General features: G+C 48.0%; 1 protein-coding gene across 1 annotated transcript; it reads left to right on the top strand.

Moving 5' to 3' along the window:
* The first annotated feature begins 20960 nt into the window (after nucleotides 1-20960).
* LOC137331711 (leucine-rich repeat and IQ domain-containing protein 4-like) lies at nucleotides 20961-93999 on the top strand. The gene is made up of 5 exons (XM_067995699.1): nucleotides 20961-21992; nucleotides 52904-53077; nucleotides 76555-76693; nucleotides 79244-79440; nucleotides 93506-93999. The coding sequence occupies exons 1-5, from the start codon at nucleotides 20961-20963 to the stop codon at nucleotides 93614-93616; spliced, it is 1653 nt and encodes a 550-aa protein (XP_067851800.1). The 3' UTR covers nucleotides 93617-93999.
* Nucleotides 94000-115782: the final 21783 nt, after the last annotated feature.

The raw sequence follows: 115782 nt of genomic DNA, 5'->3' as shown, positions 1-115782 counted from the left end.
TCAACCATGGATACACCCATTGTAAATGCACCTAATGGTGGCATCATTTCTTGGCGTTCATGATGAAGCACATAAGAACACAAGAAATAGGGGCAGGAGTAGGCCATATGGCCCCTCGAGCCTGCTCCGCCATTCAATAAGATCATGGCTGATCTTCAACCTCAACTCCACTTTCCCGCCCGATCCCTATATCCCTTGATTCCCCGAGAGTCCAAAAATCTATCGATCTCAGCCTTGAATATATTCAATGACTCAACGCTCTGGGGTAGAGAATTCCAAAGATTCACAACCCTCTGAGTGAAGAAATTTATCCTCATCTCAGTCTTGAATGGCCGACCCCTCATCCTGCGACTATGTCCCCTAGTTCTAGATTCTTCAGCCTGAGAAAACAGCCTCTCAGCATCTACCCTGTCCTCTGAATCTTGTATGTGTAAATGAGATCACCTCTTATTCTTCTAAACTCCAGTGAGAAGAGGCCCATTCTACTCAATCTCTCCTCATAGGACAACCCTCTCACCCCAGGAATCAATCCAGTGAACCTTTGTTGCACTGCCTCCAAGACAAGTACATCCTTCCTTAGATAAGGAGACCAAAACTGTACACGGTACTCAAGGTGAGATCTCACCAAAGCCCTGTACAATTGTAGTAAGACTTCCTTACTCTTGTACTCCAACCCCCTTGCAGTGAAGGCCAACATGCCACTTGCTTTCCTAATTGCTTGCTCTACCTGCATACTAACTTTTTGTGTTTCTTGTACGAGGACACCCAGATCTCTCTGAACACCAACATTTAATAGTTTCTCACCATTTAAAAAATATATTGTTTTTCTATTTTTCCTACCAAACTGAATAGCCTCACATTTCCCCACATTATACTCCATCTGCCATCTTCTTGCCCACTCACTTAACCTGTCAATATCCCTTGCTGACACTTTGGGGCCGATTTTTGGATGGTGGAGCGGGTGGGTTGTGGGCGGGGGGGGGCTCGTAAAATGGCGGAATCCCGGAGCAGGTTTGGAGCCCGGCTCCAACCCGCTGACTTCGGGGTTCCCCAGTTCTGGGTTCAGATGTGCGCGCAGCTCCCGAATGCGGGACTCCCACCGGCAATTAAAGCCGGCGGGATGCTGCTTTACATAGTCAGATAGTTGAGGTACTTGAGAGACCTCATTGAGTGGAGATTTTGGCAGGGGTAAATTTTGAAGGATCCTCAGCGTGTTTCCTGTGCTGTGGGAAACACTCCCTGTTGGAGCAGATGTGTTTCAGCCAGCAGCCAGTGGGAGATGCAAAGGATTATTTGACAGGTGGGGGGAAAACCTCATTTATTGCAGCAGGGCACTCTGTCACTTCAGACAAAGTTTTGGCTGCAACACCTTTGTCTTTCCACTCAAAATTCTTAATTCATACCCAAAACTCTGCTGTGCAAACACATTTACCTATTTTGCGGACCCCCTCAAACTCACACCGTCAGGATGAGGGGCGCCATAGCTGCATTCATCACTTCATCCGAGGATGAGCAACATCACCAGCCTCGCCAGGCACAGTGACCACCTCCGCCACGTGGAGCTCCACAACACAGTGCTGCACCACAGGCACCTGCACAACAGCACAGAGGGCAACAACAGAGACAGCGACATTACAGGAAGCACTACCCTCACCACAGGGTCTACAGACCGAGGCTCAGCTTCCTGGACCTCTCTGAGGTGCGGAGCATACGGAGGCTCAGAGTCAGTCGCCAGGTAGTCGCCAACATCTGCAGCCTCCTTCATGCCAAGCTGCTCCCAGCTGGGCCCGAGCAGCACCTCCTTACCTGTCGCTGTCAAAGTCACCACTGCCCTCAACTTCTTCATTCCAGGGTGCCACAGGAGACATCGCCGGGGTCTCTCAGTCATCTGCACACAAGTGCATAAGGCAGGTCACCGACAGCTTGTTTCGCAGGGCCTCGCACTACGTCAACTTCCCATGGACAACCTCAGCCAGACGGAGAGAGCAGTGGGATTCCACGCTGTGGCTGGCTTCCCACGGGTGCAGGGTGTAATCGATTGCACCCATATAGCAATACGAGCACCTCCACACGAGCCAGGACTGTTCATCAACAGGAAGGGCCATCACTCCATCAACACTCAGCTCATCTGTGACCACCGCAAGAGATTCCTTCACGTGTGCACCAGATACCCTGGCAGCTGCCACGATTCCTTCATCCTCCGGGAGCCCAACATCCCGCCCCTCTTCCACGCACCGAACACCCGCAAGGACTGGCTCCTCGGGGACAAGGGATACCCCCTGCACAGGTGGCTCATGACACCTCTGAGGAATCCCATCTCCGAGCAACAGCGTCGATATAACGACAGCCACATCGCCACCAGGTCTACAACTGAGCATGTTATAGGGCTGCTCAAGATGTGCTTCAGGTGCCTTAATCGTTCTGGGGGAGCTCTTCAATACGCACCAGACAGAGTGGGACACATTACAGTCGTGTGTTGTGCCCTGCACAATGTGGCACAACAGAGAAGGGGGGCCGCCAAAGGAGGCCTCATCCACATCTGCCATCCACATTGAGGAGGCGGAGGAGGAGGAGGAGGAGGACGAGAAGGAGGAGGCAGAGGAGGAGGAGCAACCCATGGGCAGAACAGTGGCTCACCTGGCTGCTCGTGAGGCCAAGGAGTCACTGATATGTGAACGGTTCTCCTAACATCAGACAGTGTGAAGAGTCCAGTCCTCACCACTTGGACAGAGCAGTGGCCACACCAGCCGGCCCCCCTGACCCCCCTGCACAAATCAGTCCTGCAACTATACATACACCCACTGTAGGGTGACCCAATGGGTGGCATCAAGTGTGGGTGTTCATGGTGAACCTCATGAAAGGGCCATATTAGAAAAGCCAGTGAAGAATGGCCAAGACGTGGCAGCAGTGGTGACAATAATAATATTTAATATGCCATTAACAAAAATCAAATATAAATTAAAAACATGACAAACCGTCAAACACCCTTGTGCATCCCCTTTGTGCTCACAAAACCTTCGCCTTATGCTTCTGACTACTCCTACGTGGTGCCTCCCCTGTGGCTGCAGCAGAGGTAGTGGCAGGTTGCTCTTGTTCATGCCCTGACCGATTAGATGCTTTGGGCCGACACCTTCTGGGTTTCTGTGCCCGTGAGGACCCCTCCAAAGACTGCTCCACCTGCACCTGTGCAGGGGCAGACTCGGCCACCTGGAGAGGAGGCAGCATTGCAGGTACTGGTTGAGAGGGAGGCAACGGGTGAGATGTGGGGGCGCTTTGAGTGGCATCCCCACTTCCATGTCCCCTTTCGCCATCATCCCTCCCCTGGGCCAAGCACACACCACTCCTACCACCCTGCTGGACGACAGTTTGGAGGACATGTGTGAAGCCTTGTAAGGCCAGTGCCAGAGCATCTGCCTGCCTGTTTAAGGTGGCAGAATGTTGTTCATCCTGAGTCCGAAGGGCCGTTGTCAGGGCCTCAATAGACTCATTGGTGAGCCGTGCTTGAAGCTCCATGGAGGCTAGCCTTCCCTCCATCGCAGACATTCCCGCACTTACCCACGACACTATCTCAGAGATGCCCTCAAGTCCCTGTGACACTATCTCAGAGATTCCCTCCTGTACCTGTGCCACCATTCCACTCATGCAGGAGTTGGACTCCTCCATCCTCTGCGCGATTGTGGAGAGTGCGCGTGGCACCTGTTCCAGCACCTCGTAAATGTGCTGCTGTCTCTCAATCATTCTTCTTTTAAAGGATGGCCCCCAGGGTTCAGCATCTGTGTCCAGCTGAGCAGAGCCTGGAGAAGAGAGCTCCCACCGACGTGGACTCTCCACAGCTGCCCCTGCCACCAGTGTCTGCTCGTGCTCACATGTGTGTGGTGACTCACCATGTGCGACCCCAGCTAAGTGAGGACAGGGACCCACCGAGGTGTGTGTATCTGCGCTGGTGGATGGCTCGCTCAGATGTGACGGTGCCCCCTCAGAGGCCGGCAGGTCCTCTGAGGAATCACCCTCCGCTGTCACGGCGGTCGCTGAAGGGCCTGTAAGAGAACAGAAGGCAATATTAAGCATGATGACAGATGTTGAGGTGCTGAAGATGGCAAGGCATGTTAACATCAATTGTTATTGTGTGTGCTGAATGTTAAAGTTCTGTCACCAGCCGTTTGTCGGGTGGCAGTCTCGGCGTCCCCGATGGACAGGCACTCGAGGGTGCGGCTCAGCTCTACAGCCTCCTGCTCCACGTCTGTGAGGATGACCAGATGTTGCGGCCTCCCTCTGGTCCTCACCCTCTCCCGTACATTCTGGGCTCTCTTCTATAAGGGGAGAAAGAAGAGAGGCGTGAGTGAGTGATGGTGACGTGGCCAACCGCTGAATGCACTGGTTTGGATGAGGCTGACCGTGAAAGAGATGCATCAGAGGATGAGTATGAGACCGAGCCATGACCTTGTATGAGGATTGGGTTGAGTGGTAGTGGTGGGATGAGTACTGGGGAGGTGAGGAAGTGGTGAATAAATGCAGGTAAGTTGAGGATAATGTTTGAGTGGGTGTGAGGGGTGATGTGATAGAGTCAGCATTGGTCCCTTAGAGGATGAGACTGGGGAAATAATAATGGAAAACAAGGAAATGGCAGAGGAATTGAACAGATATTTTGTATCTGTCTTCACAGTAGAAGACACTAATAACATACCAATAATAGGAGAAAATCAAGGGGCAAAGGGGAGGGAGGAACTAAAAACAATCACTATCACTAGAGAAAAAGTACTAGATAAACTAATGGGTCTAAAGGCTGACAAGTCCCCTGAACCTGATGGCTTGCATCCGAGGGTCTTAAAGGAAGTGGCTGCAGAGATAGTGGATGCATTGGTTGTAATCTTCCAGAATTCACTAGATTCTGGAAAGGTCCCAGCGGATTAGAAAACTGCAAATGTAAGACTCCTATTCAAGAAGGGAGTGAGACAGAAAGCAGGTAACTATAGACCAGTTAGCCTAACATCTGTCATTGGGAAAATGCTAGAATCCATTATTAAGGAAGTAGTAGCAGGACATTTGGAGACTCATAATACAATCAAGGAGAGTCAACATGGTTTTATGAAAGGGAAATCATGTCTGACAAATTTATTAGAGTTCTTTGAGGAAGTAATGGGCAGGGTAGATAAAGGAGAACCGATGGATGCAGTATATTTGGATTTCCAAAAGGCATTTGATAAGGTGCCACATAAAAGATTACTGCACAAGATAAGAGCTCATGGTGTTGGGGGTAATATACTGGCATGGATAGAGGATTGGCTAACTAACAGAAAACAAAGAGTCGGGATAAAAGGGTCATTTTCAAAATGGCAATCTGTAACTAGTGGGGTGCCGCAGGGATCAGTGCTGGGGCCTCAACTATTTACAATATATATCAATGACTTGGATGAAGGAACAGAGTGTCTTGTGGCCAAATTTGCTGATGATACAAAGATAGGTGGAAAAGCAAGTTGCGATGAGGACACAAAGTGTCTGCAAAGGGATATTGACAGGTTAAGTGAATGGGCAAAAATTTGGCAGATGGAATATTATGTGGGAAAATGTGAGAAGGTTCACTAGGTTGATTCTGAGTATGGAAGGGCTGTCTTATGATGAAAGATTGAACAGGTTGGGTCTATACTCATTGGAGTTTAGAAGAATGAGAGAAGATCCTATTGAAACATACAAGATTCTGAGGGGAGTCGATAGGGTAGATGCTGAGAGGATGTTACCCCTCATGGGGGAATCTAAAATTAGGTGGCATCGTTTCATAATAAGGGGCCGCCCGTTTAAGACGGAAATGAGGAGGAATTTCTTCTCCCAGAGGGTTGTGAATCTTTGGAATTCTTTACCGCAAAAAGCTGTGGAGGCCGAGTCATTGAATACATTCAAGGCTGAGTTAGACAAATTTTTGATCAGCGAGGGAGTCAAAGGATATGGGGAAAGGGCGGGAAAGTGGAGTTGAGGTAAAAATCAGATCAGCCATGGTCTCGTTGAATGGCGGAGCAGGCTCGATGGGCCGAATGGCCTACTCCTGCTCCTATCTCTTATGGTCTTAGTAGTGTTGGCAGTGCAGAAGGAGTTGTGGGGTTGGGGCGGTGTTGTGGAAGATGGAGTGTAGGAGAATGTGTAAGTGTACTCACTTTGGCTGACCTAGTCAGGTCATTGAAGCACTTCCTGCACTGGATATCCAGGTGCGGGAGATGTTGCTGCTGTTGGTGACCTCCTCTGCCACCTCAAGCCAGGCCTTCTTGGTGGCAGAGGCAGGCCACTTCCTCCCGTCCACCGGGTAGAATATATCCCTCCTCCCCCTCACCCCATCCAGTAGCACCTGGAGTGAGGCATCAGTAAACCTGGGAGCAGCCTTTCCCCTGGGCTGCTCCATTCTATAATTTTGGGTGTTTGCTTCAGGAGCAGCATTGGAGGACTGCCCCTTTAAATAGGGCTCCTCCAGCTGACAGCCTGTGATGTGGGTGCGCAGTCCGCCCGCTGATCAGGTTGACCTCGGGAAACCCAGAAGCCACGTTAAGTGGCTTCAATTTACCTGCAAGCATGTGCGGTATGGACGGATTTTGCTGGGCGGGTTATCCACGCGCCCAGTCTCCCCCCCGCTGCCATCCCACCTCCCTGGTAATATCGGGGCCTTTGTGTCCTCCTCACAGCTTACTTTCCCATCTAGCTTTGTTTTGTCAGCAAACTTGGATACATTACACTCAATTCCTTCATCTAATTCATTAATATAGATTGTAAATATCTGAGGCCCAAGCACTGATCCTTGTGGTACCCCACTAGTTACAGCCTGCCAACCTGAGAATGACCCGTTTATCCCTACTCTCTATTTTCTGTCCATCAACCAATCCTCAATCCGTGCTAATACATTACCGCCCACCCCATGAGCTCTTATCTTGTGTAACAACCTTTTATGTGGCACCTTATCGAATGCCTTTTGAAAATCCAAATATACGACATCCACTGGTTCCCCTTTATCTATCCTGCTAGTTACATCCTCAAAAAACTTTAATAGATTTGTCAAACACAATTTCCCTTTCATAAAACCATGTTGACTCTGCCTAATCATATTATGATTTTCTAAGTGCCCTGTTACCACTTCCTTAATAATGGATTCCAGCATTTTCCCAACGACCGATGTCAGGTTAATTGGCCTGTAGTTCCCGGTTTTCTCTCTCCCTCCTTTCTTGAATAGTGGGACTACATTTGCTGCCTTCCAGTCCACTGGGACCATTCTGAAATCTAGGGAATTTTGGAAAATCATAATCAATGCATCCACTATCTCTGCAGCCGCCTCATTTAGAACCCTAGGATGTAGGCCATCAGGTCCAGGGGATTTATAGGCTTTTAGTCCCGTTATTTTTTTCCGGTACTTTTTCTCTACTGTTATTAATTACTTTAAATTCCTCACTCTCATTAGACCCTTGGGTTCCCACTATTTCTGATACGTTTTTTGTGTCTTCTACTGTGAAGACTGATACAAAATATTTGTTTAACGTCTCTGCCATTTCCTGATTCCCCATTATAATTTCTCCTGTCTCAGCCTCTAAGGGACCAACGTTTACTTTTGCTACTCTCTTCCTTTTTACATACTTGTAGAAGCTCTTACAATCCGTTTTTATATTTCTTGCTAGTTTACTCTCATATTCTATTTTCTCCCTTTTTATCAATTTTTTGGTCATCCTTTGCTGGTTTCTAAAACACTCCCAATCCTCAGGCCTACTGCTCTTCTTCGCTACATTATAAGCCTCTTCTTTTAATCTAATACTATCCTTAACTTTTTTAGTTAGCCATGGCTGAATCACCTTTCCCATAGAGTTTTTATTTCTCAATGGAATGTATATTTATTGAGAATATTAAAATATTTCTTTAAATGTTTGCCATTGCTTATCTACTGTCACACCTTTTTATCTAATTTCCCAATCTACCTTAGCCAACTCACCCCTCATACCTATGTAATTGGCTTTATTTAAGTTTAAGACTCTAGTTTTGGACTTAAGTATGTCACTCTCAAACTCAATGTGAAATTATATCATATTATGATCACTCTTCCCCAGAGGATCCTTTACTATGCGATTTACTAATTAACCCTGTCTGATCACACAATGCAAGATCTAAAATAGCCTGTTGCTTGGTTGGTTCCAAGACGTATTGTTGTAGGAAACTCTCTCAAATGCATTCCATGAACTCGTCCTCCAGCCTGCCTTTGCCAATTTGATTTGACCAGTTTATATGAAGATTAAAGTCCCCCATGATTACTGCATTACCTTTGTTACAAGCTCCTATTATTTCTTGATTAATACTCTGTCCAATGGTATAGCTACTGCCAAGGGGCCTATAAACTACTCCCACCAGTGTTTTCTGCCCCTTGTTATTTCTTATTTCCACCCATAATGATTCTATTTCCTAATCCTCTGAGCCGAGATCCTTTCTCACCACTGTCCTTATGTCATCCTTTATTATCAGGGCTACACCCCCTCCTTTTCCATTCTGCCTGTCTCCATGAAACACCTTGTACCCTGGAATATTTAATTCCCAACCTTGCAATCACGTCTCAGTAATGGCTACTAGATCAAACCCATTTATCTCTATTTGTGCCACTAATTCATCTATTTTGTTATGAATGCTTCGTGCATTCAGATAAAGCACCTTTAATTTTAACTTTTTACCATTTTTCCCTGCGTTGACCTTATTCACTGATGCACTATTACTGTTAAACTCTCTATCCCTTCCTGTCACACTCTCTTTATCTTTACCCAAATCACTACCCTGCTTTATTGCCTTTACTTTTCTATTTAGATTTCTAAATTTCCCATCACCTGATCCCCCCCCCCCTTTTAGTTTAAAGCCCTGTCTACAGCCCGAGTTATTCAATTCGCCAGGACACTGGTCCCAGCCCGGTTTAAGTGGAGTCCGTCCCAATGGAACAGCTCCCTCTGTCCCCAGTACTGCTGCCAGTGCCCCATGAATTGAAACTCCTGTCTCCCACACCACTCTTTGAGCCCCGCGTTTAACTATCTAATCTGTTTGTCCCTGTGCCAATTTGCGTGTGGCTCAGGTAGTAATCCAGAGATTATTACCTTTGAGGTTCTGCTTTTTAATTTAGACTCTAGCTCCTCAAACTCCCTCAGCAGAACCTCATTCCTAGTTCATCCTATGCTGTTGGTTCCTACGTGAACCACGACAACTGGACCCTCCCCCTCATGCTCCAAGTTCTTTTCCAGTGCCACAAGAAAGGAACACAAGAATGGACAAGACGTGATAGTGGTGGTGTCAATTATAATATTTAATGAGCAAGTAAGAAAAAGCAAATATAAATGAAAAACATGATATTGCATCAGACACCCTTGTGCACGTGATTACTAAACCTTCGCCTTCCTCATCCTCTATGGTATTTCTATATTGTGCATCCCCTGTGGCTTCAGCAAAGGTAGTGACAGGTTCCTCAGATCCCTGTCCTGACTTCTGAGATGCTCTCGGCCTATGACCTCTGTGTTTTGGAGCCCGTGAGGGCCCCGCCAAAGACTGCTCCATCTGCACCTATGCAGGGGCAGACTTGGCCATCGGGAGAGAAGGCAGCATTGTGGGTACTGGTTGTCGGGGGGGGGGGTGCAATGGGTGAGACGTTGGAGTGTTTCGAGTGAAGTCCCCACTTGCATGTCCCTTTTTGCCATCATCCCTCTCCTGGCCCAGGGCCTCCGCCTCCGCCTCCGCCTCTGGCAGGGCCACTATTTGTGGTGGCCCCCCCCCCCCCTCCAGTCCTCCTCCTCTCCCGTGCAAATTTGGTGCTCTCTTCTCCTACAAGGGGAGAAAGAACAGATGTGTGAGTGAGTGAGGGTGACGTGGTCACCCGATGAATGCATTACTTTGGGTGAGGCTGCCCATGAAAGAGATACATCAGAGGGTGAGTATCAGACAGAGACATCACATTGGATCAGGATTGGAGTGAGTGGACGAGGTGGGGTCACAAATGGGGAGATGAGGAAGTGCACAGAAAGTGATAATGAGACTTAAGTGGGTGTGAGGAGTGATGTGATGGAGGAGGCTTGGCAGGACAGAGTGAGGAGGTGGGGGGGTAATGTACACCACAGGATGTGGGTGAATCAGCAACTGTACTCACTTTCCTGATCTGGTAAGGTCATTATATCGCTTCCTGCACTGCACCCACGACCTTGCCACGGTGCTCCTGCTGCTCAGCTCCTCTGCCACCTCCAGCCAGGCCTTCTTGGTGGCAGAGGTAGGGCACTTCCTCCTATCAGCCGGGTACAGTATGTCCCTCCTGCTCCTCACACTGGCTGGTAGCAACTCAAGAGAAGAGTCGTTAAATTGGGGTGCAGCCTTAATCCTTTGGTGTTCCATATCTGCAAATTGCTCCTTTCTCCCTCAAAATCCATGGTTGCAATGGCCCTTTAAATACTCCACTTCCCAGCATGTCATTTGGGTGCGCAGTACGCAGTACGCAGCTTGGAGACATGAAACCTGGAAGTCACATTAAGGGCCTTCAATTGAGCTGCGATCGCTCGAACCAGGGGATAGAAACAGTGCAGAGCGAGAGCGCGGGATCGCCGGGGCGCGGGCTCGCCGGGGCGCGGGCTCGCCGGGGCGCGGGATCGCCGGGGCGCGGGCTCGCCGGGGCGCGGGCTCGCCGGGGCGCGGGATCGCCGGGGCGCGGGATCGCCGGGGCGCGGGCTCGCCGGGGCGCGGGATCGCCGGGGCGCGGGATCGCCGGGGCGCGGGCTCGCCGGGGCGCGGAATCGCCGGGGCGCGGGCTCGCCGGGGCGCGGGATCGCCGGGGCGCGGGCTCGCCGGGGCGCGGGCTCGCCGGGGCGCGGGATCGCCGGGGCGAGAGCGGACCGACCACGTTGTGATAAAAATCAAAGAGTGACGTCACAGGTCAAGCAGGTGGGTGATTGGTGGTGAGTATTTCTTTCTCTGAGCACTGTGGGCTAAGTTACAGTAAAACCGTACAACATATAAATACATTTATAATTAACTAATTAACTAAATTAATTAAATGAGGTTAGTACTTAGATCAAAATTATAAATAATTTGATTGACAGCGACGTAATTAATTAAATAAATACTGTGGATGTGACAGGGCAGCAGATGTGTGCAGCTGCAACATGTGTGAACAATTGGACAGTCTTGTCTGCGGTGACCACATCTGCAGTAAGTGTCTGCAGCTCGAGGAACTTCGGCTCAGAGTTAAGGAGCTGGAGTCTGAGCTGCAGACATTGCGATACATCAGAGAGGGAGAAAGTTACCTGGACACTTTGATCCAGGAGGCAGTCACACCCCTTAGACTAAATACTGTAGAATTGGCACGTGGTCAGGGACAGGAGGGTGTGACTGCGAGTGAGGCAGGTACGGGGATCCAGGAGGTAGTATTGCAGGAGCCTCAGCCTCTGCACTTGTCCAATAGATGGGAGGTTCTTGCAAGCTGTGTGGACGAGTGCAGGGACTGCAGGGAGGACGAGCAAACTGGCCACGGCACCGTGATACAGGAGGCCATTCAAGTGGGGCGAGTAAAATGGAAGTGAAAATGTAATAGTAGGTGACAGTATAGTTAGAGGGATAGACACTGTTCTCTGCAGCCAAGAGCATGAGTCCCGAAGGCTGTGCTGCCTACCCGGTGCTAGGGTTAAGGACATCTCCTCAGGGCTGGAGAGAAACTTGGAGTGGGAGGGGGAGGATCCAGTTGTCATGGACTACGTAGGTACCAATGACATAGGTAAGACCAAGTAAGAGATTCTGCTGAGAGAGTTTGAGCAGCGAGGGACTAAATTAAAAAGCAGAACCACAAAGGTAATAATTTCTGGATTATTACCTGAGCCACGAGCAAATTGGCACAGGGTAAATCAGATCAGAGAGATGAATGCGTGGCTCAAAGATTGGTGTGGGAGAAGTGGGTTTCGATTCAAGGGGCACTGGCACCAGTACTGGGGAAAGAGGGAGCTGTTCCACTGGGACGGGCTTCACCTGAACTATGCTGGGACCAGTGTTCTGGCGAATCAAATGAACAAGGCTGTAGATAAGGCTTTAAACGAAATGGGGGGGGGGAAGAGGGTTCAGGTTGGGGGAAATTTAGAATGTTGAAGAGAAAGGACAAGGAAGCAGCACAGGGAAGAGATAGGGGTAATGATAACCAGAGTGTGACAGGAAGGGACAGAGCGAACAAACATAAGAGTGCACCAGAAAATGGGGTCAGAGTAGAAAAAAATGGTAAAAAGACAAAATTAAAGGCTCTTTATCTGAATGCGCGCAGCATTCGTAATAAGATAGATGAATTGACGGCACAAATGGAAACAAATGAGTATGATCTCGTGGCCATTACAGAGACGTGGTTGCAAGGTGACCAAGGTTGGGAGCTAAATATTCAGGGATATTTAACATTTCGGAAGGATAGGAAAAAAAGGAAAAGGTGATGGGGTAGCTCAGTTAATAAAGGATGAAATTAATACAATGGTGAGAAATAATTTTGGCTCAGAAGATCAAGAAGTAGAATTAATTTGGGTGGAGGTAAGAAATAGCAAGGGAAAGAAATCACTGGTGGGAGTAATCTATAGGCCCCCTAACAGTAGCTACACTGTAGGGCAAAATATAAATCAGGAAATAAGGGGGGCTTGTAAAAAAGATAATGCAATAATCATGGACAATTTTAACTTTCATATAGATTGGACAAATCAAATTGGCAAAAGCAGCCTTGAGCATGAGTTCATAGAGTGTATGAACTGTTTCTTAGAACAATACATTGTGGAACCAATCAGGGAACAGGCCATTTTAGATCTGGTAATGAGACAGGATTAATTAATGACTGCAAAGTAAAGAATCCCTGAGGAAACAATGATCATAATAAGATAGAATTTCAAGCCAGTTTGAGAGTGAGGACCTTGGATCTGAAGTGACTGTATTTAACCTAAATAAGGGCAATTACAATGGCAGGGGAACAGAGTTGGCTAAAGTGGACTGGGAAAACAGATTAGATGGTATGATGGTGGATAAGCAGTGGCAAACAAAAGATATTTCATGACTCGCAACAAAAATATATCCCAGTAAGGAGGAATAACTCCACGAGAAAAGCAAGTTGTGATGAGGACACAAAGTGTCTGCAAAGGGATATTGACAGGTTAAGTGAATGGTCAAAATTTGGCAGATGGAATATAATGTGGGAAAATGTGAAATCATCCACTTTGGGAGGAAAAATAATAAAGCAAAATATTATTTGAATGGAGAAATACTACAAAATGCTGCGGTACAGAGGGATCTGGGTGTCCTCGTACATGAAACACAAAAAGTCAACATACAGGTGCAGCAGGTAATCCGGAAGGCAAACGGAATATTGGCCTTTATTTTTAGGGGGATGGAGTATAAAAGCAGGGAAGTCATGCTACAACTGTACAGGGTGCTGGTGAGACCACACCTGGAGTACTGCGTACAGTTCTGGTGCCCTTATTTAAGGAAGGACATACTTGCATTGGAGGCAGTTCAGAGAAGGTTCACTCAGTTGATTCCAGGTATGGAAGGGTTGTCTTATGAGGAAAGATTGAACAGGTTGGGTCTATACTCATTGAAGTTTAGAAGAATGAGAGGAGATCTTATTGAAACATACAAGATTCTGAGGGGACTCATGGGGGAATATAAAACTAGGGGGCATAGTCTCAGAATAAGGGGTCGCCCATTTAAGACGGAAATGAGGAGGAATTTCTTCTCCCAGAGGGTCGTGAATCTTTGGAATTCTTTACCCCAAAAAGCTGTGGAGGCCGAGTCATTGAATACATTCAAGGCTGAGTTAGACAAATTTTTGATCAGCGAGGGAGTCAAAGGATATGGGGAAAAGGCAGGAAAGTGGAGTTGAGGTAAAAATCAGATCAGCCATGATCTCATTAAATGGTGGAGCAGGCTCGAGGGGCCGAATGGCCGACTCCTGCTCCTACCTCTTATGGTCTTATAGTATCAAGTTAAAAGAAAAGTCATACAACGTGGCAAAGATTACTGGTAAGCCCGAAGATTGGGAAAACTTTAGAAACCAGCAAAGGATGACTAAAAGAATAATAGAGGGAGAAAATAGATTGAGAGTACACTAGCAAGAAATATAAGAACTGACAGTAAAAGCTTCTACAAGTATATGAAAAGGAAGAGGGTAATTAAAGTAAACATTGGTCCCTTAGAGGATGAGACTGGGGAAATAATAATGGAAAACCAGGAAATGGCAGAGGAATTGAACAGATATTTTGTATCTGTCTTCACAGTAGAAGACACTAATAATATACCAATAATAGTAGAAAATCAAGGGGCAAAGGGGAGGGAGGAACTAAAAACAATCACTATCACTAGAGAAAAAATACCAGGTAAACTAATGGGTCTAAAGGCTGACAAGTCCCCTGGACCTGATGGCTTGCATCCGAGGGTCTTAAAGGAAGTGGCTGCAGAGATAGTGGATGCATTGGTTGTAATCTTCCAGAATTCACTAGATTCTGGAAAGGTCCCAGCGGATTGGAAAACCGCAAATGTAAGACTCCTATTCAAGAAAGGAGTGAGATAGAAAGCAGGTAACTATAGACCAGTTAGCCTAACATCTGTCATTGGGGAAATGCTAAAATCGATTATTAAGGAAGTAGTAGCAGGACATTTGGAGACTCATAATACAATCAAGGAGAGTCAACATGGTTTTATGAAGGTGAAATCATGTCTGACAAATTTATTAGAGTTCTTTGAGGAAGTAACGGGCAGAGTGGATAAAGGGGAACCAGTAGATGTAGTGTTTTTGGATTTCCAAAAGGCATTCGATAAGGTGCCACATAAAAGATTACTGCACAAGGAAAGAGCTCAAGGTGTTGGGGGTAATATACTGGCATGGATAGAGGATTGGCTAACTAACAGAAAACAAAGAGTCGGGATAAAAGGGTCATTTTCAAAATGGCAATCTGTAACTAGTGGGGTGCCACAGGGCTCAGTGCTGGGGCCTCAATCATTTACAATATATATCAATGACTTGGATGAAGGAAGCGAGTACTGGCGAGGTGAGTAAGTGCAGGTAAGATGAGGATGAGCTTTGAGTGAGTGAGGAGTGATGTGATAGAGTAGTGTTGGCAGTGCAGAAGGAGATGTGGGGTGGGGGCGGTGATGTGGCAGACGGAGTGTAGGGGAATGAGTAAGTGTACTCACTTCGGCTGACCTACTTAGGTCATTGCAGCGCCTCCTACACTGTATGCAGGAGCGCGATATTTTGGTGGTGCTGGTGACTTCCCCTGCCACCTCGAGCCAAGCCTTTGTGGTGGCAGAGGCAGGCCGCTTCCTCCCGTCCGCCGGGGAGAAGATCTCTGTCCTCCTCCTCCTCCTCACCCCATCCAGTAGGACCTGGAGTGAGGCATCATTAAACCTGGGAGCAGCCTTCCCCCTGGGCTGCTCCATGCTGTAATTTTGCCTATTTTCTGCAGCATCAGTCAGTGGAGGACTGCCCTTTAAACAGGGCTCCTCCAGCTGACAGCCTATGATGCGGGTGCGCAGTCCGCCCGCTGCGCAGCTTTCCAGCGCAAAACCCGGAAACCAAGGTAAGTGCCTTCAATTAGGCTGCGATCACGTGCGGAGCACCCCGAATTCACTGGGCACGTTACCCACGCGTATTATCAGCAAATTTAGCCACAGTACCTGCATACAGTGCAGGAGACGCTTCAATGACCTAAGTAGGTCAGCCGAAGTGAGTACACTTACTCTTTCCCCTACACTCCGTCTGCCACATCACCGCCCCCACCCCACATCTCCTTCAGCACTGCCAACACTACTCTATCACATCACTCCTCACACTCACTCAAAGCTCATCCTCATCTTACCTGCACTTACTCACCTCGCCAGTACTCATCCCGCCACTACCACTCAACCCAATCCTCATACAATCTCATGGCTCTGTCTCATACTCACCCTTTACTAGAACAATACCCGGACTTCAAGGGTTAAGTTACGAGGAGAGATTACACAAATTGGGGTTGTATTCTTTAGAGTTTCGAAGGTTAAGGGGTGATCTGATCAAAGTTTATAAGATATTAAGGGGAACAGATAGAGTGGATAGAGAGAAACTATTTCTGCTGGTTGGGGATTCTAGGAGTAGGGGGCACAGTCTATAAATTAGGGCCAGACCTTTCAGGAGCGAGATTAGAAAACATTTCTACACACAAAGGGTGGTAGAAGTTTGGAACTCTCTTCCGCAAACGGCAATTGATACTAGCTCAATTGCTAAATTTAAATCTGAGATAGATAGCTTTTTGGCAACCAAAGGTATTAAGGGATATGGGCCAAAGGCAGGTATATGGAGTTAGATCACAGATCAGCCATGATCTTATCAAATGGCGGAGCAGGCACGAGGGGCTGAATGGCCTACTCCTGTTCCTATGTTCCCTCTGATGCATCTCTTTCACGGTCAGCCTCACCCAACCTGCCACTACCTGTGCTGCAGCTGCAGGGCATGCATCACATAGGAAGTGTAAGGCAAACGTGTCGTAAGCATGAAGGGGATGCACAAGGGTGTTCGAGGGTTTGTCATGGTTTTTACTTATATTTGATTTATACTTATATTCACATTACATATTATATTGTCACCACTACTGCTATGTCTTTGCAAATCTTGTCTGGTTTGTGCAATAATGCCCTTTTCTGAGGATCACAATGAAGACCCACAACTGATGCCACCCATTGTGTCACTGCAGAGTGGGTGTAGGTGTATTTGCAGGGCTCTTTTGTGCAGACGGCTGAGAGACGTCGCTGATGTCCCCGGTGGCACCCTGGATGCGGAGAAGTTGTTGAGGGCAGTGGTGACTTTGACAGCGACAGGTAAGAAGATGGTTCTCGGGCCAGCCGGGAGCAGCTCGGCATGAAGGAGACTGCAGATGTCCACGACTACATGTCGAGTGACTCTGAGCCTCCGTGTGCACTGCTGCTCAGAGAGGTCCAGGAAGCTGAGCCTCGGTCTGTGGACCCTGTGGCGAGGGTAGTGCCCTCTGCGACGCATCTCTCTCTGCGGTTGCCCTCCCTCCTGCTGTGCAGGTGGATGTGTCACAGCACTGTGTTGTGGAGCTCCATGTGTCAGAGGTGGACGGCATGGACGGCGAGGCTGGTGATGCTGTTCATCCTCCGAGCAGTTCATGACTGCAGCTACGGCGGCCCCCATCCGGAAGATGTACGTTTGAGGGGGTCCGCAAGGTAGGTACATGTCTCTGGACACCGAGGTTGAGGTTCCAAGTTGGTGAATTTTATTGTTAGGAGGAGGGTGGTGGAGGCCAAACTTTGTCCAAAGTGACAGAGTGGCCTGCAATGAGTGAGGGTCTTCCCCCACCCTCACAACCTGTGAAATGGATCTTTGCAGCTGCTACAGGGTGATGGTTGCAACACGTCCATTTCAACTGGGAGTATTTACCCCAGTACGGGAAATAGTCTCAGTTGAGATGAAAATCCCACCCCTCCTAAAATATCCTACAAATCAGGTCTGCTAACGACCTGAACTATCACATTAATTGCCGGCGGGAATCCCGCATGTGGGTGCTGCGCGCGCATCTAAGCGCCCTGCCCCGAGAATCCTGGATATTCGGAGCCCCCCCGCCACAAACCCGCCAGCTTGGATGTCCAAAAATCGAGCCCAAAGTGTTTGCAAAGGGATATAGGTAGGTTAAACGAGTGGGCAAAAATTTGGCAGATGGAGTATAATGTCGGAAAATGTGAAATGATCCACTTTGGTAGGAAGAATAAAAAAGAAAAATATTATGTAAATGGAGAAAGACTACAGAATGCTGTGGTACAGAGGGATTTGGGTGTCTTCGTACATGAAAAACAAAAAGTTAGCATACAGGTGGAGCAGGTAATTGGGAAGGCAAATGGAATATTGGCCTTTATTTCTAGGGGGATGGAGTATAAAAGTAGGGAAGTCATGCTTCAACTGTACAGGGTGCTGGTGAGACCACACCTGGAGTACTGCGTACAGTTCTGGTGCCCTTATTTAAGGAAGGACATACTTGCATTGGAGGTAGTTCAGAGAAGGTTCACTAGGTTGATTCCGGGTATGGAAGGGTTGTCTTATGAGGAAAGATTGAACAGGTTGGGTCTATACTCATTGGAGTTTGGAAGAATGAGAGGAGATCTTATTGAAACATAAAAGATTCTGAGGGGGCTTGACAGGTTAAATGCTGAGAGGATGTACAAAAGCAGGGATGTAATGATGGAACTGTATAAAACGCTGGTAAGGCCACAGCTGGAGTATTGTGCGTAGTTCTGGTCACCACATTACAGGAAGGACGTAATTGCTCTGGAGAGAGTGCAGAGAAGATTTACAAGAATGTTGCTAGGGCTCGAAAATTGCAGCTACGAGGAGAGATTGGATAGGCTGGGGTTGTTTTCCTTGGAGCAGAGGAGGCTGAGGGGAGACTTGATTGAGGTGGACAAAGTTACACCTCAATCAAGTCTCCCCTCAGAGTAGACAGGAAGTACCTGTTTCCCCTAGCGGAGAGTTCAAGAACTGGAGGACATAGATTTAAGCTGATTGGCGGAAGGATTAGAGGGGACACGAGGAAAAACTTTTTTACCCAGAGGGTGGTGGGTGTATGGAATTCGCTGCCCGAATTGGTGGTAGAGGCAGGGACCCTCAACTCTTTTAAAAAGTACCTGGACCTGCACCTAAAGTGCTGTAAGCTGCAGGGCTACGGACCGGGTGCTGGAAGGTGGGATTAGAATGGGCACCTGGTTGTTCTTCGAGCTGGCGCGGACACGATGGGCCCAATGGCCCCCTTCTGTACTATATCTTTTCTATGGTTCAATGGTTCTAAGATGTTTCCCCTCGTGGGGGAATCTAGAACTACGGGGCAAAGTCTCAGAATAAGGGGTCGCCCGTTTAAGACGGAGATGAGGAGAAATTTCTTCCCAGAGGGTTGTGAACCTTTGGAATTTTTTTCTCCAAAAAGCTGTGGAGGCTGAGTCATTGAATACATTCAAGGCTGAGTTAGACAAATTTTTGATCAGCGAGGGAGTCAAAGGATATGGGGAAAGGGTGGGAAAGTGGAGTTGAGGTAAAAATCAGATCAGCCAAGATCTCGTTGAATGGCGGAGCAGGCTCGAGGGGCCGAATGGCCTACTCCTGCTCCTATCTCTTATGTTGTTATGAACCGATACATGCAAAATCTTTCCAGATTTCCCACGACTATTCCCCTCCCCAACCTCTTCCCACCTCCATGTTAAAATCATGCCCCAAATATCACTGAAAGACTGTCCCAGCCAGGTTTATTACAGCACTGCTCACTTTAGTCCAGAAGAGGGTTTTAGGAAGTTGGACATTATGTGAAGTTGGGCCGTTATTCGGACGGGCGGCGAGTCCCGAGGATGAGTTTTCTCGGTGCCTGTTTAGTGAGACGGGACCTGGGGACGGGAGGGGGGCGTGAGCCGCTGATGATCCCCGGGATCCTCTGTCGGTTTGTCTCAACGTCAACCCGCGACTGTGACCCTCACTGAGTCTGCAAGAGGCAGGTAGGAGGGCGGGTATTTAAACAGCGGGGGGCGGGTATTTAAACAGGGGGGCGGGTATTTAAACAGCGGGGGGGGGCGGGTATTTAAACAGGTGGGGGGGCGGGTATTTAAACAGCGGGGGGCGGGTATTTAAACAGCGGGGGGGCGTGTATTTAAACAGCGGGGGGGGGCGGGTATTTAAACAGCGGGGGGGGCGGGTATTTAAACAGCGGGGGGGGGGCGGGTATTTAAACAGCGGGGGGGCGGGTATTTAAACAGCGGGGGGGCGGGTATTTAAACAGGTGGGGCGGGTATTTAAACAGCGGGGGGCGGGTATTTAAACAGCGGGGGGCGGGTATTTAAACAGGGGGGCGGGTATTTAAACAGGTGGGGGGGTGGGTATTTAAACAGCGGGGGGGCGTGTATTTAAACAGCGGGGGGGCGGGTATTTAAACAGCGGGGGGGGGCGGGTATTTAAACAGCGGGGGGGGGGGGCGGGTATTTAAACAGCGGGGGGGGGCGGGTATTTAAACAGCGGGGGGGCGGGTATTTAAACAGGTGGGGGCGGGTATTTAAACAGCGGGGGGCGGGTATTTAAACAGCGGGGGGCGGGTATTTAAACAGCGGGGGCGGGTATTTAAACAGCGGGGGGCGGGTATTTAAACAGCGGGGGGGGGGTATTTAAACAGCGGGGGGGGTATTTAAACAGCGGGGGGGCGGGTATTTAAACAGCGGGGGGCGGGTATTTAAACAGCGGGGGCGGGTATTTAAACAGCGGGGGGCGGGTATTTAAACAGCGGGGGGCGGGTATTTAAACAGCGGGGGGGCGGGTATTTAAACAGCGGGGGGGGCGGGTATTTAAACAGCGGGGGGGGCGGGTATTTAAACAGCGGGGGGGGGCGGGTATTTAAACAGCGGGGGGCGGGGATTTAAACAGCGGGGGGCGGGTATTTAAACAGCGGGGGGGGCGGGTATTTAAACAGCGGGGGGGGCGGGTATTTAAACAGCGGGGGGGGGGCGGGTATTTAAACAGCGGGGGGGGGCGGGTATTTAAACAGCGGGGGGGGGCGGGTATTTAAACATTCCCTTTACTGGGAAATATTCTCACCGATTCCCGCTCCCGTGTTTATTTCTGCCGCGTCTCCGGTCTCCAGGGTGACCCCCCCGCCCGACAACACCCGGGGGCCGCTCCCCGGCCCGTTTCCCGGTTTCCCGGTGTGTTTTCCCGGTTTCCCGGTGTGTTTTCCCGGTTTCACGGTGTGTTTTCCCGGTGTGTTTTCCCGGTGTGTTTTCCCGGTTTCCCGGTGTGTTTTCCCGGTTTCCCGGTGTGTTTTCCCGGTTTCCCGGTGTGTTTTCCCGGTGTTCCCGGTGTGTTTTCCCGGTTTCACGGTGTGTTTTCCCGGTTTCACGGTGTGTTTTCCCGGTTTCCAGGCCTCAGGAAGTGAGGGTCGATCCGCTCCCGGTCGAGGATGTTTCCTGTCGGTTTGGTGCCGGTTTCCGCCTCTCGGGCCGGTCCCGAGTCCGGTCCAGATGTTCCGCAGCTGCTGCGGGGCCGAGTCCTGTTTAAAGATCTGGGAGAGGCGGATCTGCGGGAAATTCCGCCCGCAGTCTTCGAACTGCGGCACCTGGAGGAGCTGCACTTGGAGAGAAATAAAATCGAGGCGCTCCCTCCGGAGATCGGGTCCCTGAAGAAACTGCGGGTCCTCTATCTGAACAACAACAACCTGCTCAACATCTGCCCGGAGCTCGGGGACTTGGAACAGCTGCAGAGTTTGGATTTGAGTGAAAATCCCATCATTTGCAGCCTCCTCACACACACTTTGTGCCGACTGCGGAGCCTCCGCCAACTCCGCCTTTATAACATGAACTTACTCCAATTACCAGCCGAGATCTGCAAGAAACTGCAGCACCTGCAGCTCCTGGGGTTGTCCGGGAATGGCCTGGCCTCCCTCCCCTGGCAGATCAGCAGCCTCACCCAACTGCAGCAACTTTACCTGCAAACCAACAACTTGCAGATTTTACCGCCTGGCTTTTGCCAACTGCGCCGTTTGGAGGTTTTAGATCTGAGGCAGAATTTACTGAATTGTCTCCCTGATGATATCAGCTCTTTACAAAACCTAAAGCATTTATATCTGGCCGGGAACAACCTCACGGCCATTCCACAGACCCTCAGTGGCTGCATCAATCTGTGTGTGTTGGATATTAGCAGAAACAGACTGGACCTCAATCTCTTCTGCTCACTCCCAGCTGGTCTGGCCGAACTTGCTCTCTCCGATAACGAACTGTGCGCCGTTCCGCCTGCGGTGTGCAAACTCGGTGACACCTTACAGCTCCTCTATCTGAAAAACACACATTTAAAGACCCTAACATGCTGCTTCTCCGGGTTAACAGCAATTCGCCTCTTGGATCTCAGTCAAAATCAGCTCAGGTTCTTCCCGAAGCAAATCTGCGAGCTGGACCAGTTGGAGATCCTGTCCCTAGATGATAGTAAACTGAAAGAGGTACAGTCCTTGTAGCAGAGAATGGGAACCGGAGGCTACAGACAGCGTGAGGCAGGGAGATGGGAAGTAGGAGATTTTGGGGGAAAAGAACAGTGAAAGGGAGGGTATATTCTAAACAGTAAAACCCTTTATGGGGGAACAGAAAGATCCCAGGCTACAGAAGACAGAGGGTGGTTGTCGAGGGTTGTTTTTCAAACTGGATGCCTGTGTCCAGCGGTGTGCCTCAGGGATCGGTGCTGGGTCCGCTGTTATTTGTTATTTATATTAATGATTTGGATGAGAATTTAGGAGGCATGGTTAGTAAGTTTGCAGATGACACCAAAATTGGTGGCATTGTGGACAGTGAAGAAGGTTATCTAGGATTGCAACGGGATCTTGATAAATTGGGCCAGTGGGCCGATGAATGGCAGATGGAGTTTAATTTAGATAAATGTGAGGTGATGCATTTTGGTAGATCGAATCGGGCCAGGACCTACTCCGTTAATGGTAGGGCGTTGGGGAGAGTTATAGAACAAAGAGATCTAGGAGTACAGATTCATAGCTCCTTGAAAGTGGAGTCACAGGTGGATAGGGTGGTGAAGAAGGCATTCAGCATGCTTGGTTTCATTGGTCAGAACATTGAATGCAGGAGTTGGGATGTCTTGTTGAAGTTGTACAGGGCATTGGTGAGGCCACACTTGGAGTACTGTGTACAGTTCTGGTCACCCTATTATAGAAAGGATATTATTAAACTAGAAAGAGTGCAGAAAAGATTTACTAGGATGCTACCGGGACTTGATGGTTTGACTTACAGGGAGAGGTTAGACAGACTGGGACTTTATTCCCTGGAGAGTAGGAGGTTAAGGGGTGATCTTATAGAAGTCTATAAAATAATGAGGGGCATAGATAAGGTCGATAGTCAAAATCTTTTCCCAAAGGTAGGGGAGTCTATAACGAGGGGGCACAGATTTAAGGTGAGAGGGGAGAGATACAAAAGGATCCAGAGGGGCAATTTTTTCACTCAAAGGGTGGTGAGTGTCTGGAACGAGCTGCCAGAGGCAGTAGTAGAGGCGGGTACAATTTTGTCTTTTAAAAAGCATTTGGACAGTTACATGGGGAAGATGGGTATCGAGGGATATGGGCCAAGTGCAGGCAATTGGGACTAGCTTAGTGGTATAAACTGGGCGACATGGACATGTTGGGCCGAAGGGCCTGTTTCCATGTTGTAACTTCTATGATTCTATGATTCTATAAAGGTAGGAACAGCCATAAAGGGGGAGATGAGCAATTGGCTTTTACATTCAGAGGCATTGAATATAAAAAGCAAGGGAGTAATGTTAAATTTGTACGAGGCATTGGTTATCCAAAGTTGGATATTGTGTGCAGTTCTGGGCTCCCCCTTATCGAATGATATTAGGGCCGTGGAAAGGGGGAGGTGAAGGTTCACTCCAGGGATATTGGGAATGAAATGTTATAGTAATGGGGAAAGAGCAGGGGAGTGGGACTAACTTTCAAAGAGCCAGCACAGACATGAAGGGCAGAATAGCCTCCTTCTGTGCTGAACGGTTCTATGATTCTATATTGGGCTGCTCACTGGAGGTTGGACATAAGGAGATCTAAAGGAGGTTTTCAAAATTATGAAAGTTCTTAAGAGTGCAAACTGTGAAAGATTGTTTCCATAGGTTGGCAAATCTTAATCTAAGGCAAGTCATGGCAGCACAGCTCACACCCGTGATATGCTCCTCCTGCACTATGTGGGAAGTCATGGACACTACCGGTGTCCCTGGCGACCATGTGTGCAGGAAGTGTGTCCAGCTGCAGCTTCTGGCTAACTGTCTTTCGGAGCTGGAGCTGCGGGTGGACTCACTGTGGAGCATCCGCGATGCTGAGACTATCGTGGATAGCACGTTCAGTGAGGTGGTCACACCGCAGGTAAAGAATACGCAGGCAGAAAGAAAATGGGTGACTGCCAGGCAGAGTAAAAGGACTAGGCAGGTAGAGCAGGAGACCTCTGGGGCCATCTCCCTCTCAAACAGATATACCGCTTTGGATACTGTTGGGGGAGATGGCTTATCAGGGGAAAGCAGCAAGAGCCAAGACCGTGGCACCACGAGTGACCCAGCTGCACAGGAGGGGAGGAAAAAGAATGGCAGAGCAATAGTGATAGGGGATTCCATTGTAAGGGGAACAGATAGGCGTATCTGCGTCCGCAGACGTGACTCCAGGATGGTACGTTGCCTCCCTGGTGCTAGGGTCAAGGATGTCATGGAACGGCTGCCGGACATGCTGAAGGGGGAGGGCGAACAGCCAGAGGTCGTGGTCCATATCGGTACCAACAACATCGGTAAAAAAAGGGATGAGGTCCTGCAAGCAGAATACAGGAAATAAATTAAAAAGCAGGACCTCGAAGGTAGTAATCTCAGGATTACTCCCAGTGCCACGTGCTAGTGAGAGCAGAAATAGGAGAATAGACCAGATGAATGCGTGGCTTGACAGATGGTGTGGGAGGGAGGGGTTTAAATTCCTGAGGCATTGGGACCGATTCTTTTTTTTTATTCGTTCACGGGATGTGGGCGTCGCTGGCAAGGCCGGCATTTATTGCCCATCCCTAATTACCCTTGAGAAGGTGGTGGTGAGCCGCCTTCTTGAACCGCAGCAGTCCGTGTGGTGAAGGTTCTCCCACAGTGCTGTTAGGAAGGGAGTTCCAGGATTTTGACCCAGCGACAATGAAGGAATGGCGATATATTTCCAAGTCGGGATGGTGTGTGACTTGGAGGGGAACGTGCAGGTGGTGTTGTTCCCATGCGCCTGCTGCCCTTGTCCTTCTAGGTGGTAGAGGTCGCAAGTTTGGGAGGTGCTGTCGAAGAAGCCTTGGCGAGTTGCTGCAGTGCATCCTGTGGATGGTGCACACTGCAGCCACAGTGCGCCGGTGGTGAAGGGAGTGAATGTTTAGGGTGGTGGATGGGGTGCCAATCAAGCGGGCTGCTTTATCTTGGATGGTGTCGAGCTTCTTGAGTGTTGTTGGAGCTGCACTCATCCAGGCAAGTGGAGAGTATTCCATCACACTCCTGACTTGTGCCTTGTAGATGGTGGAAAGGCTTTGGGGAGTCAGGAGGTGAGTCACTCGCCGCAGAATACCCAGCCTCTGACCTGCTCTTGTAGCCACAGTATTTATATGGCTGGTCCAGTTAAGTTTCTGGTCAATGGTGACCCCCAGGATGTTGATGGTGGGGGATTCGGCGATGGTAATGCCGTTGAATGTCAAGGGGAGGTGGTTAGACTCTCTCTTGTTGGAGATGGTCATTGCCTGGCACTTATCTGGCGTGAATGTTACTTGCCACTTATCAGCCCAAGCCTGGATGTTGTCCAGGTCTTGCTGCATGCAGGCTCGGACTGCTTCATTATCTGAGGGGTTGCGAATGGAACTGAACACTGTGCAGTCATCAGCGAACATCCCCATTTCTGACCTTATGATGGAGGGAAGGTCATTGATGAGGCAGCTGAAGATGGTTGGGCCTAGGACACTGCCCTGAGGAACTCCTGCAGCAATGCCCTGGGGCTGAGATGATTGGCCTCCAACAACCACTACCCTCTTCCTTTGTGCTAGGTATGACTCCAGCCACTGGAGAGTTTTCCCCCTGATTCCCATTGACTTCAATTTTACGAGGGCTCCTTGGTGCCACACTCGGTCAAATGCTGCCTTGATGTCAAGGGCAGTCACTCTCACCTCACCTCTGGAATTCAGCTCTTTTGTCCATGTTTGGACCAAGGCTGTAATGAGGTCTGGAGCCGAGTGGTCCTGGCGGAACCCAAACTGAGCATCGGTGAGCAGGTTATTGGTGAGTAAATGCCGCTTGATAGCACTGTCGACGACACCTTCCATCACTTTGCTGATGATTGAGAGTAGACTGATGGGGCGGTAATTGGCCGGATTGGATTTGTCCTGCTTTTTGTGGACAGGACATACCTGGGCAATTTTTCACATTGTCGGGTGGATGCCAGTGTTGTAGCTGTACTGGAACAGCTTGGCTAGAGGCGCAGCTAGTTCTGGAGCACAAGTCTTCAGCACTACAGCTGGGATGTTGTCGGGGCCCATAGCCTTTGCTGTATCCAGTGCACTCAGCCGTTTCTTGATATCACGTGGAGTGAATCGAATTGGCCGAAGACTGGCTTCCGTGATGGTGGGGATATCGGGAGGAGGCTGAGATGGATTATCCACTCGGCACTTCTGGCTGAAGATGGTTGCAAACGCTTCAGCCTTGTCTTTTGCACTCACGTGCTGGACTCCGCCATCATTGAGAATGGGGATGTTTGCAGAGCCTCCTCCTCCCGTTAGTTGTTTAATTGTCCACCACCATTCACGACTGGATGTGGCAGGACTGCAGAGCTTTGATCTGATCCGTTGGTTGTGGAATCGCTTAGCTCTGTCGATAGCATGTTGCTTCCGCTGTTTAGCATGCATGTAGTCCTGAGTTGTAGCTTCACCAGGTTGGCACCTCATTTTTAGGTACGCCTGGTGCTGCTCCTGGCATGCTCTTCTACACTCCTCATTGAACCAGGGTTGATCCCCTGGCTTGTTGGTAATGGTAGAGTGAGGAATATGCCGGGCCATGAGGTTACAGATTGTGCTGGAATACAATTCTGCTGCTGCTGATGGCCCACAGCGCCTCATGGATGACCAGTTTTGAGCTGCTAGATCTGTTCTGAATCTATCCCATTTAGCACGGTGGTAGTGCCACACAACACGTTGGATGTTGTCCTCAGTGCGAAGACCGGATTTCATCTCCACGAGGATTGTGCGGTGGTCACTCCTACCAATACTGTCATGGACAGATGCATTTGCGACAGGTAGATTGGTGAGGACGAGGTCAAGTAAGTTTTTCCCTCGTGTTGGTTCGCTCACCACCTGCCGCAGGCCCAGTCTAGCAGCTATGTCCTTCAGGACTCGGCCAGCTCGGTCAGTAGTGGTGCTACCGAGCCACTCTTGGTGATGGACATTGAAGTCCCCCACCCAGAGTACATTTTGTGCCCTTGCTACCCTCAGTGCTTCCTCCAAATGGTGTTCAACATGGAGGAGGACTGATTCATCAGCTGAGGGAGGACGGTAGGTGGTAATCAGCAGGAGGTTTCCTTGCCCATGTTTGACCTGATGCCATGAGATCCAGAATCAATGTTGAGGACTCCCAGGGCCACTCCCTCCTGACTGTATATCACTGTACCGCCACCTCTGGTGGGTCTGTCCTGCCGGTGGGACAGGACATACCCAGGGATGGTGATGGAAGAGTCTGGGACGTTGGCTGAGAGATATGATTCTGTGAGTATGGCTATGTCAGGCTGTTGCTTGACTAGTCTGTGGGACAGCTCTCCCAATTTTGGCACAAGTCCCCAGATGTTAGTAAGGAGGACCTTGCAGGGTCGACTGGGCTTGGTGTTTTGCCGTTGTCGTGTCCGGTGCTTAGTGGTCCGATGCCGGGTGGTCCGTCCGGTTTTATTCTTATTATGACTTTTTGTAGCGAGATTTTACAACTGAGTGGCTTGCGAGGCCATTTCAGAGGGCAATTAAGAATCAACCACATTGCTGTGGGTCTGGAGTCACATATAGGCCAGACCGGGTAAGGGCGGCAGGCTTCCTTCCCTAAAGGACATTAGTGAACCAGATGGGTTTTTACGACAATCCGGTAGTTTCATGGCCATCATTGCTGATACTAGTATTTTAATTCCAGATTTTTTTATTTAATTAATTGAATTTAATTAATTAATTGAATTTAAATTCGCCAGCTGCCGTGGCGGGATTTGAACTCATGACTCCGGATTTTAGTCCAGGCCTCTGGATTACTAGCCCAGTAACATAACCACTATGCTACCGTACCCAAGGGAAAGGCGGGACCTGTACAAGCTGGACGGGTTACACCCAAGCAGAACTGGGACCAATATCCTCGTGGGGACATTTGCTCGTTCTGTTGGGGAGGGTTTAAATTAGTCTGGCAGGGGGATGGGAACCAAAGGGCAGGTACAGAAAGGACAAATTCAGACCAGGAAACGGGAAGCAGAAAAGCAGTTAGTGACATAGTTAGCGACTCAGAAAGGCAAAAGAAGCAAAGGTTAAATAGTGTTCAGCACAGGGATTTGACGGGGTTAAAGGGGATATACCTCAATGCAAAGAGTATTACAAACAAAGCAGATGAGCTAAGGGCACAGATAGACACATGGCAGCACGATATCATTGCTATAACGGAATCTTGGCTTAAAGAGGGGGACAATTGGCAGCTCAATATCCCTGGATATAGAGTTTTCAGGCAGGATTGAGTGGGTGATAAAAAAGGAGGGGGGGGGTTAGCATTATTGGTTAAAGAATCAATTCCAGTTGTGAGAAGAGATGATCTGCTAAATGGATCATCAATTGAGGCCATATGGGTGGAGCTAAGAAATAAAAAAGGGGCAGTCATGCTACTAGGAGTGAACTATAGACCCCCGAATAGCAAAAGGGAGATAGAAGAACAAATATGTCGGCAAATTTCTGAGTGCAAAAATAAGAGGGCAGTAATAGTAGGGGACTTCAACTATCCTAACATCAACTGGGATTGAAACAGTGTGAGGGGCACAGAGGGTGCAAAATTCTTGATCGGTGTCCAGGAGAACTTTTTTAGCCAGTACGTGACAAGCCCAACAAGAGGGGATGCAATTCTAGATTTAGTCCTGGGAAATGAAGATGGGCAGGTGGGTGAAGTGACCGTGGGTGACCATATTGGGGATAGTGACCACAATTCAGTTAGTTTTAGCATTATTATGGAAAAGGACAGAGTTAAATCAGGAGTAAACGTTTTAAATTGGGGGAAGGCAAATTTTACAGAACTAAGAGGTGATTTGGCAGAAGTGGACTGGACACAACGACTTGAGGAGTAATCAGTGGCAAGCCAGTGGGAGGCACTAAAAAGTGAAATTCTACGGGTACAATGCAGACACGTCCCCTCAAAGAAAAAGGGTGGCACTGGCAAATTTAGAGCCCCCTGGTTGTCTAGAAGTATACGGGGCAAGATAAAGCAGAAAAAGACAGCTTATGACTGTCACAGAAAACTAAATACTGCAGAAAGCCTAGAGGAGTATAGAAAGTACAGGGATGATGTAAAAAAGGAAATAAGGAGAGCAAAGAGAGGGCATAAAAAATATTGGCTAGTAAGATTAAAGAAAACCCAAAGATGTTTTATCAGTACATTAAAAACAAGAGGACAGCTCAGGAAAAGGTGGGACCTATCAGGGATGATGAGGGTAACTTGTGTGTGGAAGCAGAAGATGTGGGTAGGGTTTTAATGAATATTTCATCTCCGTATTGGGTGGTGGGTGTATGGAATTCGCTGCCCGAATTGGTGGTAGAGGCAGGGGCCCTCAACTCTTTTAAAAAGTACCTGGACCTGCACCTAAAGTGCTGTAAGCTGCAGGGCTACGGACCGGGTGCTGGAAGGTGGGATTAGAATGGGCACCTGGTTGTTCTTCGAGCTGGCGCGGACACGATGGGCCGAATGGCCCCCTTCTGTGCTGTATCTTTTCTATGGTTCTATCTGTAATGAGATGTATAGACTCAGGATTACTACGGCAGGAATGAAGGAGAAAGTTCAAAGCAATTATTTTTGGAGAGGGTTATTAAAATATGGAATGTGTTACCAGAAGAAGTTATTATGGCAAAGACTGTAACATCATTTAAAAAGGAATTGGATAAGTATTTGAAAAGGAAGAATATAAAAGGAAATAGGAGAGGGCAGGGAACTGGCGTTACATTGAGTTACATCGAGTCCACAGTGCAGGAACTGGCCATTCGGCCCAACTGGTCTATGCCGGCGTTTATGCTCCACACAAGGCTTCTCCCTCCCTATTTCATCTCAGCCTATCAGGATATATTTCTATTCCTTTCTCCTTTGTGTGTTTATCCAGCTTCCCTTTAAATGTATCTACACTATTCGCCTCAACTACTCCTTGTGGTAGTGAGTTCCACATTCTCACCACTCTCTGGGGAAAGAAGTTTCTCCTGAATTCCCTATTAGATTTATTAGTCATTATCTCATATAGAATTGTTGAGCTCTTGTTTTGGACTCACCAACAAGTGGAATTGTTTTCTCTACATCTATCCTATCAAACCCTTTCATTATCTTAAAGACCTATATCATAGAATCATAGAAAGGTTGCAGCAAGGAAGGAGACCTTTTTTTTTTTATTCGTTCACGGGATGTGGGCGTTGCTGGCGAGGCCGGCATTTATTGCCCATCCCTAATTGCCCTCGAGAAGGTGGTGGTGAGCCGCCTTCTTGAACCGCTGCAGTCCGTGTGGTGACGGTTCTCCCACAGTGCTGTTAGGAAGGGAGTTCCAGGATTTTGACCCAGCGACAATGAAGGAACGGCGATATATTTCCAAGTCGGGATGGTGTGTGACTTGGAGGGGAACGTGCAGGTGGTGTGCCCATGCGCCTGCTGCCCTTGTCCTTCTAGGTGGTAGAGGTCGCAAGTTTGGGAGGTGCTGTCGAAGAAGCCTTGGCGAGTTGCTGCAGTGCATCCTGTGGATGGTGCACACTGCAGCCACAGTGCGCCGGTGGTGAAGGGAGTGAATGTTTAGGGTGGTGGATGGGGTGCCAATCAAGCGGGCTGCTTTATCTTGGATGGTGTCGAGCTTCTTGAGTGTTGTTGGAGCTGCACTCATCCAGGCAAGTGGAGAGTATTCCATCACACTCCTGACTTGTGCCTTGTAGATGGTGGAAAGGCTTTGGGGAGTCAGGAGGTGAGTCACTCGCCGCAGAATACCCAGCCTCTGACCTGCTCTTGTAGCCACAGTATTTATATGGCTGGTCCAGTTAAGTTTCTGGTCAATGGTGACCCCCAGGATGTTGATGGTGGGGGATTCGGCGATGGTAATGCCGTTGAATGTCAAGGGGAGGTGGTTAGACTCTCTCTTGTTGGAGATGGTCATTGCCTGGCACTTATCTGGCGCGAATGTTACTTGCCACTTATCAGCCCAAGCCTGGATGTTGTCCAGGTCTTGCTGCATGCAGGCTCGGACTGCTTCATTATCTGAGGGGTTGCGAATGGAACTGAACACTGTGCAGTCATCAGCGAACATCCCCATTTCTGACCTTATGATGGAGGGAAGGTCATTGATGAAGCAGCTGAAGATGGTTGGGCCTAGGACACTGCCCTGAGGAACTCCTGCAGCAATGCCCTGGGGCTGAGATGATTGGCCTCCAACAACCACTACCCTCTTCCTTTGTGCTAGGTATGACTCCAGCCACTGGAGAGTTTTCCCCCTGATTCCCATTGACTTCAATTTTACTAGGGCTCCTTGGTGCCACACTCAGTCAAATGATGCCTTGATGTCAAGGGCAGTCACTCTCACCTCACCTCTGGAATTCAGCTCTTTTGTCCATGTTTGGACCAAGGCTGTAATGAGGTCTGGAGCCGAGTGGTCCTGGCGGAACCCAAACTGAGCATCGGTGAGCAGGTTATTGGTGAGTAAGTGCCGCTTGATAGCACTGTCGACGACACCTTCCATCACTTTGCTGATGATTGAGAGTAGACTGATGGGGCGGTAATTGGCCGGATTGGATTTGTCCTGCTTTTTGTGGACAGGACATACCTGGGCAATTTTCCACATTGTCGGGTGGATGCCAGTGTTGTAGCTGTACTGGAACAGCTTGGCTAGAGGCGCAGCTAGTTCTGGAGCACAAGTCTTCAGCACTACAGCTGGGATGTTGTCGGGGCCCATAGCCTTTGCTGTATCCAGTGCACTCAGCCGTTTCTTGATATCACGTGGAGTGAATCGAATTGGCCAAAGACTGGCTTCCGTGATGGTGGGGATATCGGGAGGAGGCTGAGATGGATTATCCACTCGGCACTTCTGGCTGAAGATGGTTGCAAACGCTTCAGCCTTGTCTTTTGCACTCACGTGCTGGACTCCGCCATCATTGAGAATGGGGATGTTTGCAGAGCCTCCTCCTCCCGTTAGTTGTTTAATTGTCCACCACCATTCACGACTGGATGTGGCAGGACTGCAGAGCTTTGATCTGATCCGTTGGTTGTGGAATCGCTTAGCTCTGTCTATAGCATGTTGCTTCCGCTGTTTAGCATGCATGTAGTCCTGAGTTGTAGCTTCACCAGGTTGGCACCTCATTTTTAGGTACGCCTGGTGCTGCTCCTGGCATGCTCTTCTACACTCCTCATTGAACCAGGGTTGATCCCCTGCCTTGTTGGTAATGGTAGAGTGAGGAATATGCCGGGCCATGAGGTTACAGATTGTGCTGGAATACAATTCTGCTGCTGCTGATGGCCCACAGCGCCTCATGGATGCCCAGTTTTGAGCTGCTAGATCTGTTCTGAATCTATCCCATTTAGCACGGTGGTAGTGCCACACAACACGTTGGATGTTGTCCTCAGTGCGAAGACCGGATTTCATCTCCACGAGGACTGTGCGGTGGTCACTCCTACCAATACTGTCATGGACAGATGCATTTGCGACAGGTAGATTGGTGAGGACGAGGTCAAGTAAGTTTTTCCCTCGTGTTGGTTCGCTCACCACCTGCCGCAGGCCCAGTCTAGCAGCTATGTCCTTCAGGACTCGGCCAGCTCGGTCAGTAGTGGTGCTACCGAGCCACTCTTGGTGATGGACATTGAAGTCCCCCACCCAGAGTACATTTTGTGCCCTTGCTACCCTCAGTGCTTCCTCCAAATGGTGTTCAACATGGAGGAGGACTGATTCATCAGCTGAGGGAGGACGGTAGGTGGTAATCAGCAGGAGGTTTCCTTGCCCATGTTTGACCTGATGTCATGAGATCCAGAGTCAATGTTGAGGACTCCCAGGGCCACTCCCTCCTGACTGTATATCACTGTACCGCCACCTCTGGTGGGTCTGTCCTGCCGGTGGGACAGGACATACCCAGGGATGGTGATGGAAGAGTCTGGGACGTTGGCTGAGAGATATGATTCTGTGAGTATGGTTATGTCAGGCTGTTGCTTGACTAGTCTGTGGGACAGCTCTCCCAATTTTGGCACAAGTCCCCAGATGTTAGTAAGGAGGACCTTGCAGGGTCGACTGGGCTTGGTGTTTTGCCGTTGTCGTGTCCGGTGCTTAGTGGTCCGATGCCGGGTGGTCCGTCCGGTTTTATTCTTATTATGACTTTTCGTAGCGAGATTTTACAACTGAGTGGCTTGCTAGGCCATTTCAGAGGGCAATTAAGAATCAACCACATTGCTGTGGGTCTGGAGTCACATATAGGCCAGACCGGGTAAGGGCGGCAGGCTTCCTTCCCTAAAGGACATTAGTGAATCAGATGGGTTTTTACGACAATCCGGTAGTTTCATGGCCATCATTGCTGATACTAGTATTTTAATTCCAGATTTTTTTATTTAATTAATTGAATTTAATTAATTAATTGAATTTAAATTCGCCAGCTGCCGTGGCGGGATTTGGCCCATCGAGTCCACGCTGGCTCTATGCAAGAGCAATCCAGATAGTCTCGCTCCCCCGCCCTATCCCCGTAGCCCTGAAATTTTTTTCCTTTCAAGTACTTATCCAGTTCCCTTTTGAAGGCCATGATTGAATCTGCCTCCACCACCCCCTCGGGCAGTGTATTCCAGATCCTAACCACTCGCTGTGTAAAAAAGTTTTTCCTCATGTCACCTTTGGTTCTTTTGCCAATCACCTTAAATCTATGTCCTCTGGTTCTTGACCCTTCCACCAATGGGAACAGTTTCTCTCTATCTACTCTGTCTTGACCCTTCATGATTTTGAATACCTCGATCAAATCTCCTCTCAACCTTCTCTGTTCTAAGGAGAATAACCCCATCTTGTCCAGTCTATCCACATAACTAAAGTCCCTCATCCCTGGAATAATTCTAGTAAGTTTTTTTTGCACCCTCTGTAAGGCCTTTACATCTTTTCTAAAATGCGGTTCAGAACTGGACACAATACTCCAGTTGTGGCCGAATGAATGTTTCATAAAGGTTCATCATGGCTTCCATACTTTTGTACTCTATGCATAAAAAACCTGCAAGGGGATATAGACAGGCTGGGTGAGTGGGCGGAGATTTGGCAGATGCAATATAATATTGGAAAATGTGAGGTTATGCACTTTGGCAGGAAAAATCAGAGAGCAAGTTATTTTCTTAATGGCGAGAGACTGGAAAGTACTGCAGTACAAAGGGATCTGGGGGTCCTAGTGCAAGAAAATCAAAAAGTTGGTATGCAGGTGCAGCAGGTGATCAAGAAAGCCAACGGAATGTTGGCTTTTATTGCTAGGGGGATAGAATATAAAAACAAGGAGGTATTGCTGCAGTTATATAAGGTATTGGTGAGACCGCACCTGGAATACTGCATACAGTTTTGGTCTCCATACTTAAGAAAAGACATACTTGCTCTCGAGGCAGTACAAAGAAGGTTCACTCGGTTAATCCCGGGGATGAGGGGGCGAACATATGAGGAGAGGTTGAGTAGATTGGGACTCTACTCATTGGAGTTCAGAAGAATGAGAGGCGATCTTATTGAAACATATAAGATTGTGAAGGGTCTTGATCGGGTGGATGCAGTAAGGATGTTCCCAAAGATGGGTGAAACTAGAACTAGGGGGCATAATCTTAGAATAAGGGGCTGCTCTTTCAAAACTGAGATGAGGAGAAACTTCTTCACTCAGAGGGTGGTAGGTCTGTGGAATTTGCTGCCCCAGGAAGCTGTGGAAGCTACATCATTAGATAAATTTAAAACAGAAATAGACAGTTTCCTAGAAGTAAAGGGAATTAGGGGTTATGGGGAGCGGGCAGGAAATTGGACATGAAGCTGAGTTCGGATCGGTCAATGCCCTGTGGGTGGCGGAGAGGGCCCAGGGGCTATGTGGCCGGGTCCTGCTCCGACTTCTTGTGTTCTTTAGATTTGTGGTTGGGATCAGATCAGCCATGATCTTATTGAATGGCGGAGCAGGCTCGAGGGGCCGATTGGCCTACTCCTGCTCCAATTTCTTATGTTCTTATGTTCTTATGTTCTATTTATAAAGCCCAGGATCCCGTATGCTTTTTTAACCGCTTTCTCAACCTGCCCTGCCACCTTCAACGATTTGTGCACATTCACCCCCAGATCTCTCTTCCTGTACCCCTTTTAGAGTTTGTACCCTCTAGTTTACATTGTCTCGCCTTGTTCTTCCTACAGAAATTTTGCATTTTTCTGCATTAAATTTCACCTGCCATGTGTCCGCCCATGCCACCAGTCTGTCTAAATCCTCTTGAAGTCCATCACTATCCTCCTCACTGTTTACTACCCTTCCAAGTTTTGTGTCATCTGCAAATTTTGAAATTGTGCCTTGTACACCCAAGTCCAAGTCGTTAATATATATTAAGAAAAGCAGTGGCCCCAGCACTGACCCCTGGGGAACACCACTGTACACCACCCTCCAGTCCGAAAAACAACCGTTCACCACTACACTCTATTTTCTGTCTCTTAGCCAATTCTGTACCCATGTTGCTACTGCCCCCGTTATTCCAAAGAGGTACCGCAATCTTGATGATAAGCCTACCATGCAGCACTTTTTCAAACGCATTTTGGAAGTCCATATACACCACATCAACTGTATTGCCTTTATCAACCTTCTCTGTTACCTCATCAAAAAACCCTATCAGGTTAGTTAAAGACGATTCGACTTTAACAAATCCATGCTGGCTTTACCTAATCAATGCACACTCATCCAAGTGACCGTTAATTCTGTCCCGGATTATTAAACTGACTGGCCTGTAGTTGCTGGGTTTATCCTTACACCCTTTTTTGAACAAGGTTGTAACATTTGCAATTCTCCAGTCATAGTCATAGAGTCATAGAGTCATACAGCACGGATAGAGGCCCTTCGGCCCATCGTGTCCGCGCCGGCCATCAGCCCTGTCTACTCTAATCCCATATTCCAGCATTTGGTCCGTAGCCTTGTTTGCTATGGCATTTCAAGTGCTCTGGCACCACCCCCATATCTAAGGATGTTTGGAAGATTATGGCCAGTACCTCCACAATTTCCACCCTTACTTCCCTCAGCACCTAGAATGCATCCCATCCAGACCAGGTGACTGATCTACTTTAAGTACAACTAGCCTTTCAAGTACCTTCTCTTTATCAATTTTTAGCCCATCCAGTATCTCAACTAGATCTTCCTTTACTGAGACTCTGGCAGCATCTTCTTCCTTGATAAAGACAGATACAAAGTACACATTTAGTACCTCAGCCATCCCCCCTGCCTCCACGAGTAGATCTCCTTTATGGTCCCTAATCGGCCCCACCCCTCATCTGACTATACGTTTACTGTTTACATGCCTGTGGAAGACTTTTGGATTCCCTTTTATGTTGGCTGCCAGTCTATTCTCATACTCTCTCTTTGCCCCTCTTATTTCCTTTTTCACTTCCCCTCTGAACTTTCTATATTCTGCCTGGTTCTCACTTGTGTTATCAACCTGACATCTGTCATATGCCCCTTTTTTCCATTTCATCTTACTCACTATCTCTTTTGTCATCCAGGGAGCTCTGTCTTTAGTTGCCCTCCTTTCTGCCTCGTGGGAATGTATCTAGACTGTACCCAAACCATCTCCTCTTTAAAGGCAGCCCACTGTTCAATTACAGTTTTGCCTGCCAATCTTCGATTCCAATTTACCCGGGCCAGATCCGTTCTCATCCCATTGAAATTGGCCCTCCTTCAATTGAGTATTTTTACTTTAGAGCAGTCCGTGTCCTTTTCCACAGCTATTCTAAACCTTATGATTCTATGGGCACTAAGTTGGGCCATGTAACGCCCGTTGTTTCAGTGCTACTCGGCCTCCTGAAGTGCCAAGATGGCATCTTGGCTGCACATGTGATGCCATTCATCAGACGCTATCTTGGTATAGGAGTTAGTGCAGGCACAGATAACAAACACTGGAATCATGTAAAGTAAGGAGAAAATGGATACAATCAGTGTGCAACGCTGATGTAAAGTGATAGATCCCAAAATGGTGTCTAACGCTCAACTTTAGCACAGCCTTAACCCCAACCATCTGAACGTGTCTTAGAGTTCCTGGAGGACCCCCCCCCACCAGCACTATTTAAAGGGACCATGCAGGATTTACAGGTTAGTGGCTGGATTATTCTGACTGCCGAGACATTTGTAATTGTTTTTGGAGGTCTCCTATACTTCAATACTAGGACGCGGGGACATAGCCTAACATTTAGAGCCAGGACGTGCAGGAATGAAGTTAGGAAATGCTTCCACATGCAAAGGGTGGGAGAAGTTTGGAAAGTTCTTCTGCAAACGGCAGCTGAGAACAGCTCAATTGTTAATTCTATATCTGAGATTGATAGATTTCTGTGAACCAAGGGTATTAAGGGATATGGGGCTAAGGCGGGTATATGGAGTTAGGTCACAGGTCCACCATGATCTCATTGAATGGCGGAACAGGCTCGAGGGGCTGACTGCCACTGCCACTTGCTGCCTCCTGATATGCGCCACCTTCTCCCGCAAGAAAGCGGGACGTGTGCCTGGGTGATGGGCCTATCATGGTTGACGAGCTGCCAGTGTGTGTGGCTGGTGAGTTGTGGGTGGGCAGCTTGAAACAGTGGTAATGTGTAACGGTGAGAGGAAGCATCGGATTGGCAGAGTTGAGTACTGATGGCAAGAGTTTATTGGTATGTGGGTGATGGGGGTGTGAAGCAGTGGATGCAGCTAGTGGTGCAGTTGGTGGGTGATATCACTTGACAATTGGATGCGCACGCACATTTCCAGCATGGCGTGACGCCATCTTGGTATAGGAGTTAGCGGAGACGCAGATAACGAATGCTGGAATCATGTAAAGTAGGGAGAAATTAGCTTCAATCAGTGTGCAACGCTGATTTAAAGTGATAAACACCATTTTGGGACTCATCGCTAAACTCAATGCACAATCTTAACCCCGACCATCTGAACGTGTCTTAGAGTGCCTGGAGGACCCCCCCACCAGTGCTATTTAAAGGGACCATGCAGGATTTACAGGTTAGTGGCTGGATTATTGATTCCGGCTGCCGAGTCATTTGTAACTGTTTTTGGAGGTCTCCTAGACTTGAATACTAGGACGTGGGGACATAGCCTAATATTTAGAGCCAGGACGTGCAGGAGTGAAGTTAGGAAATGCTTCTACACGCAAAGGGTGGGAGAAGTTTAGAACCATAGAAAAGCACAGAAGGGGGCCACTCGGCCCATCGTGTCCGCGCCGGCTCGAAGAACAACCAGGTGCCCATTCTAATCCCACCTTCCAGCACCCGGTCCGTAGCCCTGCAGCTTATAGCACTTTAGGTGCAGGTCCAAGTACTTTTTAAAAGAGTTGAGGGTCCCTGCCTCTTCCACCAATTTGGGCAGTGAATTCCATACACCCACCACCCTCTGGGTAAAAAAAGTTTTTCCTCATGTCCCCTCCAATCCTTCCGCCAATCAGCTTAAATCTATATCCTCTAGTTCTTGAACTCTCCGCTAGGGGAAACAGGTACTTCCTGTCCACTCTATCTGGGCCCCTCATAATTTTGTACACCTCAATCAAGTCTCCCCTCAGCCTCCTCTGCTCCAAAGAAAACAACCCCAGCCTATCCAATCTCTCCTCGTAGCTGCAATTTTCAAGTCCTGGCAACATTCTTGTAAATCTTCTCTGCATTCTCTCCAGACCAATTACGTCCTTCCTGTAATGTGGTGACCAGAACTGTGCACAATACTCCAGCTGTGGCCTTACCAGCGTTTTATACAGTTCCATCATTACATCCCTGCTTTTGTATTCTATACCTCGGCTAATAACGGAGAGCATTCCGTATGCCTTCTTCACAACCTTATCTACCTGTACTGACACCTTCAGGGACCTGTGCACATGCACTCCAAGGTCTCTCACTTCCTCTACCCCTCTCAATATAGTCCCGTTTACTGTGTATTCCCTTTTACTGTTTGCCCTCCCTAAGTGCATTACCTCACACTTCTCTGGGTTAAACTCCATTTGCCACTTTTCCGCCCACTCCACCAACCCATTGATATCTTCTTGGAGTCTACAGCTATCCTCTTCACTATCAACTACATGGACAATTTTTGTGTCATCTGCAAATTTGCCAATCATGCCCCATACATTCCAGTCCAAATCATTAATATATACCACAAACAGCAAGGGACCCAACACTGAGCCCTGTGGCACACCACTGGAAATGGATTTCCATTCGCAAAGACATCCATCAACTTTTACCCTATGTTTCCTGTTACTGAGCCAATTTTGGATCCAATTTGCCATATTTCCCTGCATCCCATGGGCTTTTACCTTTCTGACCAATCTGCCATGTGGGACCTTGTCAAATGCCTTACTAAAATCCATATAGACAACATCCACTGCACTACCCTCATCAATCGTCCTTGTCACTTCCTCAAAGAAATTAATCAGATTTGTAAGGCATGACCTTCCCTGATTAAACCATGCCTTTCTAAGTGACAGTTTATCCTATCTCTCAGTATTGATTCTAATAGTTTGCTCACCACCGAGGGATGTCTGACCGGCCTATAATTGTTTGGCCTTTCCCTTGTAACCTTTTTAACGTTTGCAGTCTTCCAATCCTCCGGTACCTCCCCTGTATCTAGTGAGGATTGGAAAATGATCCTCAGAACATCTGTTATTTCCTCCCTGGCTTCCTTCAATATCCTAGGAAACAATCCATCCGGCCCAGTCCCTCTAGCACTTCCTCTCTCTGTAATGTTTACCATATCGAATATTTCACACCTCTCTTTGTGACTACTACGTCCGGATAATCCCTTTCCTTTGTGAATAATGAGACAAAATATTAATTTAAAATCCTACCCACATCCTCTGCTTCTACACACAAGCTTTTTTTTATTCGTTCGTTGGATGTGGGCGTCGCTGGCAAGGCCAGAATTTATTGCCCATCCCTAATTGCCCTTGAGAAGGTGGTGGTGAGCCGCCTTCTTGAACCGCTGCAGTCCGTGTGGTGAAGGTTCTCCCACAGTGCTGTTAGGAAGGGAGTTCCAGGATTTTGACCCAGCAACGATGAAGGAACGGAGATATATTTCCAAGTTGGGGTGGTGTGTGACTTGGAGGGGAACGTGCAGGTGGTGTTGTTCCCATGTGCCTGCTGCCCTTGTCCTTCTAGGTGGTAGAGGTTGCGGGTTTGGGAGGTGCTGTCGAAGAAGATGGTTGCAAACACGTCAGCCTTGTCTATTGCACTCACGTGCTGGACTCCGCCATCATTGAGGATGGGGATGTTTACAGAGCCTCTTCCACCCGTTAGTTGTTTAATTGTCCACCACCATTCACGACTGGCTGCGGCAGGACTGCAGAGCTTTAATCTGATCAGTTGGTTGTGGTATCGCTTAGCTCTGTCTATAGCATGTTGCTGCCGCTGTTTAGCATGCATGTAGTCCTGAGTTGTAGCTTCACCAGGTTGGCACCTCATTTTTAGGTACGCCTGGTGCTGCTCCTGGCATGCTCTTCTACACTCCTCATTGAACCAGGGTTGATCTCCTGGATTGTTGGTAATGGTAGAGTGAGGAATATGCTGGGACATGAGGTTACAGATTGTGCTGGAATACAATTCTGCTGCTGATGGCCCACAGCGCCTCATGGATGTCCAGTTTTGAGCTGCGAGAACTGTTCTGAATCTATCCCATTTTGCACGGTTGATAGTGCCACACAACACGTTGGATGGTGTCCTCAGTGCGAAGATGGGACTTCATCTCCATGAGGACTATGCGGTGGTCACTCCTACCAATACTGTCATGGACAGATGCATTTGCGACAGGTAGATTGGTGAGGACGAGGTCAAGTAAGTTTTTCCCTCGTGTTGGTTCGCTCACCATCTGCCGCAGGCCCAGTCTAGCAGCTATGTCCTTCAGGACTCGGCCAGCTCGGTCAGTAGTGGTGCTACTGAGCCACTCTTGGTGATGGACATTGAAGTCCCCCAACCAGAGTACATTCTGTGCCCTTGCTACCCTCAGTGCTTCCTCCAAGGAGTGCTCAACATGGAGGAGGACTGATTCATCAGCTGAGGGAGGACGGTAGGTGGTAATCAGCAGGTTTCCTTGCCCATGTTTGACCTGATGCCATGAGATTTCATGGTGTCCAGAGTCAATGTTGCGGACTCCCAGGGCCCCTCCCTCTTGATTGTTTATCACTGTACCGCCACCTCTGGTCAGTCTGTCCTGCCGATGGGACAGGACATACCCAGGGATGGTGATGGAAGAGTCTGGGACGATACCCTTATCATCCCTGATAGGTCCCACCTTTTCCTGAGCTATCCTCATGTTTTTAATGTACTGATAAAACATCTTTGGGTTTTCTTTAATCTTACTAGCTAATATTTTTTATGCCCTCTCTTTGCTCTCCTTATTTCCTTTTTTACATCATCCCTGTACTTTCGATACTCCTCTCGGCTTTCTGCAGTATTTAGTTTTCTGTGACAGTCATAAGCTTTCCTTTTCTGCTTTATCTTGCCCCGTATACTTCTAAACAACCAGGGGGCTCTAAATTTGGCAGTGCCACCCTTTATCTTTGAGGGACGTGTCTGCATTGTACCCGTAGAATTTCACTTTTTGGTGCCTCCCACTGGCTTGCCACTGATTTCTCCTCAAGTAGTTGTGTCCAGTCCACTTCTGCCAAATCACCTCTTAGTTCTGTAAAATTTGCCTTCCCCCAATTTAAAACATTTACTCCTGATTTAACTCTGTCCTTTTCCATAATAATGCTAAAACTAACTGAATTGTGGTCACTATCCCCAATATGGTCACCCACTGTCACTTCACCCACTTGCCCATCTTCATTTCCCAGGACTAAATCTAGAATTGCATCCCCTCTTGTTGGGCTTGTCACGTTCTGGCTAAAAAAGTTCTCCTGGACACCGATCAAGAATTTTGCGCCCTCTGTGCCCCTCACAATGTTTCAATCCCAGTTGATGTTAGGGTAGTTGAAGTCCCCGACTATTATTGCCCTCTTATTTTTGCACTCAGAAATTTGCCTACATATTTGTTCTTCTTAGGGGTATGGTAGCGTAGTGGTTATGTTACTGGCCTAGTAATCCAGAGGCCTGGACTAAAATCCAGAGTCACGAGTTCAAATCCCACCACGGCGGCTGGCGAATTTAAATTCAATTAATTGAATAAAAATCTGGAATTAAAATACTAGTATCAGTAATGATAGCCATGAAACTACCGGATTGTTGTAAAAACCCATCTGGTTCACTAATGTCCTTTAGGGAAGGAAACCTGCCACCTTCAAAGATTTGTGTACGTCCACCCCAGGTCTCTCTGTTCCTGCATCCTCTTTAAAATTGTACCATTTAGTTTATATTGCCTCCTCTTCTCTAGTGAAGACTGATGTGAAGTATTCATTTAGTGTCTCAACCACACCCTCTGCCTCCACATTGCTGTGGGTCTGGGCCTATATGTGACTCCAGACCCACAGCAATGTGGTTGATTCTTAATTGCCCTCTGAAATGGCCTAGCAAGCCACTCAGTTGTAAAAATCTCACTAGGGATGGGCAATAAATGCCGGCCTTGCCAGCGACGCCCACATCCCGTGAACGAATTAAAAAAAAAAAAAAATATCTCCCTTTCGCCATTCATCCCCGAATAGTACATTCCTAGTAGTGTGGCTGCCCCTTTTTTTATTTCTTAGCTCAACCCATTAGGCTTCGATTGATGATCCATTTAGCATATAGGAACATAGTAACAGGAGTAGGCCATTCAGCCCCTCGTACCTGCTCCGCCATTTGATAAGATCATGGCTGCTCTGTGATCTAACTCCATATACCTGCCTTTGGCCCATATCCCTTAATTCCTTTGATTGCCAAAAAGCTATCTGTCACATATTTAAATTTAGCAATTGAGCTAGTATCAATTGCTGCTTGCGGAAGAGAGTTCCAAACTTCTACCACCCTTTGTGTGTAGAAATGTTTTCTAATCTCGCTCCCGAAAGGTCTGGCTCTAATTTTTAGACTGTGCCCCCTACTCCTAGAATCCCCAAACAGCGGAAATAGTTTCTCTCTATCCACCCTATCTGTTCCCCTTAATATCTTTTATAAACTTCGATCAGATCACCCCTTAACCTTCGAAACTCTCGAGAATACAACCCCAATTTGTGTAATCTCTCCTCGTAACTTAACCCTTGAAGTCCGGGTATCATTCTAGTAAACCTACGCTGTACTCCCTCCAAGGCCAATATGTCCTTCCGAAGGTGCGGTGCCCAGAACTACTCTCAGTACTCCAGGTGTGGTCTAACCAGGGTTTTGTATAGCTGCAGCATAACTTCTGCCCCCTTGTACTCCAGTCCTCTCGATATAAAGGCCAGCATTCCATTAGCCTTATTGATTATTTTCTGCACCTGTTCATGACACTTCAATGATCTATGTACCTGTACCCCTAAGTCCCTTTGGACATTCACTGCTTTTAACTTTTTACCATTTAGAAAGTACCCTGTTCTATCCTTTTTTGATCCAAATTGGATGACCTCACATTTGTCTACATTGAATTCCATTTGCCATGGTTTTGCCCATTCACCTAATCTATCAATATCGCTTTGTAATTTTATGTTTTCATCTACACTGCTTACAATGCCACCAATCTTTGTGTCATCGGCAAACTTAGATATGAGACTTTCTATGCCTTCATCCAAGTCGTTAATGAATAATTGAGGCCCCAAGACAGATCCCTGCGGGACTCCACTAGTCACATCCTGCCAATGTGAGTACCTTCCCATTATCCCTACTCTCTGTCGCCTTTCGCTCAGCCAATTTCCTAACCAAGTCCATACTTTTCCCTCGATTCCATGGGCTTCTATCTTGGCTAACATTCTCTTATGTGGGACCTTATCAAATGCCTTCTGGAAGTCCATATAAATAACATCCATTGACATTCCCCTGTCCACTACTTTAGTCACCTCTTCAAAAAATGCAATCAGGTTTGTCAGGCACGACCTACCTTTCACAAATCCATCCTGGCTCTCTCTGATTAACTGAAAATTCTCGAGGTGTTCAGTCACCCTATCCTTAATTAAAGACTCCCAGCAATTTCCCCACAACAGATGTCAGGCTAACTGGTCTATAATTCCCCGGTTTCCCCCTCTCTCCTTTCTTAAAAAGCGGAGTGACATGTGCAACTTTCCAATCTAGAGGGACAGTTCCTGAATCTAGAGAACTTTGAAAGATTATAGTGATCATCCCTCCTCACAACTGGAATTGATTCTTTAACCAATAATGCGACCCCCCCCTCCTTTTTTATCACCCACTCTATCCTGCCTGAAAACTCTATATCCAGGGATATTGAGCTGCCAATTATCCCCCTCTTTAAGCCAGGTTTCCGTTATAGCAATGATATCATGCTGCCATGTGTCTATCTGTGCCCTTAGCTCATCTGCTTTGTTTGTAATACTCCTTGCATTGAAGTATATCCCCTTTAACCCCGTCAAATCCCTGTGCTGAACACTATTTAACCTTTGCTTCTTTTGTCTTTGAGTTGCTAACGACGTCACTAACTGCTTTTCTGCTTCCCGTTTCCTGGTCTGAATTTGTCCTTTCTGTACCTGCCCTTTGGTTCCCATCCCCCTGCCGTACTAGATTAAACCCTCCCCAACAGAACCAGCAAATGTCCCCGCGAGGATATTGGTCCCAGTTCTGCTTGGGTGCAACCCGTCCAGCTTGTACAGGTCCCGCCTTTCCCAGAATCGGTCCCAATGCCTCAGGAATTTAAACCCCTCCCTCCTACACCATCTCTCAAGCCACACATTCATCTGGTCTATTCTCCTATTTCTGCTCTCGCTAGCACGTGGCACTGGGAGTAATCCTGAGATTACTACCCTCGAGGTCCTGCTTTTTAATTTATTTCCTATATTCTGCTTCCAGGACCTCATCCCTTTTTTTATTACCTATGTCGTTGGTACCGATATGGACCACGACCTCTGGCTGTTCACCCTCCCCCTTCAGAATGTCCTGCAGCCGCTCAGTGACATCCTTGACCCTAGCACCAGGGAGGCAACATACCATCCTGGAGTCACGTTTGCGACCACAGAAATGCCTATCTGTTCCCCTTACAATGGAATCCCCTATCACTATAGCCCTGCCACTCTTCTTCCTCCCCTCCTGTGCAGCTGAGTCACTCGAGGTGCCCCGAACCTGGCTCTTGCTGCTTTCTCCTGATAAGCCATCTCCCCCAACTGTATCCAAAGCGGTATATTTGTTTGAGAGGGAGATGGCCCCAGGGGACTCCTGCTCTACCTGCCTAGTCCTTTTACTCTGCCTGGCGGTCACCCATTTCCTTTCTGCCTGCGTAATCTTTACCTGCGGTGTGACCACCTCACTGAACGTGCTATCCACGATAGTCTCAGCATCGCGGATGCTCCACAGTGAATCCACCCGCAGCTCCAGCTCCGAAATGCGGTTAGCCAGTAGCTGCAGCTGGACACATTTCCTGCACACATGGTCGCCAGGGACACTGGTAATGTCCATGACTTCCCACATAGTGCAGGAGGAGCATATCACGGGTGTGAGCTGTGCTGCCATGACTTGCCTTAGATTAAGCTCGTTAGTGACTCCCTTTAAGGAGTTTACTCCTTTAAATTACTTTTAATTTAGAGAATGTTAACTACACTAGGGACCTTGATTCACTAAAAAACGCGACTTGCTGTAGGACCTGCAGACCTTCCCTTTCTTTTGACTTTAGTCACTGCACTGTAGAATAGTAGAAATACTCACCTGAACCTACTTACCAATCAGCTGCCTCCCCTGCGCTGCGTCACTGTTTTGATTGTGACGTCACCTCTGGAACTCCTCCACCGCCGGCCTCGGTGTGGGCCCCTCCGCCGCCGGCCTCGGTGTGGGCCCCTCCGCCGCCGGCCTCGGTGTGGGCCCCTCCGCCGCCGGCCTCGGTGTGGGCCCCTCCGCCGCCGGCCTCGGTGTGGGCCCCTCCGCCGCCGGCCTCGGTGTGGGCCCCTCCGCCGCCGGCCTCGGTGTGGGCCCCTCCGCCGCCGGCCTCGGTGTGGGCCCCTCCGCCGCCGGCCTCGGTGTGGGCCCCTCCGCCGCCGGCCTCGGTGTGGGCCCCTCCGCCGCCGGCCTCGGTGTGGGCCCCTCCGCCGCCGGCCTCGGTGTGGGCCCCTCCGCCGCCGGCCTCGGTGTGGGCCCCTCCGCCGCCGGCCTCGGTGTGGGCCCCTCCGCCGCCGGCCTCGGTGTGGGCCCCTCCGCCGCCGGCCTCGGTGTGGGCCCCTCCGCCGCCTCGCCGCTTTTAAACTTGGCGCTGCTCTGGTGCTCCTCCTCCGGTCGCTCCCCGCCGGTTTGGAATGCACTTCTACAGATGACAGTTGATGCTCGCTCACTTGTAAATTCTAAATCTGAGATTGATCGATTTCTGTGAACCGAGGGTATTAAGGGATATGGGGCTAAGGCGGGTATATGGAGTTCGGTCACAGGTCCACCATGATCTCACTGAATGGTGGAACAGGCTCGAGGGGCTAAATGCCACGGCCACTTGCGACCTCCTGATATGCGCCATCTTCTCATCATTAGTCTGTGGAATTTGCTGCCCCAGGAAGCTGTGGAAGCTACATCATTAAATAAATTTAAAACTGAAATCGACAGTTTCCTAGAAGTAAAGGGAATTAGGGGTTACGGGGAGCGGGCAGGAAATTGGACATGAATTTAGATTTGAGGTTAGGATCAGATCAGCCATGATCTTATTGAATGGCGGAGCAGGCTCGAGGGGCCGATTGGCCTACTCCTGCTCCTATTTCTTATGTTCTTATGTTCTCCTGCAAGAAAGTGGGACGTGTGTCTGGGTGATGTGCCTGTCACAGTTGAATAGCTGCCAGTGTGTGTGGCCTGTGAGTTGTGGGTGGGCGGCTTGCAACAGTGGTAATGTGTAAGGAAGAGGGGAAGCATCTGGTTGGAAGAGTTGAGTACTGATGGACAGAGTTTGTTGGTATGTGGGTGATGGGGGTGTAGTGTGTGGTGCAGTTGGTTGGAGACGCCACTTGACAGTTGACCTCACTCACCTTGACCACTCATGTCAAAGCATTGAACTTTTTCCTGCACTGCATCCATGTCCATGATGCTGTGAGCCCGGCATTGACTTCGTCCCCCGCTGCCTCCCACTGCCTCTTGGATATATGTCTGGAGAGCCTCTTGCCACCCCCCCCTCCGCCCCCGCCCCACCCCCCGCCATTGCGGATATAGAATGTCCCTCCTTCTGTCCACCTGTTGCACCCAAGGTCTCTAGTGCATCAGCAGAGAACCTTGGTGTACGCACTCTCACAGACCTGGTACGAACTCAGATCGGCAGATTGGTGAGGTCTGGTGTGCAGATTGGAGGATGTGGGATTTAGCAGTGCACAACCTTTATTCAATGTTTTAACATAACTCATCAGTGTGTAAACATAGGGATGGGACCTGCATTTGTGTTTTACGTATGCGATGTCTGATATCCGTTCAGACTCCGTGCAGACAATAGACTGTTATTTTCAGCAAATAACAGGTACCAGCTACCTTTTAGAGATTCCTAAGAAACATCCTCCCTTTAAGAGATTGAGCTCCCCTGCTGGTGGAAAGTGTGAATTGCATGGAATCCCCATTCACGTTGATTCCCAGCGCAGATCGCAGGTAAGTCCTCAGGCCTGACGAAAGTCTCATCCTTGCTGCACCCCCGCCCAAAAACAGACCCCATCCAATTTATCCCCCTATGATCGCTGCTCCCTAAATGTTCCCCCACTGACACTTGCTCCACTTGGCCCACCTCATTCCCGAGAACCAAGTCCAGCAATGCCTCCTTCCTCGTTGGGCCGGAAACGTACTGATTAAGAAAGTTCTCCTGAACACATTTCAAAAATTCCTTCCCCTCTCTGCCCCTTATTATTATTGTTATCCCAGTCTATATTCGGATATGATGTGGAGATGCCGGTGATGGACTGGGGTTAACAATTGTAAACAATTTTACAACACCAAGTTATAGTCCAACGATTTTATTTTTAATCCCACAAGTTTTCGGGGGAATTCCCCTTCCTCAGGCAGTGTGGAAAAGACAATTTCGAATCCAGGGATTTTAACTTGGTGTTGTAAAATTGTTTACAATTATATTCGGATAGTTGAAGTCCCCCATTATCACTACTCTATGGCTTTTGCACCTCTGTAATTTCCCTGCAAATTTGTTCCTCTATCTCCTTCCCACCAGTTGGTGTCCTATAGAATACACCCAGTAGTGTAATGGCACCTCTATTGTTTCTTAACTCTAACCAAATAGATTCTGTCCTTGACCCCTCCAGGACATCATCTCTCTCCAGTACTGCAATATTCTCCTTAATCAATACTGCCACCACCCCCCCCCCCCCTCCACTCCTTTCTTTTCTTCCCTATCTTTCCTGAACACCTTGTATCCAGGAATATTTAGTACCCAATCCGGCCCTTTTTTGAGCCAGGTCTCCGTTATCGCCATGACATCATATTCCCATGAGGCTATTTGCGCTGCAGCTCACCAACCTTGTTTACCACACTTCATGCGTTTACACACACGCACTGCAAACCAATCTTAGACTTTCTTGTCCTCTCTCTTAGTACAGTATTAGATTGGATGAGCCTATTTCTTACTTTAGTGCTATTTTTCTCCCCCGATCCTTTGTGCCCCTTGTTTTTCCTTTCCATTGCTACATCCTGGTGCCCATCCCCCTGCCAACTTAGTTTAAACCCCCCCCCACTAGTGAACCTCCCCGCAAGGAATTGGTCCCAGCTCTGTTGAGGTGCAACCTGTCCAGCCTGTACAGGTCCCACCTTCCCCAGAACCGGTCCCAATGCCCCAGGGATCTAAAGCCGTCCCTCTTGAACCATCTCTCCAGCCACGCGTTCATCTGCTCTATCCTCCTATTTCTATTCTCACTAGTGCGTGGCACTGGGAGTAATCCGGAGATTACTACCTTTGAGGTCCTGCTTCTTAATCTCTTTCCTGACTCCTTAAAATCTGCCTGCAGGACCTCATCCCTCTTTCTACCTATGTCATTGGCACCGATATGAACCACTATCTCTGGCTGTTCACCCTCCCCCTCCAGAATGTTCTGCAGCCGCTCAGTGACATCCATGACCCTGGCACCAGGGAGGCAACATACCATCCTGGAATCACATCTACGGCCGCAGAAACGCCTGTCTGCTCCCCTAACTATGGAATCCCCAATCACTATCGCTCTCCTGACCTTTATCCTCTTTCCTCCGCCCCCCCCCATATAGCTGAGCCACCCATGGTGCTGTGGACTTGGATCTGGCTGCACTCCGCAGAGGAACCCTCTCCCTCACCAGTAACACTAGTTGGAGAGCGAGATGCACTCAGAGGACTCCTGCACTATCTGTCTGGTCCTCCTTGTCTGTCTGGCGGTCACCCAGTCCCTCTGGTCACCCCTCAGCCTTCTCTTTTCTAGAGAAAAGAACCCCAGCCTGTTTCGTCTTTCCTGATAAGTATATCCTCTCAGTTCTGGTATCATCCTTGTGAATCTTTTTGCACCTTCTCCAATGCCTCCATATCCTTTTTATAATATAGAGACCAGAACTGTGCACAGTATTCCAACTGTGGTCTAACCAAGGTTCTATACATGTTTAACATAACTTCTCAGCTTTTCCATTCTATCCCTCTAGAAATGAACCCCAGTGCTTTGTTTGCCTTTTTATGGCCTTATTAACCAGCGTCGCTACTTTTAGTGATTTGTGTATCTGTACCCCACGATCCCTCTGCCCCTCTACCCCATTTAGACTCTTATTATCCAAGCAATATGTGGCCTCCTTATTCTTCCTAACAAAATGCACCACCTCACACTTATCTATATTGAAATTCATTTGCCAATTACACGCCCATTCTGCAAGTTTATTAATGTCTTCCTGCATTTTGACACATTCTTCCTTTTATATTAACTACACCCCCCCAATTTCATGTCACCCGCAAATTTTGAAATTGTACTTCCAATTCCCGAGTCCAAATCGTTGACGTAAATTGTCCCAGCACCGATCCCTGTGGAACACCACTTCCCACATTTTGCCAGTCTGAGTAACTACCCTTAACCCCTACTCCCTGTTTTCTGTTTTGTAGCCAGCTTGCTATCCATTCTGCTACCTGTCCCCTCACTCCACATGCTCTGTTCTTAGTTATGAGTCTACAATGCAGTACTTTATCGAAGACCTTTTGAAAATCCAAATATATTACATCTACTATTATTCTTGTCTACTCTTTCTGTTACTTCTTCAAAGAATTCAATAAAGGTGATCAACCTCATCTGCTCTATCCTCCTGAAATCCGTGCTGACTACACTTTGTTATATTTTCATTTTCTGTATGTTTTTGTATTACATCTTTAAGTAAAGATTCCATTATCTTTTAATATGCGCAGATGCAATCCACTCGGGCTTTAGAGTAGATAGCTTCTGTTGAAGAGCAGGCAGAGGCGCGATGGGCTAAGTACCCTTTCTTAGTGTAATTTCTACGGCCAAGAATGTCCTGAGGCTTTAGGTTGAGTGCCCACTCTCGCCAGAGACCCTTTCCCAAATTCGGGGTTTGGGGTCACTTACATTGCTCGGATCCCTCTGGGATCAATTCCCTTATTCTAGGGAAGATTTGGAGCTTTCAGTTCAGAACTGGCATGAGGTCCTTCAAGGGCTTAAAGGGAGAAACTTCCTGGGACTCCCTGTCAACTCCCCCCAAGCCCCCTTGATGTTGGGGGCAGACAAAAGATGCACCCATGGACCTCCTGACCAGATTTTAAAGATCCGGTCCAAATGGGATGAAATCTCAGTACAGCTGGAATCCAGTCCATATTATCCCAGTCCACCAGTACTTCCAAATTTAAAATTCTTACTCTTGTGTTTAAATCTCTCAATGGCCTCACCCTTCCCTTTCTCTGTAACTTCCTCCAGCTCGACAATCCTCCCCCCTGTACTCTCTAGCCTCGTATGCATCTACTCCTACCTTCGTCCCATCACAGGTTGCAGCACCTTCAGCTGCTAAACCACACTTTGGAATTCCCTCCGCATATCCCTCCGCATATCCCTCCCCTTTTAAGAGCCTCCTTAAAACTTGCCTCTTTGACCATGATTTTGGCCGTCCCTCCTAAAATGCCCTTCTTTGGATCAGTGTTTGTTTCCCTTGGACCTATGAAACACCGTAGACTCTTTTTCTACATTAAAGGTGCTGCAAAAGGCAAGTTGTTGACTATTATTTACATCCATTGAACAATTTCAAACTTACGAGACTTCCTTTTATTTTCTCCCTTCCGATTTTATACCTCTCTCTGCCAAATGACTTTCCTCATTTCACTTTTCTTGAATCCTGAATATATATACACTGGGTAATGAGCCGAACAGTGGAAACAACCTCTCACTATTTACCCTATCAGAACCCTTCATAATCTTGAAGATCTCTATCCGGTCATCTCTTAACCCCCTCAGCTCCAGTATAAAAAACCCCCCGACTTCTCAAATGTCTCTGATTGCAACCCCTCATCCCAGGTAAATTCCAGTGAATCTACACCACCCCTTTCCCATTGCATTTCATGTCCTTCCTATAATGGGGACCCAAAACTGTACCCAGTACTTCAACTGCAGCCCATTGAGAACTTGTCCAGATGCTACATCACTTCCAGTTTTTGTACTCTGTCCCTCGAACACAAAACCAAGGATTCCGTTTGACTTTTTTGCTTTACTACAACTGGTGCCAAATGACTTTTGTAATTTCATTTTTAATCTTTTTAATGTTAACAAAGAACCAACTGTCCAATTGGCATTTCATGAACAAAATGTAACTGGTGGTTTTGTGCCAGAGTATGTGATAAAAGATGTACTTTACACACCGTGACACACCTCCAAGTGCCTCACATATAATGAACGACTTTGAGGCATCGACATAGCAACAGTCACTGCAAACAGAGCCGTGATTTTATGAAGAACAAGACAATAGTAGGTAGATGGGAAAGTAGGGTTGAGATCACAATCAGATCAGCCATGATCTTATCAAATGGCAGAGCAGGCTCGAGGGGCCGAATAGCCTCCTCCTGCTCTTAATTCGTATGTTCGTTTGCATGTACAAGCTGCAATGAGATAAATGACCAATGAATCTCTTTTTGGTGGTGTTGGCTGAGGGAACAATATTGACAAGCTTGCTTTTCTTCGATTAGTACTAGAGATCTTCAAGAGAGGGACACTGCCTCAGTTTAATGCCTCATCTGAACACTGACACCTTCGACGGTACAGCACTCCTCAGTACTGTGCACTAAGTTCTTGGTAGAGCACAGAGCGCTGAGCCTAGAATTTCTGACTCCTGAGTTTACTGCAGATCTGGAAATTGCTCTGAGATTAATTCTATCATGTCCCTGCCTCAGTGCACCTTCCTCCCCACCCCCCCACCCCCATTTCTCGATAACTAGGCCTGGTGATGCAGAACGCACCTGCCCATATCTGGATGGCATTATCTGCTTTGTGTCTGCTACACTCAGGCATCCAGCATTCTGAGGGTTAGTGCACAGGCCACGGGAGCTGTTTTGGCATCTTGCTCCTGTGCAAGTGCCTTGGACTAACCAAAGAGGAGGATGAAAGATATTGTTACACAAGAAGCTGTGGGCAGTCTCCAACTCTTTCTGCTGGAACTTTCCACTTCCAATAATTGAGCCTGGGCTGGAAATTTTGCCTGGGTCATGGGTGCATTTTCCTGGTGAGCTGAAGTCCTTCCCCCCCCCCCCCCCCCACTGGACAATCACCCCTATCGAGCAATTGGAAAATCCCTGCTTTGTCTGACCAGAGAACAACCCAAGCTAGCAGTATAACTCTGATCTGATTCTAACAGGTACTGATCTTTAATGGGTACTTGTTCTATGGGAACACCCAATGATACATCCATATTTTGCATTCCCCATTGCTGTCAAGAAAACAACAAAAATCGTATTTTATTTGCAGGTCGCTCCAGAAATAAAGAATTTGACCAAACTGAAAGTTCTCGGTCTGACTGGAAACAGATTCCAGGATTTCCCTCAGGAAATTTGCTGCATGGAATCCCTGGAAAAACTGTACCTGGGACAAGATCATGGGATGAAATTCATCCACATACCTGAGGACATCTCTGGACTGGTGGTGAGTGATAGACAATTGTCGAATGGGCATTTTCACTGAGTCCTGATACCCTTGATTTTTAATATGTCACTTTCTATTCACTGTTGGAAGTTTGCTGATTTAACAAGACAAGTTGTGGCGTCTGGGGGTCAGGCGTCTGGGGTCTGGTGTCTGGGGTCTGTGTCTTAGGTCACTGTTCAAATATTCCCTGTGGAAAGTGTTGCTGCTTCTGAATTGCAGAGGAGGCCAATTATAAATTTGTAAGTTTCAAGCTGTTGGTCAGAAGGTTGAAGCCGCAGATTCTCTTCCTTTTTCTGATTGTTTTGCACCTGTAAGAAAGTGCAACATCTAAATGATAAAAATGTTGGTCGGTCGGTCGTCGTTCGGTCGGTCGTCGTTCGGTCGGTCGTCGTTCGGTCGGTCGTCGTTCGGTCGGTCGTCGTTCGGTCGGTCGTCGTTCGGTCGGTCGTCGTTCGGTCGGTCGGTCGTCGTCGTTCGGTCGGTCGTCGTTGTTCGTTCGGTTGGTCGGTCGGTCGTTGGTCGGTCGGTCGTTGGTCGGTCGGTCGTCCTTGTTCGGTCGGTCGTCCTTGTTCGGTCGGTCGGTCGTCGTTCGGTCGGTCGTCGTTCGGTCGGTCGTCGTCGTTCGGTCGGTCGTCGTTCGGTCGGTCGTCGTTCGGTCGGTCGTCGTTCGGTCGGTCGGTCGTCGTTCGGTCGGTCGTCGTTCGGTCGGTCGTCGTTCGGTCGGTCGGTCGTCGTTCGGTCGGTCGGTCGTCGTTCGGTCGGTCGGTCGTCGGTCGGTCGGTCGGTCGTTGGTCGGTCGGTCGGTCGTTGTTCGGTCGGTCGTTGTTCGGTCGGTCGTTGTTCGGTCGGTCGGTGTTCGGTCGGTCGTTGTTCGGTCGGTCGGTCGTTGTTCAGTCGGTCGTCGTTCGTCGGTCGTCGTCGTTGTTCGGTCGGTCGTCGTTGGTCGGTCGTCGGTCGGTCGTTGTTCGTTGTGCGGAAATTGCGGAGGTACTGGCCATAATCTTCCAATCATCCTTAGATTCGCGGGTGGTGCCAGAGAACTGGAGAATTGCAAATTTTACAGCCTTGCTCAAAAAGGGTAAACCCAGCAACTACAGGCCAGTCAGTTTAACCTCCGTGCTGGGGAAACTTTTAGAAACGATAATCCAGGACAGAATTAACAGTTACTTGGACGAGTGTGGATTAATTAAGGAAAGCCAGCACAGATTTATTAAAAGCAAATCGTGGCAGTATGGATACAAAATTGGCCAAGTGACAGGAAACAGAGAGTAGTGGTGAACGGTTGTTTTTCGAACTGGAGGGAGGTGTACAGTGGTGTTCCCCAGGGGTCAGTGCTGGGGCCACTGCTTTTCTTGACATATAGTAATGACTTGGACTTGGGTGGACAGGGCACAATTTCTAAATTTGCAGAAGACTCAATACTTGGAAGGGTAGTAAACAGTGAGGAGGATAGTGATAGACTTCAAGAGGATATAGACAGGCTGGTGGGATGGGCAGACACATGGTAGATGAAGTTTAACTCAAAGAATTACGGAGTGATACCCTTCAGTAGGAAGAACGAGGAGAGGCAATATAAACTAAAGGGCACAATTCTAAAGGGGATGCAGGAACAGAGAGACCTGGGGTATATGTGCATAGAATCATAGAAGTTTACAACATGGAAACTGGCCCTTCGGCCCAACATGTCCATGTCGCCCAGTTTATACCACTAAGCTAGTCCCAATTGCCTGCACTTGGCCCATATCCCTCTATACCCATCTTACCCATGTAACTGTCCAAATGCTTTTTAAAAGACAAAATTGTACCCGCCTCTACTACTGCCTCTGGCAGCTCGTTCCAGACACTCACCACCCTTTGAGTGAAAAAATTGCCCCTCTGGACCCTTTTGTATCTCTCCCCTCTCACCTTAAATCTATGTCCCCTCGCTATAGACTCCCCTACCTTTGGGAAAAGATTTTGACTATCTACCTTATCTATGCCCCTCATTATTTTATAGACTTCTATAAGATCACCCCTTAACCTCCTACTCTCCAGGGAATAAAGTCCCAGTCTATCTAACCTCTCCCTATAAGTCAAACCATCAAGTCCCGGCAGCATCCTAGTAAATCTTTTCTGCACTCTTTCTAGTTTAATAATATCCTTTCTATAATAGGGTGACCAGAACTGTACACAGTATTCCAAGTGTGGCCTTACTAATGTCTTGTACAACTTCAACAAGACATCCCAACTCCTGTATTCAATGTTCTGACCAATGAAACCAAGCATGCCGAATGCCTTCTTCACCACCCTATCCACCTGTGACTCCACTTTCAAGGAGCTATGAACCTGTACTCCTAGATCTCTTTGTTCAAAAACTCTCCCCAATGCCCTACCATTAACGGAATAGGTCCTGGCCCGATTTGATCTACCAAAATGCATCACCTCACATTTATCTAAATTAAACTCCATCTGCCATTCATCGGCCCACTGGCCCAATTTATCAAGATCCCGTTGCAATCCTAGATAACCTTCTTCACTGTCCACAATGCCACCAATCTTGATGCCTCCTAAATTCTCATTAATATAAATAACAAATAACAGCGGACCCAGCACCGATCCCTGAGGCACACCGCTGGTCACAGGCCTCCAGTTTGAAAAACAACCCTCTACAACCACCCTCTGTCTTCTGTCGTCAAGCCAATTTTGTATCCAATTGGCTACCTCACCTTGGATCTTGTGAGATTTAACCTTATGTAACAACCTACCTTGTCAAAGGCTTTGCTAAAGTCCATGTAGACCACGTCTACTGCACAGCCCTCATCTATATTCTTGGTTACCCCTTCAAAAAACTCAATCAAATTCGTGAGACATGATTTTCCTCTCACAAAACCATGCTGACTGTTCCTAATCAGTCCCTGCCTCTCCAAATGCCTGTAGATCCTGTCTCTCAGAATACCCTCTAACAACTTACCCACTACAGATGTCAGGCTCACCGGTCTGTAGTTCCCAGGCTTTTCCCTGCCACCCTTCTTAAACAACGGCACAACATTTGCTACCCTCCAATCTTCAGGCACCTCACCTGTAGCTGTCGATGATTCAAATATCTCTGCTGGGGGACCCGCAATTTCCTCCCTAACCTCCCATAATGTCCTAGGATACATTTCATCAGGTCCCGGAGATTTATCTACCTTGATGCGCGTTAAGACTTCCAGCACCTCCCTCTCTGTGATATGTACACTCCTCAAGACATCACTATTTATTTCCCCAAGTTCCCTAACATCCATGCCTTTCTCAACCGTAAATACCGATGTGAAATATTCATTCAGGATCTCACCCATCTCTTGTGGTTCCGCACATAGATGACCTTGTTGATCCTTAAGAGGCCCTACTCTCTCCCTAGTTACCCTTTTGCCCTTTATGTATTTGTAGAAGCTCTTTGGATTCACCTTTGCCTTATCTGCCAAAGCAATCTCATGTCCCCTTTTTGCCCTCCTGATTTCTCTCTTAACTCTACTCTGGCAATCTCTATACTCTTCAAGGGATCCACTTGATCCCAGCTGCCTATGCATGTCATATGCCTCCTTCTTCTTTTTGACTAGGGCCTCAATCTCCCGAGTCATCCAAGGTTCCCTACTTCTACCAGCCTTGCCCTTCACTTTATAAGGAATGTGCTTACCCTGAACCCTGGTTAACACATTTTTGAAAGCCTCCCACTTACCAGACGTCCCTTTGCCTGCCAACAGACTCTCCCAATCAACTTCTGAAAGTTCCAGTCTAATACCATCAAAATTGGCCTTTCCCCAATTTAGAATTTTAACTTTTGGGCCAGACCTATCATCCTCCATAGCTATCTTAAAACTAATGGAATTATGATCACTGGTCCCAAAGTGATCCCTCACTAACACTTCTGTCACCTGCCCTTCCTTATTTCCCAAGAGGAGGTCAAGTTTTGCCCCCTCTCTAGTCGGGCCATCCACATACTGAATGAGAAATTCCTCCTGAATACACTCAACAAATTTCTCTCCATCCAAGCCCCGAATGCTATGGCTGTCCCAGTCAATGTTAGTAAGGCCACACTTGGAATACTGTGTACAGTTCTGGTCACCCTATTATCGAAAGGATATTATTAAACTAGAAAGAGTGCAGAAAAGATTTACTCGGATGCTACCGGGACTTGATGGTTTGACTTATAGGGAGAGGTTAGATAGACTGGGACTTTATTCCCTGGAGAGTAGGAGGTTAAGGGGTGATCTTATAGAAGTCTATAAAATAATGAGGGGCATAGATAAGGTAGATAGATAAGTTAAAGTCCCCTACTATTACCACCCTATTTTTCTTGCAGCTGTCTGTAATCTCCTTACATATTTGCTCCTCAATTTCCCGTTGACTATTTGGGGGTCTGTAGTACAATCCTATCAAAGTGATCTCTCCCTTCTTATTTTTCAGTTCTACCCATATAGACTCAGTGGGCGAACCCTCGGATATATCCCCTCACTATTGCCGTGATGTTCTCCCTAATCAAGAACGCAACTCCCCCTCCTCTCTTACCTCCTGCTCTATCTTTCCTATAGCATCTGTACCCTGGAACATTGAGCTGCCAGTCCTGCCCCTCCCTTAGCCATGTTTCAGTAATAGCTGTAACATCCCAGTCCCATGTACCCATCCATGCCCTGAGTTCATCTGCCTTGCCCGTCAAACTTCTTGCATTGAAATAAATGCAGTTTAATCTAGACTTCCCTTGGTCTTTGCCCTGCTTTCTCAGACCATCTGTCCGGTCATGTTCTGTACACTCTCCCTTACTGCCTTTTGTTTCTGTCACCACTTTACTTCCCACTGACTTCCTGCATCGGTTCCCATCCCCCTGCCACATTAGTTTAAACCCTCCCCAACAGCACTAGCAAACACTCCCCCAAGGACATTGGTTGCAGTCCTGCCCAGATGCAGACCGTCCAATTTGTACTGGTCCCACCTCCCCCAGAACCGGTTCCAATGGCCCAGGAATTTGAATCCCTCCCTCTTGCACCATCTCTCAAGCCACGTATTCATCCTAGCTATCCTGTCATTCCTACTCTGACTAGCCCTGGAGCATAGGTCGTTGATGGTGGCAGGGCAGGTTGAGAAAGCGGTTAAAAAAGCATAGGGGATCCTGGGCTTTATAAATAGAGGCATAGAGTACAAAAGCAGGGAGGTTATGATGAACCTTCATAAAACACTGGTTCAGCCACAACTGGAGTATTGTGTCCAGTTCTGGGCACCGCACTTTAGGAAGGATGTGAAGGCCTTAGAGAGGGTGCAGAAAAGATTTACTAGAATGGTTCCAGGGATGCAGGACATCAGTTATGTTGAGAGACTGGAGAAGCTGGGGTGGTTCTCCTTCGAATAGAGGAGGTTGAGTGGAGATTTGATAGAGGTATTCAAAATCATGAGGGGTCTAGACAGAGTAGAGATCATAGAATGGTTACAGCATGGAAGGACGCCATTCAGCCCATCAAGTCCGTGCCGGCTCTCTGCAAGAGCAACTCAGCTAGTCCCATTCCCCCACCCTATCCCCGTAGCCCTGCAAATTGTTTCCCTTCAAGTACTTATCCAGTTCCCTTTTGAAGGCCATGATTGAATCTGCCTCCACCACCCCCTTGAGCAGCGCATTCCAGATCCTAACCACTCGCTGTGTAAAGAAGCTTTTCCTCGTGTCACCTTTAGTTCTTTTGCCAATCACCTTAAATCTATGTCCTCTGGTTTTTGATCCCTCCGCCAATGGGAACAGTTCCTCTCCATCACGGACTGCAGCGGTTCAAGAAAGCGGCTCACCACCACCTTCTCGAGGGCCATTAGGGATGGGCAATAAATGCCGGCCTTGCCAGCGACGCCCACATCCCATGAACGAATAAAAAAAAAATCTACTCTGTCTAGACCCCTCGTGACTTTGATCATCCCTATCAAATCTCCTCTTGCCCTTCTCTACTCTAAAGAGAACAGGCCCAGCTTCTCCAGTCTATCCACGTAACTGAAGTCCTTCATCCCTGGAACCATTCCAGTAAATCTTTTCTGCACCTTCTCCTAGGCCTTCATGTCCTTCCTGAAGTGCGGTACCCAGAATTGGACTCAATTTTCCAGTTGTGGCCAAACCAGTGTTTTATAAAGGTTCAACATAACCTCCCTGCTTTTGTACTCTCTGCCTCTATTTATAATGCCCAGGATCCCGTATGCTTTTTTAACTGCTTTCTCAACCTGCCCTGCCACCTTCAACGACCTAAAATGCGGTGCCCAGAACTGGACACAATGGGCTCAGTTCTCAAGCTGAAGTGTGGGTGCGTGGGGTTTGGGCGGGGGGGGGGGGCTCCAAAAATCGGGGAACTCCCAAGCGGGTAAGGAAGTCGGCTCCAACCCACCGACTTCCAGGTTCCCCACAGAGGCATCTGTGCGCGCGCACGCCCCACGAATGCGGAAGTCCCACCGCCAATTAAAGCCAGCGGGATGATAGTTAACATACTTATTTAGTATTTGACTCATAGAATCATAGAAAGTTACGGCACAGAAGGAGGCCATTCAGCCCATCGTGTCTGTGCCAGCCGAAAAAGAGCTATCCAGCCTAATCCCACTTTCCAGCACTTGGTCCGTAGCCCTGTAGGTTACACATCCAACTACTTTTTAAATGAGTTGAGGGTTTCTGCCTAGACCACCCTTTCAGGCAGTGAGTTCCAGACCCCCACCACACTCTGGGTGAAATTTTTTTTTCCTCAGCTCCAATCACTTTAAATCTATGCCCCCTGGTCACTGACCTCTCCGCTAAGGTGAATATGTCCTCCCTATCCACTCTATCCAGTCCTGTCATCATCTGAGATACCTCAATTAAATCTCCCTTCAGCCTCCTTTGTTCCAAAGAAAACAGCCCCAGCCAATCCAATCTTTCCTCATAGCTAAAATTCTCCAGTCCTGGCAACATCCTCGTAAATCTCCTCTGCACCCTCTCTGGTGCAATTACATCTTTCCTGTAATGTGGTGACCAGAACTGTACACAGTACTCAAGCTGTGGCCTAACCAGTGTTTTATACAGTTCCAGCATAATCTCCCTGCTCTTATATTCTATGCCTCGGCTAATAAAGGAAAGTATCCCGTATGCCTTTTTAACCGCTTTATCTACCTGTCCTGCTACCTTCAGGGATCTGTGGACATGCTCTCCAAGGTCCCTCTCTTCCTCTACACCTCTCAGTATCCTCCCATTTATTGTGTATTCCCTTGCCTTGTTTGCCCTTCCCAAATGCATTACCTCACACTTCTCCGGATTGAATTCCATTTGCTACTTTTCTGCCCACCTGACCAGTCCATTGATATCTTCCTGCAGTCTACAGCTTTCCTCCTCACTATCAACCACACGGCCAAATTTTGTATCATCTGCAAACTTCTTGATCAAACCCCCCACATTCAAATCCAAATCATTGATATATACCACAAAAAGCAAGGGACCTTGTACTGAGCCTTGCAGGACCCCACTGGAAACAGCCTTCCAGTCGCAAAAACACCCATCAACCATTACCCTTTGCTTCCTGCCACTGAGCCAATTTTGGATCCAACTAGCCACTTTCCCTTGGATTCCATGGACTTTTACTTTTTTGACCAGTCTGCCATGTGGGACCTTGTCAAAAGCCTTGCTAAAATCCATGTAGACTACATCAAATATGCTACCCTCATCGACCCTCCTTGTTGCCTCCTAAAAAAAATTCAATCAAGTTAGTCAGGCACGACCTTCCCTTAAAAAATCCATGCTGACTGTCCTTGATTAACCCGTGCCTTTCTAAATGTCGATTTATCCTGTCCCTCAGAATTGATTCCAATAATTTGCCCACCACCGAGGTTAGGCTGATTGGCCTATAATTACTCAGTCTATCTCTTTCTCCATTTTTAAACAATGGTACAATGTTAGCAGTCCTCCAATCCTCCAGCACCATGGCTGTAGCCAGGGAGGATTGGAAAATGATGGTCAGAACCTCCTCTATTTCCTCCCTTGTTTCTCTAAACCGCCTGGGATACATTTCATCCGGGCCTGGGTGATTTATCTACTTTCAAAGATGCTAATCCCCTTAATACTTCCTCTCTCACTATGTTTATCCCATCCAATATTTCACACTCCTCCTACTTAACTACAATCTCTGCATAGAACCATAAAACCATAGAAAAGGTACAGCACAGAAGGGGGCCATTCGGCCCATCGTGTCCGCGCCAGCTCGAAGAATAACCAGGCGCCCATTCTAATCTCACCTTCCAGCACCCGGTCCGTAGCCCTGCAGCTTACAGCACTTTAGGTGCAGGTCCAGGTACTTTTTAAAAAGAGTTGAGGGTCCCTGCCTCTACCACCAATTCGGGCAGCGAATTCCATACACCCACCACCCTCTGGGTAAAAAAGTTTTTCCTTGTGTCCCCTCCAATCCTTCCACCAATCAGCTTAAATCTATGTCCTCTAGTTCTTGAACTCTCCACTAGGGGAAACAGGTACTTCCTGTCTACTCTATCTGGGCCCCTCATAATTTTGTACACCTCAATCAAGTCTCCCCTCAGCCTCCTCTGCTCCAAGGAAAACAACCCCAGCCGAAACAATCTTTCCTCATCCCCCTCTTTTGTGAAGACAGATGCAAAGTATTCATTAAGAACCATACCCACATCGTCCACCTCCACACATAAGTTACCTTTTTGGTCTCGAATTGGCTCAACTCTTTCCTTAGTTATCTTCTCGCTCTTTATGTATTTATAAAACATTTTTGTGTTTTCCTTGATTTTGCTTGTCAGTATTTCTTCATGCCCTCTCTTTGCTTTCCTAATTTCCTTTTTAATTTCACCCCTGCACTTTCTATACTCCTCTAGGCTTTCTGCAGTATTGAGCTCTTGGTGTCTGACATAAGCTTCCCTTTTTCAGAAACATAGAAACATAGAAAATAGGAGCAGGAGTAGGCCATTCGGCCCTTTGAGCCTGCTCCACCATTCAATATGATCATGGCTGATCCTCTATCTCAATACCATATTCCAGCTCTCTCCCCATACCCCTTGATGCCTTTTGTGTCTAGAAATCCATCTAGCTCCTTCTTACATATATTCAGTGACTTGGCCTCCACAGCCTTCTGTGGTAGAGAATTCCATAGGTTCACCACCCTCTGAGTGAAGAAATTTCTCCAAATCTCAGTCCTAAATGTCCTACCCCGTATCCTGAGACTGTGATCCCTCGTTCTGGACCCCCAGCCAGGGGAAACATCCTCCCTACATCCAGTCTGTCTAGCCCTGTCAGAATTTTATATGTTTCAATGAGATCCCCTCTCATTCTTCTAAACTCGAGTGAATACAGGCCGAGTCGACCCAATCTCTCCTCATACAACAGTCCTGCCGTCCCAGGAATCAGTCTGGTGAACCTTCGCTGCACTCACTCTATGGCAAGTATATCCTTTCTTAGGTAAGGAGACCAAAACTGTACACAATACTCCAGATGTGGTCTCACCAAGGCCCTGTATAACTGCAGTAAGACAACCTTGCTCCTGTACTCAAATCCTCTTGTAATGAAAACCAACATACCATTTGCCTTCCTAACTGCTTGCTGCACCTGCATGTTTGCTTTCATTGACTGGTGTACAAGGACACCCAGGTCCCTTTGTACATCAACATTTCCCAATCTATCACCATTTAAATAATACTCTGCCTTTCTGTTTTTCCTTCCGAAGTGGATAACTTCACATTTATCCACATTATACTGCATCTGCAATGTATTTGCCCACTTACTCAAATGGTCTAAATCACCTTGAAGCCTTTTTGCATCCTCCTCACAACCCACGATCCCATCTAGTTTTGTGTTCTCAGCAAACTTGGAAATATTAGAACCATAGAACCAGAGAAAAGATACAGCACAGAAGGGGGCCATTCGACCCATCGTGTCCGCGCCAGCTCAAAGAACAACCAGGTGCCCATTCTAATCCCACCTTCCAGCACCCGGTCCGTAGCCCTGCAGCTTACAGCACTTTAGGTGCAGGTCCAGGTGCTTTTTAAAATAGTTGAGGGTCCCTGCCTCCACCACCAAATCGGGCCGCAAATTCCATACACCCACCCTCTGGGTAAAAAAGATTTTCCTCATGTCCCCTCTAATCCTTCCGCCAATCAGCTTAAATCTATATCCTCTAGTTCTTGAACTCTTCGCTGGGGGAAACAGGTACTTCCTGTCTACTCTATCTGGGCCCCTCATAATTTTGTACACCTCAATCAAGTCACCCCTCAGCCTCCTTTGCTCCAAGGAAAACAGCCCCAGCTTATCCAATCTCTCCTCGTAGCTGCAATTTTCAAGTCCTGGCAACATTCTTGTAAATCTTCTCTGCACTCTCTCCAGAGCAATTACATCCTTCCTGTAATGTGGTGACCAGAACAATACTCCAGCTGTGGCCTTACCAGCATTTTATACAGTTCCATCATTACATCCCTGCTTTTGTATTCTATACCTCGGCTAATAACAGAGAGCATTCCGTATGCCTTCTTCACAACCTTATCTACCTGTACTGCCACCTTCAGGGACCTGTGCACATGCACTCCAAGGTCTCTCACTTCCTCGACTTACATTTAGTTCCCTCATCCAAATCATTGATATATATTGTGAATAGCTGGGGCCCAATCACTGATCCCTGCGGTACCCCACTAGTCACAGCCTGCCACCCCGAAAAAGACTCATTTATTCCTACTCTCTGTTTCCTGTCTGTTAACCAATTTTCAATCCATGCCAGTATATTCCCCCCAGTCTCATGTAATTTTGAACGCTAACTTCTTGTGTGGGACTTTATCAAAGGCCTTCTGAAAATCCAAATAAACCACATCCACTGGTTCTCCCTTATCTATTCTACCAGTTACATCCTCAAAAAACTCCAGTAGGTTTGTCAAACATGATTTCCCTTTCATAAATCCATGTTGACTTTGTCTAATCCCGTTGATATTTTCTATGTGTCCTGTTATCACATCCTTTATAACAGACTCTATCATTTTCCCCACTACTGTTGTTAGGTTAACTGGTCTGTTTTCTCTCTCCCTCCTTTTTTAAATATTGAGGTTACATTTGCCACCCTCCAATCTGCAGGAACTGTTCCATAATCTATAGAATTTTGGAAGATGACAACCAATACATCCACTATTTCCATGGCTACCTCTTTTAGTACTCTGGCATGCATACTGTGTGGATTTATCGGCTTTCAATCCCATTAATTTCTCCAGCACTATTATTTTACAAATAATAATTTCCTTTAATTCCTCCTTCTCACTTGACCCTTGGTTTCCTAGCATTTCTGGGAAGTTATTTGTGTCCTCTTCTGCGAAGACAGAACCAAAGGGCTCGATTTTTGGACGTCCAAGCCTACGGGTTTGTGGCGGGGGGACTCCGAAAATTGGGGATTCCCGGGGCGGGTCTGGACCCCGGCTCCAACCCGCCCACTTCCGGGTTCCCCAGTGATGCACGCGCAGCCCCCGCAGGCGGGACTCCCGCCGGCAATTAAAGCCGCGGGATCCCACTTAAGGCAATTAATGTGATAGTTCAGGTCATTAGCAGACCTGACTGACATGATATTTTAGGAGGGGTGGGATTTTGCAATGAACTGAGACTGTTTCCCGTACTGGGGGAAACACTCCCAGTTGAAATGGACGTGTTGCAGCCATCAGCCTGTGGTAGCTGCAAAGGTCCATTTGACAGGTGGGGGGAGACCCTCACTCATTGCAGGAGGCCACTCTGTCACTTGGGACAAAGTTTGGCCTCCACCACCCTCCTCCTAACAATAAAATTCACCAACTTGAAACCTCAACCCCGGTGTCCAGAGACATGTACCCACCTTGCGGACCCCCTCAAACGTACATCTTCCGGATGGGGGCCGCCGTAGCTGCAGTCATGACCTCCTCGGAGGATGAACCATCTTCTTACCTGTCGCTGTCAAAGTCACCATTGCCCTCAACAACTTCTCCTCCGCATCCTTCCAGGGTGCAACCGGGGACATCGCCGACGTCTCTCAGTCGTCTGCACAAAAGAGCCCTGCAAATACACCCACACCCACTCTGCAGTGACACAATGGGCCCGATTTTACCAGGGGTGCGGGTTCTCGGCGGGTGGGCCAGCGGGCCCGGTGAAATTAGTGGGTTGCCCGCGCGATCATAGCAGGCAACACACGAATTGGATCCACTTACCTGCTCCTCCGGGTTCCCCACTGCTGATCTGCGCGTCGGGCGGGCTGCGCATGCACAGTAAGATCTGTCAGCTGGAGGAGCTCTATTTAAAGGGGCAGTCCTCCACTGACAGATGCTGCCACAAACAGCAAAAATTACAGCATGGAGCAGCCCAGGGGGAAGGCTGCTCCCAGTTTAATGATGCCTCACCCCAGGTATCATTAGATGGGGTGAGGAGGAGGGGGAGGACAGAGATCTTCCACCCGGCGGGCGGGAGGAAGCGGCCTGCCTCTGCCACCAGGAAGGCCTGGCTTGAGGTGGCAGAGGAGGTCACCAGCACCACCAACATATCGCCCACCTGCATACAGTGCAGGAGGCGCTCCAATGACCTCAGTAGGTCAGCCACAGTGAGTACACGTAGTCTTTCCCCTACACTCCGTCTGCCACATCACCGCCACCACCCCACATCTCCTTCAGCACTGCCAACACTACGCTGTCACATCACCCCTCATACCCACTCAAACCTCATCCTCATCTTACCTGCACCTACTCACCTCGCCAGTACTCACCCCGCCACTAACACTCAACCCAATCCTCATACAATCTCATGGCTCTATCTCATGCTCACCCTCTCGTGCATCTCTCTCACGGCCAGCCTCACTCAACCTGCCACCACCTGTGCTGCAGCCACAGGGCATGCATCACATATGTGCAGTAGGAAGCGTAAGGCAAACGTGTCGTGAGCATGAAGGGGACGCACAAGGGTGTTTGAGGGTTCGTCATGGTTCTTACTTCTATTGAATTAAAGAACAACTCACATCACACATTATATTGGCACCACTACTGCCATGTCTTCGCGAATCTTGTCTGGTCTGTGCAATAATGCCCTTTCCTGGGTATCACTGAGGACCCACCACTGATGCCACCCATTGTGTCACTGCAGAGTGGGTGTAGGTGTATTTGCAGGGCTCTTCTGCGCAGATGACTGACAGACATCGGGGATGTCCCCGGTTGCACCCTGGAAGGCTGTGGAGCAGAAGTTCGGGAGGGCAGTGGTGTCTTTGACAGCGACAGGTAGGAAGATGGTGCACGGGCCAGCCAGGAGCAGCTCAGCATGAAAGAGGCTGCAGATGTCCACGGCTACATGTCGAGTGACTCTGAGCCTCCGTGTGCACTGCTGCTCAGAGAGGTCCAGGAAGCTGAGCCTCGGTCTGTGGACCCTGTGGCGAGGGTAGTGCCCTCTGCGGCGCATCTCTCTCTGCGGTAGCCCTCCCTCCTGCTGTACAGGTGGATGTGTCACAGCACTGTGTTGTGGAGCTCCACGTGTCAGAGGTGGACGGCGTGGATGGCGAGGCTGGTGATGCTGTTCGCCCTCCGAGGAGGTCATGACTGCAGCTACGGCGGCCCCCATCCGCAAGATGTACATCTGAGGGGGTCCGCAAGGTAGGTACATGTCTCCGGACCCCGGGGTAAGTGTGCAGGTTGGTGACCTCGACCGTCAGGAGGAGGGTGGTGGAGGCCAAACTTTGTCCCAAGTGACAGAGTGGCCTCCTGCAATGGCTGAGGGTCTCCCCACCCCACCTGTCAAATGGACCTTTGCAGCTGCCACAGGCTGACGGCTGCAACACGTCTATTTCAACTGGGACTGTTTCCCCCAGTGTGTGAAACAGTCCCATGTTTATCCAAAATCACACACAGTCCCTTAATCAGGCCAGTTAATGACCTGAACAAGCAAAGTAAATACACTCAAGTGGCATCCCGCTGGCTTTAATTGCCTGCGGGATTCCCACCAGCGGGGGCTGCGCGCGCACCCCCGCACATCAGCGCGGAACCCGGAAGTGGGCGGGATCGAGGCGCGATCCGGTCCCGCACCTGGATTTCGGGATTTTCGGGGCCTCCCTGCCGAGAACGCACCCGGTAGCGGGTGCTAAAATCGGGCCCAATGGGTGGCATCAGTTGTGGGTCTTCGAGGTGATCCTCAGGAAAGGGCATTAATGCACAAACCAGACAAGATTCGCAAAGACGTGGCAGTCGTGGTGCCAATATAATATGTGATGTGAGTTGATTAGAAATCAAATATAAGTAAAAACTATGACAAACCCTCAAACACCCTTGTGCATCCCCTTCATGCTCACGACACGTTTGCCTTATGCTGCCTACTGCACATATGTGATGCATGCCCTGTGGCTGCAGCACAGGTGGTGGCAGGTTGAGTGAGGCTGACCGTGAAAGAGACGCACGAGAGGGTGAGTATGAGATAGAGCCATGAGATTGTATGAGGATTGGGTTGAGTGGTAGTGGCGGGATGAGTACTGGCGAGGTGAGTAAGTGCAGGTAAGATGAGGATGAGGTTTGAGTGGGTATGAGGGGTGATGTGACAGAGTAATGTTGGCAGTGCAGAAGGAGATGTGGGGTGGGGGCGGTGATGTGGCAGACGGAGTGTAGGGGAATGAGTAAGTGTACTCACTTTGGCTGACCTACTTAGGTCATTGCAGCGCCTCCTGCACTGTATGCAGGTGCGTGATATGTTGGTGGTGCAGGTGACCTCCTGTGTTACCTCGAGCCAGGCCTTCGTGGTGGCAGAGGCAGGCCGCTTCCTCCCGCCCGCCGGGGAGAAGATCTCTTTCCTCCCTCCTCCTCCTCACCCCATCCAGTAGGACCTGGAGTGAGGCATCATTAAACTTGGGAGCAGCCTTACCCCTGGGCTGCTCCATGCTGTAATTTTGGCTCCTTTCTGCAGCATCAGTCAGTGGAGGACTGCCCCTTTAAATAGGGCTCCTCCAGCTGACAGCCTATGATGCGGGTGCGCAGTCCGCCCGCTGCGCAGCTTTCCAGCGTGAAACCCGGAAGCCAAGGTAATTGGCTTCAATTAGACTGCGATCACGTGTGGAGCACCCCGAATTCACTGGGTGTGTTACTCACGCACGCAGTCGACCCCCCGCAGTTAACCCCCCGCTGCCAATCCGCCTCCCTCCTAATATCGAGCCCAAAGTATTTGTTTAATTGCTCTGCCATTTCATTGATTTCCCCCTTATAAATTCTCCCGTTTCTGACTGTAAGGGACCTACATTTGTCTTCACTAATCTTTTTCTTTTTATGCACTTATAGAAGATTTTACAGTCCACTTTTATGTTCCTTGCAAGTTTACTCTCATACTCTATTTTTCCCCTCTTAATCAATCTCTTGGTCCTTTTTTGCTGAATTCTAAACTGCTCCCAATCCTTTTTCTGGCAACTTTATATGACTCCTCTTTGGATCTAATACTATCCTTAATTTCTTTTGTTAGCCATGGTTGGGCCACTTTTCCAATTGTGTTTTTGCGCCAGAAAGGAATGTATATTTATTGCAATTCATGCATTTGTTCCTTAAATGCCTGTCCACAGTCGTGCCTTTTAATGAAGCTCCCCAATCTATCATAGCCAACTCACTCCTCATACCTTCGTAGTTTCCTTTGTTTTGATTTAGGACCCTAGTTTCGGATTGGACTACTTCACTTTCCATGTTAATGAAGAATTCTATTATGTTATGGTCACTCTTCCCTAAAGGACCCCACCCAACAAGATTATTAATTAACCCCTTCTCATTGCACAATACCCAATCTAGGATAGCCTGTTCCCTGGTTGGCTCCTCAACGTACTGGTCTAAAAAACCATCTCGTACACACTCCAGGAATTCATCCTCCACAGTATTATTGCTAATTTGGTTTGGCCAGTCTATATGTAGATTAAAGTCACCCATGATTACTGTAGTACCCTTGTTACATGCATCTCTAATTTCCTGTTTGATCCCATCCCCTACATTACCACTACTGTTTGGAGGAATATAGACAACTCCCACCAGTGTTTTCTGTCCCTTGGTGCTTCTTAACTCCACCCAGACTGATTCTACACCTTGATTTTCTGAGCTAATATCCTTTCTCACTATTGCTCTGATTTCCTCCTTTACTAACAACACCACCCCACCTCCTTTTCCTTTTTGCCTGTCCTTTCTAAATATCGAATACCCTTGGATATTCAGCTCCCAGCCTTGGTCACCCTGCAGACATGTCTCCGTAATTGCAATTATATCGTGTCCGTTTACATCTATTTGCGCTGTTAATTCGTCTACCTTATTACGAATGCTTCGTGCATTCAGATACAGTGCCTTTAGATTTGTCTTTTTAACGTTTTTAAACATCTTAACATTTTTTTTACTACGGCCCAATTTGTCTTATTACCATTTTTTCTTAACTGGACCCTATTTGTTAGTGCACTCTTCTGTTTGTACGCTCTGCCCTTCCTGACACTTGTAAACAATTTTACAACACCAAGTTATAGTCCAACAATTTTATTTGAAAATCACAAGCTTTCGGAGGCTTCCTCCTTCCTCAGGTGAATGTCAAGAAATCCTCGAACCTTTCGCATTTATAAATCACAGAACAATACCTGGTGATCACAGATAGTCTTTCCAACTGCCCGTTGCCAAGGCAATCAAAGTGTTCAGACAGAGAGGTGTTACCTACAGGGCCACCGAATATACAAACAACCAAAAAAAAACAGAGAGAGAGAGAGGCAGAAACATAGAAACATCTGGAAGGAAGAGAAAGACAGCAAATGACCCGTTATATTAAAAACAGATAACTTTTGTTCGCTGGTGGGGTTACGTGTAGCGTGACATGAACCCAAGATCCCGGTTGAGGCCGTCTTCATGGGTGCGGAACTTGGCTATCAATTTCTGCTCAACGATTTTGCGTTGTCGTGTGTCTCGAAGGCCGCCTTGGAGTACGCTTACCCGAAGGTTGGTGGCTGAATGTCCTTGACTGCTGAAGTGTTCCCCGACTGGGAGGGAACCCTCCTGTCTGGCGATTGTTGCGCGGTGTCCGTTCATCCGTTGTCGCAGTGTCTGCATGGTCTCGCCAATGTACCATGCTCTGGGGCATCCTTTCCTGCAACGTATGAGGTAGACAACGTTGGCCGAGTCACAGGAGTATGAACCATGCACCTGGTGGGTGGTGTCCTCTCGTGTGATGGTGGTATCTGTGTCGATGATCTGGCATGTCTTGCAGAGGTTACCGTGGCAGGGTTGTGTGGTGTCGTGGACGCTGTTCTCCTGAAAGCTGGGTAATTTGCTGCGAACGATGGTCTGTTTGAGGTTGGGTGGCTGTTTAAAGGCGAGTAGTGGAGGTGTGGGGATGGCCATAGCGAGGTGTTCGTCGTCATTGATGACATGTTGAAGGCTGCGGAGAACATGGCGTAGTTTCTCTGCTCCGGGGAAGTACTGGACGACGAAGGGTACTCTGTTGGTTGCGTCCTGTGTTAGTCTTCTGAGGAGGTCTGTGCGATTTTTCGCTGTGGCCCGTCGGAACTGTCGACCGATGAGTCGAGCGTCATATCCCGTTCTTACTAGGGCGTCTTTCAGCGTCTGTAGGTGTCCATCATGTTCCTCCCCGTCTGAGCAGACCCTGTGTATTCGCAGTTCCTGTCCATAGGGGATGGCCTCTTTGACGTGGTTGGGGTGGAAGCTGGAAAAGTGGAGCATCGTGAGGTTGTCCGTGGGCTTGCGGTAGAGAGAGGTGCTGAGGTGCCCGTCTTTGATGGAGATTCGTGTGTCCAAGAAAGAAACTGATTCTGAGGAGTAGTCCATGGTGAGCTTGATGGTGGGATGGAACTTGTTGATGTTATCGTGTAGTCTCTTTAGTGATTCTTCGCCGTGGGTCCATAGAAAGAAAATGTCGTCGATGTATCTGGTGTATAGTGTTGGTTGGAGGTCCTGTGCAGTGAAGAAGTCCTGCTCGAACTTGTGCATGAAAATGTTGGCGTATTGGGGTGCGAATTTGGTCCCCATGGCTGTTCCATGTGTTTGGGTAAAGAACTGGTTATCGAAGGTGAAGACATTGTGATCCAGGATGAAGCAGGTGAGTTGTAGGATGGCGTCTGGAGATTGGCTGTTGTTGGTGTTGAGTATTGATGCTGTCGCAGCGATGCCGTCATTGTGGGGGATACTGGTGTAGAGTGCCGAGACGTCCATCGTGGTGAGAAGTGTTCCTGGTTCAACTGGTCCGTGGGTGCTGAGTTTTTGTAGGAAGTCTGTAGTGTCGCGACAGAAGCTGGGGGTTCCCTGTACAATGGGTTTCAGGATGCCCTCGATGTATCCAGAGAGGTTCTCACACAGGGTTCCGTTGCCTGATACGATAGGACATCTGGATGTGTTGGCTTTGTGTATCTTTGGGAGGCAGTAGAAGTCTCCCACGTGGGGAGTACGTGGGATGAGAGTGCGTAGGATGCTTTGAAGGTCTGGATCGAAGGTCTTGATCAGTTTGTTGAGCTGGTGGGTGTGTTCTTTGGTCGGATCTGCGGGTAACCGTCTGTAGTGTTCCTGGTTGTCCAGTTGTCGGTATGCTTCTTTGCAATAGTCCGTTCTGTTCTGTATGACTATGGCTCCTCCTTTGTCCGCTGGTTTGATGACGATGTCGCGGTTGGTCTTGAGAGCGTTGATGGCGTTGCGTTGTGCTCGGGTGACATTCTGGACTGTCTTCTGAGTGCGGCTGATGAATCTGGCATTGACGCATTTCCTGACAGCTTGAGCATACATGTCAAGCTGAGGGCAGCGCCCCTCCGGAGGAGTCCAGTTTGACTCTTTCCTCTTCGTTTGCTGTACCGTGGATCCCTCTGTCTGCTGTTCCGGATCGTTGATTGTCTCATTGGGTTCGCTGCTGAAATCTTGGGGTTTGTGGAAGAATTCCCGGAGCCTCATTCTACTGATGAATTCCTCTGTGTCCGCCGCAAGACTAATGGGGTCCATTTTGGTAGTGGGGCAGAAATTGAGCCCTCGGCTGAGAACTTCGATTTCGTCTGGTTGAAGGGTGTGGTCGGACAAATTGACAATAGACTTCCCTGTGGTTGCAACCATGGTACCAGGGGAAGCTTGGTCGATGCTGGTGGTGATGCCGAGTTTCTCAAACTTCCTGCTCTTGGTTTTCATGTAGGCAGCGTAGTTCCGTTGCCTCGTCTGTTTGGCGGTATCTCGTAGCTGGTCTGCTGTGTCCCGAGTACAGGTTGAGAGTATGGACTCTATCTTAGTTTCGAGGTTGCGGCGTCTGTGGTAGAGTTGGTGTACGAGATGGTTGCGGAGTGTGCGAGAGGTACGACGGCAGAGTCTCTCAGCGTAATCCGAGTTGTATGTGGACTTGAGTGGGTTCGTGATCTGTAGTCCTTTCGGGATCTTGTCTGCTTTCTTGCAGCTCTGTAAAAACTTGATGTCTGTGTCTATATGCGCGATCTTCTTGGATATCCTTTCCACTGTGAGCCGGCAGTTTGTGGTGTCGATGGTAGCCATGATGTGGAGATGCCAGTGATGGACTGGGGTTGACAATTGTAAACAATTTTACAACACCAAGTTATAGTCCAACAATTTTATTTGAAAATCACAAGCTTTCGGAGGCTTCCTCCTTCCTCGGATGAATGTCAAGAAATCCTCGAACCTTTCGCATTTATAAATCACAGAACAATACCTGGTGATCACAGATAGTCTTTCCAACTGCCCGTTGCCAAGGCAATCAAAGTGTTCAGACAGAGAGGTGTTACCTACAGGGCCACCGAATATACAAACAACCAAAAAAAAGAGAGAGAGAGAGAGAGAGGCAGAAACGTAGAAACATCCGGAAGGAAGAGAAAGACAGCAAATGACCCGTTATATTAAAAACAGATAACTTTTGTTCACTAGTGGGGTTACGTGTAGCGTGACATGAACCCAAGATCCCGGTTGAGGCCGTCCTCATGGGTGCGGAACTTGGCTATCAATTTCTGCTCAACGATTTTGCGTTGTCGTGTGTCTCGAAGGCCGCCTTGGAGTACGCTTACCCGAAGGTCGGTGGCTGAATGTCCTTGACTGCTGAAGTGTTCCCCGACTGGGAGGGAACCCTCCTGTCTGGCGATTGTTGCGCGGTGTCTGTTCATCCGTTGTCGCAGTGTCTGCATGGTCTCGCCAATGTACCATGCTCTGGGGCATCCTTTCCTGCAACGTATGAGGTAGACAACGTTGGCCGAGTCACAGGAGTATGAACCATGTACCTGGTGGGTGGTGTCCTCTCGTGTAATGGTGGTATCTGTGTCGATGACACAATCCTGACACAATCTGGTTATCCTTACACCAATCACTTCCCTGCACTGCTTCTTTGTTTTTTCTCTTTAGCATACCAGATTTCTCTCCAGCGGGACCCTCCCCCCCACCCCCCCCTCCCCCCTTATTTAGTTTAAAGCCTTATCTACCTCCCTAGTTATTCGATTCACTAGAACTCTGGTCCCAGCATGGTTCAGGCGTAGTCCCTCCCAATGGAACAGCTCCCTCTCTCCCCAGTACTGGTGCCAGTGCCCCATGAATCGTAACCTACTTCTCCCACACCGATCTTTGAGCAACGCATTCATCTCTCTGATCTGATTTACCCTGTGCCAATTTGCTCGTGGCTCAGGTAATAATCCAGAGATTATTGATACCGACGTGGATCCCATCCCATTCCAAGTTCTTCTCCAGCCTGGAGGCGATGTCCTTAACCCCAGTACCGGGTAGGCAACACAGCCTAGCTGCAGAGAACAGTGTCTATCCCCCTAACTATACTGTCACCTACTACAACCACCTTCCTTTTTACTCCCCCCACTTGAACGGCCCCCTGTACCACGGTGCCGTGGTCAGTTTGCTGGTCCTCCCCGCAGTCCCCGCACTCGTCCACAAGGGTTGCAAGAACCTCAAATCTATTGAACAAGCGCAGGGACTGAGGCTCCTGCAATACTACCTCCTGGATCCCCGTACCTGCCTCACTCGCAGTCACACCCTCCTGTCCCTGACCATGTGTCAATTCTAAAGTATTTAATCTAAGGGGTGTGGCTGCCTCCTGGAGCAAAAGGTCCAGGTAACTTTCTCCCTCCCTGATGTCTCGCAATGTCCGCAGTTCGGGCTCCAGCTCCTCAACTCTGAGCCGAAGTTCCTCGTGCCACAGACACTTATTGCAGATGTAGTCGCCCTGGACAAAAATGCCCACAAGCTCCCACATATTGCAGCAGCAGCAACACATCTCCTGTTCTCCCATCATTTTATTTAATTAATTAATTTAGTGTTAATCAAATTATTTACCTCATTTAATTTATTTGATTAATTAAATTAAGTTTAGTTTTTAAAATTTAGTTCTGTGCTATATGTTAACTTAAAACTTAGCCCACCATCACTACCAATCACTTACCTGTCTCACCTGTGACGTCACACTGCATTTGTCTCTTGTTGCAGGTCTGCTGCTGCTTTTATCTCCGCTCTCGGTCTGCTGCTGCTCAGGTCCGCCGCCGCCCTGCAGAAATAGTTAGGAAAAGCAAGGCAAAGTAGCACCTCCTTTCCCCCACTTCACCGAACTCCCACACTTACCTAACTCTCAAGCCGTTCACTCTGTGCCCGCTGCACTCAGAAGGAAGCTATTCGGCCCATCAAGCCTGTGCCGGCTCTTTGTAAGAGCAATTCAGTTAGTCCCATTCCCCCGCTCTTTCCCCGTAGCTCAACAGATTTTCCCGTTCAAATATTTTTCCAATTGCTTTTTGAAGGCCATGATTGAATCTGCCTCCACCATCCCCTCGGGCAGTGCATTCCAGATCATAACTACACACTGCATAAAAAAGTTTTTCTTCATGTCGCCTTTGGTTTTTACCAATCACCTTAAATCTGTGCCCTCTGGTCCTCGGCCCTTCCGCCAATGGGAACAGTTTCTCTTTATTTACTTTATCTAAACACGTCATGATGTTGAACCCCTCTATCAAATCTCCTCTCAACCTTCTCTGCTCTAAGGAGAACAACCCCAGCTTCTCCAGTCTATCCACGTAACTGAAGTCCCTCATCCCTGGAATCATTTTAGTAAATCTTTTCTACACCCTCTCTAAGTCCTTCACATCCTCCCTAAAGGATGAGGTGCCCGGAATTGGACACAATACTCCAGTTGTGGCTGAACCAGTGTTTTATAAAGATTCAACATAACTTCCTTGCTTTTGTACTCTATGCCTCTATTTATAAAACCCAGGATCCCATATACTTTTTTAACCGCTTTCTCAACCTGTCCTGCCACCTTCAAAGTTTTATGCACATATACCCGCAGATCTCTCTGTTCCCGCACCCCCTTTAGTTTTTATTGCCTCGTCTTGTTCTTCCTGCCAAAATATATCACTTTGCACTTCTCTGCATTAAATTTCATCTGCCATGTGTCCGCCCATTCCACCAGCCTGCCTATGTCCTCTTGAAGTCTATCACTATCCTCCTCACTGTTCACTACACTTCCAAGTTTTGTGTCATCTGCAAATTTGGAAATTGTGCCCTGTACACCCAAGTCCAAGTCATTAATATATATCAAAAAAACAGTGGTCCCAGCACCGACCCCTGGGGAACACCACTGTACACCTCCCTCCAGTCCGAAAAACAACCGTTCACCACTACTCTCTGTTTCCTGTCACTTAGCCAATTTTGTATCCTTGCTGCCACTGCCCCTTTTATTCCATGGGCTTCAATTTTGCTGACAAGCCTATTATGTGGCACTTAATTAAAGGCCTTTTGAAAGTCCATACACACCACATCAACCTCTTTGCCCTCACCAACCCCCTCTGTTACCTCATCAAAAAACTCACTCGAGTTAGTTAAACACGATTTGCCTTTAACAAATCCGTGCTGGCTTTCCTTTATTAATCCACACCTGTCCAAGTGACTGTTAATTCTGTCCCGGATTATCATTTCTAAAAGTTTCCCCACCACCGAGGTTAAACTGACTGGCCTATAGTTGCCGGGTTTTCCTTACACCCTTTTTTGAGCAAGAATGTGACATTTGCAATTCTCCAGTCCTCTGGCACCACCCCCGTATCTACGGATATGATGACGTTCCATTTCCCCTGCCCCATTACTGGACTCCAAGCCGTCATTTCTCTGACTGTTACTGACATCTCCTCTGGGGACCTTTCCACAGCCCACTAGGTGACTGTATCCATGTCTGTTGATGGCCTATCCCACCAATTACAACATACAGCATGTTTGGAAACCCTACTTCTGACCCTCAGTCTCTCCCTGCATCCAACTCCGATGTACAAAAAACAATACACAAGCTTTAAGATTTAATTATTAGAAGTTTCTAGTCACTGACCATGAATTTTAGGGAATACCGTTTACTTGCAGGCGGTTCCTAAGGTCATCTTTGCATAAAACTTTCAACTGGCAAAGGGAATTGCATTTAGCTACATAGGACTCTCCTTGTAGCAAAGAACAGTCAGGGAGCTGCGATGCTCCCTGTACAGGAAGGTTCAGTCAGTCTAACTGCAGTCTGAACCTGCGATTTGTATTTTCAGAACCTGAAGGAGTTGTACCTCGAAAACAACGAGATTGAGTTTTTGCCGCCAACGATCGGGATGTTGCAGAATTTGGCCGTGCTGGACTGCCATGAAAACCGCCTGCTGGAGTTACCGGCGTCAATAGGAGACATGCACGGTATGGAGCTCCGTCTGTCAGGCTGAATCCACTTCATCCAGTGTGGTAACATTATGAAAGGGTTTGATAGGGTAGAAGTAGAGAAAATGTTTCCACTTGTGGGAAAGTATAAGATGGTCACTAACAAATCCAATAAGGAATTCAGCGGAAACATCTGTATCCAGAGAGTGGTTAGAATGTGGAATATAGATCTATTTAAGGGAGAAAGGAATAGAAGGTTATGCTGATAGGGTGAGATGCAGTAGGGAGGGAGGAGGCTCATATGGAGCATAAACACTGGCACAGATCGGTCAGGCCGAATGGCCTGTTTCTGTGCTGTACGTTGTGTGTAATCTAAATAAAGGTGTCAGTTTCAATCGCCAGTGCTGAGTTAAAAGATCTCAGGAGGCCTCAAATAAACAATTCCAAATCCTCAGGCTTGTAGGGAAATGAAGTCATCAGAGGATAAAGTTCTAAGCGATATCTGTGGACCGGGATGACCGGGAGGGTAGAGAGGGGGTGTGGGGGGTCGGGGGCAGGGGCTGTGCTTGGGGGGGGTGGGGAATGGGGGCAGGTGGGGGGGGGGACGGACAGGAAGGCAGTTGATGGGGGGCTGCTGGCTAAACAATGAAGATATGAGAATGGAGACTTTTCTTTTCCTTCATGTCCCATCTCCACCCTGGAGGACAATTCCACATTCACATCTCTCGTACTACACCCTAACCAATTGCCCATTGTTGATGTGTGTGGGTGGAGGGCTGTTTGAGGATGGAGAGCCTTACGTCCGTGATTGAATCTGTTCTCCCCTGATGTAGACACTTGCCAGTGAGGGGGGAGCAGGAAACCAGGGCAGCAGCTGAGTCAATGCATTAACTGGGGCCGAATGGGGACAGAACCACCTGTTTTCCTTGGTTTATATTTTTAGTGCCACATCGGTTAAATTCAATAGCTGGGCTGGGGTTCTGCTTTTAAACACAGCAGCCTCTGACTTGGCCGTCGTTCATTTTAATGGACACACAAATCATGGACTGGAGACTGTAGCACAGAAAACCCAGCCAGCCAGAAAGTTAACCTCTGATGACTTCATTTCCCTACAAGCCTGAGGATTTGGAGTTGTTTATTTGAGGCCTCCTGAAATCTTTTAACTCAGCACTGGCGATTGAAACTGACACCTTTATTTAGATGGCAGATTTCAAATAACCTTTGTTTTATTTGATTGTCTGTGAGGACCAGGGAGTTTCATACAAAGGCTCATCAGGAGATTAATTGCGTGGACAGAGCCAATGAAATGGTCCTGATGAAAGGTCATGGACCTGAAACATTAACTGTGTTTCTCTGACCTGCTGAGTGTTTCCAGCATTTTTGGTTTTATTTCAGTGAAGTGGTCGATTGTATTTGGCCTGAGGAAAGAGTAAATCTCAAGGGCCAGAAACCTTACCCGCAGAAACGATTCATCGGATATTTTCGTTATACTAATGCAAAGAGGTGCGGGTGATGGGGGGGAGGTGCGGGGGGGTGGGTGGGGGTGAGGTGCGGGGGGGGGGTGGGGGGGAGGTGCGAGGGGGGGGGTGGGGGGGAGGTGCGAGGGGGGGTGGGGGGGGAGGTGCGGGGGGGGGGGTGGGGGGGATGTGCGGGGGGGGGGGGGTGGGGGGGAGGTGCGGGGGGGGGGGGTGGGGGGGAGGTGCGGGGGGGGGGGGTGGGGGGGGAGGTGCGGGGGGGGGGGGTGGGGGGGGAGGTGCGGGGGGGGGGGGTGGGGGGGAGGTGCGGGGGGGGGGGTGGGGGGGAGGTGCGGGGGGGGGGGGGGGTGGGGGGGAGGTGCGGGGGGGGGGGGGGTCGGGGGGGAGGTGCGGGGGGGTGGGGGGGAGTGCGGGGGGGTGGGGGGGAGGTGCGGGGGTGGTGGGGGGGAGGTGCGGGGGGGTGGGGAGGTGCGGGTGATGGGGGGAGAGGTGCGGGGGGGGGTGGGGAGAGGTGCGGGGGGGGGTGGGGGGGAGGTGCGGGGGGTGGGGGAGAGGTGCGGGGGGTGGGGGAGAGGTGCGGGGGGGTGGGGGAGAGGTGCGGGGGGTGGGGGAGAGGTGCGGGGGGTGGGGGGAGGTGCGGGGGGGTGGGGGAGAGGTGCGGGGGGGGTGGGGGGAGAGGTGCGGGGGGGGTGGGGGAGAGGTGCGGGGGGGTGGGGGAGAGGTGCGGGGGGGTGGGGGAGAGTGCGGGGGGGGTGGGGGAGGGGGTGGGGGGGAGGTGCGGGGGGTGGGGGGAGGGGGTGGGGGGGAGGTGCGGAGGGGGTGGGTGGAGGTGCGGTGGGGGTGGGGGGAGGGTGGGGGAGGGGGTGGGGGGAGGTGCGGGGGGGTGGGTGGAGGTGCGGGGGGGTGGGGGGGGTGGGGGGAGGTGCGGGGGGTGGGGGGAGGGGGTGGGGGGGGAGGTGCGGGTGGGGTGGGGGGAGGAGGTGGGGTGTTGGGGACAGGATAACGGACAGTCGAACCTAAAAGTGGGGAATGGAAAAATTTGACAATAAGCTTTAAGTAGCTTTAGGCTTTGAGAAAGAAAAGTACATTTATTAAACTTGGTTTGTTCCCATAGGTTTGCGGAAGCTTCTACTGGACTGTAATCGAATATCGCATCTCCCAGAGAACTTGGACCAACTGCAGAAGCTGCAAATCCTGTCCCTGGAAAGAAATCCATTGGAAAAACCTTTAGCTGAAATCTGCCATCAGGGAGTTTCTGTCATATTCCAATACTTACAAACAAAGAAGTTGCAGCAACTGATGGCCACCAAGGTACTATTATTTGTACGATTAAGATTTAAAGGAGAGGTCAGGAAAATGGTTTTAAGCTCAGTCTTTGTTTTGGCAGAATTGCAATGACCTCTAACCCTGGTGGTGTTTCTGCCCTGGGGTCACTGATCAATGGGAGCTCAGGCCTATCTGGGAGTGGACCCAAGGGGTCTGCCACAAAAAGAGGTGTCCCACATACTTCCTGAAATATTGAAATAAATGTGATGGTGCAGTTCTCGATCACCTGATGGGACCTTTGCTGGACTGTGATCTGAAAACTCTTGCACTTTCCCCTCTTCAGCTATGCCCTGTGCCTCCTCACAGCACTGGAGCCGTTTTCCATCATTTGTGCTACAGGAAGAGTTCCCAACTCTGGTTGGAGATAATCCTGGAGGTTATCACATCATGCTTGGTCACGTCACGCCTGATTACGTGACATTTGCAAATGTTATTTATTTACCTTATGACAGTCGGGTCCCCTGTGGTTGAGTATTTTTGTTCGTGGTTTCACACGAGCAGCTGTTGTGCAAGAGGTTCCAAGAACCAGGAGACCTCCCGTGAGCAGGAGGAGAAAGTGCAAACCACAGGTGAGAACTGTGAATGTGGAAAGCAAATTCTACCTTTCTTTTCAGTTGCTGACAGCAGTGCTAGGGAGATTAATCTTCCATTCCTGGAGACTCCTACACAGTCTGACCCTGAAAAGTGAACCCTACCCACTCACCCAAAGTGAGAGAGACGGAAATCAGCCAGGGTTCCTGCTCCTGTTCACTGCCCAGTGACCCTGGGTTAGAGAGAGGGGGAAATCAGCCAGTGTTCCTGCTCCTGATCACTGCCCAGTGACCCCTGGGTTAGAGAGAGGGGAAATACAAATGCTGAATATAGAAAGTACAGAGGAGAAGTGAAAAAGGAAATAAGAGGGTCAAAGAGAGTATGAGAATAGACTGGCGGCCAACATAAAAGGGAATCCAAAAGTCTTCTATAGGCATTTAAATTGTAAACGGGCAGTGAAAAGAGGGGTGGGGCTGATTAGGGACCAAAAAGGAGATCTACTCATGGAGGCAGAGGGGATGGCTGAGGTACTAAATGAGGACTTTGCATCTGTCTTACCAAGAAAGAAAATGCTGCCAAAGTCACAGTAAAAGAGGAGGTAGCTGAGATACGGGATGGACTAAAAATTGATAGAGGAGGTACTAGAAAGGTTGGCTGTACTTAAAGTAGATCAGTCACCCGGTCCGGATGGGATGCATCCTAGGTTGCTGAGGGAAGTAAGGGTGGAAATTGCGGAGGTACTGGCCATAATCTTCCAAACATCCTTGGATACGGGGGTGGTGTCAGAGGACTGGAGAATTGGAAATGTTATACCCTAGTTCAAAAAAGGATAAACCCAGCAACTACAGGCCAGTCAGTTTAACCTCAGTGGTGGGGAAACTTTTAGAAACGATAATCTGGGACAGAATTAATAATCACTTGGACAAGTGCAGATTAATAAAGGAAAGCGAGCACGGATTTGTTAAAGGCAAATCATGTTTAACTAACTTGATTGAGTTTTTTGATGAGGTAACAGAGAGGGTCGATGAGGGCAATGTGGTTGATGTGGTGTATATGGACTTTCAAAAGGCGTTTGATGAAGTGCCATATAATAGGCTTGTCAGCAAAATTGAAGCCCCTGGAATAAAAGGGACAGTAGCAGCATGGATACAAAATTGGCTAAGTGACAGGAAACAGAGTAGTGATGAACGGTTGTTTTTCGGATTGGAGGGAGGTGTACAGTGGTGTTCCCCAGGGGTCGGAATTAGGACCACTGCTTTTTTTGCAATGACTTGGACTTGGGTGTACAGGGCACAATTTCAAAATTTGCAGATGACACAAAACTTGGAAGTGTAGTGAACAGTGAGGAGGATAGTGATCGACTTCAAGGGCTCAATATTGCCAGGGCTGCGGGTTCTCGGCGGGGGGCTATTGGGCGCGTGGGTAATGCGCCCGGCGAAATCAGTCTGCCCCGCATGCGATCGCAGGCTAATTGGATCCACTTACCTGTTGTTCCGGGTTCCCCACTGCTGATCTGCGCGTCGGGCGGGCTGCACATGCGCAGTAAGGTCTGTCAGCTGGAGGAGCTCTATTTAAAGGGGCAGTCCTCCACTGACTGATGCTGCAACAAATAGGAAAAATTACAGCATGGAGCAGCCCAGGGGGAAGGCTGCTCCCAGTTTAATGATGCCTCACTCCAGGTATCATTGGATGGGGTGAGGAGGAAGGGGAGGACAGAGATCTTCCCCCCGGCGGGTGGGAGGAAGCGGCCTGCCTCTGCCACCATGAAGGCCTGGCTCGAGGTGGTAGAGGAGATCACCTGCACCACCAACGTATCGCCCACCTGCATACAGTGCAGGAGGTGCTGCAATGACCTAAGTAGGTCAGCCAAAGTGAGTACACTTACTCATTCCCCTACACTCCGTCTGCCACATCACCGCCCCCACCCCACATCTCCTTCTGCACTGCCAACACTACTCTGTCACATCACCCCTCACACCCACTCAAACCTCATCCTCATCTTACCTGCACTTACTCACCTCGCCAGTACTCATCCCGCCACTACCACTCAACCCAATCCTCATACAATCTCATGGCTCTATCTCATACTCACCCTCTCGTGCATCTCTTTCACAGTCAGCCTCACTCAACCTGCCACTACCTGTGCTGCAGCTACAGGGCATGCATCACATATGTGCAGTCGGAAGCGTAAGGCAATCGTGTCGTGAGCATGAAGGGGATGCACAAGGGTGTTTGAGTGTTTGTCATGGTTTTTACTTATATTTAATTTCTGACCAACTCACATCACATATTATATTGTCACCACTACTGCCACGTCTTTGCGAATCTTGTCTGGTTTGTGCAATAATGCCCTTTCCTGAGGATCACAATGAAGACCCACAACTGATGCCACCCATTGTGTCACTGCAGAGTGGGTGTAGGTGTATTTGCAGGGCTCTTTTGTGCAGACGACTGAGAGACGTTGGCGATGTCCCCAGTGGCACCCTGGAAGGATGCGGAGGAGAAGTTGTTGAGGGCAGTGGTGACTTTGACAGCGACAGGTAAGAAGATGGTGCTCGGGCCAGCCGGGAGCAGCTCGGCATGAAGGAGGCTGCAGATGTCCACGACTACATGTCGAGTGACTCTGAGCCTCCGTGTGCACTGCTGCTCAGACAGGTCCAGGAGGCTGAGCCTTGGTCTGTGGACCCTGTGGCGAGGGAAGTGCCCTCTGCGACGCATCTCTCTCTGCCTTTGCCCTCCCTCCTGCTGTGCAGGTGGATGTGTCACAGCACTGTGTTGTGGAGCTCCACGTGTCAGAGGTGGACGGCGTGGCCGGCGAGGCTGGTGATGCTGTTCGCCCTCCGAGGAGGTCATGACTGCAGCTACGGCAGCCCCCATCCGGAAGATATACATCTGAGGGGGTCCGCAAGGTAGGTACATGTCTCTGGACCCCGGGGTAAGTGTGCAAGTTGGTGAATTTTCTTGTCAGGAGGAGGGGGGTGGAGGCCAAACTTTGTCCCAAGTGACAGAGTGGCCTCCTGCAATGAGTGAGGGTCTCCCCTCTCCACCTGTCAAATGGACCTTTGCAGCTGCCACAGGCTGATGTCTGCAACACGTCCATTTGAACTGGGAGTGTTTCCCCCAGTACGGGAAACAGTCCCAGTTGTTTCTAAAATCCCACCCCTCCTGACATATTCCCTTAATCAGGTCTGTTAATGACCTGAAATACCTGAATAAATACTCTCAAGTGGCACCCTGCCGGCTTTAATTGCCTGCGGGAGTCCCACATGTGGGGGCTGCGCGCACATCGGCGCGTCTGTGGGGAACCCGGAAGTGGGCGGGTTGGAGCTGGGCTCCCGACCCGCTCCGGGATTCCTCGATTTTCGGAGCCCCCCCCGCCAGGAACGCACCTGATAGGTGCTAAAATAGAGCCCCAAGAGTACATAGACAGGCTGGTGGAATGGGCGGACACATGGTAGATGAAATTTAACAGAGAAGTGTGAAGTGATGCATTTTGGCAGGAAGAATGAGGAGAGGCAATATAAACTAAGGGGCACAATTCTAAAGGGGGTGCAGGAACAGAGAGACCTGGGGGTTTATGTTCACAAATCTTTGTCGGTGGCAGGACAGGTTGAGAAAGTGGTTAAAAAAGCTTACGGGATCCTGGGCTTTATAAACAGCGAAGAAGTTATGTTGAACATTTATAAAACACTGGTTCGGCCACAGCTGGAGTATTGTGTCCAGTTCTGGGCACTGCATTTTAGGAAGGATGTGAAGGCCTTAGAGAGGGTGAAGAAGAGATTTACTAGAATGATTCCAGGGATGAGGGACTTCAGTTATGTGGATAGACTGGAGAAGCTGGGGCTGTTCTCCTTAGAGCAGAGAAGGTTGAGAGGAGATTAGATAGAAGTGTTCAAAATCATGACGGGTTTAGATAAAGTAAATAGAGAAACTGTTCCCATTGGCGGAATGTTCGAGAACCAGAGGACATAGATTTAAGGTGATTGGCAAAAGAACCAAAGGTGACATGAGGAAAAACTTTTTTACACAGTGAGTGGTTATGATCTGGATTGCGCTGCCTGAAAGGGTGGTGGAGGCAGATTCAATCATGGCTTTCAAAAAGGAATCGGTTAAATACTTGAAGGAAAAAAATTTGCAGGGCTACAGGGAAAGAGCAGGGGAATGGGACTAGGTGGATTGTTCTTGCAGCGAGCCGCCACGGGCTCAATGGGCTGTATGGCCTCCTTTTGTGCTGTAATCTTTCTATGATTCCATAAATCGAGCAGGGATTCCTGCTCCTGATCCCTGTCCAGTGACCCCTGGGTTAGAGAAAGCGGGAAATCAGCCAGGGTTCCTGCTCCTGATAACTCTCCAGTGATCCCTAGGTTAGAGAGAGTGGAAATCAACCAGGGTTCTACTCCCAATCACTGTCCAGTGATTCCTACTGGAGACTGTTTGTTGGTGTCTGACAAGGACCGAATCAGGATCGGCTGTTGTGTCTGACAAGGTGAAGAGCCCAGTGACCCTCACATGGAGATAATGAGTAGCCAGGTAAGATACGGAGGGAGGTGGGGGGGATAGAGAAGAATCACAGAGCAGGTAGGGGAGGGGAAATGATTGAGGCAGTGGATGAGTGAGTGGAAACCGAGGGAGGGGAAAGAGGGGAAACCGAGGGAGAGGGAAGAGGAGAAACCAGAGGTGGGAGGAACTTTGTTTCCACCAGTAACTAATAATAACTCACTGAAATAGTACTGATAACTAATAGTAATACTGGTAACACTCAGATTCTCTTCATAACCAACAGTAATACAATAACTCACTGATAGTCTATATATAACTGGCACTATCTTAGTATCAAAGTATATTACAGCACAGAAGGAGGCCATTCGGCCCATCGTGCCTGTGCCGGCTTTTTGAAAGAGCTATCCAATTAGTCCCACTCCCCTGCTCTTTCCCCATAACCCTGTAATTTTATTCCCCTTCAAGTAATTATCCAATTCCCTTTTGAAAGCTATTATTGAATCTGCTCCCACCTCCTGGAATGCGCTGCCTGAAAGGATCAGAACAACTCGCTGCGTAAATAAATGTTTCCTCATGTCGCCTCTCGCTCTTTTGCCAATCACCTTAAATCTGTGTCCTCTGGTTACCGACCCTTCTGCCACTGGAAACAGTTTCTCCTTATTTACTCTATCAAAACCCCTCATGATTTTGAACACCTCTATTAAATCTCCCCTTAACCTTCTCTGTTCTAAGGAGACCAACCCCAGCTTCTCCCGTCACTCCACATGACTGAAGTCCCTCATCCCTGATATCATGCTAAAAAATCTCTTCTGCACCCTCTCTAAGGCCTTGATATACTTTCTAAATTGTGGTGCCCAGAAATGAACACAATACTCCAGCTGAGGCCTAACCAGTGTTTTATAAAGGTTCAGCATAACTTCCTTGCTTTTGTGCTCTATGCCTCTATTAATAAAGTCCAGGATCCCATATGCTTTTTTAACAGCCTTCTCAACTTGTCCTGCCACATTCAAAGATTTGTGTACATACACCCCCAGGTCTCTGTTCCTATACTCCCTTTAAAATTGTACCATTTAGTTTATATTGCCTCTCCTCATTCTTTCTACCAAAATGTATCACTTCACACTTCTCTGCATTAAATTTCATGGAAGGCATTTGAGGCAGTTTCCTAAAACAATACGTCATGGAACCAACCACGGAACAGGCTATTTTATATCTTGTATTGTGCATTGAGACAGGGTTAATTAATAACCTCACAGTAAATGATCCTCTGGGGAAGAGTGATCATCGTATAATATTGAGTTTCAGAGTGACGTATTAAGTCAGAAACTAGAGTCTTAAACTTAAATAAAGCCAATTACATAGGTGTGAGGGGTGAGATGGCTGTTAGATTGGGCAATTTGATTAAAATCATAGAATCATAGAAAATTTACGGCACAGAAGGAGGCCATTCGGCCCATCATGTCCGTGCTGGCTGAAAATGAGCCACCCAGCCTAATCCCACTTTCCAGCACTTGGTCCGTAGCCCTGTAGGTTTCGGCACTTCAGGTGCACATCCAGGTACTTTTTAAATGAGTTGAGGGTTTCTGCCTCTCCCACCCTCTCAGGCAGTGAGTTCCAGACCCCCACCACCCTCTGGGTGAAAAGAATTCTCTTCAGCTCCCCTCTAATCCTTCTATCAATTACTTTAAATCTCTGCCCCTGGTTATTGACCCCTCTGCTAAGGGAAATAGGTCCTTCCTATCCACTCTATCTCGGCCCCTCATAATTTTGTAAATTGTAAACAATTTTACAACACCAAGTTATAGTCCAGCAATTTTATTTTAAATTCACAAGCTTTCGGAGGCTACCTCCTTCGTCAGGTGAACGATGTGAAAATGAAATCCTCGAAATGAAGTCGCATTTATAATTCACAGAACAATGCTTGGTGATAACAGACAGTTTTTTCAACTGCCCGTTGCCAAGGCAATCAGTGTGCAGACAGACAGGTGTTACCTGCCAGGTCTCAGAATATACAAATCACCAAAAAAAGCAACAAACAAAAAAAAAACAGAGATAGAGAGGTAGAAACATAGAAAAGACAGCAACTGACCCGTTATATTAAAAACAGATAACATTTGTTCGCTGGTGGGGTAACGTGTAGCGTGATATGAACCCAAGATCCCGGTTGATTCTGAGACCTGGCAGGTAACACCTGTCTGTCTGCACACTGATTGCCTTGGCAACGGGCAGTTGAAAAAACTGTCTGTTATCACCAAGCATTGTTCTGTGAATTATAAATGCGACTTCATTTCGAGGATTTCATTTCCACATCGTTCACCTGAGGAAGGAGGTAGCCTCTGAAAGCTTGTGAATTTAAAATAAAATTGCTGGACTATAACTTGGTGTTGCAAAATTGTTTACAATTGTCAACCCCAGTCCATCACCGGCATCTCCACATCATAATTTTGTACACCTCAATTAAATCACCCCTCAGCCTCCTCTGTTCCAGAGAGAACAATCCCAGCCTATCCAATCTTTCCTCATAGCTAAAATTCTCCAGTCCTGGCAACATCTTTGTAAATCACCTCTGCACCCTCTCTAGTGCAATCACATCTTTCCTAAATTGTGGTGACCAGAACTGTACGCAGTACTCAAGCTGTGGCCTAACTAGTGTTTTATACAGTTCCAGCATAACCTCCCTGCTCTTATATTCTATGTCTCGGCTAATAAAGGAAAGTATCCTGTATGCCTTCTTAACCACCTTATCTACCTGTCCTGCTACCTTCAGGGATCTGTGGACATGCACTTCAAGTTCCCTCTCTCTTCCTCTACACCTCTTAGTATCCTCCCATTTATTGTGTATTCCCTTGCCTTGTTTGCCCTCCCCAAATGCATTACCTCACACTTCTCTGGATTGAATTCCATTTGCCACTTTTCTGCCCACCTGACCAGTCCATTGATATCTTCCTGCAGTCTACAGCTCTCCTCCTCACTATCAACCACACGGCCAATTTTTGTATCATCTGCAAACTTCTTAACCATGCCCCCTACATATAAGTCCAAATCATTAATATAGACCACAAAAAGCAAGGGACCCAGTACTGACCTCTGTGGAACTCCACTGGAAACAGCCTTCCAGTCACAAAAGCACCCGTAGACCATTACCCTTTGCTTCCTCTAAGGAATCTTACAACACCAGGTTATAGTCCAACAATTTTATTTTAAAATCACATGCTTTTGGAGATTATCTCCTTTGTCAGGTGAGTGCGTGAGTGAAAGGCTCTCAAATCTCATATCTTATATTAGGCTGGGACACGCTCACACCTGCCACTTGCTTCCTGCCACTGAGCCAATTTTGGATCCAATTTGCCACTCTCCCCTGGATCCCATGGGCTTATACTTTTTTGACCAGTCTGCCATGTGGAGCCTTGTCAAAAGCCTTGCTAAATTCTATGTAGACTACATCAAACACACTACCCTCATCGACCCTCCTTGTTACCTCCTCAAAAAATTCAATTAATTTAGTCATAGTTGACCTTCCCTTATCAAATCCATGCTGACTGTCCTTGATTACTCCGTGCCTTTCCAAGTAATGGTTTATCCTATCCCTCAGAATTGATTCCAATAATTTGCCCACCACCAGATTATAGCGTATGGCGATAGATAAGCAATGGCTAACATTTAAAGAAATATTTCAATATTCTCAACGAATATACATTCTATTGAGAAATAAAAACACCACAGAAGAAATGATTCATCCGTGGCTAACTAAAGAAGTTAAGGATAGTATTAGATTAAAAGAAGAGACCTCTGATGTTGCGAAGAAGAGCAGTAAGCCTGAGGATTGGGAAGATTTTAGAAACCAGCAGAGGATGACCAAAAAATTTTAAAAAGAGAGAAAATAGAATATGAAAGTAAACCAGCAAGAAATATAAAAACAGATTGTAAGAGCTTCTACAAGTATGTAAAAAGGAAGAGAGCAGCAAAAGTAAACGTTGGTATCTTAGCGGATGAGACAGGAGAAATTATAATGGGGAATAAGGAAATGGCAGCGACGTTAAACAAATATTTTGTATCTACACTGTAGAAGACACAAAAAGCATATCAGAAATAATGGGGAATCAAGGGGCTATTGAGTGAGGAACTTAAAGTAATTAATATTAGAGAAAAAGTACTGGAGAAACTAATGGGACTAAAAGCTGATAAATCCCCTGGAACTGATGGCCTACATCCAAGGGTTCTAATAGAGGTTGCTGTAGAGATAGTGGATGCATTGGTTGTGATCTTCCAGAATTCTCTAGATTCCAGAATGGTCCCAGCAGATTGAAAGGTAGCAAAAGTAACCCCACTATTCAAGAAAAGAGAGAGAAAACAGGGAACGACAGGCCAATTAGCCTGACAACAGTCGTCAGGAAAATGCTGCAATCCATTATTAAGGAAGTGGTAACGGGGCACTTAGAAAATCATAATATGATCAGGCAGAGTCAACATGGTTTTATGAAAGGGAAATCGTGTTTGACAAATTTATTATAGTTTTTTGAGGATTAACTAGCAGGGTAAATAAAGGGGAATCAGTGGATGTAGTATATTTGGATTTTCAAAAGGCATTCGATAAGGTGCCACATAAAAGGTTGTTGCACAAGATAAGGGCTCATGGGGTTGGGTGTGATATATTAGCATGGATAGAGAACTGGTTAACAGACAGAAAACAGAGCGTAGGGATAAACGGGTCATTCTCAGGTTGGCAGGGGTTGTAACCAGTGGGGTGCCACAAGGATCAGTGCTTGGGCCTCAGCTACTTACAATCTATATTAATGATTTGGATGAAGGGACCGAGTGTAATGTATCCAAGTTTGCTGATGATACAAAGCTCGGTGGGAAAGTAATCTGTGAGGAGGACCAAAGAGGCCCTGCTAATGCTGTTTAAAAAGGGAGTGAGGGACAGACCGAGTAATGACAGGCCAGTCAGCCTAACCTCGGTGGTGGGCAAATTATTGGAAAAAATTCTGAGGGACAGTGCTAATCGATATGTAGAAAGGTACAGATTAATTAAGGACAGTCAGCACGGATTTCTTAAGTGAAGGTCGTGTCTGACTAACTTGATTGAATTTTATGAGTGGATAACAAGAAGGGTCGATGAGGGTGGCGCATTTGACAAAGCCTACATGGATTTTAGCAAGGCTTTTGACAAGGTCCCACGTGGCAGACTGGTCAGAAAAGTAAAAGCCCTTGGGATCCAAGGGAGAGTGGCAAGTCGGATCCAAAATTGGCTCAGTGGCAGGAAGCAAAGGGTAATGCTCGGCATACAGTTTTGGTGTCCATACTTAAGAAAAGACATACTTGCTCTCGAGGCAGTACAAAGAAGGTTCACTCGGTTAATCCCGGGGATGAGGGGGCGGACATATGAGGAGAGGTTGAGTAGATTGGGACTCTACTCATTGGAGCTCAGAAGAATGAGAGGCGATCTTATTGAAACATATAAGATTGTGAAGGGGCTTGATCGGGTGGATGCGGTAAGGATGTTCCCAAGGATGGGTGAAACTAGAACTAGGGGGCATAATCTTAGAATAAGGGGCTGCTCTTTCAAAACTGAGATGAGGAGAAACTTCTTCACTCAGAGGGTAGTAGGTCTGTGGAATTTGCTGCCCCAGGAAGCTGTGGAAGCTACATCATTAAATAAATTCAAAACAGAAATAGACAGTTTCCGAGAAGTAAAGGGAATTAGGGGTTACGGGGAGCGGGCAGGAAATTGGACATGAATTTAGATTTGAAGTTAGGATCAGATCAGCCATGATCTTATTGAATTGCGGAGCAGGCTCGAGGGGCCGATTGGCCTACTCCTGCTCCTATTTCTTATTTGTTGTTATCTATTTCTTATGTAAGTGTTTTTGTGACTGGAAGGCTGCTTCCAGTGGGGTTCCAAAGGGCTCGGTACTAGGTTCCTTGCTTTTTGTGATATATATTAATGATTTGGACTTAAATGTAGGAGGCATGAATAAGAAGTTTGCAGATGATACAAAAATTGGCCGTGTGGTTGATAGTGAGGAGGAAAGCTGTAGACTGCAGGAAGATATCAATGGACTGGTCAGATGGGCAGAAAAGTGGCAAATGGAATTCAATCCAGACAAGTGTGAGGTAATGCATTTGGGAAGGGCAAACAAGGCAAGGGAGTACACAATAAATGGGAGGATACTGAGAGGTGTAGAGGAAGAGAGGGACCTTGGAGTGCATGTCCACAGATCCCTGAAGGTAGCAGGACAGGTAGATAAGGTGGTTAAGAAGGCATATGAGATACTTTCCTTTATTAGCCAAGGCATAGAATATAAGAGCAGGGAGGTTATGCTGGAACTGTATAAAACACTGGTTAGGCCACAGCTTGAGTACTGTGTACAGTTCTGGTCACCACATTACAGGAAAGATGTGATTGCACTAGAGAGGGTGCAGAGGAGATTTACGAGAATGTAGCCAGGACTGGAGAATTTTAGCTATGAGGAAAGACTGGAGTTATTCTCTTTAGAACAGAGGAGGTTGAGGGGAGAATTAATTGAGGTGTATAAAATTATGAGGGGCCTCGATAGAGTGGACAGGAAGGACCTATTTCCTTTAGCAGAGAGGTCAATAACCGGGGGGCATAGATTTAAAGTAATTGGTAGAAGGATTAGAGGGGAGTTGAGGAGAATTGTTTTCACCCAGAGGGTGGTGGCGGTCTGGAACTCACTGCCTGAAAGGGTGGGAGAGGCAGAAACCCTCAACTCATTTAAAGGGTACCTGGATGTGCACCTGAAGTGCCGAAACCTACAGGATACAGACCAAGTGCTGGAAAGTGGGATTAAGCCGGATAGCTCCTTTTTGACCAGCACAGATATGATGGGCTGAATGGTCTCCTTCTGTGCTGTAAATTTTTATTATTCTATGAAAGAGTCTGCAAAGGGATATAGACAGGTTAAGCGAGTGGGCAGAAGATGGCAGTTCGAGTATAATGTGGGGAAATGTGAGGTTATTCACTTTGGTCGGAAGAATAGAAAAACAGAATATTTTTTAAATGGTTTGAAACTATTAAATGTTGATCCTTGTACAAGAAACTCAAAAAGTTAGCATGCAGGTACAGCAAGCAATTAGGAAGGCAAATGGCATGTTAGCTTTTATTGCAAGGGAGTTGGAGTACAAGAGTAAGGAAGTCTTACTACAATTGTACAGAGCTTTGTGAGACTGTACTGTGTACAGTTTTGGTCTCCTTATCTAAGGAAGGATACACTTGCCTTAGAGGTGGTGCAGTGTGATGGAATACTCTCCACTTGCCTGGATGAGTGCAGCTCCAACAACACTCAAGAAGCTCGACACCATCCAGGACAAAGCAGCCCGCTTGATTGGCACCCCATCCACCTCCCTAAACATTCACTCCCTTCATCACCGGCGCACAGTGGCTGCAGTGTGTACCATCCACAGGATGCACTGCAGCAACTCGCTAAGGCTTCTCCGACAGCACCTCCCAAACCCTCGACCTCTACCACCTAGAAGGACAAGAGCAGCAGGCACATGGGAACAACACCACCTGCACGTTCCCCTCCAAGTCACACACTGTCCCAACTTGGAAATATATCGCCGTTCCTTCATCGTCGCTGGGTCAAAATCCTGGAACTCCCTTCCTAACAGCACTGTGGGAGAACCTTCACCAGATGGACTGCAGCGGTTCAAGAAGGTGGCTCACCACCACCTTCTCAAGGACAATTAGGGATGGGAAATAAATGCTGGCCTCGCCAGCGATGCCCACATCCCATGAACGAATAAAAAAAAAACAAAGCTTCACTAGATTGATTCCTGGGGTGAGAGGGTTGTCCTATGAGAAGAGATTGAGTAGAATGGGCCAATACTCTCTGGAGTTTAGAAGAATGAGAGGTGATAACATATAAGATTCTGAGCAGGCTTGACAGGGTAGATGCTGAGAGGTTGTTTCTCCTGGCTGGAGAATCTAGAGCTGGGGAGCATAGTTGCAGGATAAGGGGTCGGCCATTTAAGACTGAGATGAGGAGGAATTTCTTCACTCGGAGGGTTGTGAATTGTTGGAATTCTCTACCCCAGAGGGCTGTGGATGCTGAGTCGTTGAGTATATTCAAGGGTGAGATCAATAGATTTTTGGACTCTAAGGGAATCAAGGGATATGGGGATCGGGTGGGAAAGTGGAGTTGAGGTCGAAGATCAGCCATTACCTTACTGAATGGTGGAGCAGGTTCGAGGAGCCATATGGCCTACTCCTGCTCCTATTTCTTATGTTCTTATGTTCTTCTGCCATGTGTCTGCCCATTTCACCAGTTTGTCTATGTCCTCCTGAAGTCTGTTTCTATCCTGTACATTGTTTACTACATTCCCGAGTTTCGTGTCATCTGCAAACTTTGAAATTATCCCCTGTATATCTAAGTCCAGGCCATTAAAAATATCAAAAAGAGCAGTAGTCCTAATACTGACCTCTGGGGAACATCACTGTATACTTCCCTCCATTCTGAAAAGCAACCGTCCATCATTACTCTCTGCTTTCTATCTCCTAGCCAATTTTGTATCCGTGCTGCCACTGCCCCCATGATCCCATGGGCTTTAATTTTGCTTACCAGCCTATTATGTATATACCAGCACTTCATCAAATGCCTATTGAAAGGCATATACGGACTGAGCTGCACCAAACTGAGAGATTTGTCCTCCTGAGCCCCAGACCCCCTCCCCCGAGCCCCCAATTCCTCCCCCCCCCCCCCCAAAGACCCCAATCCCCTCCCCGAGCCCCCAGTTCCTCCCAAGCAGGGAATGGCATTCTGTGGTGGGAGCTGGTGACATCACCGAGCGGGAGACATTTCTGCTACGAGAAATTTAATGGGCGAAGTTCTCCTGGTCAATAAGCAGCAATTCACGCCCCACTCCAAGAAACTTCCAGACAATCTGGGAGGGAGGGCAACCCTAACATCTGATCACTAAGGCTGCCTGTTAGCACAGTAACTGTACAGGCCCACAATAGACTCATTCCTAATTCAGTGGTCTTTCCTCCATCTGATAGGTCCAGGCCTGGTGGCGTGGATTGATGGTCCGTAAGGAACTGGGACCATTCAAAAACCTGTTTCCAAAGAAAGACAAGAAAGGGAAGAAAGACAAACGGAAGAAAAAGTAATTGAAGCTGTGAAATCAGATGGAACAAATTTGAATGTCCATAAAAACTGAGGGCACTGACAATATTCAGGCTTCAGAAAATAAGCCTCTAATTTATTGACCTCAGAGGAACCTAACAACAGAGCTGAGGAAAAAAAGATATGTTTCCAGCAAGATCCGGTTCACTTTATTGGAGGTCCACCTACAAGCTGCCCTCAATATAACTGGTTGAATTTGAAAATTGTGCGTAGAATTATAGATGCCACACGGATAGTGCAAAACAGGCAATAGTGAATCAGAGCTCGTTTTACATCCACCTGATTAAACGAGGTGCCGAGGGCTGCGGGGATAGAGTGGGGGAGTGGGACTAGCTAGATTGCTGTTGCATAGAGCCAGCGCGGACTCGATGGGCCGAATGGCCTCCTTCCGTGCTGTAACCTTTCTATGACTCTATGATTAGTTATTGCCTTTTTCACACTTTCGCTGAAGAGCCATTTCACCCCCTCTCCTGGAAGTTCTTAATTGTCTCGTTGTTGGGTAGTTAAAGCTGAGCCCTTAATACGAATACAATGATTCAGGGTCACAGTGAACACAATGTGCTGCATGTCCACAATCCCTAGTGTACGATTTCAACCCCTACTTTCAGGATTATAATTTAATCCAATCCAAGGACTGGTTCATGACAACAAGACCCCCCCATGGTACTGGTATTATGGTTAAAGGTAAAACAGATTTATTAAGCACATCACAATTAGTACCAAGAAAGTGATACTTAACAAAGAGAAATAGTTACAGTCTGTTCCTTGAAACCTTGGAAGTATCTCTCCAAGTAACTGCGGCACGGTCTCTCTCTCTCTCTCTCTCTCTATCTCTCCATGTGACTGCGGCACGGTCTCTCTCTCTCTCTCTCTCTATCTCTCCAAGTGACTGCGGCACGGTCTCTCTCTCTCTCTCTCTCTATCTCTCCAAGTGACTGCGGCACGGTCTCTCTCTCTCTCTCTCTCTATCTCTCCAAGTGACTGCGGCACGGTCTCTCCCTCTCTCTCTCTCTATCTCTCCAAGTAACTGCGGCACGGTCTCTCTCTCTCTCTCTCTCTCTATCTCTCCAAGTAACTGCGGCACGGTCTCTCTCTCTCTCTCTCTCTCTATCTCTCCATGTGACTGCGGCACGGTCTCTCTCTCTCTCTCTCTCTCTATCTCTCCATGTGACTGCGGCACGGTCTCTCTCTCTCTCTCTCTCTATCTCTCCAAGTGACTGCGGCACGGTCTCTCTCTCTCTCTCTCTCTATCTCTCCAAGTGACTGCGGCACGGTCTCTCCCTCTCTCTCTCTCTATCTCTCCAAGTAACTGCGGCACGGTCTCTCTCTCTCTCTCTCTCTATCTCTCCAAGTAACTGCGGCACGGTCTCTCTCTCTCTCTCTCTATCTCTCCAAGTGACTGCGGCACGGTCTCTCTCTCTCTCTCTCTATCTCTCCAAGTGACTGCGGCGAGGTCTCTCTCTCTCTCTCTCTCTCTATCTCTCCAAGTGACTGCGGCACGGTCTCTCTCTCTCTCTCTCTCTATCTCTCCAAGTGACTGCGGCACGGTCTCTCTCTCTCTCTCTCTCTATCTCTCCAAGTGACTGCGGCACGGTCTCTCTCTCTCTCTCTCTCTCGCTGTGTTCTGTTGACTGAAGAGTTCTCTTCTTCCTCACCAGAATCTTGAGCGCCTTCCTCATATCTCTCACCCTTTAGAAGTTACATTCCAAGCAACTCCTGGTACCACCTGTGCCTTGTTGTTACAGACTTAACGGTACCTTATCTTAATCATTGCCGGCCTTCACAGGACACAGTTTGTATAAACAGACTTCTATTCACTAGCTTGCCGGGGCTCGAGATAGAGGGGCTTGAGCCTGGGTGACTCCCTGATCATTACAGCCCATCCTCTGTCAAGCCTGTGATTTTCCCAAGGTCTGTTAATTGTCATTTCAATACTGTCAGCATTCTGTTGGTTTTAATTGCAAACTTGACTATAATAACCATCATGCATCCTTCTCGGCCCACCAGCACTTTCTTATTGAATACATGTTAGATGGTTCATACTATATTAATACACAGTACAGCTTGCATTTATAGATACATAGATTCATAGAACATTTCATTCTACTTCTACTATTGATTATAATTATACTAAATTATATCTGTTATTGGGTTAATTCTTACAATTCCCTATCTTGAGGGTGAGGCATTTATGCCGATCCCTCATACTTCATGTGAATATATTTTAGATTCTCATTTTTGCTCCTTTCTATTTGGTCTTGGGTTCTTATCCCCCATAACTGGTCTTTCATCTGGTGCACTAAGTGTTTCAAATAACATGTATAGGAAACTAGACAAATCAGGACTAATAGCTGGTCCATTACCAACAGGTGTGAAAGCGTTCTGATCCAGGGGGGAATTACTATGTTTGACCCATGTTCCACCAATGACCTGTGGTTCTGTTCCAAAATACAAAAGTTGGGTACATTTGTCGCCTAAAATGGCTGCACAATCCGATTCTTGATTCCTTACTTGATGTAGGCCTTGGAGTATCAGTATCAGGGTAAGAGTCCACATTCTCCACCTGTAATCAGACCAAGCAAAATATCTTTTAATCCTCGACAGTTTTCATCTGGTTAATGTGCAACACTTCAGCTTTGGTTCCCCCTTTGCCCCATACGGAACATTCAATAGATAGATGGCTGGGTTCAGCTTCTCCACAATACGGTGAGGCCCTGTCCATTTAAGATCAAAAGAATGCTGCTTCGGGGAGAATTTCTGTAACATAACTTTATTTCCAATCTCATGCTCAAATGGTCTGACCCTTTTGTCAAAGTATTTTTTTATCTGTCGTTGTGATTTGTCCATATCGATTGCCACTAACTGGTTTGCCTTGTTGGTCTGGTCAATCAGAGTCTGTATCCACTTCTGACTACACGGTTGTAGTTTGAGAGCGGTGTTGTTACCCAAGGTTACATGACCTGGTATGTGCATTTGTCTCCTTGTCATTGCCTCGTATGGACTGATCCCTGTTGTCTTGTGAGAGTTAGAGCGTATGGCCTTCAAGCACAGGGGCATCATGCTAGCCCATTGAGCAGGGTGTTCTGTACACATTTTGCGTAACAGTGTTTTTAGTACCCCATTGCCTCTTTCCACAATTCCAGACGACTGTGGATGGTGGGCAATGTGTAATTTATATCTCATCTTCAGCATCTCCTGCAGAGCAGTAAAGATTTCCCCTGTAAAGAGTGGGCCCTGGTCACTATCCACCTGAACTGATATTCCCCATCTACAGAACACCTCGCTCAATAAGATCTGTGCCGCTGTACATGCCTTATTGTTCCTGGTGGGAAAGGCTTCTACCCACTTAGTGAATGGATCAACCACCACCAGGGCACACTCGGAATTGCCCTGAGATTTGGTGAAGGGACCAATGAAATCAATCTGTATGTGTGTCCACGGTCCGTCAGTGGGAGGCTGTAAACGCAGATTGGCACGGTTAGAGCAGGCCGGGGGGTTGAGTTGCAAACAGGGTAGACATCGATTAACGAACCGCTCAACGTATTCTGCCATCCCCGGCCACCAACACACATTACTCAGTTTTGCCAAAGTGGTTTCTGCTGAATAGTGGCCGTCCGTGGGATGGGAGTGGAAAAGTGCCGACATGCCCTCCTTAAGGTCCGGGGGAAGGCAAGCAATCTGAACACCATCTGGTTTCTGGTACATCAGGAGGGGAGGGGTTGATGGGACCTGTTGAAGCACCGTCGACTCAGCCCAGGCGGTCAGCCTCGGTAGTGGCCGTCCCTCTTGATGCCACACAATTATTGTGGCATAAGGGTCATGGGTCAACTGTAGCGCTGAAAGATCAATCGCGGTCGCTTTAGTGACCCCCCTACCCCGAGCACACTGGGTTTACCCAGCACCCAATCAGGGAGAGTGAGGCCATCAATGGCCGACTCTTTAGTGACCCCCCTACCCCGAGCGCACAGGGTTTACCCAGCACCCAATCAGGGAGAGTGAGGCCATCAATGGCCGACTCTTTAGCCAGCTGACCAGCCTGGGTGTGAGGGGAGGAATCTCTCTGATGGGCGGTTACCTTCCCGATATGACATGGGGCGTTTCACTCCTGGAGCAGCTGCCAAAGCTTACGGAGGAGGTCCGAATGTAACGGGCTTACCATCTGAAGAGCAGTATTCATTCTTAATATAGAGGGGCAGAGCTATAGCGCATTGCACACATAACTATTGTCTGACCAAATGTTAGTTGCTTCATCCGCCGTATAATGAAGGGCCAGAATTACGCCGATCGGCTCGGCCTGTTGGGAGGAGTGGAGAGGGACCTTAAACCCCATTGACCAATAGGGGGCAGTCATGTCTACCATCGCACATCCAGTGTAAGCTTTTCCATCGATGTGATAGGATGATCCGTCCACATATACACTGCGAGCGTCAGGGATAGGTTTGGACTCAGTAAGACTTGCTGCTGGATCCAATCCGGTAATGGGCACTGGTGCGGGCTTCCCTCATAAGGGGTAGCATAAGTGGTAGGAGGGTTGTTTGTTTAGGGGTTATTTCCAGATCCCGTTGTTGTAATTCTAACGTCCATTAACTAATCAGCTGTGAGGACACACGAGTGTCGCTCGGTTTCAATAGTAAATTGAGGGGTGTGTGTGGTGAGTGTTGTATCAGCTTCTGAAGTCCTGTGATATACGTAAAATGATTAACCGCCCAGGAGGAGGCGCTCACACGCCATAGACTGAACTTCCAGCCTCTCAGGATCCCAGATGTGGATGCTATGGGGTGTAGTTAACCATTCACTGACTGTTGCTGACTCAGAACAGCTGTCAGGCTCGCGTCAGTGGACCCCACTTCCAAATGAAACGGCTGAGTATGATCTGGAGAGATATGGGCAGCGGCCTGCATGGTAGCCTGCTTTAAGGCTCCCACTGCCTGTGTGTGTGTGTCTCATCCCGTACCTGTCGAAGGTCCTCCAGGCCGTCTCCCTGGAGGACCTTCGTACAGTGGTTTCACCATTGGGATAAAATTTCGTTGCTACCCTACCAGTCCCAAGAAGGATGGTAATGCTGTTATAGACCGAGGTAACGGTAATCGCTGGATGATTGCAACCTTCTGTTCATCCGGTCGGAATCCCGTCACTGAGATCTTGATGCCGAGGAAGGTGACATCCTCCCGCACGAGCTGCGCCTTCCTCGGGGTTATTTTTAACCCAGCCTTCTGTAACAAAATTAACAGTTCATTCAACAGCGTTAAATGTTCTGGGACGTCCTCTGTGGCCAGGAGGAGGTTGTCCACGTATTCTAAAAGAGTGGCTGGTTTCGAGAACGCCTGTACTATCCGAGCCATATCCTGATGAAATATAGACGGCGAATTATGGAAGCCCAGTGGCAGGCAAGTGAACTTATAGCTCTGTCCCTCAAACGTGAAAGCGAATTTATATTGGTCCTCCCGAGCCACTGGAATACTCCAAAAACCATTCGCGATGTCAAGAGTCGAGAAAACTGTAGCCTTACTGGGAACCGAGGTTAACAGAGAGGGGGCTTGGCTAACCATGGGACTCTGTCGAGGGATAGCCTTATTCAACATCCTGTAATCAATAGTGAGTCTCCAAGACTCATCCGGCTTCCTAACCGGCCATATGGCTCCTTTCCTTATCACCCCCTGCTCTTCCAGTGAGGCAATAATTGTCCGCAAATACGGAATACTCTCCCTTGGAATCGGATACTGCTCACAGGCTCGGTGTGGCCGACCATTAATTTGCACTACCCCAGCCATCTGTCCACAATCGTGTTTAGTTTTAGCGAATACGTCAGCATGTGTGTTCATCAATTCCTGTACCTCAGGCAACTGGTGGGTCGGTAATTCCAGCTGTCCTGCCTTTTTGACGGCATGCACGGAGTGCATGTCCAAAATCTGGACTATGTCCTCCATCCCTGATCTTACCCACATGCTACCATGATTGTAGTCTAAAATAACAGTCTGCGCTCACAGGGTGTCGCTCCCAAGGAAGCCTCGTTCATCATTCATACGCATACAGATGGGTTCTATCACCCGCACTGGTAAATCTACGAGCATGATGTAAATACTGTCCCTCGGGTAGGCCAGGGTATGGGACCCCGTAATCCCTGTCACTGTGAAACTAATTTTTCCCCAGTGAGGTGGGTCTCGGGGGAGGAGGAGCGCACAATAGTTATGGAAGATCCGGTGTCAATCAACGTTGTCTGCTGTACTCCTCCGGGCAAGGAGGCAAGGATCACGGGTCGGCCATGACTGTCCCGCTCGAACCTCACTCTCTCCATTGGGAGGGGGTGGGATCCTGTCATAAGGAGGGAGGGGGTTCCGGCCGCGACGCTGTAATCTGGGCTACCGGACGCTCGTGCGTGCGAGTGGTTATTAAGGTCTGCACAATACTGGTCAGTTTTTCTATCCTATTATCTCCAGTGTCTGACCATGCCTTAGAATTAGGTGGCTCCTGGGCTCGATATTCGCCCGGGGCTGGGTTTCCCTTGGTCATTTGATTTGATTTTGGTGTCTGGTTTACTCAAAGCCCTCCTGTTCTATCTCTCCCAGCACTGAAACGCTTATCACTTGGATAGTCTCTCGCGAAGTACCCGGCGCCTCCACAATTATAGCGTACACAGTTAGGTCTGAGCGGTGGCGCAGAAGGGGTAGGACGTGGACCTTCTACTGTGTTAACAGGCCTGTCTGGGGAAAGCATATTGGCGGGTAGTACTTGCATCTGGGTTTTTGCATACTCCTAAGCCGACGTGGTTTGTTAGAGTATGGTGTCCCATGGTGACCGGTGGGTAGTAGTATGTCCCAGAGCTGATCGAAGCGATGGACAAATGTTGCTCAGGAATATTTTTTTAAACACAAGTTCATTTTTCCCATCTTGGTCATTCGCATTTGGGGTTCCCTGTACCATGGTATATATGGCGTATAGTCGGTCTGCAAAAGCACAGGGCACCTCGCTGGGATTCTGCTTAGTCTGGGACATTTTAACTGGCAAATCCATAGAGTTCACCCCTAAAGCAGCTTGTATACTGCCTATAGTTTCTTCTAGGATGTGGTTTTCCCTGAAGACGGTAAACGGTGAGGATGCCCGAACCTCGCTGGAAGGAGCGGTTATCAGGATTTGTTTCATATCCGCATTTTCGAACGTAGGGTGGTAAGTCCAGAAACCAATCATCCTTTGTTTAAATTTGATTGGGCAAGTCTGCATGGTCATTGGTCCCAACTGTTGAACACAGGCTTTTAACCCTGTAAAGTCCAAGGACTGGGATTGTTCGATCGTACCCGCCCAGAGAGGTACCCCTGGTGGTGGTACCGGTGCCCTGGTGGGAGGTGGTCCATTATTATCTGCTTCAGGTGGGCCCGCCTGTCCCTGATTCCCAGTGTAGGGAGCAGGGACAGGGTCCGGATACACCCGGGACCGAGTCACTATATTAACTGGATTCCCCCGTATATCAGGAGGTGGGCTGTTCACTCCGCCTTCCCCAGCCTCACTTCCCATTTTCCCCTCGGTCTGAGTGACTGACACTGGTTTTACATACGGTGGGGGAGGTTCCATTAATGGGAGCGGGGATACAGGGACTGACCGTGCCGACTATCCCATTGGTCATTCTGCCCGGGGTCTCCTGCTATAACAGCTGCTGCCACAGCTTGTCCTACTCCTAGTCTGCTCTCTAGCTGTTTGATTCTGTCCCGGCCTGCTCGGTGGTCTGCCTCTCTCGGGGCGCTGAAGGGCTTCTCTCAAAGCACCTCGCGCATCCTCAAAGTTTTTAGTGAGGCGAGTATTATCTTTCATTACAGTTTCTAGCTGGCATCGTGTTTCCCCTAAATGATGTAATGCTGATCCAGCCTGTACAGCATGAGCACTTTGATGTTGCATGATTGCAGCCACCGATGCAACTTGGTATTTTAAACTGTCAATCTGACTATCCTTCTCAGCAAGTTCTTTCTGCTGCTGTAGGAGGATATCTCGATCTCGTTCTGCACAATGTGAGGCTGCATAAGTGATCAAGCGGATAGCCTTATCCCACCTCCATTTTTTATCAGTAACTCTCTGTTCAATGAGCGCCACGGCGTCCCTCAACGTAACTCTGGGCCTTTCCCGAGGCATTCCAATAACAAGACCTTTACATGGTCCCACTACACTTCTCTATCCGGGTACTATACTGCTTCCAAAGATCCTTGTTTGGTATCTTGGTGTACTTTAGGGAGCCACTATCTGTTAGTTATTACTAACCCTCCACAAGGATTGACCAGTGATCAAGTGATAGCCCTCTGTTACCTTATATCCATTAATACCAGGTTTTGGCTGTTGTCAAAAATAGTCCCTTCGTGGTCGCCAATTGTAGGATTTCAACCCCTACTTTCAGGATTATAATTCAATCCAATCCAAGGATTGGTTTGTGACAACAACAAGACCCCCCCATGGTACTGGTATTATGGTTAAAGGTAAAACAGATTTATTAAGCACATCACAATTAGTACCAAGAAAGTGATACTTAACAAAGAGAAATAGTTACAGTCTGTTCCTTGAAACCTTGGAAGTATCTCTCCAAGTAACTGCGGCACGGTCTCTCTCTCTCTCTCTCTCTATCTCTCCAAGTGACTGCGGCACGGTCTCTCTCTCTCTCTCTCTCTATCTCTCCAAGTGACTGCGGCACGGTCTCTCTCTCTCTCTCTCTCTCTATCTCTCCAAGTGACTGCGGCACGGTCTCTCTCTCTCTCTCTCTCTCTATCTCTCCAAGTGACTGCGGCACGGTCTCTCTCTCTCTCTCTCTCTCTATCTCTCCAAGTGACTGCGGCACGGTCTCTCTCTCTCTCTCTCTCTATCTCTCCAAGTAACTGCGGCACGGTCTCTCTCTCTCTCTCTCTCTATCTCTCCAAGTAACTGCGGCACGGTCTCTCTCTCTCTCTCTCTCTCTATCTCTCCAAGTAACTGCGGCGAGGTCTCTCTCTCTCTCTCTCTCGCTGTGTTCTGTTGACTGAAGAGTTCTCTTCTTCCTCACCAGAATCTTGAGCGCCTTCCTCATATCTCTCACCCTTTAGAAGTTACATTCCAAGCAACTCCTGGTACCATCTGTGCCTTGTTGTTACAGACTTAACGGTATCTTATCTCAGAGTTACATTGCCGGCCTTCACAGGACACAGTTTGTATAAACAGACTTCTATTCACTAGCTTGCGGGGCTCGAGATAGAGGGGCCTGAACCTGGGTGACTCCCTGATCATTACAGCCCATCCTCTGTCAAGCCTGTGATTTTCCCAAGGTCTGTTAATTGTCATTTCAATACTGTCAGCATTCTGTTAGTTTTAATTGCAAACTTGACTATAATAACCATCATGCATCCTTCTCGGCCCACCAGCACTTTCTTATTGAATACATGTTAGATGGTTCATACTATATTAATACACAGTACAGCTTGCATTTATAGATACATAGATTCATAGAACATTTCATTGTACTTCTACTATTGATTATAATTATACTAAATTATATCTGTTATTGGGTTAATTCTTACACTAGTGTTAGACACAAACTTCCTGACACCTTTGCTGCTGTCTCTTGGTTTCCTTCATTACAGTGTTTTGTACTTTGGAACAGCTGCCCCAAGGCAGCTTGGGAGCAGACACTTTGCATTCAGCTAATCCTGAGCAGACAAGGATTGATTCGTGACAAAAATGTACTTTGAATGTTTAATTTGTATTGTCAGAAATAGCATGTAAGGGGTTAAATCCAGACTTCACATAGGATGTTTCTCAAAGAAAAGCATTAGTGAGGTGGACCGTGTGTTATTACTCTGGTCTCTCGCTAAGGAAAGCACAATGGGATGTCTCAAGTGTTAATTGCTGGACCCGACTAAGTAATCATATTCAATCAACCTTTTTTAATTATTTGAAGTAACAGAAAGAGTTGACAAGGGTAATGCAGTAGATGTAATATATTTGGACTTCCAAAAGGCCTTCGATAAGGTACCACAAAGTAGACTCATGACAAAGGTCAGAGCAGGTAGAGTCAGGGGACAGGTAGCAGAATGGACAGCAAGCTGGCTACAAAACAGAAAACAGAGAGTAGGGATTAAGGATAGCTACTCAGATGGGCAAAAGATGGGAAGTGGTGTTCCACAGGGATCGGTGCTGGGACCACTGTTGTTCAATATTTACATAAATGATTTGGACTTGGGAATCGGAAGTACAATTTCAAAATTTGTGGATGACACTAAATTGGTGGGGTTATGGGTAATACCGAGGAGGACTGTGACAAAATGTAGGAATACATGAATAAACTTACAGAATGGACGTGTAATGGGCAAATGAATTTCAATATAGATAAGTGTGAAGTGGTGCATTTTGGTAGGAAGAATAAGGAGGTCATATATTGCTTGGATAATAAGAGTCTAAATGGGATAGAGGAGCAAAGGGATCTGGGAGTACGGATTAACAAATCAATATTTTCAATATAAAGTGGTTGGTATTGTGTAACAAAATTATATTCTCTGCATTCTTAATCACCCTCTGAAATGGCCTAGCAAGTCACTCAGTTGTAAAATCTCGCTGAAAAAAGTCATAAGAATAAAACCGGACGGACCACTAGGCACCGGACACGACAAAGGCAAACCAAGCCCAGTCAACCCTGCAAAGTCCTCCTCACTAACATCTGGGGACTTGTGCCAAAATTAGGAGAGCTGTCCCACAGACGAGTCAAGCAACAGCCTGACATAGCCATACTCACAGAATCATACCTTTCAGCCAATGTCCCAGACTCTTCCATCACCATCCCTGGGTATGTCCTGTCCCACACGCAGGACAGACCCACCAGAGGTGGCGGTACAGTGATATACAGTCAGGAGGGAGTGGCCCTGGGAGTCCTCAACATTGACTCAGGACTCCATGAAATCTCATGGCATCAGGTCAAATATGGGCAAGGAAACCTCCTGCTGATTACCATCTACCGTCCTCCCTCAGCTGATGAATCAGTCCTCCTCCATGTTGAACACCACTTGGAGGAAGCACTGAGCGTAGCAAGGGCACAAAATGTACTCTGGGTGGGGGACATCAATGTCCATCACCAAGAGTGGCTCGGTAGCACCACTACTGACCGAGCTGGCCGAGTCCTGAAGGACATAGCTGTCAGATTGGGCCTGCGGCAGGTGGTGAGCGAACCAACACGAGGGAAAAACTTACTTGACCACGTCCTCACCAATCTACCTGTCGCAAATGCATCTGTCCACGACAGTATTGGTAGGAGTGACCACCGCACAGTCCTCATGGAGACGAAGTCCCATCTTCGCACTGAGGACATCATCCAACGTGTTGTGTGGCACTACCACCGTGCTAAATGGGATAGATTCAGAACAGTTCCAGCAGCTCAAAACTGGGCATCCATGAGGCATTGTGGGCCATCAGCAGCAGCAGAATTGTATTCCAGCACAATCTGTAACCTCATGGCCCGGCATATTCCTCACTCTACCATTACCAACAAGCCAGGGGATCAACCCTGGTTCAATGAGGAGTGTAGAAGCACATGCCAGGAGCAGCACCAGGCGTACCTAAAAATGAGGTGCCAACCTGGTGAAGCTACAACTCAGGACTACATGCATGCTAAACAGCAGAAGCAACATGCTATAGACAGAGCTAAGCAATTCCACAACCAACGGATCGGATCAAAGCTCTGCAGTCCTGCCACATCCAGTCGTGAATGGTGGTGGACAATTAAACAACTAATGGGAGGAGGAGGCTCTGTAAACATCCCCATCCTCAATGATGGCGGAGTCCAGCACGTGAGTGCAAAAGACAAGGCTGAAGCGTTTGCAACGATCTTCAGCCAGAAGTGCTGAGTGGATGATCCATCTCAGCCTCCTCCCGAGATCCCCACCATCACAGAAGCCAGTCTTCAGCCAATTCGATTCACTCCACGTGATATCAAGAAACGGCTGAGTGCACTGGATACAGCAAAGGCTATGGGCCCGACAACATCCCGGCTGTAGTGCTGAAGACTTGTGCTCCAGAACTAGCTGCGCCTCTAGCCAAGCTGTTCCAGTACAGCTACAACACTGGCATCTACCCGACAATGTGGAAAACTGCCCAGGTATGTCCTGTCCACAAAAAGCAGGACAAATCCAATCCGGCCAATTACCGCCCCATCAGTCTACTCTCAATCATCAGCAAAGTGATGGAAGGTGTCGTCGACAGTGCTATCAAGAGGCACTTACTCACCAATAACCTGCTCACCGATGCTCAGTTTGGGTTCCGCCAGGACCACTCGGCTCCAGACCTCATTACAGCCTTGGTCCAAACATGGACAAAAGAGCTGAATTCCAGAGGTGAGGTGAGAATGACTGCCCTTGACATCAAGGCAGCATTTGACCGAGTGTGGCACCAAGGAGCCCCAGTAAAATTGAAGTCAATGGGAATCAGGGGGAAAACTCTCCAGTGGCTGGAGTCATACCTAGCACAAAGGAAGATGGTAGTGGTTGTTGGAGGCCAATCATCTCAGCCCCAGGACAATGCTGCAGGAGTTCCTCAGGGCAGTGTCCTAGGCCCAAACATCTTCAGCTGCTTCATCAATGACCTTCCCTCCATCATAAGGTCAAAAATGGGGATGTTCGCTGATGATTGCACAGTGTTCAGTTCCATTCGCAACCCCTCAAATAATAAAGCAGTCTGAGCCCGCATGCAGCAAGACCTGAACAACATCCAGGCTTGGGCTCATAAGTGGCAAGTAACATTCATGCCAGACAAGTGCCAGGCAATGACCATCTCAAACAAGAGAGAGTCTAACCACCTCCCCTTGACATTCAATGGCATTACCATCGCCGAATCCCCCACCATCAATATCCTGGGGGTCACCATTGACCAGAAATTTAACTGGACCAGCCATATAAATACTGTGGCTACGAGAGCAGGTCAGAGGCTGGGTATTCTGCGGCGAGTGACTCACCTCCTGACTCCCCAAAGCCTTTCCACCATCTACAAGGCACAAGTCAGGAGTGTGATGGAATACTCTCCACTTGCTTGGATGAGTGCAGCTCCAACAACACTCAAGAAGCTCAAAACCATCCAGGACAAAGCAGCCCGCTTGATTGGCACCCTATCCACCACCCTAAACATTCACTCCCTTCACCACTGGCGCACAGTGGCTGCAGTGTGTACCATCCACAGGATGCACTGCAGCAACTCGCCAAGGCTTCTTCGACAGCACCTCCAAACCCGCGACCTCTACCACCTAGAAGGACAAGGGCAGCAGGTACATGGGAACAACACCACCTGCACGTTCCCCTCCAAGTCACACACCATCCCAATTTGGAAATATATCGCCGTTCCTTCATCGTCACTGGGTCAAAATCCTGGAACTCCCTTCCGAACAGCACAGTGGGAGAACCTTCACCACACGGACTGCAGCGGTTCAAGAAGGCGGCTCACCACCACCTTCTCAAGGACAATTAGGGATGGGCAATAAATGCTGGCCTCGCCAGCGACGCCCACATCCCATGAACAAATAAAAAAATTATAGGCTGAGGTGGAAAACTGTTATATTTAAAACAGATATGAGGACAAACTTCTTTACACAAATGGTGATCAATCTTTAATGAAGTCTGCTGGAGGGAGTAGAGAGGGGACAGCAGGTACTGGAGGGAGTAGAGAGGGGACAGCAGGTACTGGAGGGAGTAGAGAGGGGACAGCAGGTACTGGAGGGAGTAGAGAGGGGACAGCAGGTACTGGAGGGAGTAGAGAGGGGACAGCAGGTACTGGAGGGAGTAGAGAGGGGACAGCAGGTACTGGAGGGAGTAGAGAGGGGACAGCAGGTACTGGAGGGAGGAGAGAGGGGACAGCAGGTACTGGAGGGAGGAGAGATGTGTAAGACATTCAGAAGGATGCTATACTAAAATGGTTGTGGTAATTAGTTGATTGAAAAATAGAATCATAGAATGGTTACAGCACAGAAGGAAGCCATTTGGCCCATCGAGTCCGTGCCGGCTCTCTGCAAGAGCAATCCAGCTAGTCCCACTCTCTCACCCTATCCCCGTAGCCCAGCAATTTTTTTCCCTTCAAGTACTTATCCAATTCCCTTTTGAAAGCCATGATTGAATCTACCTCCACCATCCCCTTGGGCAGTGCATTCCAGATCCTAACCACTCACTTTGTAAAAAAGTATTTCCTCATGTCACCTTTGATACTTTTGCCAATCACCTAACTCTGTGTCCCTTTGTTCTTGACCCCTCCGCCAATGGCAACGGTTTCTCTCTATCTACTCTGGCCAGACCCTTCATGATTTTGAATACCTCTATCAAATCTCATTCTCAACCTTCTCTGCTCTCAGGAGAACAACCCCAGCTTCTCCAGTCTATCCATGTAACTGAAGTCCCTCATCCCTGGAACCATTCTAGTAAATCTTTTCTGCACCCTCTCCAAGTCCTTCACATCCTTCCTTAAGTGCGGTGCCCGGAACTGGACACAATACTCCAGTTGTGGCCGAACCAGTGTTTTATAAAGGTTCAACATCACTTCCTTACTTTTGTACTCTATGCCTGTATTTATAAAGCCCAGGATCCTATATGCTTTTTTAACCACTTTCTCAATCTGTCCTGTCAACTCCGAAGATTTGTGCCCCGGTCTCGCTGTTCCTGGACCCCCCTTTAGAATTGTAGCCTTTAGTTTATATTGCCTCTCCTCATTCTTCCTGCCAAAATGTATCACTTCACACTTGTCTGCATTAAATTTCATCTGCCATGTGTCCGCCCATTCCACAGCCTGTCTATATCCTCTTGAAGTCTATCACTATCCTCCTCACTGTTCACTACACTTCCAAGTTTTGTGTCATCTGCAAATTTTAAAATTGTGCCCTGTACACCCAAGTCCATGTCATTAATATATATAAAAAATCATTAGAAATGGGAATAGTGCCAGAGGACTGGCAGACAGCTAATGTTATTCCTACATTTAAAAAGGGAGATACAAGTCCAAGGAACTTTGGACCAGTTAGCTTAATGTCGGTGGTAAGAAAGATAATGGAACGTTTACTCAAAGATGTACCAGGAAAACATCGAGAGAATGGAAATATAATAAAGAATAGTCAGCACGGATTTTAGAAGGGAAGGTCATGCTTGAACAACCTTATTGAATTCTTTGAAGAAGTGACAGGAATAGTAGACAAGGGTAATATAGTAGATGTAATATATTTGGATTTTCAAAAGGCCTTTGATAAGGTACCACATTGTAGATTCATAACTAAGGTCACAGAACATGTGGATTCAGGGGACAGGTAGCAGAATGGATAGAAAGCTGGCTACAAAGTAGAAAACAGAGACTAGGGGTTATGGGTAGCTACTCAGGCTGGCAAAAGGTGGGAAGTGGTGTTCTGCGGGGATTGGAGCTGGGACTACTGATGATCACAATTTATATTAACGATTTGGATTCGGGAATCAGAACAATTTCAAAATTTGCAGATGACACCAAAGTGGGGGGTATAGTTAATGCAAAGGAAGAATGCATCAAAATGCAAGAGCGCATTAATAATCTTGCAGAAGTGGCGTGCAATTGGCAAATGAATTTCAATATGGTGATAGATTGGGAAAAGGGGAGGTGCAACGAGACCTGGGTGTCCTTATACACCAATCGCTGAAAGCGAGCATTCAGGTGCAGCAAGCAGTTAGGAAGGCGAATGGTATGTTGGCCTTCATTGCAAGAGGATTTGAGTACAGGAGCAGGGATGTCTTACTGCAGTTATACAGGGCCTTGGCGAGACCACATCTGGAGTATTGTGTGCAGTTTTGGTCCCCTTATCTGAGGAAGGATGTCCTTGCCATGGAGGGAGTGCAACGAGGGTTTACCAGTTTGATTCCTGGGATGGCAGGACTGACGTATGAGGAGAGATTGGGTCGACTAGGCCTATATTCACTAGAGTTTAGAAGAATGAGAGGTGATCTCATCGAAACATATAAAATTCTAACAGGACTAGACAGACTAGATGCAGGGAGGATGTTCCCGATGGCTGGGGAGTCCAGAACCAGGGGTCACAGTCTCAGGATATGGGGTATGCCATTTAGAACCGAGATGAGGAGAAATTTCTTCACTCAGAGGGTGGTGAACCTGTGGAATTCTCTACCACAGAAGGCAGTGGAGGCCAAGTCATTAGATGTATTCAAGAAGGAGATAAATATATTTCTTAATGCTAAAGGGATCAAGGGATATGGGGAAAAAGTGGGAACAGGGCACTGAGTTAGACGATCAACCATGATCATTTTGAATGGTGGAGCAGGCCCGAAGGGCCGAATGGCCGACTCTTGCTCCTATTTTCTATGTAATATAGATAAGTGTGAGGTGGTGCATTTTGTTGGAAGAATAAGGAGGCCACACACTGCTTGGGTAATAAGAGTCTAAATGGGGTAGAGGAGCAGAGGGATTGTGGGGTACAGATACACAAATCACTAAAAGTAGCGACATGGGTTATTAAGGCCATAAAAAAGGCAAATGAAGCACTAGGTTCATTTCTAGAGAGACAGAATTGAAAAGCAGAGAAGTTATGTTAAATTTGTATAGAACCTTAGTTAGACCACACTTGGAGTACTGTGCACAGTTCTGATCTCCATATTATAGAAAGGATATAAAAGCATTGAAAAGAGTGCAAAAAAGAAATCGCAAGGATGCTACCAGAACTGAGAGGATATACTTACCTGAATAGGTTGAACAGGCTGGGGCTCTTCTGTCTAGAAAAGAAAAGGCTGAGGGGTGACCTGATGGAGGTCTTTAAGATAATAGGGTTTGATAGGATAGACAAAGAGAAAATCTTTCCACTTGCGGGGGAGTCCAAAACTAGGGGTCATAAATCTAAAATCGTCCCTAATAAATCCAATAGGGAATTCAGAAGAAACTTCTTTACCCAGAGAGTGATAAGAATGTAGAACGTGCTACCACCAGGGGTAGTTAAGGCGAATAGCATCGATGCATTTAAGGGGAAATTAGATAAGCGCATGAGGGGAAAAGGAATAGAAGGATATGCTAATAGGGTGAGATGAAGTAGGGAGGGAGGAGATTCACGTGGAGCATAAACACCGGGATAGACCAGTTGGGCTGAAAGGCCTGTTTCTGTGCTGTAGTTTCGACGCAACTCAATGTAACCCTCTCCGTTACCTCAAAGAACTCAATCAAGTTAATCAAACACGATTTTCCTTTAACAAACTCAGCTAACTTTCATTTATTAGCCCATACTTTTCTAAGTGCCAATTAATTATTCCCGGATCATTGTCTCTAAAAGATTCCTCACCCCCGACGTTAGGCTGACTGGCCTGTAATTGATAGGGTTTAACCCTCTTTCCCTTTTTGAACAGGGGTATAACATTTGTTATCCTCCAGTTCTCTGGCACCATCCCCATATCTAATGAGGGTTGGAAGATTATGGCCAGAGCCGCTGTAATTTCTACCCTCAGTAACCTAAGATGGATCCCATCTGGACCGGGTGACTTTTCTACTTTGATTACTGCCAATCTTTTAAGTACCTCTTTATCTATTTTTATCCTAGCCAATATCACTACTCCCTCCTCCTTTACTGCTACAATGGCAGCATCCTCTTCTCTAGTGAAGATAAGGGCAGCAGGTACATGGGAACGACGCCACCTGCACTTTCCCCTCCAGGTCACACACCATCCCGACTTGGAAATATATCGCCGTTCCTTCATCGTCGTTGGGTCAAAATCCTGGAACTCCCTTCCTAACAGCACTATGGGAGAACCTTCACCACACGGACTGCAGCGGTTCAAGAAGGTGGCTCATCACCACCTTCTCAAGGGCAATTAGGGATGGGCAATAAATGCTGGCCTTGCCAGCGACACCCACAACCCATGAACGAATAAAAAAAAAGTATTCATTTCGGACCTCAGCCATTATCTCAGCCTCCACAAGATGATCTTTTTTGTCCCTAAACAGCCCCACCCTTCCTTTGACGACCCTTTTACTATTTTTATATGTTTATAAAAGATTTTTGGGTTCCCTTTTATGTTAGCCACTAATCTATGCTCATACTCTCTCTTTGCCCCTCTTATTTCCTTTTTAGATCTCCTCTGTACTTTCTGTATTCAGCCTGGTTTTCTATTGCATTATGAACCTTACATTTGTCATAAGCCTCCCTTTTCTGTTTCATTTTAATCTCTATATCTTTAGTAATCCAGGGGGCTCTAGCATTGGTTGCCCTTATTTTCTCCTTCGTAGGGATGTGTCTACTCTGTACCCGAACCAACTCTTCCTTGAAGGCCTCTCATTTTTCAGTTACTGTTTTGCCTACAAATTTTTGATTCCAATCCACCTGGGCAAGATCCCTTATTAACTCACGAAATTTGCTCTCCTCCAGTTAAGCATTTTCACATTTGATTGTTCCTTCTCCTTTTCCATAACTATTCTAAACCTAATGATATTGTGATCACTGTTCCCCAAATTCTCCCCCACTGAATCATGCTCCACTTACCCCACTTCATTCCCCAGAACTAGATCCAGCACTGTTTCCTGCCTGGTTGGGCTGGAAGCACACTGTTTAAGAACATTCTCAAACACATTTCGGGAATTCCTCCCCTTCTTTGCCCTTTAATTGTTCCCGTCCCAGACTATATTGCGATAATTGAAGTCCCCCATTATCACTACTCTATAGTTCTTGCATCTTTCTGTGACTGTCCGACAAATGTTCTCCTCGATCTCCTTCCCACTATTTGGTGGCCTATAGTACACACCCAATAATGTATTAGCTCCTCTATTGTTCCTTAATTCTAACCAAATGGATTCTGACTTGGATCCCTCAACTTCATCATCCCTTTCCAGTATATAATAGTTTCTTTATAAGACCATAAGAGATAAGAGCAGGAGTAGGCCATTCGGCCCCTCGAGCCTACTCCGCCATTTAATGAGATCATGTCTGATCTGATTTTTACCTCAACTCCACTTTCCCGCCCTTTCCCCATATCCTTTGACTCCCTCGCTGATCAATAATTTGTCTAACTCAGCCTTGAATGTATTCAATGACTCGGCCTCCACAGCTTTTTGGGGTAAAGAATTCCAAAGATTCACGACCCTCTGGGAGAAGAAATTCCTCCTCATTTCTGTCTTAAACGGGCGACCCCTTATTCTGAGACTGTGCCCCCTAGTTTTAGATTCCCCCATGAGGGGTAACATCCTCTCAGCATCTACCCTATCGAGTCCCCTCAGAATCTTGTATGTTTCAATAAGATCTCCTCTCATTCTTCTAAACTCCAATGAGTATAGACCCAACCTGTTCAATCTTTCCTCATAACACAACCCTTCCATACCCAGAATCAACCTAGTGATACCAGAACTGTACGCAGTACTCTAGGTGTGGTCTTACCAGCATCCGTACAGTTGTAGCATGACTTCCCTGCTTTTATACTCCATCCCCCTAAAAATAAAGGCCAATATTCCATTTGCCTTCCAGATTACCTGCTTAACCTGTCAATATCCCTTTGCAGACACTTTGTGTCCTCATCGCAACTTGATTTTCCACCTATCTTTGTATCATCAGCAAATTTGGCCACAAGACACTCTGTTCCTTCATTCAAGTCATTGATATATATTGTAAATAGTTGAGGCCCCAGCACTGAGCCCTGCGGCACCCCACCAGTTACAGATTGCCATTTTGAAAATGACCCTTTTATCCCGACTCTTTGTTTTCTGTGAGTTAGCCAATCCTCTATCCATGCCAGTATATTACCCCCAACACCATGAGTCTTATCTTGTGCTGAAATCTTTTTTTAAATTTGTTCATTGGATGTGGGCGTCGCTGGTGAGGCCGGCATTTATTGCCCATCTCTAATTGCCCTTGAGAAGGTGGTGGTGAGCCGCCTTCTTGAACCGCTGGAGTCCGTGTGGTGAAAGTTCTCCCACAGTGCTGTTAGGTAGGCAGTTCTAGGATTTTGACCCAGCGACGATGAAGGAACGGCAATATTTTTCCAAGTTGGGATGGTGTGTGACTTGGAGGGGAACGTGCAGGTGGTGTTGTTCCAATGTGCCTGCTGCCCTTGTCCTTCGAGGCGGTAGAGGTCGTGGGTTTGGGAGGTCCTGTCGAAGAAGCCTTGGCGAGTTGTTGCAGTGCATCCTGTGGATGGGACACACTGCAGCCACTGTGTGCCAGTGGTGAAGGGAGTGAATGTTTTGGGTGCTGAATGGGGTGCCAATGAAACAGGCTGCTTTGTCCTGGATGGTGTCGAGCTTCTTGAGTGTTGTTGGAGCTGCACTCATTCAGGCAAGTGGAGAATATTCCATCACACTCCTGACTTGTGCCTTGTAGATGGTGGAAACGCTTTGGGGAGTCAGGAGGTGAGTCACTAACCGCAGAATACCCAGCCTCTGACCTGCTCCCGTAGTCACAGTATTTATATGGCTGGTCCAGTTAAGTTTCTGGTCAATGGTGACCCTCAGGATGTTGATGGTGGGGGATTCGGCGATGGTAATGCTGTTGAATGTCAAGGGCAGGTGGTTTGACTCTCTCTTGTTGGAGATGGTCATTGCCTGGCACTTATCTGGCGCGAATGTTACTTGCCACTTATCAGCCCAAGCCTGGATGTTGTCCAGGTCTTGCTGCATGCGGGCACGGACTGCTTCATTATCTGAGGGGTTGTGAATGGAACTAAACACTGTGCAATCATCAATGAACAACCCCATTTCTGACCTTATGATGGAGGGAAGGTTATAGTTGAAGATGGTTGGGCCGAGGACACTGCCTTGAGGAACTCCTGCAGCAATGTCCTGGGGCTGAGATGATTGGCCTCCAACAACTACTACCATCTTCCTTTGTGCTAGGTATGACTCCAACCACTGGAGAGTTTTCCCCCGATTCCCATTGACTTCAATTTTACCGGGGGTCCTTGGTGCCACACTCGGTCAAATGCTGCCTTGATGTCAAGGGCAGTCACTCTCACCTCACCTCTGGAATTCAGCTCTTTTGTCCATGTTTGGACCAAGGCTGTAATGAGGTCTGGAGCCGAGTGGTCCTGGCAGAACCCAAACTGAGCATCGGTGAGCAGGTTATTGGTGAGTAAGTGCCGCTTGATAGCACTGTCGACAACACCTTCCATCACTTTGCTGATGATTGAGAGTAGACTGATGGGGCGGTAATTGGCCGGATTGGATTTGTCCTGCTTTTTGTGGACATACCTGGGCAATTTTCCACATTGTCGGGTAGATGCCAGTGTTGTAGCTGTACTGGAACTGTTTGGCTTGAGGCGCAGCTAGTTCTGGAGCACAAGTCTTCAGCACTACAGCCGGGATGTTGTCGGGGCCCATAGCCTTTGCTGTATCCAGTGCACTCAGCACCTTATCGAATGCCTTTTGGAAATCCAAATATACTGCATCCATTGGTTCTCCTTTATCCACCCTGCCCGTTACTTCTTCAAAAGAACTCTAATAAACTTGTCAAACATTTTTTGATCAATCCTGTCACCCCCCCACCCTGCAATACACACACACACACTCTTTCCTTCCCTATCTTTCCTGAATGTCTTGTGGACAGGAACATTAAGTTCCCAATCCTCCCCCTCTTTCAGCCAGCTCACTGTTATTGCCACAATATCACAGTCCCATGTGGCGACTTTATGCTGCAGCTCACTAACCTTATTTACCTCACTCCGTGCATTTACACTCAAAACTCATCTTAGACTGCCTTGCATTTGCCCTGTCTGATCCCTCCTATTTCTGAACTATTCTTTGCTCTCGTGCTACTTTCCCTCCCCGTTTAATCTCCCTCACTCCCCATACCCTTTAATATCGCACCCAGTCCAATCCCACTTTCCCCCTCTCCCCCTCACTCCCCGTACCCTTTAATATCGCACCCAGTCCAATCCCACTCTCCCCCTCACTCCTCATACCCTTTAATATCCCACCCAGTCTAATCCCACTCTCCCGATCACTCCCCGTACCTTTTACTATCCCACCCAGTCTAATCCCACTCTCCCAATCACTCCCCATGCCCTTTAATATCCCATCCAATCTAGTCCCACTCTCCCGATCCCACCCAGTCTAATCTCACTCTCCCGATCACTCCCCGTCCCCTTTGATATCCCACTCTCCCGATCACTCCCTATGCCCTTTAATATCCCTTTAATAATGCCCTTTAATTTTCACACCGTTCACCTGACGAAGGAGGAAGCCTCCG

Source organism: Heptranchias perlo, chromosome 13 (assembly GCF_035084215.1).
Source record: "Heptranchias perlo isolate sHepPer1 chromosome 13, sHepPer1.hap1, whole genome shotgun sequence".
Lineage (NCBI taxonomy): Eukaryota > Metazoa > Chordata > Chondrichthyes > Hexanchiformes > Hexanchidae > Heptranchias > Heptranchias perlo.
This window is presented reverse-complemented; position numbering and strand designations above follow the sequence as displayed.

Excerpts from the sequence above, each read along its gene's own strand:
- LOC137331711 (XM_067995699.1), top strand. The coding sequence starts at position 20,961 with ATGTTTCCTGTCGGTTTGGTGCCGGTTTCCGCCTCTCGGGCCGGTCCC. Across the intron at positions 21,993-52,903 it reads ATGATAGTAAACTGAAAGAG|GTCGCTCCAGAAATAAAGAA; the intron begins GTACAGTCCTTG and ends TTTTATTTGCAG. Across the intron at positions 53,078-76,554 it reads AGGACATCTCTGGACTGGTG|AACCTGAAGGAGTTGTACCT; the intron begins GTGAGTGATAGA and ends TTGTATTTTCAG.